The sequence below is a fragment of the Paroedura picta genome, chromosome 7, assembly GCF_049243985.1.
Source record: "Paroedura picta isolate Pp20150507F chromosome 7, Ppicta_v3.0, whole genome shotgun sequence".
Lineage (NCBI taxonomy): Eukaryota > Metazoa > Chordata > Lepidosauria > Squamata > Gekkonidae > Paroedura > Paroedura picta.
The window spans coordinates 96,682,485-96,791,276 of NC_135375.1; the positions used below are offsets into that span (position 1 = coordinate 96,682,485).

The 108,792-nt window shown below is 47.4% G+C and overlaps 4 protein-coding genes and 1 long non-coding RNA gene across 18 annotated transcripts; 3 read left to right on the top strand and 2 right to left on the bottom strand.

The window, feature by feature from the left end:
* The first annotated feature begins 1,098 nt into the window (after positions 1-1,098).
* LOC143841353 (uncharacterized) lies at positions 1,099-13,073 on the top strand. The gene is made up of 5 exons (XM_077345533.1): positions 1,099-1,257; positions 6,194-6,370; positions 7,985-8,084; positions 10,441-10,571; positions 11,818-13,073. The coding sequence occupies exons 1-5, from the start codon at positions 1,198-1,200 to the stop codon at positions 12,094-12,096; spliced, it is 747 nt and encodes a 248-aa protein (XP_077201648.1). The 5' UTR covers positions 1,099-1,197; the 3' UTR covers positions 12,097-13,073.
* Positions 13,074-16,096: 3,023 nt separating this feature from the next.
* DCAF10 (DDB1 and CUL4 associated factor 10) lies at positions 16,097-33,381 on the top strand. Its single transcript, XM_077345534.1, has 7 exons — positions 16,097-16,602; positions 25,072-25,185; positions 27,551-27,748; positions 28,396-28,598; positions 28,905-29,015; positions 30,685-30,830; positions 32,011-33,381. Exons 1-7 carry the CDS (start codon positions 16,259-16,261, stop codon positions 32,377-32,379), a joined length of 1,485 nt encoding a protein of 494 aa, XP_077201649.1. The 5' UTR covers positions 16,097-16,258; the 3' UTR covers positions 32,380-33,381.
* An 11,034-nt stretch (positions 33,382-44,415) lies between these two features.
* SLC25A51 (solute carrier family 25 member 51) lies at positions 44,416-55,294 on the bottom strand. Of its 12 annotated transcripts, none has more exons than XM_077345538.1 (5): positions 53,929-55,080; positions 50,712-50,828; positions 50,230-50,273; positions 47,720-47,851; positions 44,416-47,500 (listed from the first exon to the last, which is right to left on the bottom strand). In XM_077345538.1, the coding sequence occupies exon 5, from the start codon at positions 47,458-47,460 to the stop codon at positions 46,579-46,581; it is 882 nt and encodes a 293-aa protein (XP_077201653.1). In that variant the 5' UTR covers positions 47,461-47,500; positions 47,720-47,851; positions 50,230-50,273; positions 50,712-50,828; positions 53,929-55,080; the 3' UTR covers positions 44,416-46,578. The 12 variants fall into 12 exon arrangements, with proteins under 12 accessions (XP_077201653.1, XP_077201652.1, XP_077201655.1 ...); XM_077345537.1 differs by lacking the exon at positions 53,929-55,080 and adding an exon at positions 53,142-53,900; XM_077345540.1 differs by lacking the exons at positions 50,712-50,828; positions 53,929-55,080 and adding an exon at positions 53,142-53,900.
* An 8,512-nt stretch (positions 55,295-63,806) lies between these two features.
* FBXO10 (F-box protein 10) lies at positions 63,807-100,823 on the top strand. 3 transcript variants are annotated; one of them, XM_077345549.1, is made up of 12 exons: positions 63,807-64,379; positions 66,765-67,000; positions 70,340-70,930; positions 72,046-72,903; positions 77,301-77,450; positions 81,726-81,862; positions 91,201-91,271; positions 92,994-93,146; positions 94,575-94,850; positions 96,454-96,764; positions 98,720-98,901; positions 100,082-100,823. In XM_077345549.1, the coding sequence occupies exons 3-12, from the start codon at positions 70,340-70,342 to the stop codon at positions 100,257-100,259; spliced, it is 2,907 nt and encodes a 968-aa protein (XP_077201664.1). In that variant the 5' UTR covers positions 63,807-64,379; positions 66,765-67,000; the 3' UTR covers positions 100,260-100,823. The 3 variants fall into 3 exon arrangements, with proteins under 3 accessions (XP_077201664.1, XP_077201665.1, XP_077201663.1); XM_077345550.1 differs by having other exon boundaries at positions 66,768-67,000; XM_077345548.1 differs by lacking the exon at positions 66,765-67,000.
* On the bottom strand, positions 90,933-107,964 carry LOC143841361 (uncharacterized). The gene is made up of 3 exons (XR_013232676.1): positions 107,715-107,964; positions 91,534-91,654; positions 90,933-91,238 (listed from the first exon to the last, which is right to left on the bottom strand). It is a non-coding gene; the product is annotated as an uncharacterized LOC143841361 (long non-coding RNA).
* Between the last annotated feature and the right edge of the window lie 828 nt (positions 107,965-108,792).

The following is a 108,792-nucleotide window of genomic DNA, read 5'->3' on the forward strand; positions in this document are numbered from 1 at the left end:
TTGGGAGCATGATAACGGCCGCCCATTGGCTGCTTGACAATATCGCTTCCTGGCTAGCGATTTTTGCCGAGACCGGAAACCTGTGGGAAACGATAGAAACGCAACTGGATTCCACTACAAAGCCAGGTATGCATAACGATGAATTCCACTATTTAAAATGGCATTTTTTCGTTCCGCAACCAATTTGCTACATAGATCCTGGTGCGGAATGGCCCTATATTTTGAGTGGAAATGTTGCGGGGTCGTCTTATACGCCCAGTCGTCTTAAACGCCGGCAAATACGGTATTTAGCATCTGTGCATGTGCCAGCCAATGATGGATACTGTAAAAGTATGGGAATGTGAAGTATTAAAACTTTTTTCTCCAGCCCTGGGAGGGCACAGATCACTTATTTCAGCCACCTTTGCTATGCTGATTTGATCTCCCTATTTTGCGCAAAATAAACTTTTCTCTTTGCTTCATCCACAAGTTTTCTTTCTCATTCTTAGCTTTTGCTTATGATAAAATACAATCGAAACAGGGACCCTGTCCAGCTCGGCTTTCAGCATCAAATCGAGTCTCACAATTGTTTAAACTTTAAAGGAAACGCAATAGACTTTATTTTCACGCTTTCTTCATTGCGCTAAGACATAGTTGGCCACGCGATTCGTTGTTTCTTTTCCTTTGCCATATTGTTTTTGTGTTCTCCTAGAGTGCTTCTGTTCACCTGCAAATTTTAGCCAGGGTTTTTGACTGAAGGGGAGAAAACGAGCACAAGAGAACAGTTACTCCAAACTTGACGGCCATCTATTTTTCCATTTTTATAACGAGGTGGGGGGGGAGGAGGAATTAAAGTCCTAGAAAGGGACCTTAAATAAGCAGTGAACTGTAAATGCAGGGCGACCTCCGGACTTTTGTCTCCCCATATTGTTTTGTTTCTCGCGTGGTCCAGCAGAGCAGCCGATCCTTAAGATGCCCACGCCAGCGATCGAGCCAAGAGCCTCCATCCTATCAGGCGGATCTGGCAGCGGGGCTCCGCCCCCTTGGCCTTCCGTGGACCGCGCCCGCACCAGCCCCGCCCTCCAATTAGCCTTCCTGGATTTAGGGGAAGGGGAGAGCTTTGCTGAGCATGCGCCTCGTCTGTCTGCCTCGCGGGCCGGGTGTGTGTAAGGGCGCTGCTTCGCTTTCTTCGCGCCACCCCGTCTTCCCTGGCGAGCCATGCTGAGCCGCCTCGTCCTGCGCCGCCTCCTGCAGTGGCGGCGGCCGGGCTGCGTGGCCGTGAGTACCGCCTGCCGGGGGGCTGGGGCTGGGGGCAGAGGGGGGCCATGAGCCGCTGGGGCGGCTGGAAAAGCGGGTGCTGCGCCTTCGGGGCTGCTTCGTCATAGGTCCCCGGCTGGGGTGAGGGGATGCTTTCCTCCCGGCGGGAGCGTTTCCTTACCCCCCTGCCCAGCCTCTTGCTGTCAGCGTGGTTGTAGTGGTGGAGAGCGGCGGCCTCTCACCGGGAGAACCGAGTTTGGTTCCCCTCTCCTCCTCCACATTGCAGCCAGCTGGGTGAACTTGGGCCATTTCCCGTTCTCTTGGGGCTCTCTGAGCCCCACCCACCTCCCGGGGTGTCTGTTTTGGGGTGAGGAAGGGAAAGGGGATTGTAAGCACCTCCGAGACTCCTGGTAGTAAAAAGCAGAGTGCAACAACAGCTGTTCTGTAGGGCAAGGGAGTCTAATGGCTAAAGCATTGGGGGATTCAGGCAAGTAGCCGTGTTGGTCTGAAGTAGCGCAATAAAACCAGAGCCCAGTAGCGCTTTCAAGACCAACGAAGATTTATTCAAGGCGCGATCTTTCGAGTGCAAGCACTCTTTGATGGTCAATTCATAGTCTGAGGAAGAGTGCTTGCACTCGAAAGCTCACTCCTTGAATAAATCTTGGTTGGTCTTAAAGGTGCTACTGGGCTCTGATTTTTATTGCATTAGGGGGAGTTCAAGAAAGAGAAGATGCAGTTGCAAGAGAGAGCTCAGAGCACTGCTTCCTCTCAGCTATAGCTTTATATTGCAGTCTCTCCCCCAATTAAAAGCAAGAGGTGACTAAATATCAACCTTTCTAGCCCACTCTAGCTCAAACCTTCTTCCTTTGCTGGATGCACCCTGCTTATTTTGTTTGATGCATGGATCCATCTATCAATTTTCCTTTTGTTTAGTACAAGGTGATTTGCAGTTCAGGTAATGTCCGTGCTGTGCTATGCTCAGTACAGAAGGGATAGGGGAGGGACTATGGAAGTGGAAATGTGCCGTTCCAGGTGCTAGCTCTCAGACGGCTTACATAATTGTTTACTTTTATATTATTTATAGCCTGCCTGCCTTGACACTCAAAGGAGGATTATAACTAAAAGCGAGGCAGTAAGATCAGCATAAATATGTACAAACCAGCATTGCACAAAAAGAAGCACACTACAATGCAGACCGTAATGCAGGAATTACAAGATTAGGAAGCAGTGCAGTGAATGATTCGATGGTGCATAATAAAAAGTGGATTACAAAATTAGAAGACAATGTGAAGCATAATCCAGCATGCTATACATAAAGAAGGCTATCTTAAATGAAAGAGTAAATCAAAGCATTAAGGCTCGTGTTTTGAAAAGCCTGAATTCTTATTCAGTGAGCTATTAGTGCTGGCTTATTGTACCAATTTGCAGGTACTCATGTTTATAGATACAAATGGCACAAGCATAAGGCTTCCCTGATCGCTGGTGGATTGGGGGATTTGAAGTATGATCTTAGAGCAGCCTATCTCATTTTTTTTTACTGTTGAGAAACCCCTGAAACATTCTTCAGGCTTTGAGAAACCCCAGAAATGGTGCAAAGTAATTATTCAGCTTAGTTTTATTCTTACTTTAAATTTGTGTATTGTCGGGCTAACATCACTCTCACCGGGCATTTCACCACAAAAGCCAGTGTGGTATAGCGGCTAAGAGCAGCAGAATCTAACATGAAGAACTGGGTTCGATTCCCCACTCCTCCACTTGCAGCCAGCTGAGTGACCTTGAGCTAGTCAAAGTTCTATTAGAGCTGTTCATGCAGAGCAGTTCTCTTGGAGCTCTCTGAACCCCACCCACCTCACAGGGTACCTTTTGTGGGAAAAGGACAGGAATGGTGTTTGTACGACACTTTGAGACTCCTTCGAATAGTGAAAAACGGGGCATAAAAACTCAGATCTTTCCCATAGCTTCATTTCTTTAAAAAAATAACTTCTCAACATACAGGGAAAGTGAGCCCTGCTGAGTTCAGTGACACTTGCTTCCAACAAAAGCATTCCTTGAATAGCAGATTTTGTTTGTGGGGGTGGTGCTAGAAGTAGAAGAGCAGGCAGCTGCCTTATAGCTGCTCACCAAGAAGCTTGGTGTAGTGGCTAAGAGCAGTGGCCTCTACTTGGGCGAGCCTGGTTTGAGCCCCTGCTGCTCCGTGTGCTGGTCACACCACTGATAGAGCTGTTCTTATAGCCCTGTTAAAGCTGTCTGCCCCACTTGCCTTACAGGGAAAGGCGATTGTAAGCTGCTTTGAGACTCCTGCTGGAGAAAAGTGGCATAGAAGAACCAAGTCTTCTGCTGCTGCTGCGGCGGCTGCTGGGCAGAGTGAAAGGGAGGAGGAATCTGCATTGCCTTTTCCCCACAGCAGCTATGAAGACTGTCTGAAAATGTCACAGGATGTTCATGTTGGCCTTGACGAATGCTGTTTTGGGTCCAGCTTAAACTGCTTGCTCTGTGCAGTGTCTTTCATTGCAAGCTGTAATTGGCGTTTCTTGCCTGTGTTCCCCCCTCCCTGGTTAGTATTTTGGATGGGAAGTCACCGAGGTAGCCCAGGGTGGCTGTGAAGAGACGGACAGTGGCCAAACCACCTCTGTTCATCTCTTTCCCTGTGCTGTCACTGCAAATCATCTGCTTGGCTTCCCTTTCCCCCTCCACCTTTCCCTGTGTCTCTTCCGGTTTAACAGATTGCCACAGGTTGGAAAGTTCGGCAATCCCTAACCTCACTGTGCAGTCATAAGCGCAGGTACACCTTTCCAAGTGGCCTGAAGGTGAAGGGCTTTGAAGGGACTTACGAGACGTTCCATTTGCCTGCCTGCTTGTATCAGGCTTGCTCAGCTTATCTGTGTGAAACATATCCAGAACTTTAAAACGAAATCAGGGTCCAGTGGCACCTTTAAGACCAACAAAGATTTATTCAAGGCGGGGGGCTTTCGAGTGCAAACACCCTTCCTCAGACTTGTGCTCGAAAGCTCACACCTTGAATAAATCGTTGTTGGTCTTAAAGGTATCACTGGACTCTGATTTTGATTTATTGTGCTGCTTCAGATCAACACGGCTTCCCACTTGAATATATACAGAACTTGTTTTTAGCCCTTTCCTCAGCCATTAATGTGGGATTTTTTTGCCTTCTGCTTTTCTTTCTTTTAAGCTGCAGTTCTTGTTGAAAAGAAGTAGATCAGCGTTCGACTCTATCCCCCTGTGTGTACTAACGGTCCCCTACGGATGATTTGTTTCTAGAAAACATCAAAGTGGGGGATAATCAGGGTTTTGAACAGCTGATGCTAGAAATGCTTTTTGATCTTTACAAAGCAAAAGGGAACATTGCTGCTTAGTCAGGATGCCCTAATCTGGAGACCCAAGTTTGATTCCCCACTCTTCCATGTGCAGCCAGCTAGGGGACCTTGGGGCTAGTCACTGTTTGCTTAAAGCTGTTCTCTTAGAGCAGTTCTGTCAGAACTCTCTCAGCCACACCTACCTCACAGGGTGTCTCTTGTGGGGAGAGGAAGGGAGAAGTGTTTTGTAAGCCACTTTGGGACGCCTTTGGATAGTGAAGCGCAGGATATAAAAACCCAGTTCTTTAATAATGATTCTTCTGTCTGGAAGTTCCGTTCTAGCCTTTGACCATTCTAACCTCCTCCCTCTCAACCAGGGTTTTTCAACCAGGGTTTCATGCAACCCTGGAGTTTCTTGATGGCCAGGGTTTCCTGACTGGGTGTGAATTAATTAATTTTTAATGTATTTTTAAAATGTGCTAAACATTTATTGGGTGATATGACCATATATGGTCATGTTTACCCACAGGGGGTAATGGCCAATAATGGGCTTGGAGGGGGTGGGAAGGAAAGGGGCCTGGGTGGACCATATACACAGCTATGGTTCCCGACTATATTCTGCAGGATTGCACCACTTCTGGAGTTTCTCAAAGCTTGAAGAATGTTTTAGGGGTTCCTCAACAATAAAAAGCTAAGAAGGCTGCTCTAATCCCTCCTAAGAGCCTCACCCCAGTGACCCTCAGGTTACATTTTTACTCGATTGATATGTATATGCAGTGAAGAAAAAATACCAACTGATATGTGACATGGAAGATACTTTTTCCAGGATCAGATCTTGGTTTTCCAAATATGGAAGAAAGCAATAGGAAGTATGGGGGCAGCCATGAACATTCGGTCCTGGCCCACCACTTAGGAAACACAGTTCTATTGAGTACTGTGTTTTCCTACAGCAGAAGTGATCGGTCTGCTCCCCCTCCTGTGGCTGTGAGCCAGACTTCCTCTGCAAACAGAAAAGAGGGTCATAAAACTGAGAGCAGCCAGGTAGAGCCCAGGTTAAAAGGTGATGACAAATTTTAGGGGAACTGAATGTTCAGCAAGCACAAGCATGCCAAATAGCTGAAGAGTCTCGAATCTGTTCTTTAAAAAATGCACAATTGACCACTACAGAGATCTGCCTGGGATAGCTGACAAAAATAAAAACAATTGTGCAACAAAAACCATATGAACAAATGCAAACTATAAAACATACCAGCAAAAGAACTAATCATAAACCTACAATAGAACAGTCTCAGTATATAAAATAATACTTTGGGAAAGGGCGGAATATAAAAACACCTATAAAGCTGGGATGACCTTCAGTTTAATTTTTTATTTTGTTGTTTTCTTGACAGCACCTTCCCTCCAAGCGAGCTGTGTGTGTTTCATAACAGTATTAACATTTAAAGCAAGCACTTATCAACATACAGAAGCAGCTCTGGAGGGCCTGCAAGACAGAGGCAAGGAAATAGGTCCAGCAGATCCTTCCCTCCCTCCCTGAAAAGGCTATCAGGAAACCGTATGGAAAGCTGATGATGCAGAATGATATAACCAATATATAAAATGGCTATACTGTGTCATACAGAAGGTGTTCTGTCCATCTCTTTTAGCTTCTGCCTCTCAGAGTGTCGGGGGGCTTTGGTGGAAGACCTGAGACCGTAGCCTTGAACCATGCCTACAGCACGGAGAGTGGGAGCCCCGGCAAGTCCATTGCGCGATACCCAATACCAAATAAGAAAGATCTGCCATATGATATTGTGGAGCTCATGGAGGAGATTGAAGTAAAGGTAAGGATGTTGGGGGTGGGGGATGAGGTGCGCAAGCCAGGTACCTTCCAAGTAGATTGGGTTTTAACCATTAAAAAAAAGAAAAGCCCTGGCCTGGCCTGATTGTCCAGAACTGGAAGCTTCCCACCTGAAGTTCCCGTTGAGTTCCCGTTCCACTATGTACTTCTGACCAGAAATAGCAGTAATGGGGTTGCCACACCCCCATCAATGCATGAACAAACATTCGGATTAATAAAAAGGGATTAGCTTGCGTGTTATCGGTACCAAATCAGAGTGCAGGCACGTTCTTTATCCTACTAATAAAGCAGCAACAACCGATCATTCTCCATAGCTACTCCAAATTGGACCAAGCGTTACACTTTGAGCTCAAGATTTATACATGGTTTGGAAAACAGGGTGGGGAGAAATGGAAGAAGGATGGATCCTCTGTGAGTCTGTTGCCGTTCCTTTGGTATTCAGGATCAGACACCAGTTACTGGCTCTAAAGCCAGAGCAATTATACTGGCTTGGGCCCATAGCATAAAATATGTAGGTTATTTTTAGGAAACAAGATTACATCACAAGATAAAGAGTTGGGCAAGCTTATCAGAAGGAAACTGTAGACCTGACTCAACTACACCAGGGAAGGACAGCAGGAAGGGAATTTCTTGATTGAATTATGATTCAGGGTTACAGAACTGGAGTCATACATTTAGTGAGATCTTAGGGCAGAAGGGGGAAGATTTGAACCAGAGGCTCCAGATGGTTGCAGGACACGTATTGGTGAGATTATATTAATGGTCAGAGGTGACAGACACATCATGTAAAACAGGTAGTCAACCCGTGGTCCTCCAGATGTCCATGGACTACAATTCCCAGCAAATGCTGGCAGGGGGCTCATGGGAATTGTAGTCCATGGACATCTGGAGGACCACAGGTTGACTACCCCTGATGTAAAAGACAACACCAGAAGAGGCATCCTCTTCTTTTAGCCCAACTTGGCTTAATTGCTGTCGCCCTGTTGGTCCTCTCTATATTTTCCCAGAATGGTTACTTTGGAGGCACTGGCTGTGGTTGTTGTCCTATACTGCAAGGTGGTAGTCATCCCTGTGTTCTTTGTGTGCCTTGCAGGGCTTGTTCACAGTGTTAACACATGGGCAGGGTATCTCATCAGGCTGGGAGGGAGGATTGGGCAGAGGAATGGGGAATGGCACCATGAGGGGTGGTGGTCAGCAGAGAGTGATGTGTGCAGTGACTACAGGGCTGTCAGATGTTCCGTGGCATTCAGCTGCTCAGCTTGCCAAAGTTGCTATGGGCCACCGCAAACTTGAACAGCTATATTGAAGTTTTCTCCAAGACATCCTCTGTAACTTGTGCTGCTGCCTGTCTCATCAAGGGATGTTCAAGCCCATGACTCCTACTTACCTTGTTGTGAAACATGAAACTAGATAGAACACACTGGCCCTCTCAGGGCTCCCCATAGGTTTGCAGCAAAGTGCATTTTGCTATATTTCATTGATAAAGTGATTTGGAAGGAGAGACGCAGCATCACTATTTAGTATCCAAGTGCATAAAGTTGCATGGTGTCATACTTTTTACTTTATGGTGTTTTCCTTTTCCTCCCTCTTAAAACAGACTGGCTTTTTGCCCAACGTGTTTAAGGCGTTGGCTCATCGACCAGCGGAGTTCAGAGCATTCTTTGCTTACTACAATGCCATTATAAACAAGGAGACAGGTAACAACTACGGCGCGGCTCCAGGTTGTAAGCAGACGGAAGCTTCTGTCCTGATCTGATTCGTAAAGCTTTATTAGGTCAGGTAGTGCAAGGCCAAGTTATTACCCCGGTTCCTCTCTTTCCACACACAACTCTCCCTGCATAGTAGATTGCCGCCCCCCTTCTTCAGCCACTACTCTTGAAAATATCCCCAAATATTGCCCCCTCCCAGTTATTTCCTGCATCTAGAACTTCTCTGCCAGCTGTTGGGAATTTGGCAGTGACCTTCTCCGATCTTGGGCCAAAAATAAAATTACAAAATTGGCACTCTGCAATTACTGGTTTGTGATTAAGAGATGCCTTTGTATTGCCGCATGAGCCATGCAATTCCTGAATACCGCACACTGGTTACTATTTAAACTCTTGGTCAGAGACTGGTGTTGGCTTCCGGAGTATTTTTCAAAGGTCCCTAAGGCCATTTTGAAAATAAGAGGGGAAATTCTGAACAGCTTGATAATTCTTTAATGTTTCCAGCATACGCTGAAGAGGTGAGGCTTTTTTAAAAAGTTGAATCTTAGTCTGCAAGTGGCTTGCCTCCTCCGCAGACTCAGTAGGGTCTTTGAGGAATTCCTTGGCTGCGTTTGCTATTCTTTCCCCACCCAGTGGTTGTAAGCATATTAAGCCATGCAGAGTTGTTCTGCTCTAAGCTCACCAAGATCTGTGGATTTAGACTGGTGTAACAATGCATAGGTTTGCTCTGTCAGTGTCCAGTTTTGTGCAGCTTCCAAAAGTGACACACAGCCACTGGACTTGTTCTCTGTGGTTGGACTTTAAGAACTACTGCAGTGGAGAATAAGGGTAAAAGCATTCTGTATGATTCATGATTGACAAAGGAACATTGTAGAATTTGGGGCGATAGGGCGCTATTGCTAAATATGACTTGGCTGTTTCATATTTTATTTCCTGTCTTTGCTGTGAAATGTCAGGTCAAGTATAAACCCTAGTATACCACTATAATATATAGTTTACATGTCTTAAACTGAGTGTTACCCAAATTGCTGGGGAATCATGAATATAGCATGAGGCAGGGGTAACACAGGATCTTTTACTACCAATTTTTACGGGGTCCTTTCCCTGGAAGAAACCCTTCTTAAACGAAGAAGACAAAAGCTTACACTCAGGGGATTTATTTGGGAAAAATATTGGGGTACACTCAAAACACACACAGAAGCAAAAACATACATACACTCAATTCTACAGGGGGACAAGTTCAAGATACTGCATTTTTCTTGGATCCAAACAGCCAAAACACGGTGTTGATGACATCTGGGGGTGGACAGGATGCCAGGTGTGGAGGGACAACATGCGCACACACAAACACACAGGGTGTGCGCAAGGATTGATATAATGTTTGAAATTCCCAGGCCAGCCCCAGTGACTGCCCACTAGGAGGTACGTGATTGATGATTGGTCTCTGATATTATGAGTACCTGATAGGTGAGTTTGAACTGTGAGGTCACTAGAGTGGGAGGTGTGGAGTAATCTCACCAAATAGAAAAATACCTTGGCTAGGTGTAATGTGTCGCTTATGGCCCTGTCTTTGTTTTATCAGGAAAGACTGGGGGAAGGCATTTGGGGATAAAAGATGCTGCTATGCAGAAATTACACTGGGCAAGCGAGACAAAAAAAGTTGCAGTTAGTACCTGGAAGGAATATTCCTTCCCTGTAGATAGTCTAATGGTCTTTGGCTGGGGGGAGTGGTGGTTTAGATAACATGCACATTTAGCTGGACAAGGAGGAAAAGGGTCTAGTCCAGCTCAAACCAGATGGTAATCTGGCCTGACTTTTCTAGGCAAGGGAAGAAATCTAGTGAAGCCCAAACAAGATGGAGACCTGGCTTGGCTTCCTAGGTTGTTAAGGGGCCCTGCTGACTCCATAGTCAGTCTCTGCCAGGCTGGTTTCTGTGTGTACCAACCTGCTCAGAGTCCAGTCGTGGGCTTCTGTGCATGAAGGTGTCTCTGTGTGAGGCATCCTTCCGTTATGGGCTACTTTTAGGGTAACATGAGTGCAGTGTTATACAGAATTAATCCACTCGGAACTCATTTATTTCAGTGGGCTTAAACTGGAGTAGCTGTGCCCTGGGTTGGATTGCAAATATCCTTCACTTTAAGGAATGTGAAATTGATTTTATTCCAGAACAGCAGCACGGTTTCTTAGGACAGAACTGTGATGCTAAAACTATTTGTATGAGTGGTGGGTTGGGGGAAATCAACCAGAGTATCCTAAGAAAGGAACTGCAGAGTAAAGCAGCAAAAGTCTTATGAATCGGTCACAAAATGACTCCGAAAACATGGTCTTATGTTACTGTCATCCTCAGGAAACCTAACCAAAGCTGACAAAGAGCTCATTATCGTGGCCACAAGTATTACTAACAGGTGTCCCTACTGCGTGATTGCGCATGGCGCTTTGCATCGGATATACTCTAAGAAACCAACGTTAGCAGATCAGGTTAGTGCCTGCCCGGTTACCCCCGCTGGTAGGTTGGTGGGTTGGTGGTGGTTTCCTGTAGTAAAGACATGTAAGGCTAGCCTCCCCACCACCACCCCCCTTGCATGTTTGGCTCACCAAGAAAGCCATCATCACATAGATGTTTAGGATGTGCTTGCCAAATAGAAACCTGAATCTTCTGTGTTGGAGGGTGGGTCTAGTATAGAAGAACTGGGTTTTTTGGTACCCTGCTTTTTACTACACAAAGGGGTCTCAAAGTGGCTTGCAATCACCTTCCCACAACAGACACCCTGTAAAGGTGGGGCTGAGAGAGCTCTGAGATAACTGTGCTTGGCCCAAGTCACCCGGCTGGCTTCTGGTGATGGAACGGGGAATCAAACCCAGTTCTCCAGATTACAGGCTGCCACTCTTAAGCACTGCACAAGGCTGGCTCTGGATCTATGGATTGCGGTTTGACGTGTAGAACAATCTTGCAAAATGTGCACAGCGATTCTGAGTTTAAAAAATGGAAAGATTGCTATAACTTAACCCAAAGTTATGGACTGTTGATGCTGCATATTTAGCAGCATCTGGTTAATTGAAGCTATATTGTGAGACATGGGATATCACATTTGATTAGATGAGAATGTGTTGAAAGGCCTGTTAATAAAAAGTTGGAGGGCTCTTACCTGAAAGTTCTTTAGGCAAAGAGAGCATTTTGGAAGTTTCACTTCCTCAGCATTGCACAATTAGGCTGAGTTGCTGCACAGACTAAAAATTCCCTGTTAAACATGCAGGAGATCTGTGGTCCTCTGCATCCGACCTATCCTGCTCAGAAGAACACAGCGTTTTGATGGGAGTTCAAGGTCATTTGCTTCTCGTTGGTTAAGATTCTACCTTTTTTGACACCTGACCGCTCTTGAGAGCCAGTTTGGTGTAGTGGTTAGGAATGCGGGCTTCTAATCTGACGTGCCAGGTTCGATTCTGCACTCCCCCACATGCAACCAGCTGGGTGACCTTGGGCTCGCCACAGCACTGATAAAGTTGTTCTGACCGAGCAGTGATATCAGGGCTCTCTCAGCCTCACCCACCTCACAGGGTGTCTGTTGTGGGGAGAGGAATGGGAAGGCGACTGTAAGCTGCTTTGAGCCTCCTTCGAGTAGGGAAAAGTGGCATATAAGAACCAACTCTTCTTCTTCTTCTTGAGTCTGAACCTTGCTTCAGTTTCTGGGCCCTGAGTTCATGATTAGCTTTGCTTTACCTGCAGGTCACGGTGAACTGGAAACTAGCCGACCTAACGGCCCGGGAGATGGCTATATTGGAGTTTGCGCTTGCTGTCTGCCATGCCGAGAACATCACCGAAGAGCACTTTCAGAAGTTAGAGGCGCATGGGTTTGACCGGGAAGATGCCTGGGACATTGGCGCCATTTCAGCCTTTTTTGCCATGTCCAACCGTATAGCTCACTTCATGGATCTGCGACCCAACCAGGAATTCTACACCATGGGAAGGATGCCAAGAGAAAAAGAGGGGAAGGCGTCCTCTTAATGAAGCTTGCTGGCTCCCCGCACCCTTTGCAAAAGCACTGAACCCTGACACAAAGAACCTTTTTCTGACTCTTGTGGTCAAGGTCAGAATGACAGACGGACTGGAAATGGGACTTCCTGTTGCGCAAAACCTCCAGAGCATCTTCTAGTCAGACCTTCTTGAAAGGAAGTCCTTCAAAGATTTGGCAGCAAGATCAGGTGTTTGCTAATCAACTTCTTGGGATCATGAGGCAAGAGCCTCACAAGAGCCTATTACCATTTGGAAAGGAGCTGTATGATTCTCACTTGCATCATATCTGTAAATTGATTTAATAGGGCTGTCTTAGGGTTTTGCATATGCCATGGCCATGGGCTTCTGGGAATTGCTATCAGTGCCCTTGCAAGAGATGGAGCTGCATGTGTGGAGGTGTCTCCTCCTTATTCTATGCCAATCTTTAAGTACCGGAACTGTTATTCTGATAGAGGGGTTGAAACATCAAACTTTCAATCGTTGCGGGTTTCTTCACACCATTTTTGACATGGAGACTAATAATTGTCAAGAAACTGTACTTTCTAATGTAGGGACGGTGATATCTGCATCTCTTTCATCAGGGGAGCCGATAATATATACAGCAGTTTCTGAGACACATAGCTGCGAAAGACCGTATCTATCCACCATGGAAAAACAGAAGTCACTTCTGGATTCTGAACTCGAGCCCCCAGAGTCTTTCCAATTCCTTTCTCTAGAAGAACATTTCTGGAGAATGTTGTCTTCGTTTTTAACGTGCCGAGGAGGCACTTGAGAACAGCAGACACATTGAGTTGGGAGTGGAGGGGAAATGTAAGCTAAGAAGAAGACTGGCAAGCAATTAAACCAGTGAGAAGGGAAAACTAAACTGGCTGGAGAATGTGACGTCTTGTTGTATTGTTTGCTGTTTGTGCAATTCTAATTACACTTGTAAAATCAGTTTCTGAAATTAATACATTTTCTCAACCTTTGCCTCGGTCTCAGACTGGATTTATTAACTGGATGGTAGGCTCTTACTGGTATCTTTAACTAATAACATCTCTAGAGGGGAGTGAAACCTTGTTTTATCTTGTTCCATCCAGGGGTAGTCTCAAATAATCCCTAATTTTAGCGGGGGAGACTTGGAGGTACACTGTATGCTTGTACAGGCAAGTCAGTAAGTAGCCTGAGGGTGAAATTAACTGAGCCAACTCTCACTCTACAGTATTTGGTGAAATGGGTCTGAGAATGAAGTGTGTGTATACCTTTGCCTCTGGGAACAGAAGTCATATCTTTTTCTTTTACATGACAGCCAATTCCAGAGAGATGGTCATGCTAAACAGGGTGGGAAAACATTCTTATGATGCCTTAAAACTAGGGGCATGAATCCGAATATTATTGAACTCAGTTTGCCGTGTGTGGGTATTGGTGCATAGGAGATGTTCTTCCAACAATAGGTTCAAGATACTTGCCCAAATATAGCTGAGGTGTTGTGTGCTCACACATCCTGCTATAGCATGGGGAGACTTCTGTCTCAAATTCTTCTCTGAATTTGGTGTCAGTCTTGGCAGGGTCTTTTCGTCTTCTAGGTGAGGAATTTGAGAGGGAGGACAAAATTGCTGTCTTTATGCCACTCTTATCCCATAAATTCCATGGTCCCGCTCTCTGGAGGAGGGCTTCTGGCTTTAGAAGTAGGCTTGGCATACGGTATGACCCGGTTCAGTCTTTTGATATTTCCAGTTCTAAACTCTTGGGCTTACCTTAAACATTAGTAGGATGAAAGAGTTTCTGTTAAACTTTGCACACTTTCAGCATCTCTAACCTGTGCAAGGCAAATAATGTCTGCATGCTAACAACACTCACCCAGTTGACAGATCTTGAATATACTTATGGTGCAATTTGTGTCGGCAGTGGAATGGTCTGGACAAGATGCTGTGTCAGAATTAATACATGACCTGATGAAGAGATCTGGGGAACTCTGAAGTTTGCACACTTGTGTCATTGAGTTGCCCTAAGAAAAGGTTTGACAAGGACTGTGTGCTTGGCTTTCCAGTTCTGCTATATCCAGTGTAACACTGTAACTTTCATGTGCCTTACAGGGCCTAAGTTGTTTTCTAATGCTTGAAGGAGGAGATTCAACAATGTCATGAGGGTTTGTTTTCTTCCCTGTGCTGAAAGCCAAGGATCCCAAGGGTAAAATGCCTCAGGGTATGTGCAGTGTCTCCTTTGTTTTTGAAGCAAGTTTTATTTTTTTAATGACCTAAGGAATGCAGTTAGTTCCCTTTGGGTATATACTATCATGTTTCCCCCCCCCTCTCCTTTCACCCTTAGGGGAGCTGTGTGTTCCATTTGTTGCTAGAGAGAAATTTGATTAAACTGCTGTTTGGGGTGTTTTGGTTTGCTTCACCTTCCCAAAAGGGCCAGGGCGTAACATGACACCTGCAGTCTTTTAAATTTGAATACCTGCTTAGTAGCATTCCATGCAGGATGCTGACAAGACATGAAGATCACGACTTAAGACCTTATTTATTTAGAGATTTATATACTGCCATTCCAAGTGGGTTGGCTCGGAGCAGTTTCCAACATTTTAAAAAACGGTGAAATGCGCATCAAGTTTGATGAAGAGTTCTGGAGAAGTCAAAGGCTTGCACCCTGTAATGTGTCATTTAGGTTTGTTCTGAAAAGGAATGAGATAGCTATAGGCAACCTTGGTACTTGTGTCTGTACCCCTTCTTTGGGCAAAATTACACCTAACAGCTCGCAGAATTCTATTCTAACACAAGTTTTTATGCCCGAGCCGTCAGACAACTAAATAAATTCACGACTAAATAAATTCACGGAAGTGGGCTGTAATCCACTAAAGCTTGCCAGAATAACTTTTATTGGTCTTTAAGGGTAATGGTGGCCTGACTAGTTTAAATTTGTCAGATCTTGGAAGCTAAACAACAACCTCCAAGAAGTGCCAGAGGTGGCAGACAATAGTAAACCATCTCTGAAAGCTTCCAATGCTTGGAAACCACCACAAAGGGTATCAGTGGTCATCTGTTTGCTGCAATAGTTTCACAATTACCTGTCTGGTGCTAATCTGGGCTTTAATCCCCCCCCCCCCCATCTTTAGTAAGGAACATTCCCCAGATTTTGCTATCCTTTCTTGTTCTTGCAAAGTCGAACTAGTGAAGTTCTGAACAAGGTTTGAGCCCAATGGCACCTTTAAGACCCACAAAGGTTGACGAGCTTTCATGTGCATGCATGCTTCCTCAGACAGTGAAATAGGAATCAGTGTACAGGTATACGAGAAAATTAGTAAACGGCATCATTATTATTACTGTTATATTTTTTATTTCTAGCAAAAATCTCAGGGTGGCTCACAAAACTCCATACAAGATAAAACCATATGCAATTTAAACAGCCTATTTAAAACAGTACTAAAATCCCAACAAAAATGCACCTGGGGACAGATGAATCAGAGTTTCACTCAGACTTAGGTGGGAAATCGAGGGGTCGCGGATGGCATGAAGATATCCCACAAATATACTAAATTTTATTTTTATAGCCCGTCCTTTGGGCTGGCTCAGGACAGGTAGCAACAGGCATGTACATGCAACGAAGTTACATTCATAAGTTGATAATTTAACTTTCCAAATTGATATCCAACAACTGCAGCCTAATGACGATGTTTAGTCGACTCAAGTGCCATGCCTGAAATAATTCTGGCCAGTTGCCATGGTAAAATCAGTCAGGGGTGCTTGCTCTGGATTTATTTCTACACCCACAAAGGCTGGGTTCTTTGGGAAGGACTGGGTTTACTTCCAAGTAAACAGCCTTTCTTTAGGCGGGGGGGGGGGCTCTTAAAATGGCTATGGACTACAATTCCCATGATCCCCTGCCAGCTGGGGCCCCCGTTCGGCCACCCCGACTTAAGACACTTTGGTTCCCCGAGCTCCCTTCGCTGGCCTCCCTCAACGGCCCTTCCCGGGTTGGCTGCGCCTCACCGGAGGGGGCGTGGCTTGTGGCGCCGCGCGGCCTATGCAGGCGCAGGTCCGCGCGCTCCTCAGCCGGCGTTGTTTGGCAGCTGCACCCCGCACCGGAAGTTGGGGAGGGGGCGGGAAGCGGCGGCGCCTGAAGGGTGCGTGAGGGGGATGCTGCCGCCGCCGCCGCTCTCGCCGCCAGAATCGGCATGAGCTGGAAGGGGCGCTGGGTCGCCGCCCAGGAGCGGCCGCCGCCGCACGACACGTACCGAGTGACCCCGCCGCCGTCTCCGCCGTCGCCCCCGCCGTCCCCCAAGCCGGCCTCCGCCGCTGCTGCTGCTGCCGCCGCCGCGCCGGTCTCGGTGCCCGGGGGCGGCTTGTTCTCGTGGCTGCGCGGGCGGCGGTTGGGGCGGGGCGGCTGCTTCGTGGAGCCGGCCCGGGACACGTTCCGGGCCATGACCGGCCTCTACGGCGCCATCCAGCCCGTCGACTCGGTGTCGCCCATCACCCGCACGCACGGCGCCGTCTTCAACCTGGAGTACTCGCCCGGCGGGTGAGGACGGGGAAGGAGGCGGGAGGGGCTGGGGAAGGGGCTGGCCTCCCCGGGGAGCCTGCCGGCGCGCTTTCTGCACCCGCTTCCGAAGCGGGTCTTCCTGGTGCGCACAGGAAAATCCAGCTGCAAGCGCACCTTATCCAAGGTGTGCGGCGTCCCCGGCCCTCTGCACGAATAGTCGATCTCTTTCAGACGCGTCCTTTTCTCTCTCCCAGGCTCCCTAGAAAAGGCCTGAGGTTCAGTTCCCAGCTATAGTTGTGTCGCCCCAAGTTAAGAAGTAGACAGTGCGCGTTGGGAAAGACTGCTGTGCGGGATCCTGGAGTAGCTGCTGCGGTTCAGAGTAGACAATACAGAATCTTGAGGGATCGATGATCCGATCGATCAGGCAGCTGCATGAATTTAGGATCTGCAGGTGTGAAAGGGCCGGGTAAAAGGAAGAAGTAGTAAGTGATGGGAAAGACCTCTCCTTGAGACCCTGGAGAGCAATTATGGCGGAGCGTAGGTGGAAACTTATTACTTAGTTGTCTCTTTCCCTCCATTTGCCCAGGCACTTTAAAGATTGTTGAAGAGGCTGTATGTCTGTGTCAGTGCAGGAGTGCATTGCTGGCAGGGCACTGTAGAGGTCAGTCTGCAAGAATGCTTGCCCAGGCAAAATGCTTCTCTGATGCTTGGGGTGATGTGCTACATCCTGTGTTTGTATCTGATCTAGGAGCAGAACCTCCATACGAAGTCTGCTGGGTGACCTTGGGCTAGTCACAATTTTGTCCAAATTCTCTCATCCCCACCTACCAAACAAAGTACCTGTTGTGGAGAGAGGAAGGGAAGGTGCTTTGCTGCTTTGAGACTCCTTAAGGTAGAGAAAAGTGGGGTTTAAAAACCTGTTCTTCATGTCCCCCAGCCAGCAGGTCAAAAAGGTCTCCACATTGCTAGTATTTCAATGGCAGCCAAAAACCAAATTAAATAGATGGGCCTTTCAATAATTAGTAATGTTTCCAGTTCTCTGATGCTGTTTTAATGTGTGTTCTATATGTAAATCTTAATTGCCTGCCTGATTTTATCTTATATTTTTTTAATCCTTGTAACATGCCTTGAATCCTTTGGGAAGTGGGCTAAAATACCTTAAAATTTAAGAAGTGTACAAGAACACCTGCTATGAAGGTGGAGGCTCTCTCCTGTTCGTTTTATAACTTGATATATTATAGCACAAGATACTTCCTGTAATTTGAGGCCCGTGTGTTTTATGCCTCAGAAGCAACTGAGTACTGTCAACTTGACAAGTTGATATTATTGTTATTATCTGCATTTGAAGTCTGTCACACTGGGATTTGTGTTGGATTACAAATATAATAAGAACGATTCTCTCAATCAACAGGCAAATTGCAAAGTATAATAAAAACATTTGGATTGAACAGCAAAGATAAAACGCAATCATGCAGTGCCTTACTACTCTGTAGTTATATCCTGTGTGTCCGTGTGTCACTTAAAAAAAAAGACACAACAGTATTTCACATGACTGCATGATAAAATTGGCCCCATTATCAACAGTTCTTTGGGGAAAGATTTGAATGTGCCTCTTTTGCATTAGCCTCTACTAGTGACCACATTGGATTCCCCAATGAAGAAATGTTGATGCTCAAAACGTGGTGAGATGGTTGTATTTTGCCATAAGAAAAACACACTTGCAACTCCTGTGGATTTCCATAACGCATTTTGCAGGTTTAGATCTGAATCAGGTAAAGTTTTATGTGCCAGATAATCCCCCCTCATCTATCCTTAGTAGAATTATTTTCTAGTGTTTTTCATATTTGTTAGCTCATTCTTGTTAATTTTTGAAGGATTCAGTTTCTGTGATTTGGAATAGCTCTATTGATATTCCATCTATTTCTTGAGTTTAGTTTCTCCTACTTGCCCTCAGTGCAGCTTTCACTTCACCTTCTAAAACTGTAGGGTCTTCAAAAGATTATTCCTAGAAAGAATCTGGCCTCCTTTAATCTCTTCTGTATAATTCTTCAGTATATTGTTCCCATCTGTTCTTTTTCCATCTTGTGCAATTAATGTGTCCTCTGAGCATGCCTAATTTCTTTGGTCTCTTGGAAGAGATCTCTTGTTCTTTTTTTCTAATCCAAGGTTAAGTCAAAAAGTATTGCTACAAAATCATAAAAACCTTCATTAAACAAAATATCAAATTGTGACGCTATTGTTTCCCAACATGCCCTCCATCTAGTCTATACACTTTTGAAGGCGGTGTTTCCATCTCACCAACCATTCCCTGAAGAATAATGCACTCTGATTTATACTCAAATTGTGTTCCTTTTAAATGTTCTCTGAGTTTGGAGCACACACACAAAAAAATCTGAAGAGGCAAGATCAGGGCTGTAGGATGGATGCGGTAACGTTTCCCAACAAAACTTTTGTAGCACTGCCCTTGCTACTCTCGAAGAATGAGGTGGTATATTCTCGTGATGAGGGACGCAATTCCACGTGTCTCTGGCTGGCACAGCTAGAAAACTCAATACCTCAAGGGTCTCCAGCTGTTTAATTTTCCTGGTGAGTGGGAAAACAGAGAGTGCTTCTTCCACTTTGCTTGCACAAGAAGTCTTTGCTGCCAAGAGAAGTTCCTGCTGCCAGAAAGACGATGGGAGTGATGGACATGTTCTCTGAGCCCAGGAAGAGTTTGCTTACTGGCAAGACACAGAAATGCAGTTATTTCCCTTCTTCCTTCAGAGAAGAGACATTTAAAAGGAGTTTGAAATTATCCCCCACCTCCAGTTGGAATCATACACTGAGACTGACAGTTAATGCAGCAATTTCTCTTTGAAAAAGCAATGAAAAGCCAGAGAAGACCACTTTTTTTCCTTTTGTATATGAAGCCAAAAAAAGGATGTTGTCTTTTGCTAAAAAACTAAAAGATATGGATAATTAGCCTCTTTAATGCAGTTTATATACAGTAAAACATTTTTAAGTCAGAGACCGTGAAAATTACTCTGGGAAAAGTTACCATGGAATGTAAATACAAGATAAATTTAATTTTTTGGCAGACTGCCACTGAGCTAAATTCACTTGTGATACAATACTACCATATAGTGGCCCGTTGAAAATATTACAAGTGGTGTGTGTGTGTGGGGGGGGGGGAGAGTCACCTAAAAAGACAGCTAAGATTTATCAAACATCTGTAAATCCAAGTATGGAGTATTTTCAGAAACTCTTGATACAAATGGACAAGAAACTGGGTCAGAGACCATGCAAATTGGATACCGGTCTTCAATTAATAAACAATCTCCAGTGTTGAGAAGAATCCTTTAAAATCATGCAATCTTAAATGAAAGAAAATATTAAAATTTGAGAACTCTATATAAATATAATTTTTCAGAGGAGATCCAATTGGTTAAAGTGAAAAACCTAACACTACAACGAACGATGGGCATACAAATTGAATCAAATTTGGATAACTTGGCTCTTAGGACTGAGAAATATTTTTGATAAAGGGAAGAATACATAAGACAAAGGGTAGTTAATGCGCTTGCAATACTTCTTAAACTTCTGGAAGAAGATATGCAAATGGAAGTGGATTCTGTCTACAGAGAGAACTCCAGATATGCAATAATGAAGAAAGCTCCAAAGGATACTCTGGTCTACTTTGTGAAGAAACCTACTAGAGATATAATCCAAAACTATATTCCAAGATGAAGCGTAAGATTGATGATAAGGAAGTGATAATTTTAAAGGAAGTCCCACAAAGAATTTTATAGGAAAGAAAAAAATATGCCTTCCTGAGAGATAACTCAAATAGAAACAGGTTATGTTTCCATGGGACAAGTTAGGAGTCATTTTTACATGCCAAGATCGGAGATTCAGGCTGAACTCAGTCCCCAAAGCAAGAGGATTCATTGAAGGATATAAAACATCTGGCCATGGAATTGGGGTAACTACAGGTGGGGAAGTAGTTGTGAATTTCTGCTTTCTGCAGGAGGTTGGACTAGATGACCCTGGGATCCCTTTGAGCTCTATGATTTTATGAACTATCACATGATAATTGGCAACAAACCCTAGCTTGAAAAAATGACGAGTGGAAAAGAAAAAGGGACTATCTCTGCTGAGACCTGAATAAGGGTTACAAATTTTTTATGTGAAATATAAATAGATCTAATTGTCCTCGGAAGAAAGAAGCAAAAAGAAAATAATATCTGGTCAACTTTGAGAGATAATGAAATGGAAAATAAACATGGCATGTTGTTTAGATATGTGACAATGGTTGTGAGAATTATATATGTATTAGTAAATAAGCCCGCTGCACTCTGAATGCAGCGGGCGCTAGAGGCGTTCGGGAGTCTCCGGGGTGGCGCGGGCGTGGGGCAGCGCGTGAGCCAGATCCGGCTTGTCCTAGCCCCCCCCCCCCCTGCGGCTTGGCCTATCTGGGCCTGTGTTGGCACTGGAGGCGAGGCGAGGCCGCCACCGGCCCTGTCGGGTCCGAGGCAGGTAATGGCGGCGGCGGGCAAGTAGGAAGGGGGGCGGATCGGCTGGCGCGAAACACCTCCCGATTAGTCAATCCGGTGGCAAGAGACCAATCGCGAGCCGTGCTGCGTGCGGCTCGCAATTGGTCCCTTGCCGCCGGACTGACAATCGGAGGGCCCAATCAGTCACGGGAAAGTGGCCTATCGGCACCCTTCCTCATCACGGACAGGGCCTGCCCTCGGGGCCCTTAACAAATTATTTAATCCGCTCCACTAGGAGCGGTTAAATATAGTAAATAGTAGATAGTAGAATAGTTAGTTAAGTTAGAATTGGCTGAAATGTTTAAGTTTATTATTTTGGTTGGAGAAAATTTAATACATATTTCTATGATACAGCGGAAATGTTCTGTTGATTTTTTTTTCTTTAGGGAAAAGAAAAAAATGTTTGGCTAATCTGTAGATTTGAAGATTATAACAATAGATCTGAGTAAATCTATTATAAAAAAAGGATCTAATGATTTGAGTTGATGAGATTTAAACTGGTTAGTGGTGAAGTAAAATAATGACCTAATGTTATTTACCGAGTGATAAGTTAAAAGATGTGTGATGCCTGTTCTATTTCTTATAATCTTTTTCTTTTCTATCATATAATAATAATTTTTTTAACTAGTAATCAAGCCCGCTGTACTTACAATACAGTGGGCGCTAGATAATGTTCTTGCGGCTGGCGAGTCAGCAGGCCGCTGGCACGCGGGACATGGCGGCCTGACGCGGCGAGAGGCGCTTTGCGCCTCTCACCGCATCAGGCCACCGGCAATGGTCTGTCCGGAGGAAGGGGCCAATCGGCACCCTTCCTCATCCCAGACAGAGCCCACCCTAACTCCTCCCCCTAAGCCCTTACGGCTTTATTTAGTTCGCGATGCCTGCGGCGTCAAAGAAAAAAAATCATCATCACAACTTTCCTGGCCTTTGTCTCACCAATGCAGTTTTCAGTTTTTTTTCCTTAAGGTATCCTAATGAGATCAAGGCAACCACATTACTGAGAGAACTTGTCTGCAGCCATCCACTGACTGCAGAGACAGGTTTAAATAATTTCTTCGGAATAAACTCACACTTGTATGAACTGGAATCCTAGTAGCAATATTTTTTTCCTTGCCCTTATGTCTCAGTGTGCAAGTCACTGGATCACTGCATTGGGACTTGATTCTATTTTTGGTGCCTTTTCTTTTACTTCTTGTCTATCTTTAGCAGTTTAAAGAGTGACATTGGTCATCCCTGGAAGCTTTTCATTTCTTTTGTCTATGGGAATAGGCTTTGTACATTCTTCCCTGATAATATCTCTGATTTCAACTCCTAGTTCTTCTGGTTCCCGTTCACTTGAGCTTAATAATGCACATCTGTTCTTTACATGATCATAAACTCTTCAGGGAGATCGTTAACAGTGGATTTTGGCACTATTAACCATTTAGTGTTTTCTGATTTTCTATGAACATTTCATGGTCTGAACCCAGATCAGTTCCTGATCTTGTTTTAGCAGAGAGAATAGAGTGTCTGGGTCTTCTGCTTCCATTTATGTAAACTGTTTGATTTGGCTATCTGTGAGGTCCATGTAGACAGTCATCTTGTTTGGTTGCCTGAACCCACTGAGAAAAGTTTCCTAGCCCAATGGCTGTTGGCTGTGCAGATATTCAGTCTCTTAGAATGTTCTTTGTCTGGATCTGTTTGCAGCTATGCATATTAGATAATCACTTGGTTATGAATGAAGTGCTGGGGTGAATAGGCTGACAGATTAGTGCTCACCTGAATCATATTTGGGGAGGATGTGTGCGTGCAGCATCTGCATTCCTCCTGCATGATGACATGAAGATTTGCCTTTGTGAATAGGGAAGGCCCTCAGGAGCTACACATTTAGAGCTTGTGTTCATAGTGAGGGCTGGCATGGCTCTCATGTGGAAATGGGTGGGTTATGCAAGCATGACATTCATTAATTGAAAATGCCGTGACTATAATGTACATCAGGGGTAGTCAAACTGCGGCCCTCCAGATGTCCATGGACTACAATTCCCAGGAGCCCCCTGCCAGCGAACGCTGGCAGGGGGCTCCTGGGAATTGTAGTCCATGGACATCTGGAGGGCCGCAGTTTGACTACCCCTGAATTGTACAGCAGTTTCAGGATTGTTGGCCAGGATGAAAGCTACCAGCTAGGCTAAAATTGTTTTGTTGCATTTTTGTTTTATTGCATTTTTAATATTTTAGTATGTAAACCGCCGCAAGACATGCTGGGGAGCGGCGGTATATAAAACTAATAAATAAATAAATAATTCTTGTGCAGTTATTTTCAAACTGTTTGCCTTCATAGATCACTTTCCATGCTGGCTTATGTGCCTTGGAACCTGAGATGTTCCTCAGGAGCTTATTAACAGCTTATAAAGAATGCAGCAGTGATGGAAGAGCAGCCTTGAAATACAGCTTGTCAGCTATTATTGACTTTTAATGTATAACTAGGACATTCTGTGTGTTGTCATATAGAGGAGGGCAGGGAAATGTTCCTGTTGGCATCAGAGGGCAGGACTTGCAGTAATGAGCTTTAAACTATGTGGAGAACAAAATTGGCTAGATATCGGGGGGGGGGGGATTTCATGGTCAGAGTATTTCAGAAGTAGAATCCACTGCCTAAGGAGGTGTTGAGCTCCCCCTCACTGACAGTCTTTAAGCAGCGGCTGGACAGATACCCTGGATGCCTTAAGCCAGTGGTTCTCAACCTTCCTAATGTAGCGAGCCTTTAATACAGTTCCTCATCTTGTGGTGACCCCCAACCATAAAATTATTCAAGGGTTCTTTCATAGAAATTAAACCGAAACTGGCCAATGGCTTGAAGATCCATTGTTCATGATTGTATATAAATTGGTTTTTTTTCCGGGGTTTCTCAGTTCAGTTCTGCCTCTTATCCCATCATGCTGATTTTGCTCTTTTCCGCTGCTCCAGACAGATGAACACTCAATCTGCCCCGCAAGGCTGTTGTGTGGATGGCGCCCTCCCCCAGCAAAGCTGCTTGCCCTCCCGTGACCCCTGTGAAAGGGTCTTTCGATCCCCAAAGGGGTCCTGACCCCCAAGTTGAGAACAAATGCCTTAGGCCGATCCTGCACTGAGCAGGGGGTTGGACTAGGGGGTTGGCCCCTTCCAACTCTGTGATTCTTGGACTTATTCACATCACTGTCCCTCGTGTGCAAAGATTGTCCCCTAGAAAGCCCCCCCCCCCAATCTACTCCTGTGTCCTGGCACATCTGGAAAGAAAATGTTCCTTGGCTATGGTACTTGATGTAGAAAGTATTCAAAGTTTGAAAGCCATCATGCTGTGCTGGTGCTCTTGACTCTAGATTATGGCCCTTCTAGTGGAGACCAGTGCGAGGGTTGAAGAGTTGCCATTTGTAAGGACAACACCCAGTCTGTGGATTCCTATTTGTTTCCTCCAGAAGAACAGGCAGACAGTTACATCCTTAAATTAATTCCTGGCTTTGGGCTTTGGTGCTACTTCAGACCAACACAGCTACCCACTGGAATCTTCCCATTCAGTGTTCTTCAGACTACAGTGAATGTGGAGTTGTTTATTTATGTCATTCATGTGCCGCCTTTCTTCCCAGTGGGGACACAGGGTGGCTTCCAACATTCTCCCTTTCTCCATGTTATCCTCACAACAGCCCTTTCCGGTTGGTGAGGCTTGCAGTGTGTGAATGGCTCAAGGGCGATCAGGAAGTTTGCATGGCAGAGTGGGGATTCAAACGCACCTCTCCCAGATCTAGCTCCTGTTCCATCTCATTGAAACAAATGAGAGGTAATGAATGACTTGTGGTAGCAAAATCCATTATTCTGTTACGGCGCAATTTGGCCTTTGAAACGATTCTCATTGTTCCGTTGGTTTGAGCCACAAACTAACTTCAGGCTTTAACATATGAAGTATATAAATGTCCCATATTGCTCAGGAGTTTTTCCTTTTCTTTCTCCTTACATCCCTGTTTAGGTCAGTGCTGACTGTTGCTTGTGAGCAAACAGAAGTCCTGCTTTTTGATCCCATATCTTCAAAGCACATCAAAACACTCTCAGATGCTCATGAGGACTGTGTAAACAATATCAGGTGAGTCTGCCAGCACACAAAAACCAGTGCCTGAAAGATCATCATACATTTTGACTCCTAGCTTTGATGTGAGAGGACATTTGCATAAGTCCCCCTTCCAAAATAGTGCCAACTAAGATATTGCAGGACTACATCATGGGATTCTGGCTGCCATTTCGGGATTTCTAAGTTACCCCTTACCAGTGGGAGGTCGGTGGTAGAGGCAGCATCCTGGAAGAAAAATTAAAAAGAACAATTAGCCCCCATCAAGTTACAGGAAGTTCTTACCGTAGAACTATTGGTAATTCCTGGAGCTATTTGGAAATGATAAAGGCAGCTTTAGGCATCTCCAGAAACTACAGCAATCTCATCATAGAATTCCTGACCATTCCTAGATCTATTCTGATGGACTTAACAGTCATGTTACACGTTCCTGCAGTGTGTTGGAGAAGAGGCCATAAGCCCATCAATGTTACATTCTCATAATAATGCATAACAGGCAGGAGACCTTGATCAATACTCTATTGTTGGATAGCAACCCCAAAATGTCTGGCAAGATCTGGAGATGTAGTCTTGGGGCAGGGAAGGTAAGATTTCTGTAAGTCTCTGCTTCTGTAGCCATAAAATTCAGCAGGAGCTAAGAAATATTGAACCCACCCATCTGTATGACCTTTTTTCTGCATTCCAGTTCTTGGTGTGACTTTGGTGTTTGACAAAGCCTGATAGCTTTGTCTGGGAGCAGTCACATGTCATGAAATACCAGTTCTTCCCATTAACTTTTGCATCCCTCTCTTGAGTGCAGCTTTGATTCCACTCACACCAAAATGATCTGCCCTCAAGATGGTTGAGTTTTTGGAGGGAGTTGTGCTGTGTCCAGGGAGTATGTGTGTATGTATTCTAACACTCTTGTATCGTGATACCTTTCCAAATAAATTCTTTGAGATGACAATACTCCAGTCTTCATTTCTGAAGCCACTTAAGTATTCTGGGGTTTGTTTGGGTTTTTTTTTTTTTTTTGGCTTTGGATCTAGAGATTGTCTGGGGGAACTGCTGTCACTTGGGGCAAACGAATGGCTGGTTTTTAACCATGCACAAAGGAGAAGGAGTTGGTCAGAAGGCTAAAGCAGGAATTCAGGGGCCATACACAAAACTAAACCCATACAAAATAAGGCCTGGAGCAAAAAATGCTTTTGGGGCTGTCTTACATGATGTAGGTTTGTTTCATTTATGTTTCAAAAGCAGGATTGAATCCTTAAAACCAGCAAAGGGTGCTTTTGTGAGTGTTTGAAGCTATCTGGGTGCTTTATCTGAACAATCCTGCTCTCGTTGCAGTTGGGGTGGTGGAGGCCGAGAGGTTGCCACAACTGCTTGTAGGTTCTGCTGCTGGATCATCAAAAGGACATTGGTTATTCAATAATAGTAAGGGTCTCAAGTCAGGCAGGGGCGCTTACTTGTTCATATGGTTTGTTGGAATATAAACATGTGGATGTCTTCAAAGCTTGCAGACCAGACTACATTAAGAGGCTTCCGAAGCCAGTCTGGATGTGGAAGTGTGCGTGGGCATCTATGGGACTCTAATTCATGATTCTTAACTCACTGCTCTCAAATGCACAACTCGAGTCCAGCAGTCTAAAGCAGGGGTAGTCAACCTGTGGTCCTCCAGATGTCCATGGACTACAATTCCCATGAGCCCCTGCAGCGTTTGTAGTCCATGAACATCTGGAGGACCACAGGTTGACTACCCCTGGTCTAAAGGACCTGTATATTCACTAAGAGGCCAGAGGTTTTTCTCTGGAGATCTCTGCCAGTGGAATTCGCACAAAAGGTGACCAGAGGGTAGGGCCTTTTCAGCTATGGAGCTGAATCTTTGGAGCAGCCCCTACTCCCCCCCCCCCCCCGGTCTGCTTGGTGCCACCTGGGTTGTTTCTGAGGCACCAGGTGATTTTTTCCCCCACTCTCTATGCCCTTTGGTTGTTTTTGCTTTTCCTCTTAACCATGCCTGATTCAAAGCTACACTTTCAACTCCTGCCAATTGCCCTCGGTTAAAGTGACTCTGATCAACTGTTTGCCTTTGATGCATCCTAATTTGTCAGTGGTTGCTGAATCTTTTTTTTTTTTCGTCCTGATGTTTTGTTAATTTATTGTATCACATTATCACGGATTGCCATTTTCAAAAGCAGTATTTTCCCAAAAGTGGAATATAGCTAAACAACAGCACTCGTTCTTGCTTTCTCCCTGTCTCTTAGTTCAAGAACGCTTTGGAAGTACTTTCTTGCCCTTTCTCATTTGCATTTGTTTCTGCTGTCCCAGATTTCATCCGGCCAACGATCTTTGTGAACTTTGAGAGACGAAACTGCTTGTCTCCTTGTCCCTTGTCCGTTTGCAGGTTTCTCGATAACAGACTGTTTGCCACGTGCTCTGATGACACTACAATCGCTCTCTGGGATCTGAGGAAGCTAGATGCCAAAGTGTGCACCTTGCACGGTCACACCAGCTGGGTCAAGAACATCGAATACGATACGAACACAAGGCTGCTTGTAACTTCGGGGTTCGATGGAAATGTTATCATTTGGGAAACTGATAGGTAAGGGAACTTGGCACTGGGACATCGTGTCGTTCCTTAAAACAGAATGTGGAAGTAGTCTAAATTGTGTCTGTTCTATGAACATCCTACACCTGGAGAGCCAGCTTGGCATAATGGTTAAGAGTGGCAGCTTCTAATATGGCAAGCTGGGTTGGATTCCCTGCTCCTCCATATGCAGCCTGCTGGGTGACCTTGGGCTCGTCACAGCCCTGTTAGAGCTGTTCTCCAGAGCAGTCTCTCTCAGAGCTCTCCCAGCCCCACCTACCTCACAAGGTGTCTGTTGTGGGGAGAGGAAGGGAAGACGACTGTAAGCATCTTCAGGCAGTGAGAACCAGGGTATAAAAACCAACTCTTCTTCTTCTGTGTAAGGTAAGGGGATGCCTTTGGTGGGGGGTGTAGAAGCTGCTCCCGGGTAAAGCTGCTCTTGCACCTGCCCCTAGTGATCTATCCCCAATACCAACATTGAGATACCTAGTAGGCCAGTTGCTGGTGTAGAAGCAGCATCTCCTTGAACAGAGAGCAAAGAAGGGGGATGAGAAGAGCGCTTGCAAAATGGAAAGTACTCCTGAATAGAAGGTTGAGGACTAGAGTTCCAAAAACTATCCAGGTGACACAGGAGGCAATCTGACCCTGTCTCTTTCTTCCAGGTGCACTGAAGACGGCTGTCCTCACAAGAAGTTCTTTCACACCCGATTTCTCATGCGGATGAGGTTGACGCCGGACTGTTCCAAAATGCTGATCTCGACCTCTTCCGGCTATCTCCTGATCCTGCACGACCTTGACTTAACCAAATCTTTAGAGGTGGTCAGCTATCCCATTTTGAGAGCCAGGAGAACTACATCCAGTTCAGGTGAGTTTGTCTTTCCTGCTTTACTCGGCCAGAAACAGCTAAGGCAGAGGAGTGGCGCAGCATATCATGAGGTTGATTAAACAGCCTCCCAAAGCGACCAGGAATCTACAAAAATCTGAACTATGCAAAATTTGGTGGGGTGCGGGCGTTCATGAAATTTCCCTTTTAAGAGTCTGTGTGAGCAGTTGCTGGAATCCTGGAAGCATATTACAGCCATTGTTCCCTTCCCTTAGCTTCCCTTAGCTGTAGTGCTGTAGTTTCCCCTCCCTTGGTTTCACGTGGTGCTCCTTTTCCCCTCCTTCTCAGATCTGGCATCTTCCACCTCTTCTGGGCCAAGAAGTGCTGGATCTCCCTGTCAACAGAGTGACTTAAGCCCGCTGTCAGAGAAGCACCTGGTACGAGCCACCCAGCGAGAAGGTGCGTTAAGACAGTGGAAACCCATTGGGTGTGTGAGGGATGTGCGTGGAGGATGGTGACCCAGTAACACACTTCTGATTTAGCGCCAGGGAAGGGTCACCTGGTCTTGCTGCTTGATTTTAAGTTTCTTTACAAATCAGTTCCTATGAGCAGACTCCTCCCTTGGTAACTACGAAATCCATGGTGAATAAGCCACGCATGGATCTTCAACGCTGTAGTTCCCTGCCTCTTTTCTGTGCACTCGTTGTCGTTCTTAAGCCATTCGTGGTTAGTTTCTGTTGCTGTGTTTAGATCATACATACATTTTTTTAACTATTAGCTTGCTGGAGGTAGGGATTGGCGCAGAAAATGTAGTCTACCTTTGAAGAAGGTTGGCTGCGTCTGTAAATGTGAAGGGACTATGCTGTGACTCAGGAAGACTCAGATTAGGCCTTGAGATGCTGCAAGACTTCATTTTTATAATTAATTAAATTAAATGGTTCTTCTGTTTGACTTCTATACCAGAACACTTGGCTCCAGGGTCAGTGAGAAATCCTTTCTTTTTTTAATGGAATTGAAATGGGAATAAACCATTGCAACAATTTTAAAAGCCAAGTTTGGGGATGCCTACCATTAACGCAGGAGGCATGCAGTGCGGCCAGATTTGCCTCTGACTTCTGCAGGGTTAAAGGACAGATAAGTCTCTCTTTGCAAACTTAAATGGACTCCGGGGAATGGTAGAGGACAGGAAGGCCTGGAGGATCATTGTCCATGGGGTCGCGATGGGTCGGACACAACTTCGCACATAACAACAACAACAAAGTCTCTCTTCTGACCTCGCCAACTGACTCAGGACTGGAATTCATCACAAGTTAAGCCGCTACCTACCCATGACGTTGTTGGCTTTGGGGGACGTGTGACCTTATGTAATTGCAGTCAAATAATACGCAGCGAATGGACAACGCTTACCCTGTTAACTGAATGGCAGATGCCAGCTCTGTGGAAATTAGCTTTTCTGTTTGAGGGAAGTTGGCAGGATGGGATAGTTTTGCTCCATTTAGCAAGAGCAGGGAGAAAATGTTTGATCAAGTGGCTTTGGGACACGGATCTTTAACCCTTGGGTCAGGGTCCTTCGGGGTCTCCAAGAGTCCACCTACTGAGTAGTGAGCGTCTGTGCAGCTCTCTTTGCTGCTTTTCGCAAGGACCTGCTGGTGGTGCTCATTCAATCATTCTTCCATTCGTACCCCATCCCTCCCAGCATCGGGGTGGCTTCCAGCATTGTTACATAAGTAATACAAAAAAGCATATTCATATACAGTGTTATAATAGTTAAAAACATCAGTTGTGCCAGCTGTGTAGGCAAAACATTTAAGAGCAGCTTGGTTTTCAGGTGGGGAGAGGGGGGTTATTCGTATAGAGGAAGCCCAGGTGGTGTTTACATATCACATATTGCACACACGACAACAATGTTTTTGTAACAGTGCCTCCCCAAAGGAAGGGAGATGATATCCAAGGTTGTTCCCCCCTGCTCTATTTATAGTGCTGGTGACAAGATGACTTCTCTGAGCATGCCATAAAGCCGTTCGCTGCCGCCGTGCTTGTGGTCTGTGTGTTCCTTTCCTAGGCAGAAAAGGTGCTTGAGGAATGAAGAGAGGGGGTAGCTTTCAAAATACTTTCTGTCCCCTCCCAGGTGGATCGCCACGCAACAGCCTTGAGGTTTTAACCCCAGAAGTTCCCGGTGAGAGGGACCGGGGGAACTGCATTACGTCCCTGCAGCTCCATCCCAAAGGATGGGCAACGCTTCTTCGGTGCTCAAGTAACACAGATGACCAGGAGGTAAAGTTGGGGGGGGGGAATATGAGTTGGCGGGAGAGATGTATGCATAACTGGAAGAAAAACTTAAGCTCTTTGTGCTCTTAAGGTCTAGCCGAGACAAGGGACACTTCCATATTCATTGGCAATATACCTCTTGAGAACCAGGCTCTGGGGTCAGACAGCAACAGAGAGCTTTTGGCTTCTCTCCCCGTAAGCTTCTGCAGAGTCCTCTTCAGGCTGTGTACACAACAATGTCAGTGCGTGAACAAAAGCACTTGTAGGTAGGCCGTCTCTCCACCGTCAGAAACGTTGCTTTTTCAGATGTTCCCAAACATGTTTTGTCCACATGTAGGTGCCCTGTCCACATTCCAGCAATTGTGTGGAGTTCATCACACTTGTTCTACTCCCCCTCTACACGTACTGATTTCCACAGGCACACAGCAGACCATCTAGAAAGGGCTCAAGGCATTGTGTCTAGCCATTTCTGGAAATGGGATGCTGGACCTTACTGTGATCCAGCCAATCAGTTCTTATCGCCTTCTAGCTGTTGGCGTGGTCTAGCCATTGGAATGGTGAGCTGGGATCTGGTTCGGATCTCCGCTCTGCCATGAAAGCTTGTTGGGTGATTTTTGGGCCCTTTACACACTCCTAAGCATAGTTGTCAGTGCTCAGTTTTCCAATCAGTTTTCCAAACTTCTGTATAAGAAAGTTTCTTTATTAAGGAATGATGAAGACATCCGGTACAAATGCATAGACAGAACTGAGGCTCTTGGCCCCTGAGCTGTATATATAAAACAGTAGAACACATCTTCCTCCCTCCCTTGGGAAACACTCCAGATAACCTTAAAACAGAGGGGAATTGAAGAGAGCGCAGGGGAGAGGCGGGAAGGAAAGGAGAGGTAGGGAATTGCTGTGAGAAGCTAGCGGTTATAAACCAAACAACAGGATGCAACCTTGAGGTGTCAAAAGCAGGCATCTGAGCGGCATCACAGGACAAGCGTGATACATGTCAGAAATTCCAGGGAGATTCTGACACTAGCGTTAACTTGCAAGGAGAAGAGACGATGTCGGCTATTCTTAATTCCCATTGGGGAAGAAAGTGGAGCAATAATGAAGTAAGCCAGTCGTCTTGGTTTGTGCATGTGGGGGAATGAGCCTTGGAGCCAGATTAATTCCGTGTCCGTTTCTCCCCTCGCTGTAGTGGACCTGCGTCTATGAATTCCAGGAAGGGACACCTGTGCGGCCCGTCTCCCCTCGCTGCTCCCTCCGATTGACTCATTGCATCGAGGAAGCCAACGTCGGCCGGGGTTACATCAAGGAACTCTGTTTCAGCCCCGACGGCCGGATGATCTCCTCCCCGCACGGTTACGGGATCCGTCTGCTGGGCTTCGACACCCAGTGCAGCGAACTGGTTGACTGCTTGCCCAAGGAAGCGGCCCCCTTGCAAGAGATCCGCTCGCTCTACTCTCACAAAGACGTGGTCCTGACCACCAAGTTCTCCCCGACGCACTGTCAGATCGCCTCCGGGTGCCTTAGCGGTCTCGTTTCTTTATATCAGCCAAAGTTCTAGGCCTTCCCCCCCGCCTTGAAAGGAACATCCAATGTTTTGGAGTTGTTGTTTTTTTAAAATAACTTCAGTTTAGTTGGAGTGTTCTTTTAAAAAGAAAAAAAAATGGAAATCCGGTAAATCTTGGACGAATTCAGAGTTTCTCTGATCTCTGGACTTAACGGTGACTCCAGCTTGGTCCAGCCCTGGGAGGCTGTGCCTGTCCGTCGATTCTGTAATGGCACGTCCGAGTTTCTGGGCTGTCTTCGTCTCTGCCCTTCCTGGTCCCGTTGTTTTGGATGCAGCCCTTGCCACAGATCTTGTTTTTCGGCGCGAGTGACCGATGGGCTTGAGCGGAGGAGGGAAACGCTCAGCTAAAATTGCATTTGCCCCCTTGCCACAAAGGAGTCGGACTTCAGCCCCTTGGCCTCTTCTGTTTCCCTGGATTTTACCATGGTTTTATTCCCCCCCCCCCCTTTACTCTTTCTAGGTAAAGGCGAACTTTTTCTCTTACACACTAGACTAGCCACCGCCAGCGAGCGCATAACTTTCTCTGTGAACACTGACGCTACCTTTTCTGTATTGTTTTGCTGTAGTTCAATCTGTTGGCCGGTGTGTTTTTAAAAATTACACATGACTTATTGCTCTCGCTCTCTACTCCCCCCCTCCTCTAAAACCCGGACAGGAAGCACAGCTGCCTTTTCCGGGTTCAGTAGAAGAAGAAAGTTTATCAAGGTGAATAGCTTAATATTTTGTCTTCACGAGTCCTGTAAAATAGCACCTTCTAGAGCCTAGAAGGAAGTATTTTGTTGCTAACTCTTTGTACCTGAAATTCTGAGGATGCAACCCATTGCACCAACCTCATTTAAATCAAGGCAAGGAGGGGAGCAAGAATTCTTGGCACACTTCCCATTGATATAAATGACGTTTGCATGGTAGAACTTCCTGCCAGATTGTGCCCAGAGCCTTCTGACGGGTCTTGACGTTGTGAAAGGTTGAGGTTGAATAAAACCTTTGAAGACCTCCGGTGAACGTTCACTTGGTTCTTTTTCTTTGTGCTGTGTTCCTAAGGTTAGCCGGTTGTCTTTGCTGCGTCTTGCAAAATCACACAATTTTACCCCCTCCCTTTGGACAAGAGGGCCCAGCCCTTCAGATGTTGAGATTTACCAATCTGAGCCCTGGGAGTGTCTCCCACAGGGGTGGTTGTGTTGAAGAGAGGTACTATTCTGGCAGGTGCCCCCAGTCTTAGGAACCCAGTTGGCCTGTCTGGAAACTTTCAGTAACTTCTACTTTTATCCAATTGCAGACACCTACTGGAAGTAAACAAAGAGGGGAAATTAAAAATGGATAAAAGTGAACACTGAGCAGTCATAAACAAGTTTGGCAAAAAAACAAACAGGCATTCACCAACAGGTGGAAGTATTATGGTGAGCGTGCTCCATCTTGTCACACTCTCAGATATGGTGCAGCTAAATTTTAGAAAAACCAGAAGGCATGAAGGATACCAACATGAAGAGCTGGTGGGCCAAAAGGAGCCCCACACTATGAAGAATGATTGAATCATAGGGTTGGGAGGCACCTCCAGGCTCATCTAGTCCAACCCATACAGAATGCAGGATGTTCACAACTACCTGCTCATTCCCCCAATTCCATGCCCAGATGATGCCCCCTAAAAAAAGCAGAATCCTTGGCCAGTCTGGTCTGGAAGAAATTAATGAAGGATTGCTGTGAAGGAGAGTGAGGTGGCCTAATGGTTAAGAGCCGTGGCCTGTAATCTGGAGAACCAGGTTAGATTGTGCACTCTGTTCCATGATGGTGCATCAGTGCGCACATGTGCAGACAGGTTCCATTCTGAGAACATCTTGCCTGGCCCACCTGACTGGACGCCGTCTGATGACTACCTGTTTGGAACATGAAAGATCCACTGTGCATTTTATTTTTCTGGTGACGAAACATGAAAACGAGTGATGCCATGGCTTGAGGACCAGAAGAGGGAAGGGAGAGGGGGTTGAAGGGTGAGGTTTTGGGCGTTCAAGCCCAGGTGGGGAGTAATTTGGTAGGGAGACGGCCCTTGGAAATGTGTTAAATCTAGTTAATAAGATGTTTGCAAGTGGTTTTGACAGAACATCTTGCCTCTCAAAGCAGCAGCTCTGTGTAACTTGCTTCTTTCATCATCCTCTTTCTGATTTTGGGGATCTCTGCCTTCGGGTGATTGGGGCCTGAATACTCCTCTGGTGGTTGTGTAAAGGCCACTGAAAATACAAGCTAATTCTTAGCTGCTCTGCGACAGGGCTGAAATTAGGCAGAGACTGAAATGACGGTGATATTTCCTGTATTAGAGGGCAGCTAGATAGTATATAGTCCCGTCTCAGAAGCTAAGTAGGGTCAGCTTCCCCTTGTCTTGAAAGCCCCTTGCTGGGGCTGCCGTAAGTCAAAGGTGACCAAGGGTCGTGGCTTTCTTGGTTGAGTCAATCCTTCCCATGTTGGGCTGTCCTCTTTTCCTGTTGCCTTCAGCTTTTCCTAGCATTATTTCCAGTGCCAAACGGAAGTGTCCAGTGCAGGGGTGGCCAGACTGCAGTTCTCTGGTTGTTTATAGACCACAATTCCCATTACTTACCCTTCCCTTTCCTCTCCCCACAACAGACACCCTGTGAGGGAGGTGAGGCTGAGAGAGCCCTGATATTACTGTTCGGTCAGAATAGCACTATCAGGGCTTTGACTTGCCCAAGGTCACCCAGCTGGATGGATGTGGGGGACTGCGGAATCAAACCTGGCTCGCCAGGTTAGAAGTTGATGCTCCTAACCATTATTCCAAGCTGGCTCTCTCTTAGTCCTGCTGCAGGAGACAAGACTAGCTTGATCCTGTTGACTATCCAGCCAAAGGGAAACTGTCTCTGCCCTTTGGATTTGGAAAGTTGCACTAATCTGGGGGAATGTTACTTTAGTTGCACTAGTTCAGGGCTCCTCAAAATGTTAAGGATGTAAGTGTCTGGGACATTATTTATACTTTCAATTTTTACCCTGCCATTCCCGGCATTGCCGACCTATAACGGCTTGCAAAAAGTTTCAAATAGCATACAGGCATTAAAACCATCATAAGAATTAAAACAACCCAATAACATCCTTTGCAGAGTTTACAACAGTCAGTTAAGTATACAAGTCCAAATTTGATTTCTCAAAGCCATCACACAAAAAAAGCAAGAGACACAGTTCCGAAAACCACACACAACTGTTTTAAGAGCCACAGTGTGTATAGGTCTTGCTCCCCTTCCCTTTTTGTGCCCCCTTCCCCCATTTCACCCAAAGAAAGGTGGGGTTGGGGAGCTCAAGGTGGAATCTCCCCCACTTTCCTCTTGAGTGAAATGGGACTTGGGGGGGGGAGGGTGACGGGGTGCATACTCTCCCCACCACAGAAGGTCAAATCAAAGCTGCAAAGGCCTCCTGAATAAATCCTACAATACTCATCTGATTTGGGAAGGGCGGGGAAATGGACATGCAAGGAGTATTGGAGGGCAGATGCTTCCCCCTTCCAATAGCTCTCTTCTGGCACTGGTACCAAGCAAGTGTGATTGGATGGGGTGGGCCTCAGTTGTCCGGCTCCAAGCAGCTTCTCTGAGAGACTCCCTCCAAGGAGATAAATGGGCAGCGCTATCCCTACAGCTTCTTTGCAAAGGAGATTTAATAAGGCCAAGGCCGATGGCGCAAAATCAGGTAAAATAATATTTTATTACTCAGTTAAAATTCCCTATGTGTTTCGCCAGGGGAATCTTTTTGTCTTGCAGTAGTCCTTCACAAAAGAGAACAAGGTCAGTAATATAATCTTACCTGCTTTTGCACCGTCAGGCTTGGCCTTATTTTTTTAATCTCCTGCGACCGGTGCGGCCCTTTTATTTTCACCTTTGCAAAGGGGCCGTAGCTGAGAAGGTAGCATAGGTCCAGATGAGAACACATCGAAGGTCCCGAGCTCAATCCATTCTAAGTAAAAGCTCTTAGGGACTGAACATTAAAATTTCGTTACAGTCCTGGGCTGTGGGATTGGCAGTTCCCAATCCACAAGTTAGATTTACTTGGTAGGGCGACCCATCCAAGGCTGGCTGAAGGATTTTTGGTGTCCTAGGCAAACTATGACTGGCGGCCATATAGGGACTGCCTGTTTCAGGGGTAGTCAAACTGTGGCCCTCCACATGTCCATGGACTACAATTCCCATGAGCTCATGGGAATTGTAGTCCATGGACATCTGGAGAGCCGCAGTTTGATTACCCCTGGCCTGTCTGAATATGTTCCCGGAAGAATGTTCCACTCCGCCAATGCCAACAGGCTAGTGATCCCTGTCCCCAAAGAAGTGTGTCTGGCCTTGACCAAGTTTGGTGGAATGAGCTCCTGAGTGAAATCAGGGCCCTATCGGAACTTCAACAGTTCTGCGGGACCTGTGAAAACAGCTCTTCCGCCAAGCCTTTGGTTGAGGGTTACTCCCTCTAATCCTCCCTTAAAGTCTAAGAAACTCACTCAAGTAACCCCCAGGGCACATTTTACTTGATCAACTTGCACATGCAGTGAAGGAAAAATGCCAGCTGGTGGAAGATATGGAAGATACTTGTTTGCAAGGTCTGGCCTTGGGTTCCAAAGTGCCATGGAAAGGACGGGCAGCCATTATGGAGGGCTGCCCCGCCACCCATTTTCAGAGGCTTGGCAACCTGCTTTTGGGTCCCAATTGGGAAACCCTGGGCTAGATGACTCTTAGATTGCTGCAGAAGAACCCTCACATGGTTTGGCTGGTCATTCCACTGGAATGTCCAGCCACCGATGTCACAAGGCACTGCCTCTCTTTCACTTTTAAGCGTATGTGTGCCATTCAAGAGTTAGACATTTGATCTTTGATAGCCACCATTCCCAAAAAGGTGAGCCAGGAACAGCATTCTGTGCTTTTCATTTCACAAGCAGAATTGCATCCAACCCCCCCCCCCCAAAAAAAATACTTCTTTTCTGGGTTTTGTTTCCATCCATGAAGATATTTACAAAAGAAACTTGTACAATCTTTAGTCAGAAATACTCCTGAGAATGAATTCTGCTTGGATGCTAACAACCACCTCTGCTGGTAGAAGGCTGTGGTACCTTGTTGCATTTCAGTGCTTACCAGCTTCAATGGAACTCTGTCTTGGGACATGGATCTTTTAAAATGATGCCTTGCTTTGGGAGACTGTCATGGCTTCCTCTGCATATAGAGCGTTCTGAAGTAGAGTTTCATAAGATTCATGGCTCGTTTCAAAAACAATCAGTGCCAGCATGGACTAATTTAAATAGGATGACTTTGGATACCTTTGAGGAAGGGGGAACACACCTGTGGGCCTGACCCTAGTTGATGCCCTGTTATTGTGGGTCTTTGCCATATTTGTGGGGTATGGAACTGTGTATGATATGTTTTGATACGTTTTATTGCATGGTTTTAGTCGGGGGTTTTATATGTTATAACTCGCCTCGGGCCTCCAGGGAGAGGTGAGGAATAAATCTAATAAACAAATAAATAAATTAGAACCTGCCCTTCTGTTCTATTAAAAGTAAGTTGCTTATGGCAGCAGCACAAGACAGAGACCTACCGTGAGATGGATTGATTCAGTAAAGGAAGCTGCAACCCTCAATTTGCAAAACTTGAGCAAAGCCATAAACAATAGGATGTTTGAGAGATCATGTTCCTCGATTCGCCATCAGATGGAAGAGTTGATGGCATCCACATACACATGCGATATGGTGGTTGCTCAACTTCTTGTGCCATTTTGAAGGAAAGCCTTACAATCTCTAGCTTTTAAAAACCGGTTCTCGAAGTAGTCCAGGAGAGGTAATGCAATACGGTGTTTTGTAACAGCAGAATTGTTCAGGGACACAGTATGACACAAATCTGCCTTAGCAACGCACCCTTAGGAAAGCTGATATTTTTTCCACATTAGTACAACGTGAAATATCACTCCTATTCTTGCCTTTTCAAACTGAGAGGCAAGGTTGTATGGAAAATACTTGGGGTTAATTTTCAGATGAAAGATGTAAAAGAAGAAGAGTTGGTTTTTAGACCCCAGTTTTCACTGCTTGAAGGAGTCTCAACGCAGCTTACAATCGCCTTCCCTTCCTCTCCCCACAACAGGCACCCTGTGAGGCAGGTGAGACTGAAAGAGCTCAGCAAAAGCTGTGACTGGGCAAAAGTCAACTGGCTGGCTGCATGTGGAGAAAGAGTGGGAAATCAAATCTGGTTCTCCAGATTAGAAGCCCCTGCTTTTAACCACATCACCATGCTGGCTCTGTATGGCAAAATATCTGATTTTCTCCTAGATTTGAAACCCAGTCCTGAGATCCATGGTAAGATTTTCGGCAGGTTTACTCAAAATCACCCTGGCAACCAGTCTGAATAAAGATGCATCGTGTCAGGTTGTAAACCATCTTGGTGTAGTGGTTTGGAGTGTTCACTTCTAATATGGTGAGCCGAGTTCAATTCTGCGCTCCCCCACATGCAGCCAGCTGGGTGAACTTGGGCTCTCCATGGCACTGATAAAGTTGTTCTGACCGAGCAGTGATATCAGCGCTCTCTCAGCCTCACCCACCCCACAGGGTGTCTGTTGTGGGGAGAGGAAAGGGAAGGCAACTGTAAGCTGCTTTGAGACTCTTTCCGGTAGAGAAAAGCGGCACATAAGAACCAACTCTTCTTCTAAACTAAACTAGTGGCTTGTCTGCATTTTTTCACTTTGCAAGACCCTTCTGCATCTCTGTGACTTTTGCTGGACCATGAAATGAATCTATATCTGCCTTAAGCACAAGGGCTGGTTCCCTTATTTTCTGTGGCCATGCATAAGCATCTCAAGAAAAATGTCTGAGCAGCACATCCTGACAAATGACATTGAAAGAGTTCTCGAAAAGCACTGTTTACTTTAGCTTGTTAAATTTGCCGAGTGAACCTGCTATCGAAGCGGTTATTTTCAAGATACCACACCACGGGTCAGGCTTATGACCGAAACTTTTAATTGGGGAAATGGGTTAAGAAATTAGGCTCTATTGTTAAGCACACTATATCTTTTTTCGAGAAAGTGACTACCTTGCTAGAGCAGGGGAACGGGGTGGTCATAGTTTATCTGGATTTCAGTAAAGCATTTGATAAGGTTCCACATGATATTCTTGTTGACAAGTTGGTAAATTGTGGTATGGATCCTAATTCTGTCAGGTGGATCAATAACTGGTTGACAGATTGTACCCAAAGGGTACTTGTTAATGTCCCGACCCCCTACAGGCCCATCATGGCTTTGACTCTCCAAATCCTAGAAATCTTGTTCCACAAAAGTGGATTCCCCCTAAAAAACCTGCTAGACTCTTGAGAACGACCTGCAACACATCCAAAAATGACATGTGCGTTCTCAGTATAGCAGTAGCAAGCATGTCCCTCCCTAAGCTCTCGCACCCGAGCTTCCGGCGTTACAATCACCATTCCCCCCCCCCCTTAAACCGGCAAAAGCAACTAATGTGATGCTTCTTTGGCTGAAATCCCTCCACAAGCAATTGTCTGTAAAGTTTCCAAGCACAATACAGCCCCCCGTTCGACACTGCCCATAATTTCAGCCAGAAATAGGACAGGGGCGGGGGGGATTTTTTTTTTTTTTTTTTTTACTTTAAGAGCGTGTAAAAGATTTGCATCTCTTTTAGAGCCTCTTGTGGCGCAGAGTGGTAAGGCAGCCGCCTAAAAGCTTTGCCCATGAGGTTGGGAGTTCAATCCCAGCAGCCGGCTCAAGGTTGACTCAGCCTTCCATCCTTCCGAGGTCGGTAAAATGAGTACCCAGCTTGCTGGGGGGTAAACGGTAATGACTGGGGAAGGCACTGGCAAACCACCCCGTATTGAGTCTGCCATGAAAACGCTGGAGGGCGTCACCCCAAGGGTCAGACATGACTCGGTGCTTGCACAGGGGATACCTTTACCTTTACCTTTAAAAGATTAAGCGGCAGCTCCTACGCCAGCGAAAAAGGTCTTTCTGATACATCGAATTAACAAATATGCATTGCTACAGGTGTTTGCAGGTTTTTTAAAAAGAGTTTTTAAAGGGAAGCACAAACACAACAGTTAATTGGCTGTTCTGTTTGATTGACGGCCAGGGGTGGGAGGAAGCATGGAAAAATATTGCCTCCTTTGTTGCGATTTCGGCGAGATTGGAAACTTGTGCGTTACGAAAACAGCACTAGTGGGAGAACCTTTTTTTCTATAGAAACAGCTGTGTGCGTTACCGAGACCTGCCGCTTTTTATTGCAGCGCTTTTCAATAGTGCTCATATTTAGCAACATTGCCCATTGTGCGGAATGCCTGGAGAAAAGGAGGTTGAGAGGGGACATGATAGCCCTAACAGTCCCTAGCAGGACCCAGTCACTCTTCATTTTCTGGACAACCACACCATAAAATGGCCACTTTCCCCTGGCATTCCTTACTTCAGGCTGCAGGGGGCAGTGCTGCATGTTACGATGACTCCCTGTCTTTAAATACTCCCTTTGCATCAGCCTTTCTCAATTTTTCTGTTGTAGAGAAATTCCTGAAACATTCTTCAGGCTTTGAGAAACTGCTAAAGTGTCACAATCCTGCAGAATATGGTTGGGAAGCAGAGCTGTGTGCATTGCCCACCCAGGACCCCTACCCTTCCCACGCCCTCCTTGGCCCATCATTGGCCATTTGGGGAGTGGGTGGGCAGCTGGACATGAACACATGTTCATATCACCAAATACCAAATATCACCAAATGTTTAGCAAATTTAAAATATATATTAAACATTAATTGATTTCCACTCATTCAGGAAACCTGTCCAGCACGGTCAGTGTCAAGAAACCCCAGGGTTTCACAAAACTCTGCTTGGAAAAGCCTGCTCTACATCCAAACCCAGCCTGCTTGGAGGGTCCAGCCTAGATCTTATCACTACAAGCACAACTGGATTAATGGGGAGTTGACAAAAACAAACATTTTATTAAAACTTGAATGTTTTCAAAAGAAACTTACATGGACTTTGCTTGGATCAGGCTGACGGTCCCAGAGGCCAGTGGATATAGGCTATAGCAGGGGTAGTCAAAGTGCGGCCCTCCAGATGTCCATGGACTACAATTCCCAGGAGCCCCTGCCAGCAAATGCTGGCAGGGGCTCCTGGGAATTGTAGTCCATGGACATCTGGAGGGCCGCAGTTTGACTACCCCTGGGCTATAGGCTACAGGTGGTCTGCAAATTGCAGGCCACCTGTAGCCACTGGCCTCTGGGACCGTCAACATGATCCAAGCAAAATCCATGTTAGTTACAGACTCTGCAATGCAGAGAGGGTGTTCGTTTGGCTCCTTGTTTCTAGATGAGTTCAGTTTCCATACTGAAGCAGATGTGGAGGTCTTGCCACCCGTGTGGATCTACCCCTACGGCGTCAGTTGTGGACCTCTTTGTCTTTCATTTCAAGCTCTGGATGCGGTACACCCAATTTGCATGTCTTTGTCATGGAAGGCTTATCTAGCGATGGCTGGGCATATAGTATGTATAAGGAGGGAAGGAGGTATGGTATAGAACAGGGGAGGCCAAACCGTGGCTTCCCAGATGCCCATGTACTACAATTACCATGAGCCCCTGTCAGCATGGTAGTATCTAGTGGCACCATTTAGACACGGGTGTCTAATCACCATAAAACGGATGTAGACATCTGAGAGGACATATCCTGCACCAATAAATAGCCAGGCTTTTAAAACTGCCCTTTCCCACTGGTAGTCTTCAAACAGTGGCTGGACAAGGCCTTCTCAGCCAAGGTTTTGTGAAACCCTGGGGTTTCTTGACAGTCCTGAAAGGGTTGCCCAAATGGATGGGAGGTAATTAATGTTAAATATATATATTTAATTGGGTAAAAATGTATCAGGTGATATCACCATATACAGTCATGTCACCCCTCCCCGCTCCCCAAATGGCCAAGGATGGGCCTGGAGGGGGTGGGAAGGGGAGAGGTCCTGGGTGGGCCTGTACACAACTCTGCTTCCCAACCATATTCTGCACAATCATGCCACTTTAGGCGTTTCTCAAAGCCTGAAGAATATTTCAGGGGTTTCTCGATTGTAAACAAAAGTTGAGAAAGGCTGAGCTGGACTGCTGCTTATTCTGAATACTTTAGGCTGATTCTGCATTGAGCAGGGCTAACCAGTACGGCCCCTCCCAACGCTATGAGTCCAATGCTAAAATTTAAATTAATAGGAAAGGCTGATCATCACCAATGCTTTATTTTTACATTGGGTGTAACTTCCCTTGCTCTGGAATGTTTTCTGGTAGCTGGCGGATATTTGTTTGGAAGTCAGGGCGAGGCTGAATAGGTTTTAGCTGGCCTCTCTGCCTTCTGCCCTGCAAAACAGGTTATGTGGTTCTTCAGCCATAATATCAAATGCCCAGCTTGATGAGTTTTCGCATGACCAGGAATTCCCTGAGGCTGCTTTTCTCCCCCAAAGCTCTGCCTTTAACTGCAGGGCTGACTTCGTTGCATGACCCTGATCACTGCAGCCTCACCTCAATTTCTGGCAGACTTTAGCTTCATTAATTTTTACGAGAGAGGAAAAGTACAGGAGCAGATATTTATGGCCTTTGTTGCAAATGAGCCTCCAGCTTTACTACTTTCGGCCTGATTTATTACAGCGGCAGAGGGCAAGGGGACATGCATCGCTTATCAACACATGAGAAAGCAACCTTGCAAGATCCTGTTCAGCGTCACCAAGAAATGTGGTTCTGCAGGTAGATGGTTCTACGTGTGGTTCTGCAGGTAGATGGCCAGAGACAGTGCAGCACTACTGAGAAAGCCCTATCCGTGGAACGGTCTCCCCCTTGAAAGGTGGGGGACATCTACACTTCTTAGGCATATAGTAAGTACTAGACAAACAGTGCAGTCCTGAACAGTTCCACCCTTCTAAGTCTTAGAAGAGTATAACCCTGTTCAAGGTTGCACTATAAATCATTTAGATTAATCCAGACATAGAGCTAGAAGGGACTCCAAGGATCATCTAGATCAGAGGGGGCCAAAGTGTGTCCATCAATTGGCTATGCTGGCAGAGGCTCATGATAATTGTAGGCCATGGACATCTAGAGAGCCACACTTTGGTCACCCCTGATCTAGGCCAACTCCTTGCCACAATGCAGGAATTCACACCTCCCACCTCCCCCGGTGCGTTCTCAGTGACTATTCTATGCCCAGAAGGCAGCAAAAGACTCACATTTTCTTGTTTTCCTTACCTGTTTTTTAAGGGCCTGCTTTTGTGTTCAAGTCTAGCTTATGCTGCTGGTATAAAAGAGAATTATTTTACTGTAGCAAGCCTAATTTTGTTGAATTCTCTGGTGTCTTTTTGTCGTTGTTAGCCATTACATGCATGTGCTAAATACCAGTCTTTCTCCTATGCAATTGAAAGACTCCTACCCAAATGGGTGGATGGGATTTTTATTTATTTAGATTTCTACACTGCCCATTTCTTTGCAGCTCTGGGATGAGAAACAAAACATGAGACTGAACAATAACCTTCCTGGAGAAAAGGAAGGTTGAGAGGGAAAAAATGCCTGGAGAAAAGGAGGTTGAGAGGGGACATGATAGCCCTCTTTAAGTATTTGAAAGGTTGTCACTTGGAGGAGGGCAGGATGCTGTTTCCGTTGGCTGCAGAGGAAAGGACGTACAGTACTGGGTTTAAACTACAAGTACAACGATATAGGCTAGATATCAGGAAAAAAATTTCACAGTCAGAGTAGTTCAGCAGTGGAATAGGCTGCCTAAGGAGGTGGTGAGCTCCCCCTCACTGGCAGTCTTCAAGCAAAGGTTGGATACACACTTTTCTTGGATGCTTCAGGATGCTTAGGGCTGATCCTGCGTTGAGCAGGAGGTTGGACTAGATGGCCTGTATGGCCCCTTCCAACTCTATGATTCTGTGATTCTTCCAGTGGAAGAAAATCCATGCCCCAATGCCTGAGAGGTCAGCCATGGATAACCACCACCACCTTTGTTTTTCTACCTGAGCCCCCTCTTATATGGGATCCCCACGTGTACTTTAGTACAAGAAGCCAAGATTTCCTTTTGTTTTATTCCACCAAGGAAAAGTTACAAAACAAAATGCTCTGGTAAAATCCGATTTCACCAGTAACAAACTTCCAATGGGGCATCTTTAAATGCACATAATCACAACATTCAATAGATCAAACATTCTTCCTTTTTTGTGCTTGGCAATTTGACAGTGAAGCTAAAGCAAGATACACGGTACAGTACAAGAAGCAAGAAATGGGCTACACTCAGCCAGCGTTCATGGGCTGCTTGACGGCAGTGTGTCATGTGGATGGCAGGTGAGGAAAGAATCGTATTGTCTGGATGCTGAGAAGTTCCCCCATTAAAAAAAAATTTCACAACACATAACAGGACAATCAGTTTGGCCAAGCTTTCCTGTGCACCACAAACTGGAGAATATTTACGCTTAATACTTTTTGGGGGAAAAACTACACAATACCCCCCAGCCACATAAGACAAGTGTTGGGTGTTGTTTTCCCTCCCGACACTTGATGTGAGTTCTCTTGCATAAGACAAGTGTTGGGTGTTGTCTAATTCCCGCCCCCTCCCCCTCAACAAACACACACACGCAAATTCCGGAATTTACACACATGATGTTTGTCAGCGTGATTGAACGAACACAGAAAAAAAGAGCTCCTGCCAACGTTGCATTTTTCCTTTTGACACACGTGCGTGATCTTTTGCCCATTCTGCAGGCCACTTCACACATTCACCGTCAGTGGTTTGGCAGGGCTCCCAGCGATATGATGCACTTACTGCAAGCAGGGGAATGGGCTGATTCTGTGAGCAGGCCTCCTTCTGTAAGCTGCAGTTCACAGGACAGATCTGGGGTTGGGGTACCTCAGTGTTGGAAGCAGCTCTGATTATTCCTTTTCTTCCAAACAAAATACCCCCTAAAGGGCAGAGGTCCACGCCTTGATACGTTGCCTCCACTGACATCCACTAAATGCCTGTTCGACTAGAACAGGGGTGGGCGAACTTTGGCTCTCAAGATGTCAATGAACTAAAATTCCCACAATCCTTTGCCAGCATGCTGCCACGGGCTCATGGGAATTGTAGCCCATGGACGTTAAGCAAGCCACAGTTTGACCACCTCTGGACTAGAAGATTCAATTTTAGAGAATAAAACATTAACATGGAACACAGTCTCCAGCAGAAGTTAAAAGCTTTTATACCCGTTCAAATCAATGGGATTTTAAAACATTTTTTTTGCTTCTGAAACTGCCAGTTTTTTGCTTTTGAAACGCCCTATTTCCCAAAGCAAAAGCCCAGAAGGAAGCATATCTGCTTCCAACCCCGTAAAGGACAAAACAAAAATCTACCTTGACAAAGTTAGGCTGCAGCCTGCAGCAGGAAGGTGACTGCAAAGCACTTTAGATTAATTTCTTCAGCAGTCACTCACCGCCTAGTTTAGTAATAGTTACCCCTGCCACTGGAGTTAGCTTGAACCCCATTTTTGAAATTAAATACTCAACCTTGACAAAATGCCCTTCGTCTCGCCTGTGCTGCGAAACTTGATTTGACAAGTTTTTGTAGAACTCTTACGGTTTAGATTTCTTTTCCAATTGTGGCTGTCTCTTTTCTAAGAGTGACAAAAGGGAGCAAAGGGGGAAAGCACCGTGGGAGCTTGAAGTCCACTTATCACAGCATGCTGCCGTGGGTTGAAAACAGGAGCTAAATAGCGGTTTTACAAAATCTTCTGTCCCGTTAACATTTCTTCAAAGTGCGTTCTTTGGATCACCAGGAGTGTTGCGGGGAGCGGAAGGTGATCTGGAGGGAGTTGTGTACAGGCCAACACAAATAATCAGTTTGTTAAAGGACGGGTGAGCCCTTCTAGTAGCCACATCCTCACACACCAAGGAAAACTATTCAGTCCGCCAATGTTGCCGTCCCACCGCCGCCCCCACCCATGGTCTGTTATAGGCCACTGATAAAGACTAAATGCAATCATATTTTAAACCAAGTAGGCACTGAACCAAGTGACTGACATCCTTACTTACTATTCTTTTGCAAACAAACTTCCCCCAAAGTTCCAGAGCGCACTGTTCTTAACTGCAAGTTTGTTTAGGGTTAATTCCGTCTCTGGAAACGGACCGCTCGGCCTCGGCCGATTGCCCAAGCGATGGGGGGAGGAGAGAGAGGAACTTTGCAAGAGAGGCCCGTTTTTCATAGGAACTTGAGCAAGAACTCGTAGGTGGCGTTGATGATGCCCCAGGAGATCAGGGACCGGTGGTAGTTGAGGTGGGCTCCCCGGAAGAGCTGCGTCACTTTCCGGTCCCGCTCCAGCCAAATTGTCATGAAGACCTTGGAGAACGGCTGGAACGCCCCGCCGATCTGCGACTGCATGCGGGCCTTCACGACGTTGAGGGGGAAAAAGAGAATCCCCAGCATGGCCCCCAAGAGCCCTCCACAGATAAAGTCGTTGATCAAGTGAGTCCTGTACGTGGTGGCTTCGGGCAAGCACTGCTTGATAGGTCCTCTGAGGCCGAAGAAAAGCGCGTTGCTGGGGCCGTTCCGGAGCAGGATCGGCACGAGCCCCCGATAATACTCCCGGATCCCGTGTTCTTGGAGAACCTTAAACGCTTGGAAAGTATTTGTAAATTTATCGTGGTGTTTGTAGTCCTGAAGAAGCACCTGGACGCGCTCGAAGGGGGTCAGGACAGCTTCGGTCGTCCCGGCGAGCACCGCTGCCACGCTCCGGGTCAAAAGCTCGGGCGCGCTCACGCGGCTGAGGAGAATGGAAGAGAGGTCTTCATACAGACCGAACATTAACGCCAGGGTGGTGCTCTTCTGCATCAGCGGAGGAAGGATCCCGCGGTACAGGTTCCGGAGGCCGTCCTTCTGCAGCTGACGAATGGCGTCTCTGGTTCGCACGCCGTACAGCTGCTGGCGAAAGAGGACCTTCTGGAGGGGGAACGTGACGGCGACGTTTGTGATGGCCGCGCAGTAGCCACAGATGTAATGCTTGCCTGAGCTCATGCTGATGATGCGGTGACCCATCTGGTCCGTGGCTGACTTCTGAAGGACAATGTCTTCTGAATCCATCATGCTGCATGCTCTGCCCTCACCGGAGTGTTCTCTTCTCCTCCTACAAGAAGGGGAAAGAATCAACAAGGCTGCACACAGCTCACCAGAGCTTGCTGTAAAAACAAACCCAAAAGAAAGGGTAGGTGCCTAATTTGAGACTGGTGATTTGCCTTGCTTGTAAAAACCTTGTGGCACCTTCAAAACTAAAATCAATCTTTTGCAACATAATATAAAATGCGACTGAGATTGTGGGAGGAGTTCTGACCCACTCAATGCCTACCTGATTGGCTGTCAGTCCAACGAATGGCTAATCAGGTGGGTTGTCCCGACCCTGGCCGCCTCCGCCTCCAAGAAGTGCCAGGCCCGTTCTGCTGGACTACCTCCAGAAGGTAAGCTGGCCAGTGAGAGGGACCTAGGAGGGAGGATCTGAGATGATGGTCAGCCTCAGACTCCCCACTGCCTGTCGAGGGGAAGGTCTCTATAACACTGCGCTCCACTGAAGCTTCCCCACCATGTGTGTACATGGAAATAAACGGGTCCCCTTCTATGGGATAGGTGCATAAACAGAAGGCAGAAGGGGAAATTGTAATAATTCCCCCTCCTCCTCCTTCTAAGAGTATGTGTATGTGTGCAGGCTCACACAAAACACCCATGTAACCCAGTGCAATACTCCCTGAATCGGGATGGTGGGCTCTAAATCCTAAAAGCTATAGTCACAATAAATGTGTTAATTTTTAAGGTACCATATCCACATTTGTTGTTCTGAGTACCTAATGACCCCCTCAACCACAATTGTCTTTTGGATGAAAGACTGCCAGCTGCATGTGTGTTAAGTGCCATCCAAAACACCCTATTTCACTGATGGCCAAACTGTGGCTCTCCAGATGTCCATGGGCTACCATTCCCATGAGCCCCTGCCATCACGCTGGCAGGGGCTCACGGGAATGGTAGTCCATGGACATCTGGAGAGCCACAGTTTGGCCACCTCTGCGTATTGTTAACAACAACAAAGGGAATATGCCGCTTAAGAAGCACTGACAGTAAGTCTTCAACCTGTTCTTTTTCCAGTACTCGGCAGCTGAGAGCGTTGCAATCAGCTGGTGCAATCTGTGACTTGCCCCGTGTCAGGACTCTGGCATGGCAATGAGAACCTTATTGAAGAAGTCTAATACCCCATTGTTGTAGCCCAAGCAGTATCCTCCTACAAACACTTCCACCCATCTTTAACCGCTCCTTGCGGAGCAGAATAAATAAAGCAGTAAGGCCCTGTCCGGGATGAGGAAGGGTGCCGATAGGCCCCTTCCCCCGGACTGACAACCGGAGGGCCCGCACCCAATACAGCTCGGCTGCAGACAGACGCGGCCCCCAGCGCCTGCCGCCTCATTGTCCAGGAGTGCCGGCCGTGGACCCGCCCCAGCCCGCCTCAAGCAGCCACCCCGGAGCGTGCTGGAACCTCGCCAAGGACCCCGTGCACGTTCCAGACTAGCCCCGCCAGTGGCCTCCTGCCTTCCAGGCCGGCCGCCGCCACTGCCAGCCGCCACACCGCGGATCCAGGCCGGGAGCAGGAAGGCTGCGGAGCGCAGGCCCCCGGCGACCACTCACACTGCCTCACAGGTTGCCCCGCGCCCGGTCTTGGGTCTGCGGCCTGGCCCCAGACAGCCGCGCCGGCCAACTCGGCAGCCCGCTAGCGCCCGCTGTATTTCGGGGGCAGCGGTCTTATTTACTAGTGTTGAATAATTCGGGATTGATCCCCTTTCAGTATACATTGCAACTGGATTTCTTCTGTGGGAAACGGCAAAACCCACTTTTTCTGTTTGTTTTTTTTTGTTGGAAGGGACTTCCTGGGTCATCTAGTCCAACCCCCTGCACTGTGCAGGACACTCATATCCCTATCGCTCATCTACTGTAACCTGCCACCCCTTTGCCTTCACAGAATCAGCCACTCCACCAGATGGCTATCCAACCTCTGTTTAAAGATTTCCAAAGATGGAGAACCCACCACCTCCCGAGGAAGCCTGTGCCACTGAGAAACCGCTGTGTCAGGAACTTTTTCTGGCTGCTTAGATGGAATTTCTTTTGAATTAATTTAATCCCATTCATTCTGGTCTGTCCCTCTGGGGCAAGAGAGAACAATTCTGCTCCATCCTCCATATGGCACCTTTTTAAATACTTGAAGATGGTTATCAGATCCCCCCCCTCATCTCTTCTCTAGACTAAACAGACCAAGCTCCCCCAACCTTTCTTCATACGTCTTGATTTGCAAACAATTGCTAAAGTGCATTAATCAGTGTGTGCGTGAAAGGTATTAGTCATCCCAGGAATTATTGTTTCTCTTCTGCTGCTGGATTTTTTTAAATAACAATTGTTGAATGTGTGCATTTCCTTCTCTTTACTCCAATGCAATACTTTGCTCCAGCCCTGCACAACTCCCATTTTCCCATAGAAAAGGGTGCCCCCCCACATACACACATATATTAATGCCTATAATTTAAAATGAGTTTAAAGAACCCCATTTTTAAAAAGTTTAAAGAACTAACTATATTCCCATGAAAAAGATTATATTAGAAGAGCTGTTTTTTTTATATCTGGCTTTTCTCTACCCGAAGGCATCTCAAAGCGGCTTACAATTGCCTTTCCCTTCCTCTCCCCACAACAGACACCCTGTGAGGGAGGTGAGGCTTGTAGAGCTCTGAGGGAACTGCTGTGAGAACTGCTCTAAGAGAACCGTGACAAGCCCAAAATCACCCAGATGGCTGCATATGGAGGAGTGGGGAATCAAACCCGGCTCACCAGATCAGAGGCTGCTGCTCTTAACCACCACGCCACACCGGCTGCTATATAAACAAGAAACGAAAATCAGCACAAAAATCCCACTGGTGCAGAGATACACAGAGTTGTGGAGGTGGGGCTGAAAGCCTCCTTTTTCCTATTCAAGACACAATTCTATCTGCCAGGCCAAGTTTGTATACCAAGCTGGTAAAAAAAAAAAAAAAAAAAAAAAAACGCCCTTTTGGTAAACTCTGCTCAGTTTGTGGTTATCTTAGGCTGGACCCTCTGAAGGATACAACAACCACTGGATAAATATTATCATGTGGAATTTGTAAAAATTATCAGACATGCCTGCACATTTAACCATGGTTGAAGGACCACCTGAACGAAGACTGCAGCCCGAAACAAGCAAACAAACAAACAACCTTGTGAGCCTCCTGCCCTTTTTATTGTTTGCTATCTTCTCTCCCTCCGCTAAACAAACAGATTGCCTCAAGCTTCACCTTTGTTCTTCAGCAATTTCACTTTCTGACTTTCGCTGTCCAGAGCTCTGGGTAAGCAGTTAGCATCTTCGGAAGGATGACTGTCAGAGGGGGTGGGGTGGGCCCCAGCTTCCATTCCTATGTTTGAAAGACACCCCCCCCCCAAACAATTTCTTAGAGGTATAATGTCTCCAGAAAATCTTGAAGCCATGGGAAGACCATATTTTTAAAAAAGAAATGTACGGGAAAACTGAAATATATCTAGATTCAAATGGGTAGCCGTGTTGGTCTGTAGGAGCACTGGACTCTGATGTAACTGAAATATATCTGTTTTCTTATTGAAAACAGTATCTGAGGAAATGTGGATGCACACAAAAACTCACACCTTGAATACAGGTTTGGTGGTCTTAAAGGTGCCACTGGACTCAAATTTTGTTCAGACCAACACGGCTGCCCTCCTGAATCTACAGAGCATCCTGCAGTTTACTCCATGCTGCCACTGATAAGCCCTTATGTGAAACTGCCCTGTTTTCTCTGCATTATCAAGCTTCCAAAAGACCAGCATGGACAAAAGCCATGTGGAACAAGGAGAACTGACTCTGGAATGAGTGCAGAAAACTGGGTGCATCCAGTCCAAAGCTCATTTTATCATAGGCATCAGATTATTTTGTTGTACAACAGAAAAAAAACATGCATGAAGTTTTTTGTCCTTGCTTGTTTAAATGCAAACTTAGCTTTACTCTGTTCAGTATTGGTGAAGGAATTCCGTTCTTAGGCATCTGTTTTCTGTACTGGTTCCAGTACTCAATGAACTTGTGCTTTTTAGAGCAACATGGAAATTATGAGAAATTGGGGGGAGTTAGACTAGCGCAGTAGTTCTCAACCGGGGGGGTTGGGACCGCTTTGGGGGTCAAATGACCCTTTCATAGGGGTCGTGGCAGGGCAAGCAGCTTCGCGGGGGGGGGGTGCCATCCATACAACAGCCTTATGGGGTAGATCGAGATAGAGCGCTTGTCTGTCTGGAGCAGCGTAAAAGATCGAGATCGGCATGGTGGGACAAGAAGCAGAACTGAACTGAGAAACCCCGGGGAAAAAACAATTTATATACAATCATGAACAATTGATCTTCACGCCATTGCTCAGTTTTGGTTCAATTTCGGTGAAAGAACGCTTACATCATTTTATGGTTGGGGGGGTCACCACAACATGAGGATCTGTATTAAAGGGTCGCGGCATTAGGAAGGTTGAGAACCACTGGACCAGCGGTTAGCTTTTTGTTGCAATGATAACAACCAGGGTCACTTATGTATTTATTTCTATTATCTCTGTGCCATAGGATTTAGCAAAATTACAGGAGACTGCGAAGAGGTTAGGATTAGGTTTCAATATTTAGAACACTGTGTCATAAAAATACAAAACCTTGAAGGCTGGAAAAATTAACCTGGCCGCTGAATTTCTGGGTTAGCTGTTAGGGCCAAAGAAAATGTGCCAAGGTCTGCTGTAAGCACTTCAGACAAATAATGCAAGAATTAAACACATACTTCATCTAGTTTCTACCATTTCTTCCTCAGTATAGTTCATTGTGACAAGCTGAACAGTTTGCATGCCAAAGTTGCATTAGGCATGAGAAAGGATGCATAGGCAGTTTGGATCTGTAATGTTTATGCTCAATTTCATTTGAAGGCCCCGCCCAGGGTGATGCTATTCCTTCATGAAATACAAGCCAAGTTGGATGCTGAACAGATCTACAGTGGAAGTCTTGGTTGCAGGTCTGTCAGACTTTCCCAACAGCTCCCACCTCCTTCTGAACCTCCATTTTTCCCCTCTGCTTTTGTCAAAACCTTTGTTATGATACAGGATTTAGGACAGCTCATCAGCTCTGTGCTTCTGTCAGATTCAAGCTCTTTCTCATCCCCCTCCCGGGAAGCAGCTGTAAAAGAAACACCAACAGATCCTCAAGCTCCTGCATGAGTCATGCTATGAAAAAAACAAGTGTGGGTTTTGGCTTACCATTGAAACTACCCTATTTACAATCCATATTCATAAACTGTGCATTTCCGCCTGCACCTTGCAAACAAACATTCCTTGCAGAAACTCTCTGTAACTTGCTAAGAATGAAGAGGTTTATCTTCCGTGTTCTTTACTGACACAGCATGTCAAGGGGTGGACAACTTTAATTAATGCTAATGGCACACATGCCCAACTATAAACCCCTAAAATTATTGCTATGGTACACCACAATAAGTGAGGGGCACCAATGTTTAAAGGCCAACCAGCACTTTGTGTCTTGATCTATGAGCCACAAAGTGCCTTTTTTGTAACAAAGGTGTGCCTCAACTGAATGCTCGTCTCCACAGTACAACAACTTTCTATGATCAGGCAGGTATCTTCTATGCACTACGAAAATCTAGCACAGAACGTGTCCTGACTACAAAATGACATGTCACTTACCATTCCATTGAGCCAAAATTGAAGGCTTCCTCTTGATTAAAAGGTACTTCAGTGGGAGAAAGGCTCCTTAGACTTTTGGCCTATTTCCTAATTAATTCCCCATGCCTTTCTGAAGGCACAAATAGATAACCATGCTGACATTTCCAAACTCTCCCGCTGCAGCTCACTCAAAACTATTATAGCTATATACCAGCAATTTTCAACTTTTTTTTACTGTTGAGAAACTCCTGAAACATTCTTCAGGCTTCAAGAAACCCCAGAAGTGGTGTGATCGTGCAGAATATGGTTGGGAAACAGAGCTGTGTGAATGCCCACCCAGGGCCCCTCCCCTTCCCACCTCCTCCAGGCCCATCATTGGCCAATTTGGGGGGGGGGCAGGTCAACATGACCATATATGGTCACATCTCCCAATAAATGTTCAAGAATTTTTTAAAGATATATTAAAAATAAATTAACTCCCATCCATTCAGGAAACCCCTATCAAGAAACCCCAAGGTTTCACAAAACCCTGGTTGGGAACCGCTATTTCTCTGCCTCTTTTCTACATGTTCACTACAACGGTCTACAAACATGGACTAATTATCTGACTCTATTCTATAACACTACAATCGTCTTGCAGGAATGTCTGTAGTCATTATAAACCCAAAATATGTCTCTTTTTTACCATGTCTACTAATGCACACTGATGTCTGCCATTTACAACATACTTACAAATGGCAAAAAAATTCTGCCATGCCACCACAAACACAAGAGACTACTGACATACCTGTATTATTCCAGTCCTCACCTGCCAACCTAAGTTGTTGTATGCAAGGCTTGATAGATGTTTCACAACTTTCACCGAGACAAAGAATCAATATTCCTTTGCCTGTTTGCCCTCTCCTCCTTCTATGCAACCCAATGGCTACTAAGGTTGTTCCCCGTTCTGAGTTCTTTAGAGAAGTCTCATCTTTTCAGTGTTTGCCCAGCACAAAGCGCATGTTAAAGAAGTCTGTTAGGTCTTCCCATTAGTTAATGTTAATGCTGGCTTTGCTGGATCTAATGCTGCCTGTGCACAGCTGGGTTGAGGAAAGCAATGCTTCTACCTTGTCAGAACTCCATGTGCATACATCTTTGGAGCACTCACTGGACTTTGTGTACGAGTGCAGATGAAACTGAGAAGCGTACAGCTATGTCTATGCGATCTTGAGTAATCCAATTTGTTCAGGCCAACTAATTTGTTGAGAATGCACATGCAGGTCTGCGCAACTACTTCTATACCTGCTTGCATGGGCACCCTCAGCTCTCTCTCCCCCAACTCTGAAGAGGAGTTTGCACAACCTTTAAGGTGCCTGGGGCAGCTTATTTCCTCAGGATACTGTGCAACAGGATGGGCCCAAAAGACAACCATGCCTTGTAGTGCTGTAGAAATAACCTCGCGTCCAAGGTGTGTGCATTCTGAGGAACACTTCTCAAGCTTTGGAATAGGCACAGCCACCTCCCTACCAGCCTGGTTCTGCACTGTTCAAGGAAGCCTGACCCAATTTCCCTCCCCCCAGAGCCTGCGCTAGATTCTTATGTGTCAGGCTGCTATCAGAAAAGAGGAGCCAAGCCAAAGGGAAGCCAATGCAAGGGAGCCTCCATAAAGGGGAAGAGATTAGCACAACATTCCAGGTCCCTATTGGGTTGCGGGTGTCCCATGGCACCACCCAAATCCTTTGACATATCTCCATCTATTATTTGGTTTGCAACGAGAGGAAAGAGGCGGTGGCAAGCTCTGTCTGGAGGGGCAACCTGCCTGGCAGCCACCCCCTGGAGACACGGGGGGGGGAGTCTATGGGGAAGCGCCCCCCCTTCCTCTTCCTCTTCCTCCCTGCCCTTGCCCGAGTTCAGTCGCGGGGCCACCGGCGCGAAGGCCCGGCCGGCACCTCCCCCCCCCTTTATAGTCGCCTGCCCTGCGCGCGCCCCTCTCCTGGCCAATCCCAGCTGACTCACCCGCCCGGGCTCCATGGCGGCGGAAGCCCACTCGCCGGTTCGCTCAACCCGCGCATGCGTGTTCTCTCGTCGGGCGAGCCACGGCGGTGGGGGCGCCCTCTGAGGAAAGAAGCGGGTCTGACAGGAGCAGCCCCCGCCCCCTCCCTTCAACCGGCAGGAACGCAGCCTCGGCCACGCCCCCTTCCCCTCGCGCCGGAGAGACGCGCGCGACGTCCCCAAGCGGTCACATGCCCACGTGACAGCTTTCATTTCCACTTTCCCACCCCCTTTGACGGTTAGGAAGCGCGTTCACAAGTTCCTCGGGGCGGGAGAGGCGCGCTGCGGGGGCGCGCACGCTTCCTTACGTCTGCGCAGTCTTCCCTCGAATAAGGCACGGGAACGCGCCTCGTTGAAGCCTAGTGAGTGAGTGTCGTGAGGAGGTCACATGGCACCCTAAAGATTATTATTGTTATTGTTATTATTTTAGCCCGCCCTTTTCAGTTGGCTCAGGGCGGGTAACAACAGGAATTCACAACAATAATTATTTCAATGGGAGCTTTGGTGAGGCAGAGCTCATGTCTTCAGAGGTGGCATCTTTGTAGACAGTTAAAGAAGCATTTCCTTTTACATATTATCATTGTTGTTGTTATTCAGTTTGTTGACCGCACACCCTCCCCACTAGCGGGCTTGCTAAATGCAAAGATACAATAAAAGTTATTAAAATGTAGCATACCAGAATATTCTGCCTTACACTGTACTGCCATTTCGTTATTTTTGTAATAAAGTGAATTTTGATATCTGTATAATGATAGGGATCCCAGCCTCCAGGTGGGACCTGGGGATCCCCTGGAATTACACTTTTCTCCAGATGGCAGAGATCGGCTCCCCTGGAGAAAAGGGATGCTTTGGAAGATGGCCGTTGTACCCCCACTGTGATCCCTGTCTTCCTCAGGCTGAATCCCCACATCTCCAGGAGTTTCCCGGTCAGGATCTGGCAACCCTACCCCACCTTCCCTGCCAGTAGCCAACAGGAACCTGGCAGCCCCAATAATAATGAAAAATAACCTTGTTATCTGGTGGTGGGATATTGGCAATCGTTGGCCTTAGTTTTAGTGATGAAAAGCAAAACTTTAGCAAAAATGTTAGGAAACTTATATGCCACCTCTTCAAGGTCCTGTTCCAAGGGCACTTACAGCCAAAATAATGAATTCACAATATAAAAACATTCATGCTACCAATGGGGACAGCAATAAAGACCATTTGGCCTGGGCCTGAATTTCAAAAGGGTTTTTGTTTTTATAAATTATGCAGATTGTTTATATACATCATGTGTTGTCATTTTTAAACTTTTTCTTGTGGCTCTGGCCGTCAAAAGCTGGCAGTGGGCAAGGGTCACACTGGGCCTCGCTGAGAGCCTGCCACCTCCTCTATAAAAAGAGAGGGATGGTTAAAATGTATGTGTATTTTAGGAGGTGGGAAAGAAGTGCTCTCCCATTTCCTAAACAGAAGCGAAAGACCAGCTCCCCTGGACTCTTAAAAGCATAACTGAGAGTCAAGAAGCTGAGGCTTGAATATTTTGCTTTTATAATACTTATAATAATTTACAGTGTTATGTGTAATATTTATCAATCACTCAGGACATGCCACATGCACTTGAAGTGAGATTGTGGTACTAAGTTTTTATTGTGGAAGCTGCCTTGTGGATTCTTGTAAGGAAAAGATGTGCAGCAAAGCTTCTATACCGTATCGAAAAGTTCTTTTTTTCCTTTCTAAATTCTCAGCATTGTAAAACTTGGAACTGCAAAATTCCAACAAACTAATCTTACCCAAGCACAACAAACCTAAGAATCAGGAAAAAAAACATCTTGTGTCTCTTTGAGAGGCCATGTTTCATTGTTAGAGCATCTGCTGTGTGTACAGAGAATCCCAGGCTCAATCCCCAGCATCTCCAATTAAAAGGATCAATCAGTAGGTGTAAGACCTCTGCCCAAGATCCTGGAGAGCTGTCATTCTGAGTAGACAATGCTGGCCTTGATAGACTAATGGGCTTTTAAGTATAAGGTGCCTTCATATGTTCCTCCTGCTGCTCCCCTAGTAAGCATGTTCTGACCACAAAAACCGCTTTTCTCTCTACAAGCTTGTTAAACCAGTGGAACCAGAAGACACCTCCACCCACAAAGGGCACCTCTGACAAAAATGCAAGCACAAAGTCTTGCAGGCAATACAGAATCATAGAGTTGGAGGAGGCCATATTGTTGTTGTTAGGTGTGAAGTCGTGTCCGACCCCATGGACAACGATCCTCCAGGCCTTCCTGTCCTCTACCATTCCCCGGAATCCATTTAAGCTCGCACCGACTGCTTCAGTGACTCCCTCCAGCCCCCTCATTCTCTGTCATCCCCTTCTTCTTTTGCCCCTGCCTTGTCGTGGTGAAGGGGCTTGCGTAGCTCAGTGAAGCTATGAGCTATGCCGTGCAGGGCCACCCAAGACGGACAGGTCATAGCTGAGAGCTCTGACAAAAGGTGATCCACTGGAGAAGGAAATGGCAAACCACTCCAGTATCTTTGCCATGAAAACTCTATGGACAGATCCAAAAGGAGGGGGCCATACAGGTCATCTAGTCCAACCCACTGCTCAGTACATGATTAGCCTAAAGCAGGGGTAGTCAAACCGCTGCCCTCCAGATGTCCATGGACTACAATTCCCATGAGCCCCTGCCAGCGTTTGCTGGCAGAGGCTCATGGGAATTGTAGTCCATAGACATCTGGAGGGACGCTGTTTGACTACCTCTGGCCTAAAGCATCCTCAGCCTAAAGCATATGCTTAATTTAATCATGTACATTGTCTTTGATAAAGTGCAGAAACTGCATACAGTTTGCCAAGTAATCAGTAGTTGCATGCTTGATCTTGGAGACAGAGACCCTTACCAACAAATACTCCCATCCTATCAGCTAAAACCATTTGTTCACATTGATTTGCATGCTTAGAGCTCCAGGAAATCGGTCAAACCCCTGTATGCCACTCAAGATTCTGGGGTGCACTGTCTGTATGCATGAAACGACAACAGAGCCCACCAGGATTATTTGGAACAGAATGTGTTTTGCATTGTACACACATATACAGAGATACACTCCAGGCCTACACAGTTGGAAGGTATGAATAATGGTGCAAAGCTTTCTTTTAGCCAAAAGATGACGAAGAGTGCATGCACCCGAAAGCTCACACCCTGAATAAATCTTTGTTGGTCTTAAAGGTGCTCCTGGACTCTGATTTTATTGTGCTACTTCAGACCAAAGAGCCTCTTGTGGCGCAGAGTGGTAAGGCAGCAGTCATGCTGTCTGAAGCTCTGCCCATGAGGCTGGGAGTTCAATCCCAGCAGCCGGCTGAAGGTTGACTCAGCCTTCCATCTTTCCGAGGTCGGTAAAATGAGTACCCAGCTTGCTGGGGGGTAAACGGTAATGACTGGGGAAGGCACTGGCAAACCACGCTGTATTGAGTCTGCCATGAAAACACTGGAGGGCGTCACCCCAAGGGTCAGACATGACTCGGTGCTTGCACAGGGGATACCTTTACCTTTACCTTACTTCAGACCAACACGGCTACCCATTAGTATCTATCCAAAAAGATGCCGTTAACAAAGCTGTGTTTGCGATACCCTTCTGTGGAACTCTTTTATTTGGCGTGAAGCAGTCTGAAAAATCTGTCTGAGATTGGATCTATATACATGTAGTCGAATGAGATGGTTGAATTGCCAGATGGGTTGCACCCGATTGAAGGTATGTGTGGCCCGGAAGGTGTGAATGTGAAACCCTCTGCACATTAAAAACAAAACCACCATCTCAGAGAATAGGTTCTAGACTAGCCTTTTACGTGGAATTGTTAACATAGGGCCACTCTGAAAAATGCAAGCCCTCAGCTGTGGCCTGATGCGGCACAGCCTGTTCTACCACCTCAGCCCTCTGCCGCTGTATGACTTCCTCATTGTGGTTCCATGGATAGACCAAGCTGGATAATTTATCATCAATAAATTTACTGCTCAAATCCTGCCTTCACATCGGCTTGCTAAACTTCTGAAATAAAGAGAATATCATATTTGACAGTGTATCTTAAAAAAAAATCCCACTTGGTAAATAATAAAGGGGGAAAAATGAATGCTATGAGAGTCTACTGCCATCTGGTGGGTGTTCTCTGAAAACCTCAACATGCACATTTCATAGAAAAAGAAGGGGCTTTTCGCACGCCTTCAAAATCGCACAATGGTTGCCAATTGAAAACGCTACTGATTTGCCGTTATGCACAACGTCGTTGACAATCTGCCACACACCTGAAACCGATCCGCAAAAAGCGCTTCCTTGTAGCGCTTTCAGGGAAATCCCCAAAAGTGGATTCACCCTCCGGAAAGCGCTACACTCCTGCAACCAATCTGCAACACTAGCGGGAAAGTTCTGTGCGTTACCATTGTTGTGGTTTCTACAGAGTCCCTCCCCCTGGCTCTCTCCTCTGAGCTTCCGGCGAAGCGATCGCCATTTTTTTTTCTCCGAGCAAGCGGAGATCAAATCACTGGCAAGCCTTCGTTTACCCAGTGAGGCTTCCCCGGCTGCAGTCCCTCCCCAAAGCTCTTTACAGTCTCTTTACAGTCACTAAGCACTAAGCACAAACAACAGAGAAGCCCGTTTGCTGATGTATTTTCCCTTTATTTTTTACACTGTTTTCGGCCGAAAATCGGGCCCGTGAGGGGGGGGGGGATTTTTTTTTTTCACTCGGGGGGAGCGTGGCAACGATGAAACGACAGCTCAAACACACCTGTCAGCTGGATGGATCTCTCTGTTGCAACGAATCAACACATATTCGTTGCAATGGGTTTTTTTTTTTTTTTTTTAAACCTTTCTTAAAGGGAAAGGGGCTGTTTGGGAGCATGCTAACGGCTGCCCATTGGCTGCTTGACGGTCAGGGGCGGGATGAGCTCGGCAATAGCGCTTCCTTTCTAGCGATTTTTGCTGAGACCGGAAGCTTGTGGGAAACGATGGAAACGCAACTGGATTCCACTACAAAGTCAGGTATGCATAATGACGAATTCCACTATTTTAAATGGCGATTTTTCGTTCAGCAAACAATTTGCTACAAGGATCCCGGTGCGGAAAGCCCCGAAGAGTTGGTTCTTATATGCCACTTTTCTCTACCTGAAGGAGTCTCCCAGTGGCCTTCCCTTTCCTCTCCCCACAGCAGACACCCTGTGAGGTGGGTAAGGCTGAGAAAGCCCTGATATTACTGCTCCATCAGAAAAGCTTTCTCAGTGCTCTGGCAAACCCAAATTCACTCAGCTGGCTGCATATGGGTGAGCGCAGAATCAAACCGAGCTCACCAGATTAGAAGTCAGCGCTTCTAACCACTACACCAAGCTGGCTGGAGAATAATGCTGTTTAAAAAAAGAAATTGATCTAATGTAACAAAGGTGTCTCAATTTAATACTAATCTCCACAGTACCACAACTTTCTTTCTTTGATCATACACCAAGAAAACACACCAAGAAAATCTAGCATAGAACGTGCCCTGACTACAAAATGACATGCAGCCTACCACCCAGCTGTCAGGTTCCTTCAATTGCCAGATAAGTAAACCATTGACCTGATGCAAAGAGTTTGTTGTTCAGAGAAGCAAGTTAACTTGACAATACCTTGTCGAAACTGAGGCATGAACCCACAGGCATAGCGTATAATCCCTCGAGGCATATCCCTTCCTGTGAGAACCCGTTCAATTCAGGAAGGCTTCAAATAGTCACAGCAGCCAGATAGGCAGAGCCCAAAGCAACATTCTGGAGGTGAATGGAGATGGATGGGGGAGAGACAGGCGAGAGGTGTGAAAGCAAAAGGTACTGACCAAGGCAATAAAACAGGGGTGGTCAAACTGTGGCCTTCCAGATGTCCATGGACTACAATTCCCATGAGCCCTTGCCAGCAAATGCTGACGGGGGCTCATGGGAATTGTAGTCCATGGACATCTGGAAGGCCACAGTTTGACCACCCCTGCAATAAAACATGCCTAAATGGCTAACAGATCACAAAGCCACTGTTAATCATGGCAGAAGCATAACATTCTTGACATCCACTGAGCAAAATTTGAAGGCTGCCTCCCTGCTTAAAAGTTACTTCAGTAGGAGAATAGCTCCTTAGACTGGACTCGAGGTTCCTTCCACAAGCCTGGATCCACACCAATTGTTCTGGCATCTCCAATTAAAGGTTCTCACATTTCAGGCCTTTGAGATAGCCTTGCTTTGAGCGCAGCAACCAGGCTGAATGTACAGGACTAAGAATATGAGAAAGTCTTGCTTGATCACACCAAGGGTCTATCTAGTTCACATCCCATTTCTCTCAGGGGCCTTCAGGAAAGCCACAAGCAGGGCCACATGGTGAGACTTTCTCATTGCTTCCCTTTCTCAGTGCTTCTCTTCATCACCTGGTGCTCAGAGGCACACTGGGCATGAAGGCTTCACATAACTACCATGCCTTTGATAGACAGATCTTCACAGGTTTATCTAGTCCCCCTCGAAGCTAGACCAAATGCTTTCTATCCTCTTTTCTCCACATTGTCAGTCACTATAATCATGCTGAGTGTGTTAAAATTAAAAAAATTAATTAAAAAAATTAAAATACCCCATGCTGCTTAATCTTAACCTATGGTCAGTCACAGTTCTAACAGAGCATTCTCAGCCCTACCTACCTCACAGGGTATCTGTTGTGGGGAGAGGAAGGGTAGACAATTGTAAACCACTTTGAGACTCCTGTAGGTGGTAAAAAGCAGGATTTTTTTTTAAACAGCTCTTCTTCTTTTCCTTGTATGGAAGGCACTCCAACTCCTGGATCGTTTTGGTTGGAGGCAGCACAAAACAACTTCATATGTAGGATCCAAGGGTCAGAGAACTATTTATTTCTTCTTGCACTCTAAATGGTATGCACATTAATGCATGTGTAAAGTGCCATCAAGTTGCACACGACTTATGGAAAGCTTGTTGTTGTTAGGTGCGAAGTTGTGTCCGACCCATCGCGACCCCATAGACAATGATCCTCCAGGCCTTCCTGTCCTCTACCATTCCCCGGAGTCTATTTAAGTTTGCACCGACTGCTTCAGTGACTCCATCCAGCCACCTCATTCTCTGTCATCCCCTTCTTCTTTTGCCCTCAATCGCTCCCAGCATTACGCTCTTCTCCAGGGAGTCCTTCCTTCTCATGAGGTGGCCGAAGTATTTGAGTTTCATCTTCAGGATCTGGCCTTCTAAGGAGCAGTCAGGGCTGATCTCCTCTAGGACTGACCAGTTTGTTCGCCTTGCAGTCCAAGGGACTCGCAAGAGTCTTCTCCAGCACCAGAGTTCAAAAGCCTCAATTCTTTGACGCTCGGCTTTCCTTATGGTCCAACCTTCACAGCCATACATTGCAACTGAGAATACCATAGCCTTGAATAGACGCACTTTTGTTGGCAGGGTGATGTCTCTGCTTTTTAGGATGCTGTCTAGATTTGCCATAGCTTTCCTCCCCAGGAGCAAGCGTCTTTTAATTTCTTTGCTGGGGTTTTCAAAATAAGATCTGGACAGAGGTGGTTTGCCATTGCTTGCCTGCACAGTGACCTTGGACTTTCTGGATGGCCTCCCAACTAGGTGGCTAACCAGGGTCGATCCTATTTAGCTTCCAAGATTTGATGAAATTGGGCTACCCATGTCAGGGGAGGGGAGCTTTTTGCCTGTCTCGACCACTCTCCGTTTGAATCCTGTTTTTCATGGATTCTCATGTGAAACATCTCCAATCTTAGAAGTGTATCCCGTTGAACCATCATGCCTTTGACAGACACAAACATGTTAGCAAGGAGGATAGCCTTGCACTGTCTCCTGTAAGAGACTTCAGAGGCCACTTCTAATACATAACAGCAATTTGAAGCCTTCTTCCAACGTAAGTAGCTCATCCTTTGGCAGAAGAATCACAAGTTCCAGCCAGCCAGAGGAAGGGCTAAAAAGAATCAAGAAAAAGACAATGTCATCATCATAGTTCTATTTTTTAGATATTTATACCCCACTTTCCCCCCAATAGGGACCCATGGTTTTGCCTTTGTCCATTTTATCCTCATAATAACCACCCAGAAAGATAGGTTAGGCGGAGAGACAGAGAGACTGGCCCAAAGCTTCCATGGGATGAGTGGGGATTCATCTCCCAGATCCTAGCCCAACACTAAGCTCTTATACCTTGCTGGCATTTTGAACACTTCTCCACCAGCACCTCTGGGTGACCTTTGGCTAGTCACAGTTCTCTTAGAGCTTTCAGCCCCAACTAACTCTGTTGTAAGCTGCTTTGGGATTCCTTCCAGTAGTGAAAGGAAGGTATAAAAACCAACTCTTAACAGGCTAATATCTTTTTTTTTAAATCCCTCCCTTATTCATGTATTTTGGTTCATGACCGTATAAATAAATATTATTAATAATCCCTCCCCAAAAATGTGAAAAGGAGTTCTAGAGAACTGGAAAACTTGCACTCTGTTTTGAGACAATTCTATTAAAAGACCAGTTCTGAGAGTCTTGTCCCGGGAGTCCCATGCAAACAGAACTTGGATTCTAGGGGGGAAACCCAATGCCCTTTCCCCGAGTGCGCATTTTTCCATGTGAGCATTTTTCTTGTGCGCATTCATGGCAGATTCCCCCCTCCGGTGCGCAAATTCCCGGTGGTCTTCCTTGCTGCTGGGCACAGGGAGCTCGGTCGCTCTTGCTCCCGAGTAAGCGCGCCGTGGTGGCGTCGCAGTCCATCCCTCCGCCCGGGCCAGTCCCGCGGAGTCCCCGGGCGCGGCTTGTTGCGCCTCCGTCGCCGCGCCTCGGGGCCGCCGGCAGGCCGCCTTGTGCGGGTGGGGAGATCCCGCGGAGACGCTAGCTCGCCTGCCTGCCACGAGGATCGCTCCCCGGCGAGGCTGCGGGATCCCAGGCTCTCACGTGACGGCGATGATAGAGAGAGATCCCCTCCGCCTCCTTCCCCTCGAAAGATCTCTATGATCGGAGCGCCTGTGCGCGCTGGAGCGGTGGGAGTGGCCGGAGTCCCCGGGTGTTTTCCTTCGGCTGGCGCGGCGGGGATGGGCTGAGAACTCCTCGGCGCGGCGGAGGACGGCGAGGGGCGAGGGGGGAAGTTTTCCTGGGGCGGCCGCGGGCGGCGCCTCCCGCCTCCCGCCTCCCTCCTCCCTCTCGACGTCTGCAGCCGCTCGCCTGGATCGGGGTCCGCTGGCGGCTGGGCTCGCTTTGGGGCAAGTTCCGCCGGCTGCAAGTGAGTAAACAGGGCTTGCCTTGCTAATCTACTCGTCCTTTTGTCCAGGCTGCGGTCCCGGAGGGGGTCTGACTTCAGGTTTGGGCTGCGGGTGTGTTTCAAATAATCCAGCGCTTGGCTCTTTGTTTTGGGAGCATCCACGCCGCTGCCCTGAAGACACAGCGAACATCCCATATTGTCGCCTGATGCTGATGATCTCGCCCCTCCGACCTGTGCAGCGGTGTGGCTAGGAATGCTTTGTGGACGCTGTAAACGTGTTAAGAGACCTAGATAGTCCAAGCTAGCCTGATCTGGCCAGATCTCGGAAGCCATGCAGGGTCGCCCTTGGCTGGTATTTGGATGGGAGACCTCCAAAGAGGGTCGTGATGCAGAGGCAGGCAATGGCAACCCACCTCTGAATATCTCTTGCCTATGGGATTGCCATAAGTCAGCTGTGACTTGAGGGCAAGCGCATGTATGTAGGAGTATATTCGCACCCAACAGTTCTGGAAGATGCCTAGCCTCTTGCTTCACAAGCATCAGCATGTCTTTGGGGAACTGCACACATGCAAGAGGAAGCTCCTGGGCAGGACAGGTTTGGGATAATACAGAAGATGGAAATCTCAAGGAAGCTGGGATGGTCCAGAGGCGAAACCTAGAAGCTGTACCTTCGAGAGGACTGACAAAACTGGTTTAGCTGGTCCCGAGGAAAGCATTTACTGCCTTGTACCTGTGTAGAACAGGGGAGAGGTGTCAAAAGATCCAAATGAGATGCTGATCAGGGAGGGAGAACACTTCTTCCAAGGTGGTCCTCACACCTGGTGGGCTTCGTTGTGGGTGTGAACAGCTCTAGAGAGTCGGAAGGAGCCAGGAAAATGTTCGCGCGTGGGGCTGAGCACTCTGCAGGAGTCATGCCCAAGAATCGTGTACTTCCAAACAGGGACCAAAAGCATATCCAGAGTGATAGCCACCCTTTTAGCCCCCTAATTGGGCGTACAACACAAGAATTAGTACCAAGCCAAGTTTAGGCTGAGGCTTTGTTTTAAGTGTATGAGTTGCTGCTCTGGGTATGCCTCTTACCTGGAAAGGAGTCCAGCCTAGATGAGGGATCCCTGCAAACACAGAAAGCTTTGGCTATTGTTAGTTCTGCTCTGGTCCCACAGGAGTTGGCCATGTTTTGCTGCTGCAGTCAAAATAACTAAGAGCTTTAAAGGGCAACACATTGGTTGCTGTGGTGGTTTTTTTCTCCGTTTGAGTTTGCATCATGTGCTGGACAAAATGAGCTCTGACTCACAGGAACACCCCCCCCCCAAAAAAAAAACGCCTCGCTCTTGAAGGTGTTCCAAGATGCCTGGTTCTTTTGGCTGCAGTTCTGTAGTCATGGAATGGTATCCAACACAGGGTGATGGATGCTGACAGAAAGAGGGGTGAGCTCAGGCCGTTAGATCCTGTGGGGATGCAGCAGGCAGCCTCTTCTGTGCGAGGATGTTTCCGATGTGTCCTGCTGCTCGCCTGTTCTACTGTCCTACAGGAAGTAAAACAAGGTTCCACCATCCACCAAGTTCTTCCTTGTGGGGTAGTAGATTGTGGAGGGTAGTGATTTATCTCACTGCATTTCCAGTGTGGGTTCTGGACCAGGCAGAAGCAGTATAAGATTCTCTTCTGTCAAGCCGGCCTGAAGAGAAGCAGGGCCTCCTCTCCGCTGTGTTGACTGCAGTTCATGGAGGACTTGGGAAAGAGGAAGCTCTTGTCCCTGGTGAGGGATCTATGAAACCCGGATCCGATTTGGGGTTCTCCCGTCTTCCCGTTTATCCTCACAACAACCCTGTGAGGAAGGAAGGGCCAGAGAGACCGACCAACCCAAGACCGTCCCACGAGCTTCACTGTACGAATGGGTTAGATCTAACCAATCAGCCTTTCTCAACTCTTTTTACCACTGGGAAACCTCTGAAACATTCTTCAGGCTTCAAGAAACCCCAGATGTGGCGTGATGGGGCAGAGTATGGTTGAGAAGCAGAGCCGTGTACACGCCCACCCGGGACCGATCCCTGTCCCAAGACCCCCGGGCCCATTGTTGGCCATTTGGGGGGTCAACATGACCATATATGCTCCTATCACCCAATAAATGGTTAACAAAAAACTAATTCACCCCCACCTATTTAGGAAACCCAGGGCTGTCAAGAAATCTGGGAGTTTCACAAAACCCTGGTTGAGAAAGCCTGCCCTGATCACAATCTGGGGGTTCCCAGCATGGTCCCTGTGGTGCCTTCCGGAACCTTTCCTGGCATCTGCCAAGTGTTTTTAGGAAGTGGGTGGGGCCAGCGGGCGCTTTGGCCTAGCAAGCTTCTGATTGGCCTTTGGAGATTTAATTGGCTGTGTTGATATTTTTAAATGTTGCCTTGTTAGCAGCTTCCACCAAAACACGAAGATCTCCGCTGTGTGCCTGAAGGGAAGACACCGTGCCCATTTTGTGGCTGACATCTCCTCCCGCAAGACTCAAGAGCCACTTAGTGGCCCCGCCCACCGCACTGTGACGGAATTCCAAAGGCAGTTGCTCGCTCCAAAGGGCCGGGAACCCCTGTCCTAATCTGGCAGTCTAACCGCTACGCTAGGCTGGTTTTCCGTCTGCCTGCGGGACCCAGGTGAGGAGTTCGAGATCCGGTAAAAGCCTGGGGCGCTGTCCTTCAGCATCCCCGCTTTTTCGCCCTCAAGCGCCAGGCCACACAAAGACCTAGATAAGTCTAGGACTGGGCCTCAAAAACGAACCAGGCTGCAGGAATCCAAAGTGTCCCATTTCTCAATGATTGCCCGCCTGCTCTGTTAAGTTAGTTATTTCTAAACAGCATTCATGATCTTCTCAATGTCAAGTGATAGGCATTAAACCTTAGCCGGTATCGGGCTAATCCCTGAACTGTTTGGATCAAGGGTAGTCAAACTGCGGCCCTCCAGATGTCCATGGACCACAATTCCCAGGACCCCCCTGCCAGCATTTGCTGGCAGGGGGCTCCTGGGAATTGTAGTCCATGGACATCTGGAGGGCCGCAGTTTGACTACCCCTGGTTTGGATTAATGATGATCTGTTGTACTAATCTGATGGAGGTTGCGGCAGAGAAAGCGGTTCTTGACCCAGCTGCTTTTGGTGTGGCAGAATTCCTTCCATTCTGTTCAGAAGAGTTCTGTGTTACAGGAAAGACTGCCTATTCCTATTGACAAAAAGTGCTCTTGTAAAAAGGGAGTTTATATATTTTACAGTGACACAGAACCCTTTATCACATATTGGCAGGAAGAGAGAGAGTCTCTTGAGTCCCACAAAGCTGGTCTGGAGAAATATGTTTGGAAAAAAATATTTGTTCTTCTGGATGGTTTTTAAATTGACAGTCATGCCAGAGATGATTTCTGGCTCAGGAGCACTGTTCTCTTTTGTCGAGTCACAGCCGATTTATGGTGGTCCGTTTTTGTTTTCGAGGCCAGAAGTGGTTTGCCATTGCCTGCCTCTTTGCAGCAATCCTGGACTTCCTTGGGCAGGGGTGTGGGCGGTCTCCCATCCAAGTCTTATCCCCGGCCAACCCTGCATGGCTTCTGAGATCCGACCACATCGTTCAGTCTCTAATTAGCTGGAAGTCTCAAAAGGTTTCTGAATGTGTTCTGAAACCATGGGTCATGCACACAGCTCCCATCTCTGTGCCGTGTCCCATTCAGTAGCAATTTGTGATCTGCGAGTCATGTGGAACAAATTGCCTTTAAAAATACCTGCTGGATTGTTATTTGAGCGGAGAGATCCCGTAGGAAGTCTCCTGATGACGTGGGGAGATTAAAATGGCTCTCTGTTCTTTTTCCATCTCCCAAATCCAGCTCCCCTGAGGTCCCTAAGGTGGAGGAGGCTTAGTTTAATTGCATCGAGCTGGATACAGGGGCGGGGTGGGGAGAGAGTGATCGGATCCTGTTGGCCTCCAGGGGTGCCGTCAGCGTATGATATTCTTTTATAACCTCCTGACGTTTCCTGTCTACAAACAAACCTCAGGAAATAAGGCATGATACTCTCTTGAGAAGGAAGTTGGGAATTTCAAGACGATCACTCTCGTTAGGGAACAACAAACCATCAGCAAAGAACGATAAGTAGAATCAAATGCTCAGATGAGAGCAGAACATTTTTGTTCTTGGGGAAATGGTTCAAACACAAGATACGTTCAAATTTGGCTTGAAGTATGTATAAGTATGTGCAGTATGTGTAAGTTTTTCTAGAAGTTATTTTGATGGTTTTTTAAGGCCTACAACTGTGCAAATGATTTGGGTATCCCAGTAGGCTCACATCTTTCTTTACACACCACCTGTGACGCAAGAATATTGTGTGCTAATAACAAAAATGTGGCAGTGTAGAGGCTTAAACATCCTGCAGGTCACATTGGGGAAACTTGTGTTTCCTGAGCCTCCCCTCTTTTGAGAAGGAAGAGCTGCAGTGTGGGAAACGGATCAGTGGGGGTGAAGTAAATATGTGAAAAAAAGAAAACAGCCTGAACCCCTGTTCTCTCCTTGGTTTGGTTTTTTTTATGGTTGGGGTTTCTTGGTTAGTAAGAATGTACAGATGAAGGTAAACAGTTCAAATTACATTATCATTCATTTAATTAAAAAAAACCTTGTTCTACAGGAAAGGCAAATACAGTTACAATTTCCTGCCTGTTTTCCTGCTCTCCCCTGCTCTCCCTCTGAGCTTGCTCCCTCCTCTTCCTGGGTTTCTTGCTGCCGAGCTGAAATGCAAAAGGAAAGAAAGAAAGAAAGAAAGAAAGAAAGAAGAAAGGGAGAAAGAAACGCTTTGTTTGTGCATTGCTGCTACGCTCTGTACAGCAACCCCATATCCTGTCTGATTTTTCAGCTCTATGCTGAAAACGACTTCCTTAGCTCCATGTTCTTCCAGGAACTCCCTTCCAGTTCTTTGCTTGGTCACCTGAAGAAGATTTGTAGTTGCTGTTGGTGAAAAGGAAAGAGGCCATTTACAAGTCGGGGATTCTTTTGCCACATAATAGGCCACTGTGAAATTGTGGTCAAGGTGCTGGACTTGGTGTCGGTTTCTGTGTGTAAGTGCTGTCAAATTGTTTCCAACTTCTGGCGATCCTGTGAATTCATGTCTTCCAAAATGTCCTCCTAGTTAACAGCCATTCCCAGGGTTATCCCTCACCTTTTCCTGTAGCTCAAGGTGCCGTAGGAATCCCAATGGAAAACATTCAGATGCCTGCAGCTCACATCTCTCATGAATCTCACTGGGCAATCTTAGGCCAGCCATTCTGTTTCCTCTCTCCCAGGGTTGCCATGAAGGGAAAATAGAAGGAAGGAGTGGAGCATGGATGTTGCCCTGAATTTCTGGAGAGGACATGTGGGATACAAAAACATGTCAATACAGGATCTGCATGTAGGGTTGGGGAAAAACCTGGAGACTTTTAGTGGTTAAGAGCAGCGTCTTCTAAGTGGGAAAGCCAGGTTTGATTCCCTGCTCCTCCACATGCAGCCAGCTGGGTGACCTTGTGCTCGTCACAGTCCTGATAATGCTGTTCTGACTCATCAATTCTCTTAGAGCTCTCTCAGCCTCACCTACTTCACAGAGTGCTTGTTGAGGGAGAGGAAGGGAAGGCGATTGGAAGCCGCTTTGAGACTCCTTTGGGTAGAGAAAAGTGGCATATAAGAACCAATTCTTTTCTTCTGTTTTGTCAGGGTTCTCTCAGCCTCACCCACCTCACAGGGTGTCTGTTGTGGGGAGAAGAAAGGAAAGGTGATTGTAAGCTGCTTTGAGACTCCTGTTAGAGAAAAGCGGGGTATAAAAACCAACTTTTCTTCTAAGTGGCTATTTTCTCCAGGAGACGAGCTGCAATTCCAGGTGATCCCCAGGTCCCACCTGGAGGCTGGTATCCCTATCTGCATGTATAGATACCAAAACGCCATTATTTATTTGATTGATGACTTCCGGTCCTTTTGTGTCCCAATATTGCTAGATGACCATGGAGATCAGCGGCCTCCCCCTGGAGCTGTGGCGCTTGATCTTGTCCTACATGCGCCTCCCCGACCTCGGCCGCTGCAGCTTGGTTTGCCGCGCTTGGTACGAGCTCATCCTCAGCCTGGACAACACCCGGTGGAGGCAGCTGTGCCTGGGCTGCGTGGAGTGCCGGCATCCCAACTGGCCCAACCAGCCGGACGTGGAGCCCTGGTCGTGGCGGGAAGCCTTCAAGCAGCACTACCTCGCCTCGAAAACCTGGACCAAAAACAGCCAGGACCTCGAATCCTCCAACTGCTTCTACATGTTCTGGAGGAAAAAGGACCGGCGGGTGCTCTGCGTCGGGCCCGGCTGCGAGTTCGACAGCCTCCGGAGAGCCTTGCTCTCAGCTGGGGTTTACGACCGGATCGTGTTGCTGCCCGGAGTGTACGAAGAACAGACTGAGATCTTCCTCAAGACCCCCGTGGAGATCATGGGGAGGGGGAAGCTCGGGGACGTTGCCCTCCTGGCCAGCTTTGACCAGCACTGTCCGACCATGAGGCTTTGCAACTTGGTATTCATGCCTGCTTGGTTCACACCGGTCATCTATAAGGTGAGCAGGGAAGGGATTTGAGAACCATTGCCCCCAGAATACCCAGCTGGCCTCATGTGGAAGAGGAGAGCGGAATCAAACCCGGTTCTCCAGATTGGAGACCACCACTCTTAGCCATGGCACCACGCTGGCTGTCATCTTTCAGGCGCCATCCCTGCCCTGCCCTGGCTGGCCTGCTGCTGCCTGATACAGCAGTGAGAGAAAATGGGGGCGGCATCACGGTGACACCATGACACCACTTGAACCCAGAAGTGGTCATGCAGCAGCATTCCCCAAAATAATTGTGTGTGGGTGTGGGTGTGTGTGGGGGGGGTGGAATTGCTAGAGCAGTGTTTCTCCATCTTTCTAATGCCGCAACCCTTTAATACAGTTCCTCGTGTTGTGGTGACCCCCACCCCCAACCATAAACTTATCCAAGTGTTCTTTAACAGAAATTAAACCAAAACTGTCCAGTGGTGTGAAGATCCATTGTTCATGATTGTATATTATTTATTTATTTATTATTAGATTTCTATACCGCCACTCGCCGCAGCCTCGCAGCGGTTTCCACATACAATTCTAAAACAATAAAACCCCAATAAAATCCCCATTAAAATAACAATCACATACTAAACAACTATGCAATAGCAACCATAATCTCTAATAATCCCTCCTTGTTCAAGGTGGGGCACTGATCTCAATTGTGTTTTTTCCCCAGGGTTTCTCAGTTCAGTTCTGCCTCTTGTCCCACCATGCCCTTCTCGCTCTCTTCTGCTGCTCCAGACAGGCAAACGCTCTCTCGATCTACCCCACAAGGCTGTTGTGTGGATGGCGCCCCCCTCGCCAAGCTGCTTGCCCTCCCGCGACCCCTGTGAAAGGGTTGTTCGACCCCCAAAGGGGTCCCGACTCCCAGGTTGTGAACCACTGTGCTAGAGAGTTGTGGAGACATGTTACTTCATTTCCATGAGGAGAAGTTATGTGGTGCAGTACTACTCCCCCTCCTCCCCCCCCCCGCCAAAGAACTCCTGTGCCATGCTTCCATGTGTTCTTTTGGGCAAAGGGTCCATCTTTGTTTCTTTCCCAGGGTTTGTTGCCACGAAGAGTGTTGATTTGCGTCTTTGCTCTTTGCCCCACAGACAACCTCGGGCCACGTTCAGTTTGACAACTGCAACGTTGAGAGCGGGCAGCTGCAGATCCACGCCCCTGGCACCTGCCAGGTCAAATTCTGCACTTTCAACCAGTCCAGCATCAATTTCCACAGCGTAGCCATCTCCCTCCTTGAAAACTGTGAGTTCGTCGGGAGCGAGAATGCGTCGGTGACCATAGAGGGTTGCCCTTCTTTGGACAGGAACTGGGCCTGCAAACACTTGACCATGGGGGCCAAGTCCCGCTCTGTTTTATTACAGATGCCGGAGTCCCCGCTCTGTAATATCTCAAAGCTTGAAAGCCAAGGACATCTGCCAGGGGGGAACATGAGGACCTGTGAAATTGTGGTCGGCGAGGAACCGGGCCACTTGTTTTCGGCCTCGCAGACAGGAGCAATGCTAAAGAGAGCTTGCGAGAAGGAGAACGGCCTCTCCGGGAGCCTTCCCGCAGCCCCCAAAGAAGAGGCCGTGACCATGGATACGGATACCAGCGACAGCGAACTGAGCACGAGCAGTGAGAACGAGGAGGAGTCGGAGTCCACCTGCCAGCTTCCTTACCAGGCCCACAGCCTGAGCCACCTGCTGGCCAAAGTGATTCACGGCAGGCCGCAAGCCAACGGGCTGACGGCGCTTCAGAACGACTACGAGCTGAAAAGCCTGCCTCAGGAGATGCAAAAGGACAGGGAGGTCCAAGCCCTGGCCAACGCGGTGCAAGGATGCCTCGTTCGGAAGTGCCTTTTCAGGGACGGGAAGGGCGGGATCTTTGTCTGCTCGCAGGGGCAAGCCCGAGCGGAAGGCAGCATCTTCAGAGACTTGACTTACGCCGTGCGAGGCATACAAAACAGTAAGGTGCAGTAAAAGCCGGGGAGCAAATCTGGCGTGCCGGAGTTGAGCCTGCAGCGGCGTATTCAGCTGAGCCCCCTTAAAAGCTGATGGGTGGGCAGCTCTGCGTAGGGGGAGGTCATCCTCTCCGTTTCTGTCTGACCCGGTTCTGTAAAAGCAAGATCTATAGAGCCTATAATTCCGGGTGTATCTTTTCAGAAGTCTAGTGCAGGGTCCCCAGCCTTTTCGAGCCCTCGGGCACTCTTGTAATCCTGCCACTGCAATGGGCGCAGCCACAAAACAGCTGCTGCAGCAGGCAGAGCCAGCTGCAGCATGGGTGCCACCATGTTCCTCCGATCACACAACAAGGCCTCTGCTGCCAAAGCAGGCTTAAAAGTAATCTGCAGAGCCAGTCAGATCTCCACCGGTCAGTCAAGGGCATTGCTGGGCAAACGTCTCCCATGGCCTCACCCATTTTCTAAAAAACACTCCGTCCATGCCAGGAAAGGGGCCAGTGGGAGCCCCCAGGCACCACGTTGGGGACCCATGTTCTTGTGCTACTGTTCTGTGCTTAGCAAGCCTCCCTGGGGTCTTGGGGGGGGTGGAACTTTTTGTTCCTGAATGTTTGGGGAGGTTCTGATTATTTACAGTCTAATGTGAACGCGAAGCAAGAGAGTCAAGCTCTTAGGGTGACTCCGTAGAAAACCATATCCGATACTTGACAGACGGGCCTTGATGCAGCGAGCGCGTTGCTCCATGCGCACCCTTGGGCAAGAGGGTGGCCATCTTTGTGGATCGTAAGCATTGCCCGGCCTCGTGGAACTCTGGTTTTGTCCCTTGGCCAGGCAAGTGCGGAGAACGCATTCTTCCACGCGAAAGCTGCCATGTTCTGAGCTGGCTCGGCTTTTGAACAAAACGCTAAGTGGGAGCTCGCGTACCGTTCATTACACAGCTATTGTTCCCCGAGTGAACGGCTTTGCAATTACACCAGCATTTTTCTGAAGCGCACTCAGCCTTGGCTTCCAAGTCGGTAATTTGCTGCTGCTGCTTCTTTTGCTTGGAAAGGGTGTTAGGGAGAGGGGGGACGGAGACCGTAGGTGAGTGTGAGGCTCTTGTTTCTTGGCTTTCGAAGAGGTGTTTTGACCCTCAACCATGCCGCTGTTTACCTGCATGCATCCTCCCGGGTCTGGATTCCCAGTGGTGTTGGCTCGATTTCTAACTTGCTGCGTTTGCCAGACTTGGGAGGGAGGCAAGTGAGGACCGATGTCCCCCTGTCTCCACCGTTCTCGTAACGACACATGTAATGTTGGGAGTCATAATAACGCTTGGCAAATGCCTCGTCATGTTCAAAATTTTTCATCAACTTTATCTGCTCGTCTTCTTTGCAACGGACTCTTTAGCATAGTTGTCCTCAGATGAGCAGAGGTGAGACATTTTAGCCTGTTCCCTAGTGATTCTTGTGGCAGAAGCGAGATTCTTGGGGTGGTGGGGGTGGTCTTGATTCACTGCTGTTTCCTTTTGAAGCAGTTCCCCCCCCAACTTGGCTGACTCCTAGTATTGGAGGCAGGCTGGGAGAGTTTTTTAACTTTAAAGATGTTTGCGTCTTGATTTCCTGCTGGGCAAGATTAGCCTTCAGGGTAGTTACAAGAAAATAAATAATAAAATGTTTGTACCACCAGAAGCTACCGATAAGTGGCATGAATGCCACCAATAAAGCAGAGGAAAGGGACAATAAACTAGTCAAGCATGCAGTCAAGTCAAATAAAGTTAAAATTGGGGGGGGGGGAGACAAAATGTCTTCCGGAACAAGACACATGTCAGCAGTTTCTATGGAGCATGAGAAAGATGCTTGAGGCACTTGAAGCGGGAAGATAGGTTTTAGCTTCCATCTCCTGTGTGGTCTGTTTTCCTTCCCCCTTCCAGCTCTCACCTTTCCTTTACACCTGAAATGGAAGCCTCCTTCTATTTCCCTCCCGCTATAGCTAATAGCAGTGTGTTTGTATGCTATAGAGCTGCAGGATCCAACCCCAGCATCATTTTGGACTAGCGTTCCCAGGATATGGCTGGCAACCGGCAAGGGGTTTGCCAGGTCGTTGGGGGGCTCACCAGCGACATACAGAGATTGCTCCCGACATACTGATGTCACTTCTTGTGCGCCCCAAAGTAATGCCAGCACATCCCCGAGGGATAATCTAGCACACTTCCAGATGCATGGAATGACAATAGTGATTGGGGGTGATGTCCAGCATCCCAGTTTCCCATTTATTATTCTCCCACCACCCAGCTGAGCAGCCGTGAGAAATGTCCGCTGGCAAGGAAGGATACATTGACCCCAGCAGGACCCTCACAAGTCTGATTTGGCCTTAATGGTCTTGGAAACTATCCTTTGGAAGTTCTAAATTTCCGCCAGGTCTGTGGTTGAGGCTGGGATCGGCAAGGCAAATCGACCCCCCCCCCCGGGGTTTGAGTAGTACATCGTTAAACCTCCTTCTCCAGCCCTCTAGTAGTGGGGGTTGGGAGTGGGTTTGCCGCCATGTTGGGTTTTTTGATGTCTTTTAATAGGCGTTTTAATGGGGATTTTATAAGACGCTGTGACCCGCCACGAGCTGATCAGGGAGTGGCGGAGAATAAATTGATGATGATGATGATGATGATAACAACCCCTCATGGTCAAAGTTAAGGTAGCTTTGAACTGGGGCAGTCTACTGTTTATTGTGAAAGCTCTGGGCAACCAAATTTACTGTGGGCTTGTTGGTGGGCTTAGATCAGGGGTAGTCAAACTGCGGCCCTCCAGATGTCCATGGACTACAATTCCCAGGAGCCCCCTGCCAGCGAATGCTGGCAGGGGGCTCCTGGGAATTGTAGTCCATGGACATCTGGAGGACCGCAGTTTGACTACCCCTGGCTTAGATAGTGGTAACTCCGTCAAGCGTCATGCTGGTGAGGGTCACGTCAGAGGTTGACCTCCATACCAGGTTGTGGGCAAATGACTAACAGAGGACTAACAGATGACTAACAAATGACTAACAGAGGAAGAAGCTGGGGCTGTCTTCACCTCTGCGCTTTAATTAACTGATTTTTTTTGGGGGGGAGAGGCAGGCAGCACCTTTTCAAATGAGCAAATAGAAGCGCTTTGTAATTTAATTATCTGAAGCACGGTGCTCATTAAAGCGAGACTATTGCAGAGGCAATTTGTAGATTTCTTTCTTTACGCTCATCAGACATGGGTTTAAAAGGCTTATTTGACTACAGCAGAATTAAACGGCGTGGCGGCGCGTGAATATTGAAACGACTTGTTTGCTCAAATAAAACAAAGCTGGGTTTTGAAATGTCAGCCATCCTCCCAACCCTGTTTTGTTGGCCTGGGTACAAGATGTTCCCAAGCAGTGAGGGCTTTCTTTCGGGGTCCTTTCGAGGTTGAGAAGTCTCTCCCTTCCAAATGCGTGATTGCTAACTCTGCTAGGTTGCCAACTCTGTGCTGTGTAATTCCTGGAGATGCAGGAGTGGAGCCCAAGGAGGGGAGAGTTGCCAACCTCCAGGAGGTGGCTGGATATCTCCCCCTAATACAGCTGATCTTCAGGCAACATTGATCAGGTCCATTTTGGAAGGTGGAAGCTATGGCATTATACCCTTTTGAAGCCCCACTCCTCTCCAAACACCTTCTCAGACTACCCCCAAATATCCAGGTCTTTCCCAACACGGATCTGACAACACTTGAAGAGGGTGGGGTTTGAGAAGGGCAACAGTGGGGTACAATGCCCTAGAGCCCACCTCCCAAAGTGGCCATTTTCTCCAGGGGAACTGATCTCTGCCTCCTGGATTAGTTGCATTCCTTGGAGACGTTTAACCACTACTGGAAGTTGGCAATCTTACTCTTCTCCTGCACCCTAACCGTTCCACCACACTGGCTTTCACCCTGCTTGTGTATGGCCAGATCTTGCCTGACGGCACCAGTGCCTAGAGAAGAAGACTACATGTTGTTGAATCTGTGGCCATTTCAGGAATTCTTGAAAACATGTAGCTGACACCACCACAAAACAGTTGCCACGGGGGGGCGTGGGAGGCCACAAAATGGCTGCCAGGGGGGAGGGTAGGACCGATCACAGAATATTGGGAGGTTCCAAACCAAGGGTTGTCCTAGAAGTGAGCCTTGCAGATAGCTTTGGAGCTCTTCCCAAGTATTTTTTGCTCCAGTGAAGTAGAAGAAAGGTAGGAGTGACTGTCTGGCTTGGGAAAGAAGGAATGGGGCATGAGGAAGCACATTAATGGACACCGTAGCAACCCTAGGAAGAACATGAGGATCACTGCTATGGGAGAATCCCAGGTTTCCTGGGGAACTTTGTCCTCTGTTATCGGTATTTGTGCTTGCAAGGATGGGTTTTCCTTGACAACTGCATGTGAATTTGTTGTTGTTCTCCCTTTAGGTCATCATGCTGAAGAATGACATTCACCACTGCAAGACCTCAGGGATATTTCTCCGTCTTGGCGCCGGAGGCTTGATAGCGGACAATGATATCCATTCCAACTGTGAAGCGGGCATCGACATTCGGAAAGGAGCCAACCCTCTGATTCTGGTATTGATTGTCATGTCGTCTGCAGGGTTAGATTCTGCAAAGCGGGTTTTGGGTTTCCCAGCCCCTCGATGGCCCTCCCTAAAACAAATGGAGAAGTCTTAAAAAGGGTTTAGCTCATGCAGTTACCCCAAACATGGGACGTAGGGGGTTTTGACAGACGTAATTCTACATGAAGTTGAATATCTCCCGTTATTTTCAGCCAATCAGTGTAAAATCATCCAACTTAAAATATAAATTCCATAATATTATAGAAGCTCCCGCAGAAGCCACTTAACAGTTGGACAAAAAGCCTGCCGAGAATAAAAATCTACCATCGCTGACCCAAAAAATAAAACTAAGCAAATCCAAAAGCAGAAATAAGGTCTTCACTGTTTTCCTAAAGGACATAAGCAGAGAGACTCTATTGGCTTCTCTCCAGAGGGTGATCTTGAGATGACATCACAATGAGGGGCAGTATATAAATCACCAATCAAATAAATTAAAAAACCTGGAAGCCACCACTCCCAAGGCCTTGCCTCATTTTGCCATCCACCAAACTTCAAATGCTGGGGCCACCAGTGACGGCCTGCACGTTTGAGGAGCCTACTATAAAAGGAGGCAGTCTTTAAGATTTCCTGGCTCCTTAGGGTTTTAGAAATCTAGACAGGCATCTTGAATTTAGTGCAGCTGTTAGGAAAGAGAGACCGGGATCTGAGGATGAGAAAGCAGCTTGCATCACCTAGCAGAAGGGACCGCTAAAGGCAATTAAGTTATTGATTCTTCTAAGACAGGGGTAGTCAAACTGCGGCCCTCCAGATGCCCATGGACTACAATTCCCATGAGCCCCTGCCAGCATTTGCTGGCAGGGGCTCATGGGAATTGTAGTCCATGGACATCTGGAGGGCCGCAGTTTGACTACCTCTGTTCTAAGACTAGCCTCTGGCTCATCTGTGGCCCTGCAGGGACCCTCCAGACTACCTTGAGCTACTCAAAGCTTAGTTGGTCCTGATTCGTATTTGAATGAGAGGCCACCGTGAAAGACCTGGGTTGCTTTGCAGGAGAAGCCAATAGCAAACCACCTCTGCTTGTTTCTTATCTGCTTCTTTCTTATCTACAAAACCCCATAATGGGTTGCCCATGATAGTGATGATGATGATGATGAAGAAGAGGAGGGGAGGAGGAAGACTTAAGGACAGTTTTCTGAATGTGATTGCATGTAGGCCAGTGTCTTGCATGAAAGAGACGAGTACTGACACAGTTCCAAAGCCCTGCAGAGAAATCCTTTGTGGGTGCAGCAATGATGTGGAATGCCTTGGTGTGAGTGTCAGAATAGCAGAATGCGTGTGTACTGCAAACAATCACCCGTGCAAGCAGGACAGTGGACTGAATTTGCAGAACAAAGGAGGCCAGCGTGTTGTGACAGAGAGGCCGTCCTGGATATTTGGCATCTGATAGGCTTCTCTTCCTCGCAGAAGGACTTCCTGAGCTCAAACTTGCTTTCAGTTCTTTCAGCAAAGTGAAAAACAGGTCTAAGATTATAGATGCATGCAATTGCCGTCCCTTGTGACCCAGTCGTGATTTCTGGGAGGGACACCAATTTCCTGATAACCTTTTGTTCGCACACCTGAGCACATTGCAGTGGAGCATCCGCCGGCTCGGATCCAGGAGCCCAGGCAAAAAGAATGCATGGGAGGTCGGCAAATGATTGTGAGGCCACAGTTACCTTCCAGCGCTCTCATAGTCTGTGATCGGGCTCCCTGCTTCAGCAAAGCCTGGGGGTGGAGTGTATTTGCTGCCCACCGCCATCTGTTTGATCAGCTTAGGTAAAGGTGAACAGATGTTGGATGAATTGTTTGGCAATGAAAAGCTGTACAGTCGTGACAACATGGCATTTGTCAATCAGATTTGCAGTATGGCGTTTGCAGCAGCGTGAAAAACAGAATCAAAGCCCACCCACATGGGGTCTTCTTGGATCAGCAACTTGAAAGGCTTCATTATCAAAGTATGATTCGAAAAAGGGCAAATGTAAGCGATTCCTGTGATTGGAAGCCCTGAAAACATGAGCTAGATATCAAAAGGTCACTGAAGCTAGGAGCTTGGATGCCTTTTCAAAACCCTTCAGAGAAATACTTTGTGGTTACTGTGTTGGAACAGGCCTGCTACGTCCTGGAGTCCTTATTACACTCTGCCCACTCCAAGCCACCTGGAGAGGCTTCTCCCCCTCTCCGGTAACTTGCCACCACCACCTGGCCACCCAGACCAACTTGGGCCACTTGAACGTATAGACTAGCCAGATTTCTAAAAATGTGGGTGGCAAAGGCATTTTGTGGGAATGAGTAACAACTGGGCCATTTCCTTTTTCTCTGAAAGAAGATCAGGTGAATTCAAAAGTCTAGGCTGCCAAATGTTAGCAGGCTTCATCTCAGATCATACCACGATAGGGCCTCATAGACTTCTTGATATTTACAGAGGGCTTGCTTGGCCACGCACCTGCACATGAAAAGCAACAGCTGGAGCTCAGGTGGGTCAACCTGTAAAGCTCTTCCAAGATGCCGTTTTCCAAAGCTGTGATGGATACGGGGGTGAAAGAATATTTTCTTAATTATTGTTCTGAAAAGAGAAGCTTAGTGTATCAGACTGTTTCGTAACAGAAGGCCGAGAAACTTATTCTTGTCCTTGACTGTATTTTGAAATGTTATGTTCTATTCTCAAGGCCAGAGACAATTGTTTATATCATGCCATTGTTTATGTTACCAGAGGATTGAGAAAGAATGGGAAGTTGCCTTTTGTAACCTTTTTCCAGTGACTTAGCATAACGCCAATGGGTTGATCCTGTGGGGGGTGCAAGGGGTGGAGACCCCAGGTTATTGGTTTGACCCGAAAAGCATCATCTTTCCCTGCCTTCAGTGGAATATTATAAAGTCTCATGCAATCCTTTGTTCTACACACACAGGGTCATTTTGTTCTTCTGCAGTTGAATAACATCATAAAAGGTTTTCCAGTGGTCACTCATTTTGGGTACTGCACACTAGGCAAATGATCCCAAAATGTCCAGACCGGGCCTTGGGCTATCAGTTGTTCATTAGGGACGGTTATGGTTTAGTACCCAGTGCCTCATTTCAGCAACTTTAATAGTTCAAGTAAATGAACAGTTAAACTTCTAATTGGTTGAGTGGCACCAAAGAGGTATGGCCCTAATGCAGAATCCTGAATTGCTTTAGGGGTAGACTAGACCTGGTTTCCACTCTGTATTTTAGTGCAAAGGATTTCACAAGAAAAAGAAGCATAAACAATAATAGCCCATGTCGGTTTTCAACAGAATCCTGAGGATTTTTGAGCAAAGAGCATTCTGCCTCTGCCCATCTAGCTTCTGGCTAGAGATTATTAACCAATAAAGAAGTCTCTTGCTGTCTCCTGGGCACAATGAAAGAGCCAGTGTGGTTTAGTGCTTAAGAGTGGTGGACTCTAATCTGGAGAACCGGGTTTGATTCCCCTCTCCGCCCTGTGGAGCTAGGTGGGTGACCTTGGGCCAGTCAAGTTCTCTTAGGGCTGTTCTCACAGAGCTGTTAGAATTCTCAACCTCACCTAACTCACAGGCTGCCTGTTGTGGGGAGAGGAAAGGAAAGGTTTTGTAAGCTGCTTTTGAGACTCCTGCAGGTAGTGAAAAGCAGAGTATAAAATCCCAGCTCTTCAAAATCCCTTCTTATTAAGGGGCAAGACTGGTCAGAATTCGGGTCAGGGTTTTTTGACTTGTGGCCTTCAGAATTAGCTACACAGAGGCCCCTCCATCCTCTCTCCTTCTCAAAACAAGGTACTGAAGACCACATCAGCTGCACTCGGAAATCCATTTTAAGCAAAATGTGTGGATTATCTGTATTTTCTGAGGCCAGATTGCAACCCTGCTAGGGGTTTGCTGACCATCAGCTATTTTGTCTCTTCCACCCTCCCAATTTTTGCATGCCTGGACCGGGTTCCTCATATTTCTGAACTATGGCCGAGATGCAGTGGACCAACCACAACAGCAAAGCCACCTGCTTTCTTCCCTCCCTTGCCACCGTGAAGGTACAAGACTCCCTTGCGTCAGGAATGCCAGGCCTTGTCTGAGGAGACACAGAATTAGCCACTCCTTTCTTAAAGTGCTGCCCGGTCTCAAAAATCCGGCCGCCTTTGTGTGAAAGCTTTGCTGACCTTCCTGCTATTGTACCCAGGCACTGACTTGTGTGACTGATCTCTCTTTCTCTCCCCCTTCCCTTTTCTCCCTTGGCTCTTTTCACATGTGCATAAATAAACCGGCAGTGTAATAGGATCTACGGTGGCCTTCGCTCTGGCATCGTCGTCCTTGGCAACGGGAAAGGCATCATCCGTAGCAATCAAATATATGGAAATAAGGAGGCTGGCATTTACGTCCTGTATAATGGCAACCCTCTGGTGAGGTACGTGTCTGAGCGGAGGCGTTTTCCTCACCGTTTGTTATCCCTTTTCCCCACCCCCGGACATTAACCGCTGGTGTTATTTCAAATATGAAACTCCCTCCCTCTGTCCCCCAATACCACCCAGGTAAAGAGCAGGGATGGAGTTTTAAAATGGACCGGCAGGAGGGAAAGGATTTTAATTCACGTACGCCTGGATCTTTAGGTTGCATTATGCGTTGGGGAAATGGTTATCATACTGTGTCCCAGGGCTGTGGCATTCAACTCATGGGGTGGGGAACTACCTCCTTGGTCTTCAGTCTCTCTACAACCAACATTGTTTTACTAGCCCTTGGAAAGGCGTATTAAGCAGGGGTCCTGCAGCTCAGACTGGCAAGCCCCCCGAGATGAGTTCCTTCAGTGCTGGAGATCATTTCTCCAAAACTCTGGCTGTCAGCTTGTTCCTTCCTTTGGCACACGTGTTTCCTGTCCCAATTTTGGTCTACCTCTTGAGGTCCTGGCCTTGGCACCCATGAAGCGATCTGTCTGGCTCTGCCTCTTCCTGTCACCGATCTCTGATGGGAAGCACTTATAGCTCAGTTCTGCAATGGCTGAACAACCATTTTCTTGGGAACAGTGGCGTTCCTTGGAAGCTGCTTGTGGTCTCCTCCATGAGCAGTAATGGTGGATGTGCTCCCCTAAAGTGCAACTTGTTTGTGCCGCTGCTGATGCTTCCCTGCAGCCTGTGGCTGAGGAGCACATGCATGTTCCTGGCTGGTGCCTTAAACTAGAGGGAAGATGGGCTTGCTTAGAAAGCCATGAGGTTTCAGAAGCGAGGCCTGCCTACCTTCTTGGTGGGTCACATGACACTTCCCTTGTGGTGACAGAGACAGAAGTGCTAGATAAAGACGTACTCAACAGCAGTCAGGCTTACCTAATTCCTTAATCTAGGGATCCTCCACAGGGCCTCTTCTACTGATGTATTTGGTTGCCTGTACAAGCTGCTGAAACTGTCCCTGGATGCGGGCAAACAAGATGTGAACAAAACAGTTGCAGGTGGATAGGGCTGCTAGCTCTGAGTCGGAAAATTCCTGGAGATTTGGGGAGGGTGGAGCCTGGAGAGAGCAGGGTTTAGTGAGAGGAGGGATTTCTGTGGGGTCTAATGTCATACAGGTCACCTTCCAAAGTAACCTTTGGAAGGGGCTGGACTGAGTAGTCCTTTGTGGTCTCTTCCAGCTCTGCATGATTCTGTTTGTTTGGACAGTGTGTATTGTGCTAGCACAGGTCCCAGAATCCTCTCAGATGCATAAGGGTTTGGGGGTGGACAAGCTAATATGGAAAGGGGTGAACATTTTGGAAGCCACTGCGTTAGGGTCACCAGGTGCAAAAGTGGATTGAGTTCATGTGTGTCTTAATAGGTTTGTAAACCATCTTGCTGGGGGCAGGAGGGATGCTCCCTCTGCTGAATTCCCGTCTTCCAGACTGCGCTTGAAGGTTCTCTTATGGTCACCCCATTATGACACACTTTATCAGAATGTGGTTAACATTGAGGGGGGTTGGACCTGATCCGTGCTGCAGGGTCAATGGGGATGCATCATGGATTTTAGTAATCCAAGGGTTACTTTTGCATCACCTTGCATGTGCAGAGCCACTTCCAGAGATCCCCCCTCTTTTTTTCATGCGCAAATCCTCTTTTTGTTTTTCATTCTTCTGCTCTGTATTCTGTTGCTGCTGAAGGATTCATTCCATGCAAAGGTTTCCCAGGATTCTGATATGGAGGCATTCTGATATGGGTGTGCTTAATTCTTTTCATTTTGAAGGCCCATGTTACTTAATGATATCTGCATTTTGGGCATCAGCCTTGCAATTTAGAGGTTGCCCAGTTATTATTTCATTTGTTTATTTGTTTGTTTACATTTATGGGCTGCCCCTATCGAATGGGTTGTCTCTTTGTCGGGTTGTTATCCACTTCAGCGATTGTTATCGATGTCATCTTGCTTTATTGCATTGCCTCTTTCCTGGTCTTTGCATTCTTCGTTGTTATACCACTGCCAGTCTGTCACTCGCATTGGTTTCTAATCCTGTAATTCTGCCCCTTTCTTTTTTGATGGTCTTATAGGGCCTGATGGTATTATTTTATGTTTTCTAATCCATTTCAAGTCTCAGTGAGAAGGGCGGGCTGTAAATAATTGGTTTTTAAATGATTTTACTAATATTTTTATATGGTTTGACTAACATTAGCCGCCCCAAGACCATTTTCAGAAAGGGAGGCCTAAAAATCAGACAAATAAATAAAAATAGAAGAAGAAAGGGAGGAGTTGGTTCTTATATGCCACTTTTCTCTACCCGAAGGAGTCTCAAAGCGGCTTCCAATCACCTTCCCTTTCCCCACAACAGGCAACCTGTGAGGTGGGTGAGGCTGAGAGAGCCCTGATATTTCTGCTCGGTCACAACAGCTTTATCAATGCTGTGGCGAGCCCAAGGTCACCCAGCTGCAGGTGGTGGGAGTGGGGAATCAAACCTGGCTTGCCAGATTAGACACCACCACTCCTATTTTTTTGTTTGTTTACTTATTGCATTTGTATATCACCCTCCCGTAAGGCTCAGGGCAGTTCACATAGAATATAACGGAACAATATATCAATCTCACTGATTATAATGAATTAAAAGTAGTAGTAATAACAATAACGGAGAAATAACATTCAGCATAACATACAATCAAACAGGCCCAGGGTTGGTCCGATACATCACGTGTGCAGAATGGGCCCAGGGGCATCCTGGGATGTGAGTGTCCTGCATAGCAGTGGTCCCCAACCCGCGGGCCGCGGCCCGGTGCCGGGCCGCAAAGGCCTCGGCGCCGGGCCGCGGCTCCTTCTTCCCTCCCCCCCCCCGAAGTGAGAAGCTCGCCAGGCCACGAGCAAATCGGCCGCCAAAGCTTTAGCGGCCGATTTGCTCGTGGCCCGGAGGGGCCGGAAGGGAGAGCCGTGGCCGCCGGCATGGCGGCGGCGGCGCAAACGTGCATGTGTGGACTGCCGCGCACACGCGTTTGTGCTGGGGCTGCCGCGCGTGCGTGGGCCCCCGGGCCACCCTCTCCTTCCAATATGACGCAGCGGTCCGCAGCAAGCAAAAGCTTGCGGACCGCTGCTGCATAGTATAGGGGGTTGGACTAGATTAGCGGTCCCCAACCTTCTTGTAGTCAGGGACCACCTCCGAGGGTGGGAGAGAGCCGGCGGCCCGCAGCTGCACATAAACGCGCCAGCGTAGTTGCCAGCGCATGCGCGTTTTCGCCACTAGGTGGCGCTAACACACATGCGCTGAGCGTTTTCACCAGCAGGGGGCGCAAACATGCATGCGCGGCAGCTCCACGCGTGCGCGTTTGTGTCGTTGGCGTGCCGGCGGCCGTGCCTGCCTCTTCCCCCCCTCTCGCTGCGGGGGGGGGAGGCAGGCGCGGCTGCTGGTGGCTCGGTACCATGGCCTTCGCGGCCCGGTACCGGCCCGCGGACTGGGGGTTGAGGACCCCTGGACTAGATGACCCATGAGGTCCCTTCTAACTCTATGATTCTATGATTCTATGATCCTTACTCCTACCCTAGGAATAATATCTCTTTCCTTCTATGGGTGGGAAGAGGCAGTTTCAGTGTAGTACTGGGACCTCTGCACTCTGGTGGGCACCAAGGGGTGAATGTTTCCTGCAGGGCCGCTTAACTTTTCAGGGCATGCTTGCACCCTCCTTGCAAGGCACTCATCATTGGCTTAAGAGGTTCGCAGCAGAGCAACTCTCGTTAAAAACAAGAATGCCAGATTATCACTGTGTGCTAACTGGTGGGTGGCTGACACATTCTGGTTCACGAGCTGCATGCAGTTGCCAAGGTACCTCCCCCTAGTTTGTGCTTCCTGTTTTTAATTAGTTGCCTGGCAAGCTTGTTTGGAGAGGAGTATTCCAATGAAAGCAATCATATGCGTTTCTGGCCAAAAGAAACACATCTCAGACACTTGCCCTGCCTAAGTACCCATTAGAGGGCTGCTTGTTCCAGCGTAATTGCTCCGACAATAGCAAAGCTGATTTTATTAATCTGCAAACCACCAGGGTCAAGAAAGACCTCTTTTCCCCAAAGCAGTAGGGAAGGGGGCCCGTCAGACGAGCAGCAATTTCTGAATTGGCAGCTCGGTTCTAATCATGAGTTTGGAGGAAGCGAACGCTCAAAAGAGCAAGTGACTCGGCTCGAAATCTAAATTTCTCTTCCTAGCACAGTGAATGACAGCAGCCCAGTCAAAACACCCACCTGAACCTATCATCACTGAGATGGCTTGTCATCGGGTAAAACAAGTGGCAATTTGTGTCGATGGTTTAGTGTAGCTTTTGGGGGGTTGGGGAAGTGTTATTAGAACTACCCCAGGTATTCCCCAAGTAGACCCTATGTGTCTGAAAGAGAATTCTCACCTGGTTCTGTCAATTAGTTGGCATGGTAGTTTCCATTGGCAGAGTAAATATGTGAAGGGGCAGAGCGCCAGGCTGCTTAAAAGGAACACAAAGAGTTTTATTCGAAAAAGAGAAACATCAATGTACAGAAAGAGGCGAGGAGAGAGTCCTGACTAACTGTTCTAACTGTTGCCTGCAGTCATTCTGCTCTATTGTGGAGGCAAGCATGGAGGAAGTGTGCTCAAAGGAGCAGAAAGATTCCCATTGAGCCAACCAGGACACTGGAGGAGATAATTTGAAAAGTATTTGGAAATTCCTGATCTAACTATGCTAAATACCCTTCTCCTTGGATGCCCCCTGCAGGACGCTATTCATATTCTGTTTAGTTATGCACACTGCAGATCTTACAAGTTACAACAGTTTCTCCAGCATAATGAAGCTCTTGGTCCAAAACATGCAATCACAGAAAACTGTTGACGTTGTTGAGAAGTACACAGCTCTCTTTCTTTCTGTTTGAAAAGGATCATTTGCCATGAAGGCTGTACCCTCTTCTCTGTCTCAAATGCTCACACACATAGAGGGAGCAGGAATTAGGGTGTTGCTCATCTCCTTCAAAGCCGAGACCATACCTTTCTCTGTGCGGAGAGTCTGTGAGTTAAAGAATGATAAGACTTAAATATGCATTTATGGCTTAAAGAATGTTCAGGGCTTAAAAGGGCATTTGTAAGGCCGGCCAGAACACAAGGCAAAGTGAGATGACCACCCCAAACAGTGGCTTTTGAGAACGGCCAAGCAGCAGTAAGCAATCAGTTCAGGTTATTTTTTTCCATTAGAGTTTCTAGCCCAGAGGGAGAAAATATCTCGGTCCAGCCCTGGGGATATGTTGTGAAGGTGATCTGAAAGCTGATTTGGCTTGCTCACCAAGTGGTGGTGGGAGGGAAGCTCCGGGAGAGCCAGTGTGGGGTAGTGTTAAAGAGCAGCGGACTGTAATTCGGAGATCTGGGTTTGATTCCCCACTCCTCCCCATGCAGCCTGCTGGGTGACCTTAGGTTAGTCACAGTATTCTCAGAGCTGTTCTTGCAGAACAAGTTTCTTAGAGCTCTCTCAGCTCTCAGGGTGTCTGTTGTGGGGAGAAGAAGGGAAAAGTGTTTGTAAACCATTTGAAACTCCTTCAGGTAGGCAAAGGGTTTGAGGGAGGGAAGGGTTGGACCTTAACAGGATATAATGTCATGAAATTCACCCTCCCAAGCCTCCATTTTTTTGAAAGCAACTTATCTCTATCGACTAGAGATCAGTTGTAATTCTGGGAGATCTCCAGGTCTGGCAGGGAGACTGGCAGCCCTAGAGATACCACACGTGAAACTTCCCAGGACATTAAAAAAAATCCAGTGCATCACAGAGAGTGGTTCAAAGTTGAGCCCTCTGCATACTGTGCTGGTTTTCCATTTACAAGGAGTTATTAAAGGGTCTTTTTAAAATGACATCCCTCACCTGCAGGGTGAGATAAGTCAGTCCGTTCTACCACCTCAGCACTTTGTTGCCTCATTCCTGCCTTACTCTTTTGCATCCTATCCTTCTGCTGCACGGGATGATCTATTCCCATTCTGTGGGTGGGATACATACATAGGGCTACTCCCATTATATCCTGATGACATCTGTAGGAAGGTGGCCAGGCTAAGCAACAGCAACTGGCCCAAAGTCACCCAACTAACTTCCTAGCTGAGCAGCAATTCAAACTGGTCTCCCCTGTCCAAGCCCAACATGCTATCTGCTATACCATAGTATCGGGACAGCCATCGTGGATTGGTGCCAATGGTTCTGCATTGTAAGCTAAACATGAGCAGGCAGTGTGATGCAGCAGTAAAAAAGGCGAATGCCATTTGGGGCTGTATCAACAGGGGCATCACATCAAAATCACGAGATGTCATAGTCCCATTGTATACGGCACTGGTCAGACCACACTTGGAATACTGTGTGCAGTTCTGGAGGCCTCACTTCAAGAAAGGACGTAGATAAAATTGAAAGGGTACAGAGGAGAGCGACGAAGATGATCTGGGGCCAAGGGACCAAGCCCTAAGAAGATAGGTTGAGGGACTTGGGAATGTTCAGCCTGGAGGAAAGGAGGTTGAGAGGGGACATGATAGCCCTCTTTAACTATTTGAAAGGTTGTCACTTGGAGGAGGGCAGGAGGCTGTTTCCGTTGGCTGCAGAGGAGAGGACACGCAGTAATGGGTTTAAACTACAAGTACAACGATATAGGCTAGATATCAGGAAAAAAATTCACAGTCAGAGTAGTTCAACAGTGGAATAGGCTGCCTAAGGAGGTGGTGAGCTCCCCCTCACTGGCAGTCTTCAAGAAAAGGCTGGATACACACTTTTCTTGGATGCTTTAGGATGCTTAGGGCTGATCATGCGTTGAGCAGGGGGTTGGACTAGATGGCCTGTATGGCCCCTTCCAACTTCATGATTCTATGATTCTATGATTTGTGTGTTTCGGTGGGTTTGTGTTACAGCAGATTTCTCTCTGTTTATTTCAAACATTTCATGCTCCCACACAGCTGAGAAGTTGCACCAACATCCCCCAAATGTCCTTTCTGCTTAGCATGCACTGTTTTCACTGTCTCTTTCCCTGTTGTTACATTTTGCTCTTTTGTTGTCACTGCACTGAACGATTTGTTCTCATGAGGCACTGCAGCCGTTTTCCTCTCAACAATCAGAATTGCTTGTCACAGCACAGGGTCTTTAAAACGTTCCCTCCTTCAAGGAACATTTTCTGAACAGTACTTACTTGCTAGAGAAAGAGAGCTCCAGAGGATTCTGGGATACGTTATAGGATGCCATTTTGAGCTTCCCAGGGTGAAAAAAATGTGCATCCCGGCAATTCATCTACAACTATGTTGGTAGACTGGTAGTTTGTAGAAAGTCTGTGAGAAACTTATCTGCTAACACTGATCTTTTTTCATTATGGAAGCCCTAAGCTTAAAAAAAAAACCCAAAACAAACAGAAAAACCCAGCAGGAACACCCTTCAGAATAGCAGGCTGCATTATTTGGACTAAGGATCCCCCAAAATGGCGTCTGCTGAGGGACGTGATCCCTGGTGCCTGTTGGTTTCTTTCTCAAAGCTAAGCAAAGGTCATTGGATCAGGAAGTCCTTCGCAAGATCTCAGGAAACATCACCTTTGTGTCTGCTGGGACATAACTGTTCCCATCACAGGAGGATTTTTAAAAATGTATTTATTATTATATTTATAGTCCACCCTTCCCCAAAGGCTCAGGGTGGATTACGTCAGTTAAAACAAGTATGATTTAAATATGGAAATAACCTTTTTTTCACACCTTTATTGGCATAATCAAAATAAAAAGAAAAAGAAAGAGCCATTTATAAAATCTTTAATCCTAAAAGTTAAAAACCTATTTGCCTGAGGCCTCCTTGTTCTTAGGAGAGAAGGGGGAGCATATATTATAAGCCCTTAGTTGGAATTCAAACTAAGGGGATTGGGACAGGGAGGCCATCAAATTCGGGTGTTATTTCAGGGCCTCGGCTCCGTCTTACAGGCCCAGCAGAACTGTTTAAGGTCTCGCAGGGCCCTGATTTCATTGGGCAGAGTGTTCCACCAGGCCAGGGTTGGTTTGGGACCAATGTTAGCTGCCTCCTGGAGCAGCCATTTTGTGCTGTTGCCCAGTTAGGTCATGAGAGAAACTGGCATAACAGTTTATTGACTCAAGAATTGTTCTAGAGTTCATTGTTGTTGTTGGGGGGGAAGAAGGTTCTCTTTCTTCTAGTGCTGGCGACAGGCCCCGTTCTAACTCTGGCTAGGGGAAGGCCCAGTAACTATCAGCACTAGTAGAATGAGGATACCTCTGTTAGACTGTTTATGCACTGGGAACTTCACTGCCCCAGAAGCACAATTCAGGGGCGGATGAGGTGCACCAGGCCAAATGCTCCCCCATGTGGGTGCAGGAAGAGGTGGGGCAACCTGCCACGACTAAAACTCCAGCCTGCAGCCTGGCATGAAACTTCCAGTGCCTAAATGGTCAAAGGCAGTAGCTTCTTCAATGGGCCAGGAAAAATGGGGAAGATGGGCTCAGTTCACATCATCTAGGACAGGGATTCTCAAACAGGGCTCTCTGGAGTCCTGGGGCTTTGTGAGAGCTCCCCAGGGCCATCCCCCCATATCCTGCCTTAATGAACTCAGCCACACTTCTTCACCCAGTTCCAGGGCTCCTCAAGGCCTGAAGAACATTTCAGGGACTCCTTTATATAAATTTCTCTATATAAAGATCCTGCACTTCCTTCAATGTGCCCAGTGTTGGGGATCTCCTTGATGACATGGTGCGTTTCCACATTTTTATTGGTGCTCCCGAAGAGAATCATCTGGTAAATCTGTCCGTGGGAATGAGCCCTGCTTCCTGCTTCCTCAGGGCTCATTCCTAAGTAAGCATAATGTACCGCCATTTTATCGTTATTATTATTATTATTGTTAGAAATATTGTTAGTCCTTTAGGGCAGGGGTAGTCAACCTGTGGTCCTCCAGATGTTCATGGACTACAATTCCCATGAGCCCCTGCCAGCATTTGCTGGCAGGGGCTCATGGGAATTGTAGTCCATGAACATCTGGAGGACCACAGGTTGACTACCCCTGCTTTAGGGGAACTTTTAACTAAGGTTTTATTGTTGGGATATTGTTTTTATGATATGCTGTGAACCGCCACAAGCTGGCAAATTATAGAAATATAATAAACAAAGAAATGCATGCAGTGTCAGAGACAAGCCTTTTCAAAAAGCGAGAGCTTTGTTTTCGGACGCTGTGTTTATGCCACAGCAACAAAATCCCTCGACAGAGCCAGTCGATGACATAGACAGAGTGTCTGTGGGGAGCAAAGGCATGGATTGTCTGCTAAACTACTGACTGCTTTTGCTTTTCTGCTTCCTGCGCCAGTGGGAACCACATCTTCCAGGGACTTGCTGCGGGCATTGCTGTGAATGAGAACGGGAGAGGCCAAATAACAGGTATGCAAAGGGGCTGTAATCAGTCTAATAATGAGTCACCCCAAGTTGTCTTTTGATATTTGACTAGCTTTTTATTTCCTTTTTTTATTGATTTATAGCCTGCTTTTCTCCCCAAAGGTGTCCGAAGTGTCTTTCAATTTTTTTTTTTTTAAAGAAACATACTGTGGCCTCTGACCAGGAGCTGGCCCTTTAAGCCTGGGCTCCATTCCCAAGGATGTCCTCCTCGGCCTTCCCACTGCGCTCCCCTCCCAGGCCTTCTCACCTATGCTGCCTCTTAGGCCTCAGTCCTCAGAGCTGCCTGTGCCTTCAGCCACTTCACCATCTTCTCGTGCCATTCCTAAGGCTTTTCCTGCTGTAGCTGCCTCCAGTCCCGTAGCCTGCAGCTAAGAGACAGATTGGTGTCTTGGTTAAGAACAGCAGCCTTTAGTCTGGAGAACTGGTTTGATTCTCCGTTCTGCCACGTGCAGCCAGCTGGGTGGCCTTGGACCAGTCAGTTCTCTTGGAGCTCTCACCTGCATCTGATGTGGGGAAAGGAATGGAAGGCAATTCTAAACCCCTTTGCGACACATGAGGCCAAGCGGGTGACCTTGGGTCAGTCACAGTTCTCTCAGAGCTCTCATCTACCTCACAGGGTGTCTGTTGCAGCAAGAGGAAGGGAGGGCAATTGTAAGCAGCTTTGAGATGCCTTCGGGTAGTAAAAAGCAGGATACCAAAAAAAAAAGAAAAAAAGAAACCCCAGCCTTTTCTCCTCCTTCTCTTTCACTGTTTGCCAGCTGTTTCTCTGCTCTCCCAGCCATGTGTGGGTTTTAAATGTGGGGCTTGCCCAGGCACATCCCCCCCCCTCCCCACACACACTGTGTCTTGACAACCCAGCTGACGTCTTCCAGTCAGACTGTTTCAAGGTTCCTGATGTTGCTCAGGCCTCAAGGGCCTGCTCTTACGGTCACAAATTAAACGAACCAACAAGCAAAGAAAACAACCAGGAACATTCCAGTCCTGGTGCGGGGAAACAGTGGCCGGCTCCTTTGAAGGCCCAGGCCAAGAGCCCTTTGGCCGCCATCCAAGAGCTCACGCCTCTGGCCAAGCCCTGCCCGTATACCTGCAGACAGAAAGGAGACCCTCCTGTTTCCCCCACCCCAATTCAGCTGGGATGGCGTGCAGCTGACAAGTCATTTCCAATCTAACAAGCTGTTCCCAGTCAACAGCATTTGAATCCTGTCAACTTCCAGGAATAATAATTACCCAGCAAAAGTAGTTTACGAGTGATCCAGAGTAATTCTGTTCTTGGTAACCTTTGGCAAGAATCTTCTAAAGTGGTGGCAGAAAGCAGCAGTTGATTTATGGCCACCCTGTGGGATTCTCAAGGCAGAAATCATCCAGAGAGGGTTTGCAGTTGCTGGCTCTACATTACAACTCCCGTTTTCCTTGGAGGCCTCCTAGCCAAAGGGTCTCCTGCTTAGCTTCCAGGATCTTAGATAGGGCTACCCTGAGTTATCAAAGTAGATACATATTTGTATTCCTGAATATCCAGGGGGAGGGAGAGCTGCTGACTCTGAGAGACACCCTTAAGCTACTCAGAGTTCTTGCCTAAGATGCTGGACCCCCTGAATTTCCTATCCAATTGGCCTCTTTACCATGTTTATTTATTTATTTAGATTTATATACCGCCCTCCCCGAAGGCTCAGTTGTACTAGCTCTTTTGCTTTTTTCCCTTCGCTTTAGAAAACGTCATCCGAGAGAACCAGTGGGGAGGTGCCGATATCCGCCGGGGAGGTGACCCAGTCCTCAGGAGCAACTTGATCTGCTGTGGATATTCGGATGGTGTGGTGGTCGGAGAGCGCGGGAAAGGGCTTATTGAAGGAAACACCATTTATGGTAACCAGATGGATTTTCTTCTTCACTCCATTTCCTTCTTTTCCTGTCTCTTCTGTAGTGTGGTGACACAGAAGAAGAGAAGAGCTGTTTTTTTTTGTACCCCACTTTTTTACAACATGAGAGAGTCTCAAAGTGGCTTACAATTGCCTACCCCCCCTCTCCCCACAACAGACACCCTGTGAGGTAGGTGAGGCTGAGAGAGACTGCTCTGTGAGAACAGCTCTATCAGGACTGTGACTGGCCCAAGGTCTCCCAGAAGGCTGCATGTGGAGAAGTGGGGTATCAACTGGGTTGCAGCCAGAAGGGGGGGGGAGTCAGGACTCATTGCCTTACCACCAATCAGGTAGGCTGTCCCAGCTGTCCCTGATGGCTATCCGTCCAATGAATGGCCACTCAGGAAGGATGTTCTGCCCCTGGCTGCATCCCCCACCAACTTCTTTCAACTGGAAGAAATGTCAGCCTGCAGTAAGACAGCGGGAGCTGGGAGGGAGGGTGGATGTCTGGGAGTGCAGGCCTTGGGGGGGGAAGAGGGAGGGACCCTCTGCCAGTGCTCGGCCTTGCCCCTAGCAGCCCTGGCTTGCGGCCTTACCAGGCTTCAGTGGGCCTTCCCGGTGGCGGGGGGAGGCATGGGCGGAGTGGGAGGCATGGAGTCCCCACCAGCACACATCCACACCCACCTCGAAAAGGCCTGTTGTGGCCTCTCCAGGCCTCGTTTGGCCTGCCTAGAGCTGGGGAGGGGGAGGCTAGCACCCGTTGTATTTTCCAGTACAACAGGCTTTTCAGCTAGTACCAATATAATTGGCCATCGACACAGGCTGGAAATATTTTCCAAATTTAAGTTTCTGTTTTAACTTGCCTTCCTACATGAAACCATTGATCAATTTTAAACAATTTATTTTCCCTTTGTATTATTGTTCTATTTATTATTATTTATGAATTCCATTTATAGCCCTCCACTACCACACAGTGGCCCGTGGCGGGTAACAACATATAATGCCCACAATTTTTAAAAAACCCTTAAAATAATCAAAATAATAAGTATAACTTATATGGCAAGTTATACCAGGTATTTGTTGTATCCTACTTCTCCTGTACTACTTTGGTGTGAACAGGTATATCTTGTATTATATTTTTATTGCTCTGGTGTCATTCCGTAATAAACTTACTACTTTACTCCTGCTTCTACTAGGTTAACAGGAGAGTAGCAAAACACTAGAACGACGGTCTTAAATGTTTTTATCATATATGATTTGATTGAACCTGTTTTATGTCCATTTTACCATGCTGTGCACCGCCCCGTGCCTTTACAGGGAGGGGTGGTTGATAAATCCCTTATAATGATAATAATTAATGAAGTCCATGACCCTAATCCCCTGAGTCGCTTACCTCATTCAAGCCCATGTGAAACCTCCTTTGCTCTTGCCGTAGGGAACAAGGGCTGTGGGGTCTGGATAATGTCCTCTAGCCTCCCCCACATCACCAGCAACCAGATCGGCCACAACAGCATCTACGGGGTTGCGGTGTTTTGCCGCAAGGACGACGCCAATGACTATCTCGCCAACCAAGGGGGGAACGAGAACTTCAACGACGAGGGGGAAGCCGCCAACTGGGAGAACGAGCTGGAGAGCGAGGACGAATGCTTGACTTCCCGGAGGCCCATCAGCGTGGCCTTGGTGGAGTCCAACAGCATCAGTCACAACGGGGGTGAGCTCTGTAGGAATTGCATTGCCTGAGAAAAGGCTACACGGGAATGCCCTGCATGCATCTGGTAGAATCTCCGGAGCAACGAGAAGCGTGTAGAACCATATTGTTATGTGTAGAACGGTACCAGCTACATATCAGGAAAAATAATTTCATAGAGTAGTTCAGCAGTGGAATGGGCTGCCTAAGGAGGTGGTGAGCTGCCCCTCACTGGCAGTCTTTAAGCAGCATCTGGACAGATCCTTTAGGCTGATCCTGCACTGAGCAGGGGACTGGACTGGATGGCCCCTTCGAACTCTGTTTCTATGATCTGTGGTTCTCGATTTTCCTGTTTTACTCTGCACACGTTCGATAATGCCCTTTCAATGCGCTTTTGCAGCTGGATTTCCCTGTGCAAAACTGGAAGATCTACTTCTAAAGTGCATTGAAAGTGAATTATCCAATATGTGCAGAATGAGCTGAACACTATGGCTGTTGCACCAACAATGGGGTCCTAAGCGAGTTCCACTCATCTAAGCCCATTCTAATCCAATGGGCCCTTCCGACTCTATGATTCTTTTCTGCCATGACTGTATTCACTGTTGTGTCTGTGCATGTGCCTATTTTGAGTCACTGCTTTTTGATGCCTTGACCTGGATAGGTCAGGCAAGCCCGATCCCATCAGATCTCAGAAGTGAAGCAGGGCCAACCCTGGCTAGTATTTGGAGACCTTCAAGGCTTTGGGTGGTAGTTCCCCCACGAAACACTAGAAGTCAAGATACAGAGTTGGGAAATGGCAAACCACCTCTGAACATCCCTTGCCAGAGAATCCTCCGATCTCCTGGATATACTGCACCTAAGACACATAAATACTGCTTTTTGATCTGTTTCAAAGTGAGCCAGATATTGAAAGCTGAAGAAGCCTGCCTTGCCATTACACTAGGCATTCAGAAACTGGGTGGGTGGGATTCCCAAAATCTCGATCCCTTCTCTATTTATTTAAAAATTCATGATCGACAAAGCAATGCAGTAAAACTAGGATTACAAAAGTTAGAAACTGCAAAAAAAATAGATGGGATATGTCAAGCAATGCTGAAAATGGAATTTCTCAAGTAGAAAACAGGGCAGTAAGAGCAGATAATGCACACCAGAAACATGACTTGGATAATCCAGGGTCATCAGATCTTAGAAGCTAAGCAGGAATGGCCATGGTCAGTATTTGGACTGGAGACCACCAGGGAAGTCCAGAGGCAGGCAATGTTAAGCCTCCCCTGCATTTCTATTTTATTACTTCATTCGTGGATTTTTATACTGCCCTCCTTCCAGAGAACTTAAATGGATTCCAGGGAATGGTAGAGGACAGGAAGGCCTGGAGGATCATTGTCCATGGAGTTGCGATGGGTCAGACACGACTTCGCACCTAACAACAACAACAACTCCCAGAGATCCCTCTCCATCTAAGCAACCTGTTCTAAGTGCTAACCCTAGTCGTAAAGTATCTTGTTTCATGGGCTGCCACATTTGACTTCCATGTTTTGCTAAGGGAGGTTATGGAACATTGACTCCCATGTTTTGCTAAGGGAGATCATTGGTAATGTGGCTTTCCCCTTATCTCTTCCTTTCATAGCTGCTGGTTTATACGTCAAGAGCAGCGAGGCCCTGAACATCATAGGCAATGCCATCCATGCCAACCGCGATTGCGGGGTCTCTATCTCTCAGAGCTCCCAGCTCACCCGAATAGCAAACAACAGCATTTCTTGCAACAGCCTCGGCGGAGTCCTGGTGGAAACGGAGTGCAGGGTAGACCTTCGTGGCAACGGCATTTACGACAACAACAGCCATGGGGTCGCTTCCAGGGGCGACGGGGTCGTCACCGAGAACGATATCCTAGGAAACAAGGGGTGTGGCCTCCGGTTGTTGCAGGCAGCTGACATGAAGGTAAAGGTCCTTCTGACAATTAAAGAGAATGCATTTATCTATCTTGTGTATATCCTGCCCTTCTCCACCCCCCAAGGGTTTTGTAAATGGGGTGGTCTCATTTTATCCTCACGAGAGATGGTGGTTGGCCTACTGAACAGCTGGACTCAAGCCTGACTGTAAGTTGCATACTCTATTATACTGTTCTACAGATTCTGTAAGTCAGCAGATCAAACGTGTTGGAGAGAACAATTTTCTTGACTAATGGTCCATTGGAGAAGGGCCATTGGGGAGATTACAGTGGCTACTGAGTTTCAGAATGTGGCAAGGTTTGGGTGTTTTCTAAGACCCCCAAACTGACAAATAGCCCCTTGAAAGGAGCATCCAAAATGGTCATGGGGTATATGGCTGATTTCTCAATTTGCACACGCCATCAAGGTAAGTATCCCCCTGGGGGGGGGGGCTCAAGATGTCCCAAATCTTGGCAGCACGAACAATGGATTCTTCCTAATCCATTTTGCTCGTTGTCAATTTTAAATTGTGGGTTATGAGCCCGAATGCAAATTTCGGATTATAATATCACCTCAAGGGTGGCTTCGAAAGGAAGCCCCAAGACAACTTGTTGTGTTACCGCTTCTCCCCAGAGATCTGGCAAAGATCCATCACCTACCTCAAGAGAAGCCTTGAAACAAGTAAACAGTTTTGAGCAGTCCTCTGAGGAGGTGCTGCCTAGGAGAGAAATTCAGAGTAGGATGTTGCTGTTAGGCTGGTCTCAGGAAAAGGCACATTACATCAGAGGCCTGGCGAATCTGTCACCTGTGGTAGGAAACAAGATTGGCTACTGGGGGGCTCATCTGTTGTTGGACAAAGAATTGGGCTGTGAGACACAAACACACACACCACTGGTGTATTTGGGTTAAAAAAATAAATATTGTTTATTTTAAGGAAAAAAATATAAAAGGGATATATAAGAGAAACGGGATGATATATAACAAATCATAGTGTTCAAAATTTAACATACTTGACAGGGTATCTAAAACAAATGGACAAGAAAGCAAAAGCCTTCTCCCTAACATCCGCCCCCATCATAATCTTAACAATAGTTCTCACTTCAAATGTTCTAAATTTTGAACATTATAACTTGTTGGTTTTAACATGATATTTGTTTTCATCTTGGCTACGTATTCCATGTAACACCCCTCATCAGCTACGCAGGTCAGCTGTAACGTATTAACTATGACCTTTAGTAGATCATATTTTTTTTTAAGAATAATTATTTGTATAATTAATTAATTATATATAAAGGTGCTACTGGACTCTGATTTTGTTGTGCTACTTCAGACCAGCACAGCTACCCACTTGAATCTATATATCTCATAATTATTCATATTCTGACTCTTTGTGTATACACAACAGTGCTGTTGGGAGGATAGAAGGGAGGAGAGGAGAATTATGAAAGCCACATCGTGTCCCTGTTGAGGAGACATCTGGGTGCGTAAGTAGAGTCAGGGAATTAATATAACAGTGCATCAGCTCTCTGGTGACGGGGAGGGAGAAATGGCCATTGAGGGGAATTGGAGCAAGGCAAGTGAGGGGAAAGCTGCCCTGGGGAAGCCCCACTGCTTCAACAGCCACAGTTGGTCATGGGACCAACTCCCATTCCCCAGAGATTCTGGGACCTTCTACCCCTGGGGCAGCCCCCTACCACCCCCATGACCCCAGGCAGGTGAATGCAAGATGGAGATAGGTACTGGCTATGGAGAAGCCACCAAGCCCGTTCTCAGATGGGCACTGTCACTGTTGCTTCAAATCCTTGGTGAGATCCCCTTAGCCAACTGCCCACCAGAGGCTTTGGTTCCACAGAGGAGGCATCTCCCCATTGCAGCAGGCCTGCCAAGGTACCGAGGTTGCCTTCCAGGCTCCAGCACACAAGTCTGGGACAGTATTTGACCTCCTTCCCCCTCTCCCCTTTCCAGGTCATCAAAAACAGAATCCACTCCTTCCGGGGTTACGGGATCGAGATGCTCGACCAGACCAAAGGCGTGGTGCAAGACAACGTAATTTTTCAAGGGAAGTCCAGAAGGGCCATCTCGCAGCAGACATCCAGCGGAGATGGCTGCATCGTTCAGAACAATAAGCTCATCGCCTTTAGAAAGAAGTAAGTCTCTCGGGTCTTTCCACGCTGACTTCAGGGCCTGAAGACGGCTGCCGGAGAGATTCGGAGGCTGCTTGGAGATGCTCGGGGAGGGAGTTGGTTCCCAGCCTGCACATTGTTGCCTCCAAAGGTCTGGAGCGTCAGGCCTTGGAGAAGGGACCCCCAGGAAGGCAATGTGTCTTGCTAAAAAGAGGGTTCATTGGTCTCAGAGACCATCAGTGAAAGTATTAGGATTTATAAAAATATAAGAACTGAATGACAGCCAGTCACAGCACCCCTCATGGGGTTTTCAGGGCAAGAGAGTAGCAGACGTGGTTTGCCATTGCCGCCTTCTGATATTTAATTTTATTTACTTTTCAATGTCAATGCCGCCCTGAGCCCTGATACAACATATCAGAAATAAAACCATCAAGTAGCACTCACCGTGGAAAGCAGTCTGATTCCCACATTAGAGCCAGCTGGGTGCCGTGGTTAAGAGCAGTGGCTTCTAATCTGACCAGCAAGGTTTGATTCCCCGCTCCTCCACATGCAACCAGCTGAGCGACCTTGAGCTTGTCACAGCCCTGATAGAGCTGTTCTCACAGAGCAGCTCCACCTCCCTCACAGGGTGTCTGTTGTGGGGAAGGGAAAGGAAGGTAATTGTAAGCTGCTCTGAGAAACCAACTTTTCTTCAGAGCTAATCGATAATTTAAAAATTTGCTGCCTTCTTTCTGGTAGGAGGAATGAGGGTACAGTGCATTATGATTTGAGATTTTCCAAATGGCGTAGTTGTTTTTTTGACTTGTGCAGGCGGGCCAGTAATCAATGGTGTTGTCTCTACAGGCCTCAACCGTTGGTCTGGTGGAACAGCTGAGTCTTTCAGGCCCTGTTAGATTTTATACCCTCTTATATCAGACAATGCAGTCTTCTGGCCCAGTCCCAACACCTAATCGGGGGAGTTCGTGTCTGATTGGGTACTGCTGCCACCTCTCTCGGGGCTCAGTTTGAACTTTATCAAGGCCCGGTCATTCTCCAGGCCTTTGGCTTGCAAGAGCAAAGCAATGTCCGCTGAGCTGGAGGCTTGCTCTCTGCCCATACAACAGCCGCAAGGCGATCTGGGGTCTCTTGGTTTTTTTACGGCACGCATGTTGTGTCATTTGTTCTTGAACTGGAGCCTCAACAAAATTGGATTCTGTCCTTCCAGGTTCGACGCCGCCTGGACCCTGGAGAACCCTCCGGCACGCCCTCACATCGAAGGATCCTCGCGAGGCGTGTCGATCTCCGGGAACAGTCAAAAAGTCGCAAACGTGACCGCCAGGATAGCCGCTCGGATGGACAGGGGTTGCCACAGCAACGGCAGCATCTTCTGCACAATCCTGTGACGTCCGTACATTTCTTTCCAGCTTTCCTTTAGCTCAGAGGCCAGCCTCGGGCCACTTCCGTAGCAGGCGGTCATGCTCAGTTGCTCTTTAGCTGCGAGCGGGATGACCGGCCGACATGAGGGACTGGATCTGGGAAAGTGGCCGTAGCACCCGGCTTTGCCCAGACGGTGGTCTCTGCTCCGTCTTCTGCAGCGTCCTTCCTCTGGTCCCTTCAGCCGTAGCCCATCCCCGCAGGGGAGGGGGGATCTCAATCCTCACCCTGCCCTGAAGTTTGTTGGGTGACCTATTCAGCACTCGTGGCCTAACCTACCTCCCAGAGTTGTTGTGAGGATAAAACAGGAAAGAAGGAAACCATGGAGGAAGGGCAGGGTCAAGCTAAACTTGGCAGGCTCAAACAACCACTCGGCCAGTCCCTGCCTCGGTCTTTTTCTATACCTTCTCCTCACTTGTGTTGGTTTCTAGGCGTCGAGGTTTGTTCTCTGAGGAATGTAGGAGTTTGGGCTCCAAGCTCCGACTTCACCAGAGCACTGCTTTTTCTCTACAATAAAGGAAATATGTCCTGTTTCTCCGTTTGGTTTCTAGAGAGAAGAGGCCCACTTGAGGCACTCTGATAGGTAAAAGAATACATCCTCCCCGACCACAGCCTTATTTCCATCCCTTTCCTGTACCTCTCTTCCCCATACAACCCCCCCCCCCAAGCAAAATCACTGAGGAGGTGGGAAACAGACAGATTCACAAGAAAGGTGATAGACGATGTCCCCCTCCAAGGATCTGCCGCTGTTGACCAGGGACTGCCAGTGGCTGAAGACATGCTGCTTTGGATAGTTTGAGGCATTCCTTTGTAGCCATTTTCAGAATACCAAGTCTTAGACCATGTCCCGATACTACCTCGGGTCTAGCTCCATACAAGGAGTCCTCATGGGTACTTTTGGGGGGGATGGGGGACGGGTGCCAAAGGACTGCTTTGGGGTGCTGGGGCCAGTCACAAACTACTGAGAAGTTGCAAGCCAAGCAGCCTCCTTCAGCAGAGCAGCTGTGCTTGAAGGTGTGTTCCTTGTACAGCAGCCGGGCGGGTGAGGCTTCCTGTGTTCTCCTGCAACGTCTCCGACTCCAGATCAGAACTGGTTCTTCGCTTTAGGGAGGAGGGGCTTTCTTGAAGAATAAGGCAGGCACCCACTGGAGACCACTGCTCCCTATGTACCTGCCCTGCTCAGTAGCGGCTGGGAAGACGACTTGTGTTGCAATGAATTCATCTTCCTTTCCTTTCGGAAATGGACATCCCAACCTACAGAAACAGGAACTGCTTTCTCAGCAGAGAACAAAACAGGATGGTTTATTCTAGCACAGTAGTATGAAGCTTCAGTCCATCCGAAGGAATGACTTCAGAAGAGGGTGCATAGCAGAATCTTTTCATGGACCCAAGGGGAGACAAGATAGAGGTTTATTAAAAACAGGCATGGGGGTAGGGAAAGTGAATAGAGAGAACTTTTTCTCCTCCCAAAGTACTAGAACTCAAGGGCACCCAATGGGCAATATATTCAGGGTGAACAGAAGAAGAAGAGGAGTTGGTTCTTATATGCCGATTTTCTCTACCAGAAGGAGTCTCAAAGCGGCTTCCAATTGCCTTCCCTTTCTTCTCCCCACAACAGACACCCTGTGAGGTGGGTGAGGCTGAGGGAGCCCTGATATTACCGCTCGGTCAGAACAGCTTCATCAGTATTGTGGCCAGCCCAAGGTCACCCAGCTGGCAGAGTTTGCTGGCAGGGGCTCATGGGAATTGTAGTCTACGGACATCTGGAGGGCCGCAGTTTGACTACCCCTAGCCTGGACTGTCAAGGTCAGGGCGCTGGGCTAGTTAGCCTCTATGAAAATATTAAGTAGGCCTAAACCGGAACTTGATGATGAGTTGAAATATTTAGTCAGGCAATTGTGGCACCTGGGATCTTTCCGGACTCTCCTGTGGGGAGTTTTGTGAATCGCTGGCATGTAAAATTGTACGTCACAAAGAGCTTCATCAACGAAAGAACAGCCTGCGAACAACCCAGCCCCCGGTATCCAGTGCGGGGCTGCTGGCTTTGAAAACGGTGTGCTAAAGGCCAAATGGGGAAAAAATAGATTCCTGCGGAGCTGGCAGCGATTTCCGATTGGAGCTGCTTAGAGCTAGAAATAGTCATAAGAGAAGGGAATAAGGCTGCCCACTGGGCCTTTGTTGCTACTTCAGTGTGGCTGCCTGCAAGAGAAAACCTACACTTATTGATGCTCCTGCGGCTAAAAGCATTCTTAACCCCCTTTCCTTTAATTAACTCATTCAAAAGATCTGGCTTGAATCGGCGAGAACATGCCAGATAATGGTGCTAATGGGTCCAGGTAAGTCAATGGAGAGAGAGAGAGAGAAAAGGAAAGTCGTGACTTTTACCTTTGCCTTCTTTGAGTCATGGAGTGGGGGCAGAATAGTAGCCATCTCTTTGGCCTGACCCTTGGGGTCCTCTCGCTTCTCCTTCTTGCAGAGCGCCTGACCTCTTTACAGAGGCCGTAGCACATGGGGTGGCTGAATGGTGGTGCTTCTGTTGCCTGTGGACTACAGCTCCCATGAGCCCCTGCGAATTGGCCATGCTGGCAGGGCCTCATGGGAATTGTCGTCCATGGACTCCTGGAGAGCCACCATTCAGCTACCCTGCCACGGTGCAACCAGTGAAGTTGGTCCCATTAACAAAATCATTGATGCCGCGGCCTTCTGGCAGAATCTGTTGGGTTTCTGTCTTCTATCAGAGAGGTTTCCCCTGCTTGACTCACCAACCACAGCTTGTTTGATTTACCAGTACATTTAAGGGTTCTCTCAGCCTTCCTGTGGCATATTGCCAGTGCTCTGATCGCCCAGGCAGGGTTGCCACTGTGTTGACTGGCCCCGTGTCTTGGCCTGCAGGCCTTAGCAGGTGATACTGCAGATGTTGCCTGCCAGTTCATGCTGTACAAGCAGCCGGTTTTCAAAGGCCCAGGTGCTTTTCCATCCTGCTGGTTGCTTTTATTCTGCCTGGTCAGAGCAGCCTTGCTGGATTCAAATCCAGTAGCACCTTGGGGAATAACGAAATATTGCCACCAGTAGTCTTGGGTTTTGTTCTTCCCTCCCCTCTCTTCTGGAGCTGCTCGTTTGCTCTGCACTCTGGGTTTGAGGTCGGGGATGTACCTCTGGCAGGAGCAAAACTTACCTGCTGGGGAGCTGACCACTGTGTGTCCAGGGCAGGGATGCCAGCTCCCAGGGGGGACGTGGGGATCCCCGTTTTACAGCTCATCTCCAGGTGACAGAGATCAGTCCCCCTGGAGAAAATGGCTGCTGTGGAGGGGGGTCTCCATAGCAGCATACTCCACTGAGCTCCTGCCCCATCCCAATCGCCACCCACTCTTGTTTCCACCCCCAAAATCTCCAGGTATTCCCCAACCCAGAGCTGCCCCCAACTCTAACGTAGCCCAGGGCCTCTCAAAAATGCAGGTGTGGCCTAGGACTTCTGAACCTGTGTGTGTGTGTGGAGGGCCTGTATACAAAATAAGTGTGGAGTAGAGAGTTCATTTGGTCTCTCTCTCTCGTCTGTCCTCTTTGGGGCACTGATTAAAAAATAATGAAAATATCCTTTTGGGGTTGGAGGGCTCAGAATATTCCTAGTTAGTAGCAATTATCACAGCTTAAAGAGTAGGGGGTGTTTAAAATGAGATTTGTCATAGTGATCCCTTGTTTGAGATAGTTAGGAAATACGCTGTCTTTTGGGTTTTCAAAACAAGGTAATCCTATCTTAAAAGCAAATGGGTTTTAATGTGCCACTAATTAATATTTTTAAAGAACTGAAAATATTTAACTATTGTATTATGATGCTGTCTGCATTACTCCCTTTCCCATTTTTAAAGAAAATGATAAGCAATTTAGGCACAAAGTTTTGTTAAGGAAAAACAAACCCATACCTGTCATATATTACAAAATAAAAGTACTATTTTAAACACACAAGTTTTACATTTTGCCTTATCCCCCCCAGTCACTAACTCCATAACAATACACAGTGAATCTCCAACAAAGATCCACCCTGTATAAAGAGGCTAATAATATATCCACATTAATCTAAATTCAAAAAATGCGAACCAGATCAATGTCAAGATTTTTGTGACAATGACCGCCTCTCCATGTTTGCATACACGGACAATTGAGAATAAATATGCAGATTAAACGTTTTATGCACAAAGTTCAATTGAGGGAAAGAAACAACCCACCAGCTATATCTGTTCCTCTTCATAATTTGCTAAGAGGTAAGTGGGCGGAGAGTGGGCGGGGCCAGTCTGGGTGAGGGGTCAATCGAAAGGCGCAAAGCACCTTCCGATTGCCCCTTCACCTGGATGGACAGCAGCGAAGCGCCTTCCGATTGGCCCCTCACCACCACAAGCCAGCACTCAGGGCCAGCAGCTGGACTGACCACCGTGAGTAGGTGGTCAGCCTGGCCACTGGCCTCGCTGCCGGGGAGGGGGCTGAGGCTGCCTTCCCTGGGGCCCTCTGAGCAGGCCAGCGGGGAAGCCTGGGCCTTGTCAGGGAGGGGGCAGCCAGGGGGCTTCCTCTAGTTTTACATCTTGCCTTATTCTCCCCCAGTTCAAACAGGCTGATCAAATGTACAAGACTTCTCAATCCCTTTCCCCTAGCCACAGGTGACAGCAGCAATCGTGGTAGCCAGGGAGCTGGAGGAGCCATGAGCTGGGCCAGTTGCATTTTTGGAGGGGCCCTGAACCCAGAATGCTCAGTTCCACCCATCCACCACCAGGACCTCCCACTTACACCTCCCCTTCTCCGCTCATCCATGTACCCTGCTGTCCCATCTCCCCTGCTCACAGCTGCCTTCAAACCCTTTTGTCAGGGGCACTGGGCAGCACGTGTGGCTGGGCAGTGTGCCGTAAGGAGCTTAACTTGCCTCATGTCACTTGGGCAGCTTTCCTTAGTGGTGTTGGGCAGGCCAGGTAGCCAGCACAGGTAAAATACTCGCAAGGGAGTTGGGGCCCAGAAGATGCCTATGTGCCTACAATGAGCAGATGTCATCTCAAAGCTTTCCCCCAGAGCAGTGGTCCCCAACCTTTTTATCACCGGGGACCGGTCAATGCTTGACAATTTTACTGAGGCCTGGGGGGGGGTAGTCTTTTGCCGAGGGACGTTGACGGTGCCCCCTGAGCCCCTGCTCCACTCGCTTTCCCGCCAGTGCCTCTAACTTCCTGCTGCCCGCTGGGGGCCCTGCCAGCAGCAGCTGCACTGTGCCACGCTGAGGGGGAGCCCCAGACGTGGCGGCCGCTGGAGAGCACCAAAGGTGAGCCAGTGGCAGAGTGGCAGAGCAGCCCCCGAGGCAGCAGCCGGGAAGGAGGACCAGGAGGAGCCGCAGCCCGACTGATCTGCGAACTGGTCCCGGTCCCCGGACAGAGGTTGGGGACCACTGCCCCAGAGAATGCACTGCTGTACTGTAACACCACCCTGAGCTGGCAGGACTGATTTTGTCTGATTTGGGAAGTAAAACAGGGTCAGCCCTGACTAGTATGCAAGTGGGAGACCTACAAGGAACACCAGGGGTGTGACGCAGAGGCAGGCAATGGCAAACCTCCTCTGAACCTCTGGCATTGAAAACTTTAATGAGGTCGCCTAAGTCCATTGTGGACAGCACTGAGACACACCCTTTTACACAAACACATACACAGTCAACAAAATTAAGTGTGGCATCTACATGGATTTCACAAAAGATGCCTGTCAGAGCAGACTGTGACATCATCATGGCCTATATTTTGGGGAGGGAGCTCTTTCAACACTCTGTCTTTAAAGAATTATTACAATATCGATTCAAGGGGGTGGCCATGTTCGTCTGAAGTAGCACAACAAAAATAGAGTCCAATTGGTGTTCAACTGGTGCTCAGGTATGGGCAGATTATGAAATCGGCAAGACTCACATTTTGCCGTAGTGCTCCGGGACTCGATGCGCTTAATGTTACACCCCTAGAAGAGCTGCTCCTTGCACAGAATGTGACACGGGCGTGTTATGCAAGCCTGCGACAGGAGAACGAAGGTGGTGGGAGGAGGAGTGCGAAAATTTGCACACAGCATTTTTATCACTGCAGCGCTGTTCTCTGAAGTCAACGGAGCCAAGATCCATGTCCTTCTCCCCCTCTGCAAATGGTTCCCAAAAAAAAGCAACAGGAACTACCAAGTCCCTGAGCTAGCAAAAGGGAGGAAAAGATAAGCTTTAATTAATCCACCTCTGAGTGCCGATAAATTACCAGACAAGGTTTCAGGTTTCAAGTTCCAGCGAGAGTTTGCGTTTGAGAATTGGTTTCTCAGAGCAGGCGCTGCACCCACACTCAGTTTTCCTGTTTTCACAGGCCTTAGAGGAAGCCGCATGTAAGCCTCCCCTGCGAGAACCTACCTAGAGCTTATTCTCTCCCCCCTTCTGCTACTTCTAGGCATCTCAGAAACAAACCAGGCTCTGGTGGCTCAGAGGTTCTGCTAGAAACAGAAGATTGGGCTTGGTGTATCCTTCAACCACCCTGGCCCCCAGCCACCCTCCTGCACAGGATAATTGGCGACACCAGCCACGCCTTGGTTTATCCATCTCTAGCAGCCCCTTGAGATGCTGTGCAGGTATGAGCACATCCTTTGCTGGCAGAAGTCAACATGGAAAGGACCAGGAAGGAATAAAGAGAACGCACCAATCGAAGGATGGCTTGCCTTCAGCGTGAAGGGCTGGCAACAATTTTAAATTGGAAGGGGGCGGGAGACACGGACCTGCCTTCCCGCACTGTCTAGGAAATAGCAATATTCTGCAGTCAAAAACAAGCCCTGTGAAAGCAGCTATTAAATGATGATGTCCCATTGAACAGCAGGACAGATGTCCAGAGAGAAATGCACAGTGGAAGGCTATACATTAGTAGGGACAGGAGATTGAAAAACATGCTAACTCACTCTTCAAGAACAAAGTTTTGAGTCCAGTGACACCTATGAAGAAGAGTTGGTTCTTATATGCCGCTTTTCTTTACCTGAAGGAGTCTCAAAGTGGCTTAGATTCGCCTTCCCTTTCCTGTGAGGATGAGAAAGCCCCAGCTGGCTGCATGTGGGGGAGTGTGGAATCAAACCCAGCTTGGGTTTTGGAAGCGCCACTGGATTGAAACTTCATTTTCTGTTGACTCTTGCATGTATATGCTAATTTACTGCCATTCATAGAGCTTAACACCCATCTTAATAATCTCAGCTGTAATCGTCCAGTTACTTATACATCTTGACTCAACTGGCAACTAACCCACCACCTCCTCTCTTAATAGTTCGGGAAATCCATTGTATCTGAGGAAGGGTGCGTGCCCATGAAAGCTCAAACCTTGAATAAAACTTTGTTGGTCTTAAAGGTAGCACTGGACTCAAATTTTGTTCTGCTGCTTCAGACCAACATGGCTACCCACCTGAATTCCACTCATTTAGGTTGAACTGAAAGAGATGGAACACATCCTTTCCACAAACACTTGGAGCAGGGCAGACAAGCTTCATCCTCCCCTCAAGGACTGCTGATGAAGGAGGCAAAATCATTCACTGAGTTCAGGGCAGGGGTGAGAGACAATCCCCATTGGCTGGGATCACCCATGTGACCACTGCCATCACAATCAGCTTCATTGTGCCATCATCTCCCCTCTGTGACATCAAACAGGTGGTTTCTATCTCACATTTCAGACCACGCCAAAACAGCTGTTTAGTAACACCAAAGGCGCAGGTAATCAGACTATAGCAAATTCAGAAAGGGGAGGGGATCTTCCCCACTGAAAGGGAAGGGCAGTTCTGTGCATGAGGTCCGCCTCTCATTTTGTGAGAAAGATGCACGGCAAGGCCTCAGCCAAGTATAAAAGGTATCGGTTGCTCCATTTGTAATGGATTAAAAACCATGGGCTTCCTCTCCATTTTCTCCCAGTAGTGGGTCCTGCTTGGCAGAAATGATACAAAAGAATTAGAGATAGAAAGAAGCCAGATAATATAGAAGAAGAGTTTTTATATGCTGCTTTTTTCTACTAGAAGTCTCAAAACGGCTTACGATTGCCTGCCCTTGCTCTCCTCACAACAGACGCCCTGTGAGGTAGGAGAGAGCTCTGACAGGACTGCTCAGTGAGAACAGTCCTAAGAGAACTTGGACTGGCCCAAGATCACCCAGCTGGTTGCATGTGGAGGAGCGGGGAATCAAACCTGGACCACCACTCTTAGCCACTTCACCATGCTGTTTTTATGGCCTTGTCCTTCTGAGAACTCGGATGGGTCTGCCCTGTGCCCACATAGTCACCAGTTCAACCCCCCATCTTTGAGATACTTGAACATGAACAGGTGCCTGAGGGGGGAAAGCATCTTTCTTCAAATCCCACAGGCTCTAAATAAATAAATAAATAGATAACAAAAATGCACATTTCTACGGGAGCCCTAGCTATCCCCCCCCCCACAAAGAGTTAAAACATAAAAACACAAGGAATTTGCATGCTGGTTCCCTGCACCATGAGCAGT

Excerpts from the sequence above, each read along its gene's own strand:
- LOC143841353 (XM_077345533.1), top strand. The coding sequence starts at position 1,198 with ATGCTGAGCCGCCTCGTCCTGCGCCGCCTCCTGCAGTGGCGGCGGCCG. Across the intron at positions 1,258-6,193 it reads GGCGGCCGGGCTGCGTGGCC|CTTCTGCCTCTCAGAGTGTC; the intron begins GTGAGTACCGCC and ends CATCTCTTTTAG. Across the intron at positions 8,085-10,440 it reads CATTATAAACAAGGAGACAG|GAAACCTAACCAAAGCTGAC; the intron begins GTAACAACTACG and ends TGTCATCCTCAG.
- DCAF10 (XM_077345534.1), top strand. The coding sequence starts at position 16,259 with ATGAGCTGGAAGGGGCGCTGGGTCGCCGCCCAGGAGCGGCCGCCGCCG. Across the intron at positions 16,603-25,071 it reads CTGGAGTACTCGCCCGGCGG|GTCAGTGCTGACTGTTGCTT; the intron begins GTGAGGACGGGG and ends ATCCCTGTTTAG. Across the intron at positions 29,016-30,684 it reads ACGAGCCACCCAGCGAGAAG|GTGGATCGCCACGCAACAGC; the intron begins GTGCGTTAAGAC and ends GTCCCCTCCCAG.
- SLC25A51 (XM_077345535.1), bottom strand. The coding sequence starts at position 55,171 with ATGCGCGGGTTGAGCGAACCGGCGAGTGGGCTTCCGCCGCCATGGAGC. Across the intron at positions 47,501-55,115 it reads CCGCCATGGAGCCCGGGCGG|GAGGAGAAGAGAACACTCCG; the intron begins GTGAGTCAGCTG and ends CCCTTCTTGTAG.
- FBXO10 (XM_077345549.1), top strand. The coding sequence starts at position 70,340 with ATGACCATGGAGATCAGCGGCCTCCCCCTGGAGCTGTGGCGCTTGATC. Across the intron at positions 93,147-94,574 it reads TGAAGGAAACACCATTTATG|GGAACAAGGGCTGTGGGGTC; the intron begins GTAACCAGATGG and ends CTCTTGCCGTAG. Across the intron at positions 94,851-96,453 it reads CAGCATCAGTCACAACGGGG|CTGCTGGTTTATACGTCAAG; the intron begins GTGAGCTCTGTA and ends TTCCTTTCATAG.